The sequence below is a fragment of the Xenopus laevis genome, chromosome 9_10S, assembly GCF_017654675.1.
Source record: "Xenopus laevis strain J_2021 chromosome 9_10S, Xenopus_laevis_v10.1, whole genome shotgun sequence".
In the NCBI taxonomy this organism is placed as follows: Eukaryota; Metazoa; Chordata; class Amphibia; order Anura; family Pipidae; genus Xenopus; species Xenopus laevis.
The window spans coordinates 82,224,298-82,368,476 of record NC_054388.1 but is presented as its reverse complement, the minus strand read 5'-3'; the positions used below and the strand labels follow the sequence as shown (position 1 = coordinate 82,368,476).

The window sequence follows — 144,179 nt, the reverse complement described above, 5'->3', positions numbered from 1 at the left end:
GTCAGGATGGCAGAGTTCAGAATATTCAGGCAGGCAAGGGTCAAAATCAACATACACAAGTAGAATTTACAAGGAATAAACACCCAGGAACTAATCAAGTTAGACCTAACAATGGCCAATGAGTTTCCATTCAAAGCCCCTTTAAATACCTTTGAATTTCGTGCCATGTTGCGATGACATCATCAAGCTGGTGCATAAAACCTGGTGGTGGACCCCGCACGCGCCATAGAGGAACTGGCACCAGACCGGAAAAGAACAACACAGCAGATGACCCTGCCGGCCACTCACTAGGTCACTAGGGTAAGCATTCCTTACAGTTTCTGCTTTGTTCCTGACCCTGCCTGTCCCTGACCTTGTCTAGTTCGATACCTGTCCTGACCCATGCCAGTGTACTGACTACTCTCCAGATCCTGCCTTGTACTGCGATATTGGCTTGTTTGGCTTGGCTTGTGACCTCAACTACTCTCTTGTCTCTTGAATCTGCTTCTCCTGATATTGACCTGGTATCGACCCGGCCTGTCCCTTGACCACACTCCTTTTTCTCCGTTCCAGTTACAAAGTTCGATTCCCTTCACTGCCCAGAACTCTCTAGCTGGCCCTCTCACATTAAGACCAGGAGGTTGTTATAGGTGGAAGAGTGAGCAGCAACTGGGACCTTGGCGCTAGTTCTGGTGTTGTGACACCGTTCGTAACAACAATAAGCTATTTTCAAAAATGTATTCCTTGTTATGCCAGGGTTGCTGGGCAGCAATGAGTACATGGGAGGGAATTTAAAAGTATGAATGAAGCAGATGTGCTGTCTATGCTTCAACAAACAAGTTTCCTGTTCAGTGCAGAAGCTTGTTTTGTGCTTTTAAACTCTTGCCCTGCTTGTTCTGTCGTAGAATGCAGCACTTACAGTACATGTGATGTGAAAGAGGGAAGACCATAACCACTGAACTCCAGTGACGTCCCAGCACACAATTATCCCACTGAGAGCTCAGGCCCTTTTCTACCTGGATAGTATATACTCACTATTGCCCAGCAGCAGGGCCCAACTAAGAACTCATTTTTAGAAAATAGATATTTGTACCTTTGTCCTCTACAGGACCTAAATTGACAATCCTGCTGCCAGGATTTGCACAAATACAGGCCTGCTGGTGCTCATATATCAGCATTGGGCAAATCTGTGCTGGGCAGTGACCCATGGCAATCAATCAGTGTTTTTCTTTCATATGTGTAGATGGTTGAAAATGGCAACCACTTCTTGCTTGTTATGCGTTACTGCCCAGGTGCAAATTTGCCCTCTGGCTTTTATTCCCATATACTACACAGATAAATGTGACATTTTCCCTTTCATGTTAGTGCCGCTTTTATTACCTATCTTTGCTTTAAACAGAACAGAAATATGATATGTCCCTAATGAGCATTACTACAAATCAACATACAACCCACTTCAGAATTTGCCATTCTCCTAAAAATAGCTTGATCTTGGACTTCAGATGAACTGGCGTCTGACAAAACGTACTCTCCTTATGACAGCAAATGTCCTCACTTTTCCAGCTTAATTCATTGTTTGTGTGGCAGCCAATCAACAGTTCTGATGACACAAGCGTAACTTAAGTTGGACTATAAAAGTACATGTGGACTTTGCATGATTTATTAGTGTGACAGACACCTCTCCTCCCCTTGACTTTAAACTTTTCATTAGGAGTCAGTTTGACTCCACAATAACGCAGCCGCAAAATAAGGGGGGAAAGAAGCAAAAAAAGCCCCAAGAGATTCTGACTACATGAGAACATGATAAAATTACGTGCATGGGGCTGCATTTGCTGTTGTATGCTGGTAGTATTTAGCCCAGTGGATCTAACAGACAGCAACCGAGCAACAGACAAAGATACATTGTGCAGTGCCTGTACCTGGAGACAGAACAGTAAATCTACAAGGCTTGAAGCTATAAAAATCCAGATCCTTAGCAAACTTCGACTGGAACAGGTACCTAATATAAGCAAGGATACTATAAAACATCTTTTACCCAAAGCACCGCCTTTGCAAGATTTAATCGACAGATATGATGTTCAAAAAGATGAAAGTAGTGCTGGTCATACGGAAGAAGATGACTATCATGTCACTGCTGAAACTGTTATTATAATGCCTAAAGATTGTAAGTTGTGTATGTTTATGTTTTTTGGACTGCATGCAAAATAAATCTTTTTGTATGTATCGGTTACCAAGACCATAATGGGATATAATGAAATTGGGAGTCCTCAAAAGCTAAAACTCAAAGTGTCGGCTCTATACATGTATTTGATTTGAAATTTAAATTCATTTACATTTCATTTTTAAATTTCAGACACCAAGACTACATATTGGTTTCCGTTTTTAATATAATATTTAAACCCAATAAGTGATTTTTGTCTGTGGTCACCAGAAGTTGATGCTTACAAGTGAACCTTGCATCCATATTGGTCTATTTAAGCCTTCCTTATACAAGTATGGGACCCGTTATCCGGAAAGCTGTTATCCAGAAAGTACCGAATTTGGGAAAGGCCTTCTCCCAGACTCCATTATTATAAATTAATCCAAATATTTAAAAATGATTTCCTTTTTCTCTGTAATATTAAAACAGTAGCTTGTACTTGATCCGAACTAAGATATAATTAATCCTTATTGGAAGCAAAACCAGCCTATTGGGGTTATTTAATGTTAACATGAGTTTCTAGTAGACTTAAGGTATGAAATTACGAAAAGATCCGTTATCCAGAAAACCCCAGGTCCCGAGCATTCTGGATAACAGGTCCCATACCTGTATGCTTTCTTCCTTCTCGTACTATGTTTTTTTCTGGTTAATAAACTCAACTTTTTAGCATTTGCTACTGAAAACATTTTCTACTGTGGATGAGCACTAATTCTGTCTTGGAATAATACGTTTTAATTTGATTAAAAATCCTAGGCGTTACTAATTATTTGCTGGAAAGTTTTAATTGCAGAAAAACACTTATCAGTGCATGCTAATGCTCTACACTAATTGCATATGGTTTATCAATGGCAATTTCCAGCTGGTATAGCATGCAGGAATGTGCCACCCCCTGTTACTGACGAATTAAAGGCACCCGTGTGCCATTATCATTTTTCTACTAATTGTCAATGAAAGCAATATGTGACTGTTTGCCAGCTGCTAAGACTTTTTCTGGAGAGCTACAAATATAGTTTTCATTACATGCAAGATCTCAGTTTATCGGTTTTGTTAGAATTTAATGGATTTTAAAATGTGATGTTTTGTGCTTCCTTCACATATATAGCCTGGTTTAAACAAGCAATTGAGAATGAAGTTTCATTCATTTCTAACATCGGCAACATTTTTTGACAATGCCATTCATTGAACTGTTCATTCACGTAATGCAGGAGAAGGCAAAAAGAGTTAAAAATGAGCTGCAAATGTCTTTCTGGTTTAAGCAGAGTGTAATCACATGTTTAAAAAAAAGTTGCTTGATTAGCAGATGCTGTAACTGCAAAACTTTAGTTAAACGTGTTTATAATTTATTTTTTCATATTACATGCCCACCTTTTTAGCAGATTGTTTTCATACTGTATGATTTAGCCAGTTTTAGTTGTGTCCAGTTCTCGTTACTATTAAATTGGACACATTTATTAAGGTGCTTTACACCCTAGGGTTTTGCTCTTAGTCTTTTCATTTAAACATCTGTTTACGTTTGAAGGCACTCTCCGTAAAGATCATGTTTTATTCTTTGTTGCACCGTGTAGGTGGATGGGAAGGTGCAATTTTGCTATAAATACACTTTGGCATGGTACAATGTACCTTTTTTTTTCCATACTCCATAAGCACAATTTGTTCTAGAATGATATGTTGGTGCAGGTATTATTAGAAATACACCTAACAGTAATAAAACATTATGTATGCTTGATTACAGGTTTAGCTGGGTGGCAGTGATCTGTACAGGTATGGGATCCATTATCCGCAAACCTGTTATCTAGAAAGCTCTGAATTATGGAATGGCTGTCTCCCACAGACTCCATTTAATTTAAATAATCCAAAATTTGAAGAGTTATTTCCTTTTTCTCTATAAAAATAAAACAATACCTTGTACTTGATCCAAACTAAAGGCCCCCATACATGGGCTGATAAAAGCTGCCAACAACTTATTGGCCCGTGTGTGGGGCCTGCTGACGGGATTCCCTGGTTGATATCTGTCCGAAAAGTCGGGCAGATGTCGATCGGGCAGGGTAAAAAATCCTGTATCTGTTCGTTAATGTGGTCCCGCGATTCAACCGCCCATATGGTCTCCATACTGATCAGCCCGATATCGCCTACCTCAATGTGGGCATATCGGGGAGAGATACGCTAATTTGGCGACATTGCCAAACGAGCGGATATCCCTGTGTATGGCCACCTTTAGATATAATTATTCTTTATTATTCTAAGCAGAATCAGCCTATTGGGTTTATTTAATGTTTACATGATTTTCGAAAAGACAATGTATGAAGATTCAAATTGCGGAAAGATCCGTTATCCGGAAAGCCCCAGGTCCCGAGCATTCTGGATAACAGGTCCCATGCCTGTAATATAAACGTATTAGTCAGACCAATATCAAGCACTGCTAAAGCGTCTGTCTTTAACTTTGCTGAAATGATAAAGAAAATACTAAATGCTACCAAGGGCTTGTCAAAGATGAAGCTTAAAGGAAAACTATACCCCCCAAACAATGTAGGTCTCTATAAAAAGATATTGCATAAAACAGCTCATATGTAAAATCCTGCTTCATGTAAATAAACCATTTTCATAATAATACACTTTTCTAGTAGTATGTGCCATTGGGTAATCCTAAATAGAAAATTGCCATTTTAAAAAATAAGGGCCGCCCCCTGGGATCGTAGGATTCACTGTACTAACAAAGATACCAACAAACTATACATGTTAGGTCACATGAGCCAATTAACAGACAGAGTTGTGTCTTTTGCTTCCTCACTTCTTCCTGTTACAGTTAGAGTTGAAGTATTTCTGGTCAGGTTATCTCTGAGGCAGCACACAGACCATCACGAAATGGTGGCTCAAGGCAAGAGATGTAAAAGGGCAATATTTACTTAAATATATATTCCAGTTTGGTGAGATTCTTTAATATGCCACTTAATATGATATGAACTATCTGTTGCTTAAGTGTTCATTTTGGGGGTATAGTTTTCCTTTAAGGGTAGAACTACATGGGCGATTTCGGTCTGGTCCGATGCCACGCGACGAAACGCTGGTGTCAAGTCGGATGAGCCGGAAATAAGGTAAGTTGTAGGAATGTCGGATGTACAGTAGTCGCAGCGTGCATCTGACACGACACAAATGCACTCTGCATCCAACATTTCTATTTCTTACCTTATTTTCAACGCATCCGACTTGACACCAGCGTACCGTTGCGTGGCGTCGGATCGGACATAAATCGCCCATGTAGTTCTACCCCAACTGAACATAAAACTAAAAAAAAATGTTTGCTGTCATTCTGGATAACACCTGTGATCTATGTCGTTTAGTAACATTACACAATTTTGTGAGGGCATTTTATGCATATTTTATTTATTATTTTGCTTTACAATTACAATTTGCTTAATAATCGAGATAAAAAAATAATTGAAGAACCTGCTCCGTTTCTGTATCAAAGTGAGTTTTTGGATGCTTGAAACCTTGGCAAAATGAGAGTGGCATGTAGAATGGAGTTTAGCTGAAGCAATAGATTGAAATAGACTAAATGATTGATGACACCAATGTATCTCTAAGAAACATTAAAAGGGAAGTAGCCTTAAATCATGGCTTGTTGAGTAGCATGTAGTCTTAGAAATGGAATGTAACTGTTATCTTGGCTGAGGATTCAGCTGCTTACATATAATACAAGCAGAAGTGATAATGCTTTTCAATCCAAAGCATCTAAAACATAGTGATCCTGTACCAAAATATGTATCAGCAAGGTTTCATTTACATAACTTAATGGTCATAACTCTTTTTATGATTTTCCAATTGAGACAGACAGCACCAGCTGCACTACTACAGTGTATGCTCAAGGCTTGTGCTCTACCTTAAACACGGAATTAGTTGTGCTTCTTAGAAACAGGTAACTTGATGTACAAGCTAGAACTGGATAACGTCCAGTGCCCCACGTCTTCTCCATTTCATTACCAGTTATAGGCACGGGGTAACATTTTTTATCTGCTGTTTTGACAGAAAGAAAAATTGCAAATCTCATTTTAGAAGTCAGGTTGCAATAAGTGAAAAAAGGCCACTCAAAGTTTAACATGATACTAAATCATACCTAAAATAGAACTGTAAAATAAAAATGGTTTTGTAAATGTTCTACCTCCAAAGTATTGAATTGAATATTGAACTATAGCAATGGGATGGAATTCACACTCCAAAAATGCATAGGGCTTCAATAGAAATTAATTTTTGCAGATACTAAACTTTTGGAGTGTGCAGTCCTTCCCATTGCTATACCCATTTCAGTGTCAATGCCTCTGGTTACTCCATACTCTGCATTACTTCCCCACCCTGGCAATCCAACAAAATTAATGCAGAGTAAAGGATAGATTTGAAAGTCCACAGCCAGTGGCATAACTAGATATTAATGGGCCTCACAGCTAATTATTTTTCAGGCTCCCAAAATGTCTAGAGGTTGACCTGTTTTACCAATACTTTATTTACACAAATAACACTGAATAACAAAATCTTAAGGTGGCCATACACGGGCCGATAAAAGCTACCGACAGACTGTGTCGGCAGCTTATTGGCCCGTGTATGGGGGCCCCCGACGGGCTTCCCCGATCGAGATCTGGCCGAAAGTCGGCCAGATCTCGATCGGATGGGTTTAAAAATCCCGTCAGATCGCGGCCGCATCTGTTCGTTGATGCGGTCCCGCGATCCGACCGCCCGTTTGAGAATGCTAGGATCCGATTGTTGGGCCCTAGGGCCCACGATCGGATCTGCCCGATATTGCCCACCTCAAGGTGGGCATATCGGAGGGAGATCCGCTCGTTTGGCGACATCGCCAAACGAGCGGATCTATCCATGTATGGGGACCTTTAGGCTGTAAACAGTGCAATATAACATCAATGTAACAAGCAACCCGGGAATGCGTGCCAACCAGAACTCCACCAGCCAACAGGCACAGCCGTACACCAATGGGCAAGTGAGAATGGGTTACCCTCACCTGTGCTGCTACTTTTTGGAACCAATACCCAAGGAGGTACTTAGTACTAAACATGGATAAAATAAGCCCCTTGTCACCTGTCAGTCATTCCCTCCCACTACCATACTGCTGTAACTGAACCCAAAACCTCCCAAACCTCAAAACAGGTGGGAGGGCAGGATGTTTCTCCTTGTTATTCTAAAACACAAGAGGAAGTGGAACTTCCTGAAACCTCTTGTATTCTCTCCATAGCCACTCCTCCCTCCCCTTTGCAGCCTAGCCTTAATCCCTGTTGTCCTTAACCTACTAGCCAATCAAAGCTCCCCTCCCTTAACCCATTGGTGTCCAGAGATCTCCAATACACAAGTATTATGGAGAAAGTAGACGTTTTCTTCGGAGTATTAGCACTTCACTAATAATCCTGGGTGTGCACTTTCAAAGCAGTATATCTTTTGTGGTGGTCTCCCCACTTTTCAAGTATTTTGCAGTGGGTGATTATAATTGTGAAATATTCCGCATGTACTTTATAAAGGAAATGTTGTGTGTGTGTAGAGTGATATTCAGCAGCATAAGAGGGTATATGTCTAAATGAGCAGGACTCTCATTGGAGCACCCTGTTGCATTTGTAGTAACATCTGGACAGCTGTGAGAGTTTTATATAAGCTTTGCATCCATGTAAAAACTGAGTATAATAAGTTTTGCATCCTTTCAATTTGGAAATGTAAATAGGTATAAAGCATATATTTTACACCAATCTGTTTTTTTTTTAATTTTTCAGCTGGCATTTCCATTGACACACAAGAAAAACCTATTTGTTGCTTTTTTAAATTCAGTTCTAAAGTTCAGTTGACTAAAATATCGAAAGCACAGCTCTGGATACATTTAAAGCCTGTTCAAAAACCTACGACAGTTGTTGTGCAGATCTCGAGACTCATTAAGCCTTTGAAAGATGGTACAAGATACACTGGAATCCGCTCGCTAAAACTTGAAATGAATCCAGGTTCTGGAACTTGGCAGAGTATAGATGTGAAAACGGTCCTGCAAAATTGGCTGAGGCAACCCGAATCCAATCTAGGCATTGAAATAAGAGCATTTGATGGAAATGGGCAGGATCTTGCAGTCACCAGCAATGAAGATGGTCTGGTAGGTCTTTCGTATCAATATTTCAATTAAGTGAATTTTACAGTGAAAAAATCATACTGTAATATGCAAATGCTGAACTTAGAATGAAATCATCTTTACATTGAATTTATGAACTGTTAGACTAAAACAACTTCCCTTCTTAAAAACTGCATCATCTATGGAAAAAGGTATTTGGGGACACTTCCATTCATTCCAACTTAATACAGCTAATCAACCTAGTCTTTCGGAAAGGTACGTTATACTGCTTTTGTCACCAAAAAACAACACACTAACACAACCACAAGTCTAAATATATACCCATTTTTAATCCAAGTGGCTTATCTATTCTTTAATATATTTTAAATATATATACTGAATATACATAAAAATATACATGTATATTAGAGGACATTATAGACAAATAGCAGGGGACCTTTTTACCCATAAAGTGGATCACCGTACCAGAGGCCACCCCTTTAGACTAGAAGAAAAGATCTTTCATTTGAAGCAACGTAGGGGGTTCTTCACAGTGAGGACAGTGAGGTTGTGGAATGCACTGCCGGGTGATGCTGTGATCACCATTACCTATCAATTATCTGACACGTGCGCCTGGTTTTCTTTCTTGTTCTCCCACAGTATATGCTAGTATTTTCTAACAGTATATGCTAGTATTTTCTAACAGTATATGCTAGTATTTTCTAACAGTATATGCTAGTATTTTCTATGTGTTTAGACAGCTGATTTCTACTATGTGAGAATCTTTCATATTCTTCCTTAAATCACTTATCGAGAGGGACATTTTCTCTTCTTAAGTATGAGTAAGGGAAAGGGGTTGACTTCATGAACACATATCTTGTTTTGCATTTTATATACTGTAGCTCTGAGACATGATCTGTGTTTCAGCTTTCAGAAAGAAAGAAAATGGTGTGCTGATGGGTTAAAAGATGTACCTTTTGCAGGGCAGGCCCCTTAACATGGTCAGATAGATGAACCCAATCTCTAAAGAGACAGTCTGCTATAGTTCCATGGCATCTATAGGTTGTGATATTCACTGGGGGTGCCAATGTGTTAAACACCCCTCCAAAAATCCTAATCGCTAACTTTATATAGAGGGCTGTAAGTTGTGATTTTTACATTACTGCACAAGAGCAATGTCCAAGACTCTAGAGAGTATGACTGGGGCATCAGCATAGATGGGGGTGCAGCAATGAAAGAATAGTACCTCAGGCAAGTACACAGAGCTGGGGTCCAAGGCTTTGGCTTCATAGGCCTAAACAATAGTGGCCTAGACTTACGGTATCTGTGTTTTTGTTATTGAGCAGTTGAATTGTTAATATCACCTTTCTAACATGCCAACTACCATATGCACATGATAAAAACCAGGGATGTGCCTTATGGCCACAACAATAATTAGGATCCCACGGCCAAAACAAATCAGTTGATGTAACTGTTGGCCATTTATCACTGCATTATTAATGATAACATACTTTCAAGCACATTTATGCATATACCCTTATCAAGGACAGAAACATACCTTTGTTCTTATATTAGTGACACTATGAAGCCCTGTCATTTTACTGTGAGATATACAGTATTAGCCCCTAATACATTTATCACATATCTGGCATAAAATCACTGGGCCTCATTTATATACAGTGGGTACATTTGCACCTGGGCTGGAACCCATAGCAAGTGGAATACTGAAAGCAATCTTCCGACTGGTTACTAGGTCCAAATTTCCCAGTGTTTATAAATTATCCTCATTGAGTATGCAATGATGTATTAGAGCAGCAAGTAACTTGACATATTCTTACTTTCTAAAAAGGCATTCTCCAAACTATCTAATATATCAGCCAATAGTAAAAAAAAAAAAAACTGTAAAAAACTCTTTCTACAATTTAAGATGGAACCCACTTTCATCTAATCTGAATGGATGACCGTGTGTTCACTGGAAGGACCTAATGGTGAATAAAGTATCTGAAAGTTTATTGCATGGCCTTATGTATAGTTGTACATAGTAATTATATCCCTTCTTAAGCACATCTTCTCCAGTGTAAACAACCCGAACTTAGCCAATCTTTCCTCATTACTAACATCTTCCATTCACATTACCAAACTATCCCTTTGAGGGGTTGGATCAAAACTGCACTGTAGATAGGACATTACCAGTGCTTTGTAAGAGGATTCCTCTTACCCCAGGTCCTTCTCCATCAAGGATCTGTCTAAATTAATTTTTGGGGTAAAGTGGCTTATTTTACATCCCAGGTGCATAAACTTACATTTATAATAATAATAATAATAATAATAATAATAATAATAATAAGTACTTTACTCAAGGTAAATTACCCCTTTAAGATTTTTATATCTTTTGAAAAAAGTCACCTAAAGCAATTTTTAATCATACATTTGGGGGTACTTAGGGAAATTGTATTCACACAGGAAAGCACCTGTGCTTGGAAGCATAGTTTTAGGATATCTGTACCATTGATGCTGAAAATTACTTTCATCCAAAAATGCAGATAACATGTACGGACCCATAGGAACATGGTAAGCTTCACAAATCAATATACATTTTTGGTGGTCCCTCACTCCATGTGTTTCAAGGTATCTCCAACAGAGTAGTAGCCCCGTTCAGCCACAAAACTTCCAAATCAGAATAAACTCCGGAGAACCACAGCAAATTCAGTGTAATTTATTTCTCACAACATGTTTCGAATATATATATATCCTTCATCAAGCACCTGATGAAGGATATTTATATCCAAAACATGTTGTGAGAAATAAATTACACTGAATTTGCTGTGGTTCTCCAGAGTTTATTCTTAAACCATAGGAACATGGCCACTATGGCTTCATTCCCTATCAGTGTCTCATTCCTTGTTGCTGGGTTAAAACCCTTGCAAGTTTTTTTTTATTAAGATGGAGTACACTTGGCTAGAAACCTGTAAAACAGCAGAGAAAAACATTGTCATGTATACTGCAAGGCCAACAGTCCATACGATCCCATAGATCTTAATGCACTCAGTTTAACAGAACGAGGACATTGATCGTATAGTGGATACAAGATTTACATGAAAGAAAACATGCACAAATGGATATAGCATACCTGTAAGACAGCATACTAAAGGCAATCTAGGAGCCTTGGGAAGCTACTCCCTACTACAGATCCTTGATGGAGCACAAAGCTGCTCTTGCTATCTGTACTCTCTAACTTACTCTTCTAGAGAGTCTATAACAGATATAACACTGTCTCTAGCTAACCTCATTCACGGGGTTCCCTGGTCCCCGACTCAGACACTAAAGGTGCTGTCTCTTTAGGGCAATGGCTTTACTGGGCCTTGGTGTACCCAGGCTTAATGGGCACATCCAGATGGTTAGCAGCCAGCCAAAAAGAAAGATCCACCCCTTTCCAAACACTATATTGAAGTGGTCATTACACCTCTTGGCCAATAACTGGATATGTAAATAGAACACTTGATACATGGGCCCAGCAACTAGGGAAAAGGAGGAAGGGTAGGGAATTAAAGCCATAGGGACAATTTAACCCTATGGGTCCCTACAAGAGCATACAGTACAAGGTAAAATACACAAAACATCAGTAAATAGCAATCTCCTTGCTGTGTGGCAAGATAATCATAACCAGGTAACAGGGTGCTGCTCAGACTGGGCTGATTTCTCATACATCAGCCATCTTGGGAGGCAACACGTGCCCTGTACGGCTTCACTATAAACTTCAACTAATCTGCGGTGCAGACTCAGTAAAGTTGCTGCACAGCACACAGTAACTAAATGCAGATTAAATACAATTTATTGCAGAGAAGAAATTAACCTTTAGGGGTTGTGTTAGCCAATACCTTTGTTTGGGGATTATATATTTTGGTAACAGGTGCTATTTAATGCACTGGGGATGGATTAGACCATTTTGCAGTATTCACAAGGGGGTTTAGGGAAAGGCCACTGCAAAGATACAGTAAATATTCTCCACTGATTTAGTTTATGATATTAAACAAACAGGTTACCTTTTGTCAGAAATTACTTATAACTTGATTTGGCCCTGATAAACATTAACATGTGTACATGTCACAATCCTAGCAATCACGTTGGTACATCCCAAAGGTTTTCCTTGCTATTATTCATTTAAAGGGGAACTATTGCGAAATTGAAAATTCAATATTAGCTTCCTCATACTGAAATAAGAAGCTTTCTAAATACAATCCATTAAAAATTCTGTATCTTTTCTGAAATAATCAAGTTTATCTTCACTATTCCTCTCTCATCCCTGTCTCCTCATTCTTTCCTCATGCAGGAGTTGGGTGTCAGATGAATGATCCAATATATCTTATAGGGGGTGGTCCTTTTGCCTAGAAGATGTATTAGAGCTCACTCTTTAAAATCACCAGAAATCCTGTCTCTCTACATGCAGAATTTGTGCAAAAGGCAGTTAGTTTGTTGTATTTTATTTTTATGGTTTATCATGTGAATATTTTTTCGAGGGACATCCATTTTTAGGGCATAGACACGCTCAGATTTGGAGAGATTTAGTTGCCCGGCAAATAATCGCCTCTTCTTTGGGCGACTAATCTCCCCAAACTGCCTTCCCGCAGACTAAAATGTAAATCACCGTCAGGGTGGCACTCCGAGCACTTCATTTTCCAGCCAAAGTCGGCCAAGTCTGCCAAAGTTTCCTCCTTTGGAAAACAAAGCACTCCGAGTGCCACCCCCCCCCGGCAATTTACATTATAGCCAGCGGGAAGGCAGGGCAAGGCACTTGGGGGAGATTAGTCACCCGAAGAAGAGGAGATTTGTCGCTGGGCGACTAATCTCACCGAATCTGAGCATGTGTCTCTGCCCTAAAGGACAAAAATGCTCCTAATTCAGTTCCATAGACTTCATTAGCGTTTTCATGTTATAAACAGTGAGATTTTTCTCATTGAATTATATATGGCTCTATTCTATTGGCTCTAAGAGATAATCTGAACTAGGAGATAAGCTTTCCTCGTGAAATTGAATCTGGCCCTTAGTATATTAAATTATTTTATTTGATTGAAAAATGATATGACTGCTTTTCTTCTTTTCCAACAGAGTCCATTTATGGAGGTCAAGATTATAGACACACCAAAGAGATTCAAAAGAGACTCAGGTCTTGACTGTGACGAGCATTCAACTGAAACTATGTGTTGCCGATACCCATTAACAGTTGATTTTGAGGCATTTGGCTGGGACTGGGTGGTTGCCCCAAAGAGATATAATGCTAATTACTGCTCTGGAGTGTGTGGAATTGAATTTCTACAGAAATATCCACACGGTCATGTTGTTAATCAAGCTAACTCCAAAGGTCCTACGGGTCCGTGTTGTGCCCCAACCAAAATGTCCTCCCTAAATATGCTATATTTTAATGATGATGCAGAAGTGATCCAGGGAAAGATTCCAGCCATGGTAATTGATCGTTGTGGGTGCGTATAAGCATTCATTATGTCCATCATGCCATGAGATAAAAATCATAATTAAGGAACTTATACACTTCTTTTCCTAACGGAAACCCGTTATCCAGAAAGTTCAGAATTACGGAATGAACATAGACTCCATTATAATCAAATAATCCAAATTTTTAGCAAGGATTTCCCATTTTTCTGTAATAATAAAACAGTACCTTGTACTTGATCCAAACTAAGATATAATTAATCCTTATTCGAAGTAGAACCAACCTGTTGAGTTTATTTAATGTTTTTCAAGTAGACTTAGGGTATGAATATCCAAATTACAGATCCGTTATCCGGAAAACCCCAGGTCCCGAGCATTCTGGATAACAGGTCCCATACCTGTAATAGATATAAAATGGCACAGCATGCAGTAATTGCTCTAGCACAAAGAGATATCTGTTTGGAGCTATACTAGCAGATAAAATACAATTTAATTTGTTAACATCAGAAACATTATTCTAACATTATGTCTAACAAAAGGAAAAATGTATAACATAATTATATCATTCAGCTTAACTGTGAATATCATTATAATTTATAGTAACTTCTTTTGACAGAATGTATGTCAGTGCACGTGCTTACAATAAACTTGAATACAAACAAACAAAGGACAAAAATTCCATGCAGGCAAAATGCACACACACATCGTATGTATAATGGAATGGATAACATTTTATATTTTCTCTATAATCGCAGATGTTCGCTAAATACTGGTATTTAATTTCATGAAATAATAAGGGGATTAAGTTTATATGTATTTTTTAACTGTGAAAATGAAGTATAGAAATAAATTGATTTGCTATGGTCACTTTAAATCGTATTGCCCATTTATTTGCTAGGTATATTGTCCTTAAAAAACATGCATGTTGCATTTGGTTAGAAAAATAGTATCTTGTGTATTAACTAGAATGCTAAAAAATGTACAAACATACTTTTTACAGGTTTATTACTTATATTTAGGGATGGGCGAATTTTTTCGCCTTGTTTTGACGAAAAATGACGCCCATAGACTTGTATGGCATTGTGCGTCAAAATAAAAAGACGCGCGTCAAAAAAATTTCACAGTGCGACAATTTTTTTTTGACGGCCATAGACTTTAATGGGCGTCGGCGACATTTCGATGGCGGTGAATTTTTGCCGAAACAAAACGGGTCAAATTCGCCCATCCCTACTTATATTACCATACTAAAAAAAAAAAAACGAGTGAATCCAGGATTCAATTCGGGATTCTGCCTTTTTTCAGCAGGATTCAGCCAAAAGCTTGTGCCTGGCTGAACTGAACCCGAATGCTAATTTGCATATGTAAATTAGGGGCGGGAAGGTAATCACATTTTATTTCCACTTTTTCCTTTTCTGCCCCTAATTTGCATATTCAAATTAGGATTTGGTATTCGGACAAATCTTTCATGAAGGATTCGGGATTCGGTGCATCCCTAAAAAACACATTTGTTTGCAAAAATAGTACTTTGGTAAGTGTATTAACCAAAATGCTAAAACATTTACAAACATACTTCTTATAGGTTTTATCTATCTATCTATCTATCTATCTATCTATCTATCTATCTATCTATCTATCTATATAAATGAACATATGGACAGCATAACCTTCCAATAAGCTGCCCCTGTGCGGAGAAACAGTGTATTTTTACAGAAAAAAAACACCAGCATCAAATAAGCAGTATATTGTGTTGCTTAGAAAATTAGTCACATGACCAGGGGCAGCTGGGAAATTGACAAAATGTCTAGCCCCATGTCAGATTTCAAAATTGAATATAAAAAAATCTGTTTGCTCTTTTGAGAAATGGATTTCAGTGCAGAATTCTGCTGGAGCAGAACTATTAACTGATGCGTTTTGAAAAAAACATGTTTTCCGATGACAGGATCCCTTAAAGAGTCAGCAGTTTATTCTGAAAATGTTTTGTGCAAAATCCCAAAAAATCACATACACTGTATTTTAAGGGGTGGTTCACCTTTAAGGTAACATTTATTATGTTATAGAAAGGCCAATGCTAAGCAACTTTTAAATTTGTTTTCATTTTTTATAGTTTTATAGTTATTTGCCTTTTTCTTCTGACTCTTTGCAGCTTTCAAATGGGCGTCGCTGACCCCTTCTAAAAAACAAATGCTGTGTAAGGCTACACATTTATTGTTATTGTTACTTTTTATTACTGATCCTTCTATTCAGGCCTCTTCTATTCACATTCCAGTCTCTTATTCAAATCAATGCATGGTTGCTAGGGTAATTTGGACCTTAGTTACCAGACTGGTTAAGATGCAGATTGAATAGCTAAATAACTCAAACACCTTCAATAATAAAAAATGAAAACAAATTGCAAATTGTCTCAGAATATCATACTCTACATCATACTTAGGGGCAGATTTATCAAAGGTCGAGGTGAATTTTCGAATGAAAAAAATTCGAATTTCGAGCTATTTTTTGTGTATTTCGACCAGGGAATAGTGCACATTGGATTTGAATTTGAAAAAAAAATTGAAAATTCAAATATATTGAAATTTATCATGTACAGTCTCTTTAAAAATTAGACTTGGACCATTTGCCATCTAAAACCTGCCAAAGTGCTGTTTTAGCCTATGGGGGACTTCCTAGAACCTATTTGGAGTCAATTGGTGGACTCTGAAAAATCTAAGTTTTTTTTTGGGAAAAACATTGAATTGAATTCGATTGAATGCACTATTCCTTCGATTCATACAAATTCGGCCATGAACTGACTTATTTGATTGAAAACAGACCTATTCGGGCAAAACAAATTAAAAAAATTATTTCGGTTGGTCTTTTTGAATTCAAATTTCGAAGTTTTTTCAATTCGAAATACGACCCTTGATAAATATGCCCCTTAAAGTTATCTCAACAACCCCTTTAATAAATGCTAAGGGATGGTGAATTTGAATTGTTTCGCTTCGCCTGAAAAATTTAAAATGCATTAAAGTCTATGGGCGTCAAAAACTTTTTGAAGTGCGTAATTTTTTTTCTCCCATTGAAGTCTATGAGCGTAATTTCTGCGGCAAAACTTCGCGAAAAATTCGCTCATCCCATTGCAAAGATTTATTTCAACACGTGAAATATATTAGGTTTGTTTGCATGAAAAGAATGAATATGTAGAAGAGCAATCGTTGTGACTACACGTGTGTTAGCGTATGACCTTTATGTTGATGATGTAAATAAAGTTATTGTGCTACCTGTTTATAACATTCAGTAAATTACATTGCACAGGTATGGAGTGTTGGCTGAATCTTAATTCAGCCTGGGGTATATTGTTGGGAATTGTACTGTTGTGTAGGGACCTTAGAGTGTAAGCTCCACTGCGGCAGGGACTGGTGTAAAGCACTGCAGAATATATCAGTGCTATATAAATAAATAATAATTCTTGTACTGAACATAAATTCTGCCCAAAGAAACGTGTTCTCTTTATGCTTCCTAGCAAAGTACTCTTTTTTCATTTTATATAGAAGAGGAACACTTGCCCTAGGGAAGTTTGGCTCACTTGGGGGAGTCTTACATTTTGTCACCCCTTGTGAGTTTAACTTGTCCTTTTTTGTTATGTTTTATATTTTCCATTTTGCAGGTAACAATTTCTTCAAACGTATAATAACAGACTGTCCCTCACTTGTGCTATATCTTCACCGTCTATATGCTTTCAATAAATACTACAACATTATAATATATTTGTGATTTGCTATGTACTGAAAGAATAAAAAGAAAGAAAGTGGTAATGAATTGGTTAGGGAATGTTATACACTCTCTCTATGGTGTACTGTTGATTTTTCAGGTTTTGTGTCCAGGGAAACTACTCCAGCTGACCCAGAAGCCTTGTCCAGGAATTGGTTTCTAACTCTGCAATTACTTGTCCTGTAGGTACCTGTAGAGTCCTGCAGCGGGTCGGGTACCCGCAGGTTATCCTCAAAAAAAAGCAGGTTGCGGGTAGAAGTTCCAGGTGCCGGTATAGACGAGGGTCGGAGGTTCTGCGGGTTTGCGTGTCGGGCCGCGGGTCTTCTCAATAGTGATTTTTACTCCTTTTTTCTGATCACGTCTACTTCTGATGATGTCACTTCCGGTTTACAATGACAGCACTTCCTAATTCTTGATGGTCAGCGGGTCGCGGGTCCGGGTTGCGGCTAAGGTACTTGCGGGTTGGGTCGGGTAGCGGGTCCAAGCCGGTAAGAGTGCGGGTTGCGGATTGCAGGTTGCCGGTACAGGTTGGGTACGGGTTCCAAAAAATGGACCCGCACAGGACTCTACCTGTAGGAGTTGGATAGTTTGCTTTTTTACACCTAAAAGAATATACACAATGTGCTCAGAATAAGGCTAGTGATACACAGTGTAAAAAAAAAAAATACGCCACATATCACCATGAATCACAGTGTGAAAATTGAAAATGAATTTCACATTGAAAAATTTGCGACAAAATTATTTTGACGCATTTCAAATTAGACGCCCACAACAATTTTTATACGCACCTATTTTGTCCAAATGCATTAAAGTCAATCTCTCTCTTAGTCCGTTTGCTCCAGCATAGCATAGGGCCTCAACGACACTCCTCCAACGAACTCGGTTCGCATCGGTCTTCTTCAGCTGAGCCCATGTCCATCCGACTGCATTCATTTCAGCCTCCATGCACCTCCTCCATGTCTGTCCCAGACATTCCAGACATGCATTTAACACCTTACGTCCCATCTGGAACTCCACTGCCCTTTCACAACAAACCAAAATTCGTATTTTTAACACCAATGTGAAAGCAGTCTTGCTTTATGGTTCGGAAACCTGGAGACTGACCATGACAACCACAAGTAAGCTCCAAACCTTCATCAACCGCTGCCTACGACGCATCCTACACATCAGATGGCCAGAGAAAACTTCCAACATCAGCCTATGGAAAGATCAAAACAGATCTCCATCGACCGAGAAATCAGAAGAAGAAAGTGGGGCTGGATAGGCCACACCCTCAGAAAAAGTTCTGACAACATCACAAGGCAAGCCCTTGAGTGGAACCCACAAGGGAAAAGAAAAGTTGGCCGGCCAAGACAGACATTAAAGTCAATAGGCGTCTGAATAATTTTGACGCGGTAACATTTTTATGAAATTTTTTTTGAAAATGCTATGCCATTCTGGTGTTAATTGTTTTACACAGTATGATAAATAGGCCCCATTATGTTTTCTCCATTATCATTAAAACTTTGTAGGAGAAAAAGGCAATCTAATCCTGGCTTACCTGTGCTGTGGGTGCACTGGCACAGCATCAGGCCTTCGGCATTTGCACAGGGTGGACTTTAGTGAGAAAATGCATAGTTTAGGGGCAGATTTATCAAGGGTTGAATTTAGAGTTTATGGGAGTTTATAAAAACTTCCATTAACCCGCAATTTGAACAAAAAAACGACCAAAATTTGGATGAATATGATCGACCAGCAAACTCGAATCAAATTCAAATTGAGCTTTTTCACCAAAAAAAGTTTAAATTTCGATTTTCGATTTTCAAAGGTCAACCAAACTTGTAGGAGGTTCCCCATAGGCTAAAACACAAATTCAGCAGGTTTTATATGGCAAATAGTTGAATTTGAATTCTTAAAGGGACATTGCATGATAAATTTTTTAAACATAAATCAAATTTGGACTATTCCGTAGTCGAATTACACTAAAATAAACTCGAAATTCAAATTTAAAAATCTGAATTTTCAATTCGACCCTTGATAAATCTGGCCCTTATATAAAAAGTATATAAAAAGGTTGAGGTGAATTTTCGAATTCAGAAAAAAAAAAATCAAATTTTGAGCTATTTTTTGTGTACTTTGATTTAAAAAAAAATTAAAAAATTCGAAATTTATCATGTATGGTCAACTTCAACCATTCGCCATCTAAAACCTGCCAAATTGCTGTTTTAGCATATGGGGGACCTCCTAGAACCCATTTGGAGTCAATTGGTGGACTTTGAAAAATCGATTCGTTTGAATCAAATTCGATTGCATATGGAACTATTTGGCCAAAAAAACCCTTCGATTTAATTTTGGTTGGTCTTTTTTGAATTCCGAAGTTTTGCAAATTCGAAAATCGACCCTTGATAAATATACCCCTTAGTGTTATTGTGTGTGCATTGATTGATCAGCCTTTTCTTCACTTGGGAAATGTGTGCCACTGGCCTCTGTTGAAATGCAATATGAACTGTATTAGTAATTGTAATGAAAACACAGTTAATCAAATAGCAGAAGAATATGCAGCCCAGAGGAAAAAAAAGGGTTGGACAGAAATGCTATCCATCAACATCAAATCGAATCTGGATCTTTATAAGTTTTTATATTGAATTAAATTATTATAAATTGGCAGTGGTTGTTATACTGTTCCGTGGCGGTTCTTTCAAACTGTCATTTAGAAGTCATCTCCATAATGCCTTTCTATAACACATGTTCGACTGAATTTTGGTCACAGTATAGGGCACACCTACAAGCATAGGGCAACATTCAATTTCATGAGAATGACATATTTTAATTCAATTCCAGATCTTTCCCAAGAGCCAGATGCAATTCAAAAACCTATCTCACTCTTTTTTTTTTTTTGTAACTTATATTTTTATTTCACATCAAAAAGGAAAATACAAGGCAGTAGCATGTTCGGTACAGTCATAACAGAGGAAGCATATTGAACAGTACAAGGTCACAATTACATGTTCACGTCCACTGCTTATTCTCACAGACCATACTAGATACGTTAGGCAGTATCTGTACCGATTAACATTAAAGCAATTGTACAAAATAATACAGAAGAAAAGAAAAAGAAGAAAAGACAGAAAGAGACCAACTAGAGAAAGAGGGTCAGAGGCCAGTAGGGGGGGAGGGGGGGTCCTAGTTCGCTAAAAGCAAGTGATATTGCTAAACTGTTTGCGAGTTAAGTTCCAGGCAGAGTGGAATTCGAGAATAGTTCCCATGGAGACCAGATCTTAAGATATAGAGGGACTTTATTTTGCAGTCTAGCCAAGTTATATTCATATTGCTTGATAAACCTATCTCACTCTTAATCACATGAAAACACTATTGAAACCTATGGGAAAAAACTGGAACTGAATAAAAGTTTTTTTTTCTCCTCAAACTGATCTTGCCCATAAGATTTCATGTGAAAAAACCAAATTTGAATCTGGCCCATAGTTGGTTACTTGTTTTCTAACTTGATATAGACTGTAAAAAACTGTTAGGCGATAGGTTGTTACTGGCAATTGCACTTGGCAATTTACCACCTATGTTCATAAAATGCTCCGTGTGCTCTATATTTTACTGTACCATGTTAGCCGTGTATGTTTTTTTATTTCTATTTTCTTGGTTGTATAATTGAAGAGTAGACTCGTGCTAGTTATCCAATAAGAAAAAAAACAAGTAAAATTACTAATTTATAGGAAAAGGGGAATATTTATCAAAGAGTGAAGTTAATAGTGAAGTTCCGCCACTAGAGTGAAATTCCGACTCTCTTCATTCATTTCTATGGGATTTTTATAGGCGTATTTATCAAAGGGTGAACTTTCACTTTCACCCATTGATAAATACGCCTTTCAAAATCCCATAGAAATGACGGAACTTCACTCTTTGATAAATTTACCCCATAGTCTTTTCGGTATGTTTAATATTCAGTGATGTTTCTGCTATTTGCACTATAAAAACAAAATGCCCTGGATAATGGACATTGGATATTTCTGGATACTATACATTTTGTAAAAAAAATAAACTTTAATTAAAAATATAATTGTACAACTGGCACATTGCTTATATTTGTAAATAAATGTGTTTTTAATTTAAAGATATTCCTTTTAATATATTTTCCCATGTACCCTACTTCTGTACATTGAAAGCCAATAAATACCAATGCTTTGTAAGTTTTTGGGAATTTTGTTCATGTAAATGCATGTTGAACAAACTACAGTATACAACATCAAAGCACAATCCTATGTACTGATGAGTAAAATTCTTACAAATGGCTCAGTGGCTTGAGTATGTAAAATGTGCAAAAGCAATTCACAAGGTATGGAAATAACGGATATGAAAAAATATATATTCATGAAAACTCAGGAAGTTAGAAGCCGCACAATGTGCATAAGTGGTAGGCAGGTGTTTTCAAAAATTACATTTACTAAACATAAACATTACTATACATAATTAAAAAAACAATTGACCGTGCATGCTGGGAGTGGGAGTGCTGGGTTTAAGTTGAGAGTAAATGAAATACACAGGCTGTGGTCTGGTAGATCTCCGTAAGTATCTTGATATTTTCTTAGATGAAGATGAGATTCACAAACATATCTGGAGGACTTTACAGGAAATACAAGAAGCTTCTCATCTTCCAGTAATATTGCTGATGCACGCAATTCATTGCTGGAGTATATTACATTAAACCTATGGGGTATAAGTACTGGGATACGAAAGTAATTAAGCAACATGCAACATAATAAGATCATATTAATGCTTGCAAATAACCTACAGCTCTTTGGAATTCAGCAAGTGATATATTTAATAGTGTATATTCTTACATGAATAAACATAGCCAAAGTGATATTGCTTTCAGATATTTTAAAATAACTCTGTCATATGCTTTGATTTACCCTAAATGCCACATGAAACTAAGTCTTAAATACTGTAGGACAGTTTAGCCTATGGGTTCTTGCTTTATGTTGAAAAAAATGAGGATCATCATCATTGCTGGATCAGGTTTGGTGCCATTAGAGAGACAAATTTACTAACTTCCGAAAATTCACAGACGGCTTCGCTCACAGTGCAACACTGCGTGAGGCGTAGATTCGACAGGACAACGATAATTCACTAAAATCCAAAGTTGCGTCCAGGGCGCCGAACGCTGGCGAAGTTGCGCTATCGGTACTGAGCCAAGCAAAGCTGCGCTAGAGTTGGATAATTTGCATACGGCGGGAAGTTAAAGTTGAATGGACATATATGTTGCAGCAAATACATTACACTACACAAGCCCAGGGAAGCTTAATAAAATAAAATAGAGTTGTTATATTTCCCTACACATGAGCCCACTGTATAGTTTATGTGCCATATGTTAGGAAATGTAGGGGGGAAACCGGTTACCCCAAAAAAAATGTATGCTCTTTTTCAGCCTATCACCCTGAAAATTTTCAACTATTTTTTGAGGAACTCCTATCTACTCTATTGCACTTCGCCTGGTCTGAGGTGGCGAAGGCAAGTCTGGCGCAAGAAGTAACGTTCAGTAAAATTCACATCTTGGTGAATTTGCGTAGTTATGCCCATTATGCCCAGAGCACAAATTCATCAGACGTTAAGGAGCGAAGTACCGCTAGAGTCTATCTCCTTCGCTAGCAAAGTTACGCCAGCAACCGTTAGTAAATCGGCAAAGTACCGAAATGATGTCACGCTGGCGAATTTTGGGCCGCTTTAGTGACTTCACCCACTAGTAAATTTGCCCCTTAGTTTCTTTCTAAAGAAAAGTCCAGAGGCATTCTTACTTGGGGCCAACAGTGATATTCTTGATGACATCCATCTGTTTAGTGCTACATTATCTTGAGGATTGATTTAACCACATTTGTTCCTTTTGTTTTCTCAAAAAAAAGTCTATTCTGTGTCTAATGGTTTATTATAAGGACTGTGTCAGAAGGATACGCAAGGTAAAATAGTAGAAATTAAAATGGTCTTTTAAAAACACAAGGACCAGTGTTACATGGAAAAATCAAATGATTTTCAGATGACCCACATGATCAAACTGAACCTTTAGTCTTGAGTGGGCATAAGAAAGGATGTCATGGCAAGATAATATATCATAAAACAAAGATCGAGCAAATATGGAAGCAAGAACCAGGGCTGAATAATGGAACCCAATACTTCCGGAGATCATTGGCAATAAGGCTAATGGCTGTCACATGCGATTTTACGCCAGTATAGAAAACACCAATCTGCACTGATACATCCAGGGGCACATTTACTTAGGGTTGAATATGGAGGGTTTATTAACCCTCGATATTCGACTGTCGAAGTTAAATCCTTTGACTTCCATCGATCGAACGAAATTTCTTCCATCAAAAAAAGCTTAGAAAGCCTAGGTTTTACTTGGCGAAGTAGGGGGTCAAAGTTTTTTTTAAAGAGACAGTAATTCGATTATCGAATGGTCGAACAGTCGAACGTTTTTTAGTTTGATTCGGTCAATTCGAAGTCGTAGTCTAAGGTCGAAGTAGCCAATTCGATGGTCGAAGTAGCCCCAAAAAAGTATTTTTTCTTCAATTCCTTCACTCGAGCTAAGTAAATGTGCCCCTCAATGTTGTGGGAGCATTGTCAGGAACTGTCTGTCAGTGCTCACATGGGTTGAATTTCTGCCTGAATTCTGCCCTGTGTAAGCACTGACAGTTGTTGTCAATGCTATGCTACAAAGGAGACATGTAATTTACGTAAGGCCACGAGAATTGATGTCATATCAATGGAAATAATACAGGCAACTGAAGCAGAAACAACATGACCAAATTATTGTAGCCTATTTCAAAAGCAACATTCTAGATAACAAATTGGAAGATGTCAGTTCATTTTCAAGAGCTAATAAAGAAAACCTGATATAATGTGCACAACTTCTAATAATTTTATGCCAATAAGTGGTTATTCAATATAAGATTTGCATCAAGAGAGAACTGCCAGATATACAAGCTGGATACAGGATGGTTGAGGGTAAAAGAGATATTATTGGTGATGCAAACTGGATAGTGGTGGTGGGTTGAGGTGGGGGGAATCACTCACTACTGATGCCTTTTATCTTAGGTGCTGTTTTTTTGTTTTAGAGAAAAACATGGCATACAATTGATCCTTTACTAACCTGACCTTCCGCTTAAAGCTCCAATAACCAAGCCGTCATATTTTAATATACTCAATATGTATTGAAAATTATGCTCAGATAAAACTTCTATTCCATTTTGAAACATAAATCACTGTTTTCTAAGGTTGCGTAATGTTGTTTGATCTAGCTAAAGGATTGTGTACATAGAATGGTTGTAAATGGTACTTGGAGTAGGGTTTTTAGTGGAGTCCAACAAGACTCTGTATGGGTGCTCTTTTAAAGGAGTAGGAAAGTCTTCTTCCACTTGGGGGTGCCAACTGTTAGGCACCCCCAAGTGGTTGTAAAGCAATAAATCCAGCAGCACTCCGATATGTGATTCAATTGTTTATTCGTGCCATTAGCAAAGCAACTTTTCGGGCTATTCCAGCCCTTTATCAAACTGAGCACCTTTATGAGCACCACGGAGCACTCCTCTTCCAGCTTGCGCAGCAGAACGGAAATCCAAACTTTAACTAAACAGTCGGCTATTTCCCTGGGAAATTTGAAGCAAGAAGAAGCTGGAAGAGGATCGCTCCGTGGTGCTCACTGGTATAACCTTGGCCAATGCAGTTTTCTGCTGATAGGAGCACCGGCCCGGGGGTTTCAGGTAAGTAATTACAATCACTTGGGGTGCCTAACATTTGGCACCCCAAAGTGGAAGAAGACTTTCCTTCTTCTTTATATTTGTTAATTAAATTAATGACTTAGAAGAACTCAAGTCAGTGATAGCAGCCCAATTAATTCCATCCAGGATGAGGGCATTCTTACAGCAGTATCTCTATACCTTTGGATTTAGGTGAGAGGCGGACATGATACTGTAAAGAACATTAATGTGTCTGGCTCCAGAAAATTCCTGTGGTAAAATACAACCTAAGGCTGAAATGTCACTGGGTACAAACCAGGAATACTAAGTGGGTAGCTAAGTCACAACCTGCATGAACCAGAAATGTAAGTAAAATGAATAAAATAAAGGGGAAACTTGCTGAAAAGCAAGGTCATCAAGTATACACTGAGCAAATAAAAATGGAGTACTAAGAAACCTCAATAAGAACTGAAGACTTTGCTTTTACCCTGTTTTAAAAATGATCAGGCATTTTCAAACAGATTGTAGAGTTCAGGGTGCATTGAACATGTTTGTCTCAGACAACTATTTTCAGCTTATGAGCTCAAGCCAGAAAGCAGGACAATGTTTTGGTAAACTTTGAATAACTCCATATTTATGTAGATATAAAATGCCTAAAAAACGGGACTGAATTATTATGCTGAACAACACACTAACATTTTTTATGCAGGGTTTACTAACCCCTTAACACCTGGGCATTTAGGACAGACACAGCTGGCATTTAGCTGGACACACATTCCTTTGTTTAGAATTACTATTAGTGTTCCCAATAGTTGCAGATGGCTATGAAACATATAGGGAAATGACTCCTGTAAGCAAAATTGCAAAGGGTGTCAATGGAAATATTTATGTATGGAAATATAAACGAACACTGTTGAGTGCAAGAATGTGGCATTCATACAAATGTGAACTCATTCTAAGTTCAGATAAAGCTATTTAAATAATTTCATGCCATAAGTACACAGTGTATTATGGCCTGAATGTGGCCAAATTAATGTAATGCTGTATTACTACTAAGGAAACTAAAGATTAGAGGATGGACGGAATGTGCAAATGTTAAATTCATATCATTACAAAACATAATGAAAAAGTAAAATAAATAGTTTGTACCTAAAAATATTGCATATTGAGGAATACCTTCACATTGATAGGCTCGCTGCAAACACCATTATTCCTAAAAACTCTCATTCCTACATCAAACCACAGTCAATAATAAAAATAGTATTATAACATCAGCATCTGTAATTCATAATATATATATTGTGCAAAATAAAAATAAAAATCTCAAAACACAAGGGAGAATTTACATGAAATTCTAATTTAAATTTAATAACCATTTGAAATGCTTTTATAGTTGTTAGTAAATGTATTTGCTATCACAATAGCACTACATTATTGATATTGTTTTTGTTACTGGTTACACTGCTGGTATTAAACAATATAGCAATATAAATAATGTAGATGCAGTTAGCACTCCACCATCCAACACTCCAGAAAAAGTAATTTATTGTGGAGGGGTGCATATGGACAAAAATGGGCACAACTGGACTGCAAAGAACTATACATCTGTTCTGTGTTCCCGGTTAAATATAGACTGGATCTGGGGTTGTTGGAAGCAGAAACCTGAAAGGCTATAGTGAACCATATAGCTTCTTGCAGTTTGTTGCTGGCCTTCATGGAACTCAACTATGGACTACCCTGAGATAGAAAGTGTGTGCTGATGCCAGTACTATGTTTTGTGCAGTAGTCAGAAAATTGACTCAGAGGTGGGGTAGGGGTTTTTAATATAAAGGGTTTGGTTCTTCTTTAAGAAGGACTGTGTGTCAAATGGCCAATTCTATTGGGGGAGCAGGGGGGACAAAGGGTCTGCTGCTTGTTGGATACTGGCTTTGAGGTCACCACTATGACTTAAGACTACCTTAAATACTCCCATTAATGTAGTGGGTGGGCATTACCATGTTCGGACAGTGCTTGTCATGTAAAGGAGTGGAGGTGGTCATACAAGCTGCCGTCTCAAGCATCTCAGTGATACTTGTGATGGACATGTTGAAAGAACTATTTGGATAGTAATTGGTTGCAGTGGGGCCTGAATATTGGCCATTTGTCCCTGTCACCAGATACTGCAGGTGCTACAACAAGTCGAGTGGCAGTATGGAGAGCAACAAGTGCTTCACCGACTGACTGGGCAAGCAGAGATAGAACAAACAGCTGTCTGCCAGCCCCTGTCTATACCTAGTGGACATAAAGTGATACTCCTCACAAGACTGGGACTCAGATACCCTTACTAGACATAACAATATTGGTAGAACGAGGTCAGTATAATGGCAAAAGGATTGATGGGTTGTCCGGTCCAAGGGTCAGGCGCAAGAAGAGTGGCCTGTGAACAATGGTTATTGCAGAGGTGGAGATGTGATGCACTCGCAGCTGGAGATGTGATGCACCACACCAAGAATAGCATCTGTCCAAATGGGTTAAAAGTCAAGGTATGGTGAATGACCTAGCAAGAAATACAAGAAATACAGTACTACAAACAATTTCTTAACTGTTGCTAACAGAGACACAATGTCAGGTTTTCTACATGGTATTGCTTCAACAATGCAATGTATATGCTCGGAGTGATGAGGACTATGGATTCACCCATGCTATTGATCACCCAATTAATATTGAGCAATATTGAAACATTGCCCCAGCATTGTGTCAAGATGTAAAAAACTGTTGTATGAGCTGTTGGATGGAAGTGTGATCTAGGAAAGCCCTGAGTACTTGCCACACTTTTATGTGGATTAAAGAAGGTTGAATGCTTGCACCTGAAAGGATGACCCTTTATCAAGGAATCATAAGCCACTTTAAAGCAGCCCATGTATTTCTCTTTGCTATATTTAACTAGTGGATTCTGGCAAATGGCTGTGTGCCTGGAAGATAGGCCGAAAACTGAACTTGTTACTCCAATGGGGTACATATTCTATGTTTTGTTATTTCTTAAAATATTGAAGCTACTTAGTTTGGACCTGGCAATAGTAGACATTGGGATTACCAGTGCACAGATAAACAATCCACCATGCAGGGGGGGGGGGGCTTCCTTTCCTAGCAGATGAATTCGAGCTCACTCAAATAACTGATGCATGTAGAGACACATAATGTCTGGTGATTTTAATTGAGTGAGCTCTAATACATCTGCTAGGCAAAAGGAGCCCCCCTATAAGATATATTGGATCTAACTGTCAATGATTATTTGACACCCAACTGCTGTATGAAGAGAGAATGAATAGAAAGAGATGCTGAGAGAGGAATAGTGACCATAAACTTGATTACTTCAAAACCAGTACAGAAAATGGTATTGATTATATTTAGAAAGTTTCTTCAGTATGAGGAAGCATTTAGTAAATTTTCATTTTTGCGCTAGTTCCCATTTAATTGCACCCAGGATGTGGCATCTTTGTGATGGGATCTGGTCAAACTGGCACTCTGGGTGCAGATGAGATTCAGTGTTAGTTTATGTAAGGTGGTGCACTCAAGATGTAAAAATATGCAAGCCACTTTTATCATTATGGGACTACGTTAGCCAAATCCTTGATGGAGAAGAACTTGTAGATAAACTTGGCTGCAAGCAATGCCAGTTAGCATTCAGAAATCTTTAAAATGCTTGATGTCTGATTGCCAATATGACTGGTCTGGAAATTATTTGGGCAGAAATTGCCCATAATGTATTTATAAACCGAAAAGTCACAATTTCTTTGGGTGTATACTGCTGCCAGGGCTGCTCACGTCTCCTGTTTGGATTGCTGCTTAAAACAACTTGGAAAAATTATCCTTGGCACAAAAGACATTTGCTAACAACAGTCAGTGGCAAGGTTTAGTTATCTACTTCAGAGTTTCTTCTCAAATGATTCTAATGAATTGGTTCTTTTCCTGTCACTAATATCATCAATTCTGAATGATTTGTTGAATAACCTCACTTGAAGAAGGAAATATTGTGAGTTTGTGTTGATCAAAGCACATCCCAGTGACATCATTGCATGTACCATGATGCACCAAGTAGGTACTTGCACCAAATAATATATATTTTATTGCATGATTGTAGGTCTCAAGGTGGGCGTAGATGCACCAATAATATCGTACGAAAGAAAGTTTTGCATGATATTCGGTGCGTGTATGGTGGGAGACAAGCCAGCATCGGCAGAACATTTGACAAAGGGCGTTTCTGCTCGAAACATGTAGTGTCAATAAAAAGGATTTTTGCAGCAAAGTTCTGTGTTTACCTGGTCTGTTCCACTATTTAGACTTTGAATTGATTGCCAGTACCGAGGAGGGGGTACAGGAACTGACCATAAAGGTTACAAAAATTAACGGGAAAAACACCACATCCAGTGGAAACAAGGAAGTCTCTAAGAAGACACATTTGTATTGAAATGGAACAAATCAAACAAATCTTTCCTGTACCAATGGTCACAGGAAAATTGTAATTGTTACATCTATGGTCACCTTTACTTGAGAAGTTGGTGATCTCTATATTGCTTGATATTTTAGCTGCTGCTCTGAATGTGATGGATGATGGTGACCGAGTGTTGATCAGGAACTGAATACTGCTGGTACAGGATGAACATCTTTTACAATGTTCACAGGGTACTTGGTGTCATTCAGTTTGGAGAGGCAACTCTCCTAAATGACATGTTCTTGGCTGCAACTGGGGAATCTTTACCACGGCCTTTGACAAAATACCCTGGAGATATCATTTACAGTGGTGCTTGAAAGTTTGTGAACACTTTAAAATGTTCTATCTTTTTTTATATGGATGTGACCTAAAATGTCATATGAATTTCAAACAAGTCTTAAAAGAAGAAAACCTAGCTAAATAAACAAACAAAAATTATTATATCTGGTCATGTATTTATTGAAAAAACTACCCAATAACATATCTACATGTGGCATAAGTGAATCAGTATTCACTTACTTTTGCTCAGTATTGGTGTGACCCCCTTGTGCAGCAGTAACTGCAACTAAACATTTACAGTAACTGTTGATCAGTCTTGCACATCTACTCAGAGGAATTTTAGCCCATTCCTCCATACAGAACGGCTTCAACTCTTGGATGTTAGTGAGTTTCCTCACATGAACCGCTCCCTTTAGGCCTTTCCACAACATTTCAATTGGATTAGGGTCAGGACTTTGACTTGGCCTTTCCAGAACATTCACTTTATTCTGTAACCACTGTTTACGCTCGTTGGGGCTCATTTATAAATACTGGGCAAATTTGCACCTGAGTAGTAATCCATACCAACCAACCAGCGATTAGCTTTTTTCAGTCAGCTGCAGGGTGAACACTGAAAGCAATCATCTGATTGGTTGCTATGGGTTACTGCCCAGGAGCAAATTTGCCCAACGTTTATAAATGAGCCCTGTTGTCTTGCTGCATGACCCACTGTCTCTTGAGAACCAGTTCATGGACAGATGTCTTGACATTTGCCTTTAGAATTCTCTGGTATAGTTCAGAATTCATTGTTCCATCAATTATTATTATTAACATGTATTTATATAGCGCCAACATATTTTGAAGCAATGTATTTTGATGGCAAGCAATCTAGGCCACTAAAACAGGCCCAAACTAGAACACTCCCACCACCATGTTTCACAGGGACAAGGTTCTTATACTGGAATGCAGTGTTTTCCTTTCTCCGAATTTAACGCTCCTCATTTAAACCAAAAAGTTTTCTTTTGGCTTCATCCGTCCACAAAACATTCTTCTGGTTTGCCCAACACTTTAGCAAACTGTAGATGTTCAGCAATGCTTCTTTATGACCTATAAATACTAATGGGGGAATGTAATATTGGTCACTAACGCAAAAATCATTCGCAATTGTTTGCAATGAGAATAAATGTCTGCAAAGTGAAAAATGTTGCCTTTGATAGCACTTTGCCCTCACATGACAGTAGGATAGCAACTGCAGATTTTATAGTTTGCGATAGTGTGCAGTGTACGTAATAAAACGTCTTAATAAAAAAGTTGTTATATTTGCTCCAAAAGTTTATGCCACCTTCAAGCAGGTGATAGACGTTCGGAATGCACAATTAAGATTCACAATGAAATAAAAGCCAAACGAAGAATATTACATTGCGTCATGCAAGTTTTTATTTGCAAATTTGTTCTCTTTGCAAATTTATTACATTTCCCCCCTATGTATTGTAAAGCAGCAATGAAGAAGGAAAAATAGAAACTGATTGATTCACTTGCAAACACTAATCCAAAAATATTTAACAAATGATGAATTCTAACTTTCACCCATTGATACATACACTTCTAAAAATCCCGTAGGTATTAATAGAAACTGGGTGAGTTTTTCACTTTTACAAATCAGTTCAATAAAGTTGCCATTTTTCAGTCTTCTTTTAGTTTTTAAGGACTGACTATCCCCCATTGATCCCAAACGTCTTCTGTTATGCACGTAGTGCCAAAGCTCTAGTAATGTATATTAAGGTTAATGAACTGCAAATTGCAGCAAACAGTACAGGGTAAATACATGACTTTTTCTGTGCTCTGAATGTATGCCCAACATTTTTCTGCACCCATGAAATTTCAAACTGGTGTAATTATACACCCATGTGATGCCCTAACTGACTTTGTGGATACTGACTGTTCCATCTGTTTGTGCCATTAACAAATGCAAGTTTGGTAGTTAAGAAGTAGATACTTGATAGATGTAGCCCAGCTTGAAAAGCAGAGTCAAGATAGGCAGCAAAATTTGGGCTTTGGGGCAGACAAGAACCTTTCTCAATGATGTCAAACTAACAGGCCTATAGTTTTGAGCCTGAGAACGGAACTCCCTTCTGGAATAGGGGAACCACATTAACAATTTGCCATTCTCTCTGCACCATAAAGACAAACTCCTCCAACCTTTTTAATACCTATGTCCATCTTAAAAAGAGTGTAATCATTTAAATCCAACCCACCAGGTCTCAGTGATACCAATTATATCATAATTTCTAGTGCATGCAATTAACTCTAGGTCTCCCATTTTACCTGACAAACGCCATGCATTTGTCAGCAGACATCTAAGGTTACTACTTTTCCCTCTCATAAATACATAATTTAATGGTGAATTAGATTTACAGTTACTTGCAGTTTATCTTGTAACAGAGGTATCACCTTAGCTGGTAAACTGTATGCCCCTTCACTCCTCCCCCATGACCCCTTACTAATCCCACTGACCAGTCTACCCTAGCTTCCCCATAATACTCTGGCTTACACTACCAACCTTACCTACTTTAAACACCCATCCAATATTTTAGCCATTCTTACCAAGAATGAAGGTTTCTTGCCTACCTTTTACATAACACATCTGCATTGGTACTGTAATACAAAGTCAACATTCCTTCACCAACTGAAACAGAAGAACATGAAAAGAAAGGAAATATAGATCTTAAAGCAACATTCTCTACTAGCAGATATCTGCATTTGCTTCCAATCAACTGAAGGATTTTGCAACCAAAGTCATCAAACTAGACTAGGTTTATCTCATGCATAACCCAGGAAAAATACTGAATACTATATATGTAAGTAAGTCAAAAAGTGTGTCCTGTCTGCTTCTGTTGTTTACCCGATTTGTATATTTGTGTTTTACATGTCCACTGCCCATGGATTTATGCAATGTATTTAAGAGTAGCGACTGCTGTTTCTAAATATACCCACTGAACTCTAAATGACTTCTTAATGGCACAAGAGTTTCGAGTGTGTTCAGAGCCAATAAAAACAAAGTGACATGTCAACTTTTTAAGCTAACCTACATTGTTGATATATTTATTTGTATTACTCTACCATGTGTTGCAAGCTTCTCAAAGCAGTTTTTCACAATACAGTAATATCTTACATATTCTTTTATAACACTTTTTGAGGACATAACTTGATGATGTAAACATATGTAACATGTACATGTAACACATGTAAACATAAAAGTATTAGCTAGGGATGTAAACATAAAAGTATTAGATAGGGAATACATATTTTGTATATTCATATATATATATATATTCATATATATATATATATATATATATATATATATATAATACACCAGTGAAATAGTTTAGTTCCAAGGAGAACTGTACTTCCTGCTGTTATACTATCTTAAGACTCTTCCTAAATGCCTCTCAGCCACTGTCAGTTCTCAGTACTCTACTATTTCTAAGAATCCATGTGTGCTCAAGACAAACTTAACGTAAGCTTTCTTATCCTCATCAATTTTGACACATATTGTCTTTTTTTTTAAAGTAGTACATTTTTACCATATTACCATTATTAAATAAATTTTTGAATGTCAACTTTTTGACCAAAATGTTTCCCCGTCTCTGAGAAAAGTAAAACCAGGGATAGGGATAGGATCTATTAAAATTCCAGAATGCTTGGGACCTAGAGCATTAATTATTTGCTTAAATTGGTGCCTTTAAGTGATGACCTCCCAGTAATTCATTTGATGAGAAACATTTGCATACTTTAAATGGCTACCAATTAAGCTTAATTAATTAGTTAAATCATCACTAGGCTTTCCATTCTTTTATTTGAAACCTCAATGAGTTAGTTAGACGATGTACAGTGAGTGTTGCATGTGATTATTATTTAACTGATGTTTAAAACAAAGACATTTAAAACTAAGAAGGCAGCATAACCAATTTAGTATAAGGTTTAAGTGGGGTTGTTGGTGCCACTCAATGTGTCTCCTGTTGCCTGTATGCTGTCTGGGAGAAGGGGGTAGCTTAGAGCACTGGGGGAGGACAGGTTGCTCCCTTAACAGCCATTAGAAGGGGGAAATTACTTTGGGGGATAGAGGTGGTTTGATTAAGGCAAATGATGAGAGGATGGTCAGAAGGTTGGAGAAGATCTTTAATTAAACATGGAGGGAGGGTGGTACAGTGAGAAATTCTATGGAAGATAGGTCACATGGTAGGCTAGAGATAATAGGGGGGAAATGGGGGTAGATGGGGAGGGCCAGAAGTAATTTATCCACTTGTATTCATATTAAGCAATAAGTATATTTTAAATAATGCAAGCAGCTTGGCTGGCAAAATGGGAGAGCTCACATTATTGGCACTAGTTGAGAAATAAGATATTGGCATTGCTGAAACATAGCTAAATGAGTCACATGACTAGTTAGTAAATATAGTTTGCTATAACTTTTTTCAGACAGATAGGGAAAATAGAGAATGAGAAGATGTGTTGCTGCATGTCTCTGCAATGAACTTCACCAGGGAAGTTCTGAGCACAGGTGTAAGGCATCTATATACAAAAAAATATTTTAAAAAAATTTAAGAGGTTGATGCTACAGCATTAGTCTATTTTACAAAAAGACCCAGTGTTAGGAAAATTCTGTAGGTCACCACTGCTATTTAAACATTAAATATAACCTATATTCTGAGTTTTCTGGATAAGGGATAACATTTGATAGGGATAATGGGTAATATAGCCACACCGCTGATCTTAGTCTTATTATCCATGGGCAGTGGTTTGTGTTCCAATTAACAGCTTTTTTACAGTATTCATACATGTTACACAAGATTGTTAAAGGCTTTGAATATTTGTGATGAATAATTGCAATGATTTAATTACTTTAAGGCAAAAATATCTAAATAAAAAACAATTACAATTCTTTAATTTTTTAAAAAATGTATGTGCTAACCTTCTGATTAAATTCTAAAACAAGATGGTCAGGTCATCTAGAACCATTCATTAGGGCCTTATAGGTAATAACCCCTGAGAAAAGGCTATTAAAATGTCTTTAATATCTCTGAGCAACAGCTGCAATAAGGTTAATGTGGAATCACTATTTATGGTGGATTGTGAGAATATTTAGTTGTGGCAGAATGGATTAAAAGATTGCTTTGTAAAATTCTTGGACTTACTGCATCTGTTTACTGACAATAAAAAAAACAGCTGTGTTGAGCAAGAGACTAACAGGTGGCCAGCGTTCATGCTAAATTCTAAACTTAACATGCCTTTTTAAAAGATTTCTGTGCACCATAAATGGCTAATAGATTCTAATGCTGTGCCCGTTGCCTCTATTCTTGCTTAAAAATACATTTGGATTTTCTTTCCAATATGCACTTTTAAAATCTGGAACACGCTTTTGCTGAAACATAGCAAATAAACCAGATTTTCCACATCTTGGATAAATTGTTGCAGATGTTTGAAAAACCTGTTAAGTCACACAATTCAGCAACTGTTCAATATCAGATTTACTAGCAAAATGATAATTGTTAAGTAAGTGTAGCGCATTCATAACACTAGCATGCAACAATTTTGTTTAGGTACTAAACGACAATTGAGCTTGAAATTATATATTTACTTTAACTAAGGCGCTCAAACTATTTGCAGCCGTGTGCTTAATTTAAGACTGTTAACAAGAGATAAATTGTTTCTGCATATTTGCTATCAATCATACAACACATTATACAGTGGTGACATGCCTGCAAAGAAACTGAAGAAGCTGTAGTTTAATTTTCTTGAAGAGCAATATGTTTCTGTATCACAGACTATATACATTACATGACCTCAAATAACTGCAGCAAGCTTGAGTTTAGTATATGCAATCTTTTTTCTGTCATTAAAAACTATGTGTATAGACAGATAGATAGAAAGAGATAGATCGATCGATAAAACACTGTTTTTCAAAAAAAAGTCAGGTCACTGTGTAAAATATAAATAAAAACAAATGCAATGATTTACAAATCATTAAAACACTATATTTAATTGAAAATAGTACAAAGACAACATATCAAATATTAAATCTAAGAAATGTTATTGCTTTCTGAATAAAAATATGCTTGGTTTTAGTTCGATGCCAACAACACGTGTGAAAAAAAGTTGGGACATCTTTCCGACTGAGTTGCATCATCTCTTCATTTAACAACATTCTGTAATTGTTTGAAAACTGAAGAGATCAATTAATGTTGTTTTAAAAGTGAAAAGTCCTGTTCTTGCCTGATATAGGATTTCAGCTGCTCAACAGTTCAGGGTCTCCATTGTCATATTTTTCCCTTTCATAATGTGCCAAATGTTTTTAATGGGTTAAAGGTCTGATGCTCTCTCATCACCAAAGATGCTGTCTTTCAACTGTGCACTGATTACAAGTTGGATTCCCCTCTTTAACTAAAAGAATGCTGCCTCCATGATTTCCAAAAACAATCCAAAATTTGATTTGTCAGATCATAGGACAGCTTTCCAATTTGTTCAGTGCATCTTATATGAGTTTGGTGCCGAAAGAAGGTAACAGTGTTTCTGGAACGTGTTTTTGTATGGTTTTGTCACTTTCGGCACCCTAAATCCAGAACCAGTGCTAGGCTGCCTGGTCTCGGCTCTTGCGTCTGCCTTTAACAGCCGGCAGGAGGAGGAGCCCTCAGCTAATTGGATGCCGCCAGGTCTTATTAAGAGAGGAGCAAAGGGGCACGATCGTTTACCAAGGATACTGGCATGGAAGACAACACAACTTGGAAGACAGGCCAGTGTGGAACAGGCAGGCCAGGCCAGCACAAGCAGAGTAGAGAATAGTCAGACCGGTTCGATGCAGGCAGAGTTCAAGGAATAGTCAGACAGGCCAAGAGAAGGATTAGAGAGCATAACATAGTCAGCAGAAAGGCAAGGGTCAGATTGGAGATTTCAGAATAGTCAGCAGACAGGCAAGGGTCAAATCAGGATAATTAATCAGAATTCACAAGGAATACACAGGCCAGGAACCAGCTAAGTAGAACCTAACAACAGGCAATGCGTTTTCATTCAAAGCCCCTTTAATTTTCACGCCATTGCGCTCTGACGTCATCACGCTGGCACGGAAACCCGGAACGCGGTGCGCGCCATAGAGATACCGGCACAGGAGGAGAAAGCCAGCATGTGGCGGCCGTCCCTGCTGGAGACGCGGCGGGCGACCCTGCCAGCCACTAGACCACCAGCGTGAGTCATGACCGGTTTCTTCTTTGCATGGTACAGTTTTAACTTGCATTTGTGAATTTTTGTGGTTTTTAAAAGCATGTCTTCTTCCTTTGACAGCTTCACAAGGAAAACAATAATAAAGAGGGCACATTCAACTGATTATTAGAGTTTCTGGTTTGATTTTATCAGGGGTCAAAAGAGGGTTTCTGATCTCAAGATGCTGTTACCAAATACATTTGCCTAATCATGTGCTGGGGAGGGGTGCAGTGTTATCCACAAGGGAGGAGGAGGTATGTGGATTTTATGGGTATGTTTTAATATGATTTTTCACATATGAGTGATGAATGATATCCCTGCAGTGAGCACAGACTATGTGGTTTTTTAATGTGCTACCACCATGTGGACATTGTCTTAAAAGTTCTTGTGGTAACAAGGATGTGGTTTAAAGTGGGTGTGGTGTAAAAACAAAGAGTGGTCAACACTGGCTTCCATTATGGGCGCTCTACCATGTAGGCCAGAACAGCAGTTGGACAGCACTGGCCTAGGCAATCACTGTCTACTCCCATTCTAATCGGAAAGAACTCCCCAGGGCTAAACCAATGCTCATCATGATAAGGTAAGAGTAAGTAAATCCAAGGAACTTCAGCAGGACAGGGCAATCAGCGTTCAAGCAAGAGTTTGCTTTCAGGAAAAGCAAATTATGGCAAGTATGAATAAATTTTTTTGTTGTGCTGTTCACTTCATTCATGGCAGTGGATTACCTGAATAAAATGCCAAGGCAAATATAAAGTGGGATTAACAACACTCAAATAACATTGGGTTTATTCAAATTAAGAAATGGCAGCTTATTGAAGAACGAACATCTAATATTTGAAAGTGCATGGAGGAACAAACTACAGCTTGGCACAATCTCTCACCATTCACTAAAAATATAACTGCCCATGAGGCTGTTAATAATCCTTGGATCCAATTTGGGAGATGGGATTCTGATAAGAATGTGGACAAACCTTGTCATCAAAGAATATTCTAGAGACTCCTTTCAGAAAATGTATTTTGTGATAATGAAGATTTTTCTAATTTACTTGTTGTTGCTGACCATATAGCAGATATGAGAAAGATTGTCACAGATTGCAGCAGTCAAGAAAATATTGCTCTGTCTGGCTACAGTTTTATTGTTAATTTTTATTATTATTCTTTCTCTTTAGGCCCTCCTCTTTTCATATCCCTGTCCCCCTTCAAATCACTGCCTGGTTGCTAGGTTAAATTGGGCCGTAGAAAACAGATACCTGTTGAAATTCCAAACTGGAAAACTTCTGAAGAAAAAGTGAAATAATTCAAAAGCAGCAAATAAAAAATGAAGACGAGTTGTAAATTGTTTCAGAATAGCATTCTCTATGTCAAACTAAAAGTTAATCTGAAGAGAAACAATTCCTTCTTTGCATCTAATTTATGCCACATAGGGTGACTAAAATTCTACATTCTACATCAGGGGTCCCCAACATGATGTAAAAGGAGTTGGGGAGCAACACAAGAATGAAAAATGTTACTGGAGTGCCAAATAAGGGCTGTGATTGGCTATTTGGCAGCCTCTATGTGAATTGACAGCATATAGGAGGGTCTGTTTGGCAGTACACCTGTTTTTTCTGCAACCAAAATTTACCCCCAAACCTGGAATTTAAAAACAAGCACCTGCTTTGAGGCCACTGAGAGCAACATCCAAGGGATTGGTAAGCAACATGTTGCTCGCAAGCTACTGGTTGGGGACCACTGCTCTATTTTAACTCTACAGCTCTGCACACTGTCAGTTGTCAATTAACCTTGCTTTGATTGTGATTGGGGTCAAGCTTTAATTTCCAAAACAATGCCATCCTCAGTGTAATCAGTGATTGTTTTTTGCTTCACTAATGGGTATATTTATTATATGGTGTAAAAAAACTGTTGAATAATTCGCCACACATCGCCAGGCATCACTGTGTAACTAAAAAAAAGGTGTAAAAATTGCATAATTGCTTTTTAATGCTCTTGTTTGAGCAACTTCTGCCTGAACTTACTTACAAGGGTCTGAAGCAGTGTAAAATAATGGTGGCAAATCTGTGTAAAATAAAACAAACCTTGATAGATTTGCCATTTATTTTACACTGCTCTTTACATACTTTTTTTTGGCAAATTTCATTTTACACTGCTGTAATAAACAGGCCCTTTGGTCTGTGTTTGTCTGTCCTGGAGAAGGACCTCATTATGGGGCAGATTTATCAAAATCAAAAAGATTAGAGCTTGCCACAGAAAAACTCACTCACTTTCTAATCACTCCTATGGGATGTTTATAATCATATTTATCAATGGAGATCACTAATTGATTAATACAGTTCTAAAAATTCCACAGGAATGAATAGAAAGTGAGTGTGTGTTTCTGTGGTGAGTTCTAATCTCCCACTTTTATAAATCTGCCCCTGTGTGACCGAAACCACTTTCTGCTGTTGTATGGAAAACCTTGGAGTACATATATACACACATATGAATATATAGGATAAAACAAATATATGTAGATAATTTTAATCGTATACGCTATTACATTATAGGTTTAGAATGTCACTCTCTGTTGCCCACATCCATGGGTACAGTGTAAAAAATGTCAAATGTAGTAACAGCATCTGTTTGCAGAATAGATCTTCATCACTCAATTTATTTATATATCTTCAAAAATGTTACACTATCCTGAAATTAGTCAGTAAACATGAATCATGATTATTGAACTCATGAGGTGAAACACAATGCAAAATGCTATTAAGTTAAAAATAAAGTAAAACAAAAGATTGCTTTCATACTTGCAGCACTTAGGTAGAAATTGCTCTCTCTCTCATATTTGACGGTACTCTTTTTGGTAGTGAACTGAACAGCGCTCCTTAGTCAATGCATGTTTTATAATACAGTGTACAGCATCAATATGGCTCTTCAGTTTTTGGCAAGTCTGATAAATGATGAAAAAACTGATGACCATGGAGACAAGCTTTAGTTTCACTTCCAAGTTGATTCTTTACCCTGTGCATGATGTCCTGCACATCTTCTTTAGAAAGATTTAAAGGTAGCTGGCGAGACAATCTTACAGCTTCTCCCTAACAAAAAAAACAGTTAAAATTAAAAGAGAAAGGAAAGATATTAAATACAAGAAATGTAATGTTTTAACTGAAAAAAAAGTAAATTAAATGATACAAAGGAGATATAATTCCCAAAAAATTAGTTATTTGTAAATGTAATTCTTATTGGACGCAGTATGTCTCACTGTTTTTGACCTGGTTCTGACACCTGTTGCAAAATATTGTGTTTTTTCATGCAGGAGTCAGTCAGATTTTAATTGACAGTTAGGTGAGTTTCCTTTGCCTAGACAAAGTAGTAAAAATCTGACTTTCAAAAGTACAAAGAGACAGATTTCTGAGTAACCTCACACCAAAGTATTTGACCAAGCTGTCAATCATAATCTTACTTTGGCCGGTAAAAATGATGGTTGATCGCAATATTATTAATAGGGAAAAAAGATAAATATATAGGAAGGTCGGTATTTATTTCCAGAAAAGGTGTCAACCCTAGCCACCCTAATCCCGAGACCTTAATCCAATAGAAAATTTGTGGGGTGACATCAAAAATGCTGTTTCTGAAGCAAAACCAAGAAATGCAGAAGAATTTTGGAATGTAACAAGTGCCAAAAGTTGGTCGACTCCATGAAACACAGATGTGCAGCAGTTCTCAGAAACACTGATTATACAACTAAATATTAGTTAAGTGATTCAAAGAAAAAAGCAAAATTTTCTAAATTTTTCAGTTTATACAGTGAATGTTTGAGTCTGTAAAGAAGAATGCAAACACTACTATTATTTGGAACAGCCCAATATTCCCTTTTATTCACAATAACACAAATTTGATAAATATTTTGATTTGGAATAGAATGTGCAGTGTTCCCAATGCATTTGCCTGTATGGAAATAAAAGCTGTTACGGGTATGGGATCTGTTATCTGGAAACCCGTTATACAGAAAACTCCGAATGATGGAAAGGCCGCCTCCCATGGGCTCCATTATAATTAAATAATCCAAGTTTTTAAAAATGATTTTCTTTTTTTCTCTGTAATAATAAAACCGTAGCTTGTACATAATCAAAAAAACTAAGATATAGTTTATCCTTACTGGACGCAAAACCAGCCTATTGGGTTTAGTTAATATTTATATGATTTTATAGCAGACAAGGTATGAAGATCCAAATTACGTAAAGATCTGTTATCCGGAAAACCCCGGGTCCGGAGAATTCTGGATAACAGGTCCCATGCCTGTAAAAGGATTTTGAGCTTTGTTCACTTTTTTAAACACACTGATATAATTCTGAACACAACTGTATATCGTCCAGTCTATTTGAGCATTTCTGTGTGGAAAATGATATACTTTAAGTAAACTTCCAGCTTTTTTCCAAAGTAACGTGAGTTTGAAAAAAGCCTCGACTTGTGGTAGAGGTGATTATTTATTCCTGCATTGTTATGATTCATGATTCCTTCAGAATTCCCATGCAACTATATATAACATCGGAGAAGTTTTTTTAAAAAAAGACATGTTTAATTTGAGTACAATTGATTTTAACATATGTATTAGGGTAAGGTCACACTGGGTGTTTTGGGGAGATTTGGTTGCCTGGCGACGTGTGATTCATTTTCCGAAGTCGTCCGAAGTTGCCTCAAGAGGAACCAATAGAGAAATCAGTGCCCTTGGTCTTAAAGTTAAAATCTTGTTTTCTGAGAACTTTCTTACCTCAAGATAATTCCACACTTTAATTGGTCTGTAGTCACATAGCTCATTGCTTTTCTTAATTGGTACAGAACTTAAGATTTCCTTTAGATCTGAGACTCCATAAAAAGGCAAGCTGCTAGCCATCCCTTCTATCTCAATGTGTTTCTCAACAGCTGACTTCCCTAAAAAACAGAGGTATTACATTTTACGAGTTAAAAAAAACAGACAATATAATAAAGTGAGGTGAAATAAATGTTAAGACATCATTTTTCAAATAATTTTATATTGCTTTAAAGAATGGAGCTTCGAATGACAGTAGCTGCAATAAGTACAACGCTTTACTAAGAACCATCAAAAATGTATTGCATTATATGACGTTGTTTTCTATATCTAATTTACAATATATTTAGTATCCGATTTTAGGACATTTTGTGCTCTTTTATCGTTTACCTATTTATTGTTTTTCACCTTAGTATTTCCAAACCTGCTTAAATTTTCATGTAATTCCACACAATAAGAGGATTCCAAAACATGTAAAACAAAAAAGCAAACATATTATGCACTAACAAATAATTTGGAAAGTCTCATACCTACCAAGCATGTCAATAATAAACAGGTATAGTTCTGTGAATATTCTGGACTAAATTTTATTACTGCTTCATGTAAATGAACCATTATCATAATAATATACTTTTTTAGTAGTATGTGCCATTGGGTAATCATAAATAGAAAATTGCCATTTTAAAAAATAAGGGCCGCCCCCTGGGATCGTAAGATTCACTGTGCACACATACAAACCACATGTAAGGTCACATGAGCCAATTAACAGACAGAGTTCTGCCTTTTGCTTCCTCACTTCTTCCTGTTACAGTTAGTGTTGTAGTATTTCTGGTCAGGTGATCTCTGAGGCAGCACAGATAGTCACGAAATGGTGGTAAAAGGCAAGAGATGTAAAAGGGCAATATTTATGTAAATATATATTCCAGTTTGGTAAGATTCTTTAATATGTCATTCAATTTGATATAAACTATCTGTTGCTTAAGTATTCATTTTGGGGGTACAGTTTTCCTTTAAGGTTTGCAATTGGTCAAAAAGGACGCAACCTTAAGGTGGCCATACACGGATAGATCCGCTCGTTTGGCGATGTCGCCAAACGAGCGGATCTCCCTCCGATATGCCCACCTTGAGGTGGGCAATATCGGGCTGATCCAATCGTGGGCCCTAGGGCCCAACGATCGGATCCTAGCGTTCGCCAAACGGGCGGTCGGATCGCGGGACCGCATCAACGAACAGATGCGGCCGCGATCCGACGGGATTTTTAACCCCATCCGATCGAGATCTGGCCGACTTTCGGCCAGATCTCGATCGGGGAAGCCCGTCGGGGGCCCCCATACACGGGCCAATAAGCTGCCGACTTGGTCTGTCGGCAGCTTTTATCGGCCCGTGTATGGCCACCTTTAGTCACTAACATTCGCAATAGTCTCTGCAATGTTTTTTGTGCTAATGAAACATATTATATTCCCCCATTAATGTTTTTATTTTTAAATGATATAAAAGAACACAGGCCATTTTTTTGCTAAGTTATTATGCACATGAAAGCCTGTAGTTTACAGCATCTTATGTTCCATCTGTAATTAGAAAAAACATCCCACTTATGAATGACTGAGGGTGAAAGCTTGGTACCTAGTATGAATAGGATTAAACAATTTGTGGCATGTGTGACACCTCAAAATGTATCTTTGTGCATAGAACCTTCATGGCATACTACTGCTATTATTGTGTGATAAAAGGCCTCAAAATTATGAGGCGCATTTATCAAAGTCTGAATATATCTCATTATTTTCTGAAAAGGACTCTGACCAACTTCGCAAGGGTTTTTTTCCCTTTATTTATCAATACTTTTTACCAAAAGTTTCCTGTGCATGAAAAAAACCCCCAAAAATCGTGAAGAAAAACACAGAATTGTGCGAATTTTTCAGATTTTCCACCTGAAAACTCCGATTTTTGCCTAAAAACCATGAAATCATTGGATTATTGCACTAATAATTGACTAATAATTGACTAATATGCAACTTCGGCAGTTCTGAGATGTTGGATTTTCGGATTTGGACGTTTTCCATCCTCGGGTATAATGAATCCCAAAAAAAAATTATCCACTAAAAATTTGGATTTTATAGTAAAAATCACACATTTTTTGATTTTTAGCAGACTTAAGGTATGGACAACCAAGTTACGGAAATATCCCTTATCCGGAAAATCCCAGGCTCCAAGCATTCTGGATATATGTCTGTGCATACTTGTGTTATGTATGTAAATGTGTCCACAGTCTTGTAACATAGTATGGTGCCTTACCAACCTAATATATTAACACGTATGGGAATAGCTGGATTAACTATTATCAACTATCAGACTTCATTTAAGCAAAAGTGTTGGGCTATTCTGGCTCACAACGTTAATCTTAACATAACATTCAGATATGCAGCCATCAGGAACCAAATGTATATGAGCTTCACAGCCACATATCAATTTATGTTCAACAATAGCATCCCGAACACATTAATTCGGCAATCGTTACTTAACATTTTAATGGCAACTTTCTCTTTATGAAGGGATTCTTATGCAGATACTCCTTTGCAGTTACCTTTTCTACTGGAATCTGAAATTGGATTGCTGCATTATCAATACACCCAAGCACCACATCATACAACCTACAGCCAACAAGCACAAGTCTCCATCCCTATTATATGGTGGTAGGCATTTTGACCAATGGAATTATGCACAAAGGAAGGAAACCCTGATGACGCGACACCCAGTGGAGGGCCAATAAGCCCATCTTTTGAAGGTCGCATGATGTTGTACTTGTATTGAGAATGTTTTCTTTAAAAAATGGTTATGGCCATTTTTTACTTTGCAAAGTATGGTTATTTATGGTCCAGTACTTTGAAAAGTTGTAAACCCCACTGAGATACCTAAGGAAATGCTCTTAAACATAAGGACCACAACATTTTCCAGTTTATTGCTTTAAAGGAGAAGGAAAGACTTGCAGCACTTGGGGGTGCCAAATGTTAGGCACCCTCAAGTGATTGTATTGACTTACCTGAAACCAAAAAAACATTGATTTGTTTGATTTATCAATTAATGTTCTAATATATAAGAATACTGGTGAATTCAACCATTCCTGGCTGGGCCAATTTTATTTTGTTGTTTGATAAAAAAGAATATGTTAATATTCATTGTTAAAGGAGAAGGAAAGGCTTGCAGCACTTGGGGGTGCCAAATGTTAGGCACCCCCAAGTGATTGTATTGACTTACCTGAAAACCCGGGTCGTTGCTCCTATCAGCAGAAAACTGCACTGGCCCGGGGGTTCTTCCAGTGAGCACCATGGAACCATCTTCTTCCATCTTCCTCCTTTTTCGTGCGGCTGCGCATGCACAGTAGAACGAAAAGCCGAACTTTAACTAAAAAGTCGAGGATCGCTCCGTGGTGCTCACTGGTATCGATCCTCTTCTGTCTTCTTCTTTCTTCAAATTTCTTGGGGCAAACGCATGCGCAGTTGAACGAAATAGCCGACTTTTTCGTTAAAGTTCGGCTTTTCGTTCTACTGTGCATGCGCAGCCGTGCGAAAAAGGAGGAAGATGGAAGAAGATTGTTCCATGGTGCTCACTAGTATAATTAATGTTCTTATATATTAGAACATTAATTGATAAATCAAACAAATCAATGTTTTTTTGTTTTTGTTATCACATATCAATTTTGGCAAAGTTAAAATAGAAACACATACCTGGCACTATTTTAATCAAAAACCCATTAGCAGTAAGTCTGGGATCTGAAAAATATGTTTCTCCATTCAGCTTTGGGGAATCTTTTTGCATACTCAACAGAGCATCTAAATACGGAGACCCTCCTAAGAGGCTGAAAAATAAAAGAATCAATTCTGTTATTACACCTACAGAAATGTAAACAGATGTAAACAAAATGTTTACATTCTATAGTTCTAAATAGGCAGCACAATGAAATCCTTAATATTAATCTAAATGTTATCACTTTTATATCTGTAGTGCTTAAACATACCTAAAAATATATAAATTAAACTCCCTGTGAATTATTAAAAAGTTGTATTTTTTCTTAGGGGTATGCGTACCTAGTAGCCTAGTTTGTAAATACAGTATTAAGTCTCTCATCTGCATTTTTCTCCTCCCAAATGTCTCATTGACTGAATGTAAAAGGTTAGCATCACAGGTAGATAGGTAGTGTTTTAGGAACAAAAATGTTCACTAGATCCTTCTTCATGCCAACTCCCTGTGTTTCCATTTAAGTGAATAGGATCTGCAACTCCATTATGTTTTAAGGGGAACTATTGCAAAAATCAAAATGTCATATAAGCTTCATTATACTAAAATAAGAAATTTTCAAAATATAAATATTTGTTCCCCAGTTTCTAAAATATTCAAGTAATTCTTCACTGTCCCCTTCACTGTCTTCATTCTATTTTCATGCAGGGCCTAGGAGCCTTATTTTGAATGACAGGTCTAATATAGCCATTGGGGGGCTTCTTTGCCTAGAACATGTATTAGAGCTCACTGTTTTAAAATCATCAGATATTCTGTCTCTCTCTACATGCAGGATTTGTTCCAAAGTCAGTTATTTTGTAGGACTTCGTTTGCGCTGGAATCAGTTATTTGAGTTAGCTCTAATACAACTGCTAGAAAAGAGAGTCTCCTTAAAAGATGATGACTTTATCTGTCAATCAAAATCTGACACCCAATTCCTGCATGAAGAAAACATTTAAGAAAGACAGATGCTGAAAGCGGGACAGTCAATATAAACTTGATTTTTAATTGATTATATGTAGAAAGTGTCTTATTTAAGTATGACAGATCTTATATTACATTTTCACAGTAGTGCCCCCTTAAAATGTAATTTAATGGGGAAAACGCATATTAAAATATTTTAAAAAGGGCACTAGTATTCTAGTGGGGGCATAACCACATGGAGTTCCACAAAATAATTTCCAGAGAGAGGGAAGTAAGTAAAAGTTTACAAACAAAACTTTTACCAGTTTTGTGGGTTTTTGTGACTCAAAAATGTGCTCAGTGTGTCTGCACCCAGGCTGATGCAATGCTTGTCAGTGCAGAGAGGTGAGAGGCACTAGCCTAACACACACTTCAATTTAAGAGCTCTTCCTACACAAACAACAGGCAGAATATAGTGACAAGTGAATAATGCCCTAAGAACACATGGTAGAATAAATGCATTTTCTGCTCCATTATAATACCCCAGGATAAATTCAATGCCAGTTTGACTGAACATGAATTAATGTTATGCATTATAACCACGGAACACATAGCAGGGACATTGTCAATATAGCAGATCCAGAGGGCTACTTGCCCCCTCCCCATCACCATGTGTTTTGCATTTACATCTCTTAATAATTGAAACCCTGATAAAAATGTAATGCTCCCAGAGCTAGGGGAAGGAATGGCCAAGAAGCTGCAGAAATGTCTATAATAGCAAACAGCAGGAAGGGTGAATTAAAATATTATAGAAAAGATAGTGTAAATAGGGAGCCTGGGACTATGGACATGGTGGAAGAGGTGGAAGAGGTTTTGCTTGCCAAGCAAAACTGGAGATAGAGTTAAAGTAATACTGACACTAAAAAACTACTTTTTAAAATATGAATGTACATTAAAATTTACCTATAGGTCATGTTGATCGTTTTTTGCTGAGAGGTTTGTTTATTTAAGTTATGGTTAGTTGAAGTTTCTAAACCTGACTGTTTTGCCAACCTGACTGTCCCATCTCAGCCTGTCAGTTAAAGTTTCTAATACTAATGGACTCCTGCTGCACAAATATGGCAGCCCCTCATACAGGAACATGGGGCATGAGACAGGTAATGTAAAAGCATTGTGCAAATACTTTATGGCAAAGTTATAACTAGCTTTCAAAGCCAATATTATGATAGATGTAAAAAAAAGAGTTTAATTTCTGGTGTCAGTATCTCTTTAACTGCATGATTTAAATGTTATCACGTAGACCTGGAGATATGTAATATGGTACTATAGTGTGAATTTAGACCATGCTTTGGTTGTAGTCATCTGGATGACACATTATCCTGTCTCTATTTCTAATAACTAAATTCCCTATAAAATTAATCAAAATAGGTCAGACTCTGGTCTAATCTAATTCAGGGGATGGGTATGGGATAGTAAGTGGGAGGAGTATACAGGAATTACAATTTTTGAACAATGAAAAAAGTTATTTGTACATGTTACTGCAATTAAAAGTTATCAAAAGGTTGCATATTCTCAGCAATTTATCACCTTAAGAAAGGGCACAGCGGGGTACAATCACCAATTGGACATATTTTATTAATTTAAAAAGAGAAAATAAAAGTAAAATCCCGTATGTTTTTATATTCTAGAATCACTTAAAAGAGTTTACACTGCTGCCAATAATTAACTAAAAACCTCTAAAGTGCCTGTGCTTATCTATATGAAGATCACCAAAGTTCTATGTGCTAAATTATATTATACGGTCAAATTAATAAAACTGCAATTCATTAAACATTCTAATACATCAATTTTAATTAATAGTGATACTTTATAAAAAACACCAATTGAATTCAATTAATAAAACCAATTTTAAAATGATTACCTATATGATTAATTCGGTTCTCCTATGGCCTGTAGTAATACAAGGTATTAAAGATAGAGACAACCTCTAAAGTGCATTAGTGCTAATTAATTAAATACCATAATTACCAAAATCCCCTGGGGGTAATTATGGTGGTTAATTAATTAGCACTAATGCACTTTAGAGGTTGTCTCTATCTTTAATATCTTGTATTACAAATGTATACTGGAAAGTTGCTTAGCGTTACATTTTCTTTCATTATACAAAAAAAACCTTTCAGCTTTATAATGTTTTCTTTATAATGTTTTCTTTATATTTGCATATCCTATTCTATTAGTTTTTACCCCAGAGACTGAAAGCGATAACACGTGTTCAATAATTAGCAATTATGTATTCCCTTGCAATACCACCCCCAATTAAAAATCACTAAAAAATATTTACCTATCTGTTAATACAATTGGAGACTCCAACTTTTCTGCAGGTATTTTATGGTTCTTTAAAAGGCGTTTAAATATCAAAGCTTCTTCTGCCCTATAGGGATTCAGAAGAGCAATCTTTGATTTTGATGCTACAATCCATGCACCAGGGAAGCTGAGCTTATTAATCAAGCAAAAGTCTTCTTCCACAGAATTTTGTGGGTTTGTGAGCTTTGAAATCCGTTGTTTCAACATGCTTAATTTAAAGGCTACTTGTACACTACTAATTGGAGGTTTGCTTTTTTTCTTTTCTTGAGACTGGAATAACTTGTCCAGTATTTGCTGGTTAGAAAGTGGTGTTTTTAATGTTACTTTTCGAGTAGGGCTAGGTCTAGATGACATTTTCTGTCTTTTCTCTGAGTCTTTTTGCTTTTCAACATGTTCTCTTGTTGCCGTAGCCATCTGCAGATTGTACCTCTCCAAATCTTTAGCTGCTTTTTCTTCATAGCTAAAGGGAAATATTAACAGTGTAATATACATATGACACCAATATGAAAACCAATAATATAAATATATAAAATATAATATTTTGGTGGCAAAATAGTAATTTATTTTCATGTTTACTTTTTTTTAGTTACAATAAATTATTTTACATGTTAGCCTGAAAAAAACCCTCATCCCAAGAATTATGGTTTATAGATCCTTACTTGTACAGTAAGACTTACAGGGGTATATATATATGCTTATATATGCTGATGCTGAAACTTTACAGTTTCTTAGGGGTCAAGACAAGAATAAAAAAAAGCACAAAACAAAAATTCAAAAAATAACAAAGGCTTGAGCAGAAGTCAATTTGGGCACTGAAAACTAACTCCTGGTGAATTGCCTTATTAAATTTATAGGGACTATTTAGCACCGTAGCAAATGCAGAAGAGTAAACTTACTTGAATTTCTCTTCTTGATTCAGTTTACCCCAGAGATCTTTCCCTTTTGAAGAAATCTCTTCAACACTAGCCAGTGGGTTGTCATCAATAAGTTTGGACCGTTCTGCCTGAATGAAATGTTCCTCTGCAGACAATGGTTTCTTGATCGCTCTTTTACTTATCAAGTCATAGGCAGTGACAAATCCAGATTTTCCACTAATGACATTCAGTTTGTTATTTGTATCCTTTGAATTCTGAACATTACTAGCTTCTCCAGTGTTTTTGTCAAAATGAGTCTCTGTGGACAAATTCAGTAGCTTTACAGGTTCTAGGTTATCACCTAGAGAGTCTTTAAAAGCGCTTCCTTTACTCCAAATGTCATCAACTATATCAGGGACATTAATCAATGTTGTTTTTTTAAATGTATCTTTTTCTGAAACCTGGTGCACAGAATCAATAGGGTTTAAAGACTCAGTATCCATTGAATTACTGTGACTGACAGCAAAATGTAATCCAGTGTCAGCAATGGCTTCATCCTGTGTATTGGAAGATTCAGTAGGCACCAGAAAACCATCAAAGGTCTCATTCTCACTGTAGGCAACTTCAGCATTATCAGAATAAAAAATAGTATCCTTATTAAACGTTTGAGGCTGCAAAGAGTTCACAGATTGCTTTTGTTCTTGAACACTGTTTAAAAATGAGGGGCATACACTAAGAGATTTCCCACCACACCCTGTGATTTTGTTTTCAACAACGTGTGTATTAGAATTATCTGTGTTATGAGTTACAGTGTCTTCAGGCATTTTATCTTTATCAGTTTCTAGAATTTGTGAATCAGGGTACACAGATCTCAGGACATTCTCAACAGCAAGTAGGACAGATTCCTGAAAAAATAAATAAAAAATGGATGTTAAGTGTGTCATAAATGTTTAATTTTTATCACATATACATTAATTATATAGTGTGCACATGTGCGACAAACACTCACTTCCTGCTTACAGTATATACACCCAGGAAGTAGGTTTTAAAAACATAAAGCTATGAGCTTCATCCAGACACTCATCTTTATCTTAAGGTAAATTTTCCATTTACATGGCCACAGGTTTTTACAAACAAATACCCCTATATATGTAAATAGGTGAGAACAATGACCGCCGCAAGAAATCTGTGATAGAAAACCCTCAAGCAAGATATTTCTGTAAGACATAATATAACTTACTTTATTTTGAAGCATGATCTTAGTTTTATCTGGAGTTAAATTCACATCCAAACAAGAGGCAGGAAGTACAATATTCATAAAAAACACTGGATAGCAGCGAGGGGACCCTTTGTTTAGACTCTGGGTATGATACAATCGAACCATCTATATAACAGAAATAATCAATAGTAATACAGAATTATCTATAAATAAGTAAAACATTATATGGTTTAAGCACTATGAAGAAGAAAAAAAAAACAGAATCAGAACAGTGATTAATGTAAAATAAATCATAAATGTGTTAGAGGTCACTTGTGCATGTGACCGTGAAACTTTCATTACAGGTAATATATTTCTCTGTTACATAGCTAATTTGGGCTGAAAAAACACAAAAGTCCATCAAGTTTTTATTTTAGCTCTCAAGAACTTTTTGGACCTTCTAATAATTAATAGCACCAAACTCATCTCTAGTATTTGCATGGGTGAGCATTTAAGGAATAGTGATCATAACATGGTCTCCTTTGAGATTTTGTTGCAAAGACAACTCTGTCTGGGAGTAACTAAAACATTAAATTTTAGATGTGTAAACTTTGCCAGTATAAGGACATCTCTGCAACATTTTACCTGGGAAAGGCTTTTCACAGGGTTGAACACAGAACAAAAATGGAATGTCTTTTAAATGCTTCTTAAATATACATGTCAGTATATTTCCCTTGTAAGCAAAAAACGTTGAGGTAAAGCAAAATGTTTATGGTTCAATAGAAGTGTTGGTGCTGCGGTTGGTAAGAAAAGATTTGCTTTTAAGACATTAAAGTTAGCTGGGGCAGCTGAAACATTTATCATGTACAAGAAGGTCAATAAATCATGCAAAGAGATTGAGATGGAAAAGGGTATTGCAGCCAGGAGTAAAAAATCTAAAATTATTTTTTAAATATGTAAATAACAGAAAAACAACGCAGGACGGGGTGGGACCCTTAATATCAGAGGAAAGGGGGTCAGCTGGTTGATGAGAACAGAGAAAAAGCATATATTCTTAACTGTTATTTTTTTGTCTGTCTACACAAATGAGGAAAGACCTAATGAAGGTTTCCTTCTTAATAGTCCAAATTCTAGTAATAAAACTAATGATGGACGGTACAGGTAAGAGGAAATTCAAAAGAGACTAAAACTTGTTAAGATAAAGAAAGGCCCATGACCAGGCTGTATTCATCCCAGGGTACTAAACAAGCTTAGCTTTGTGACTGCCAAACTGCTTTACTTACTTTTTCAGGATTCATTGAGGTCTGGCATGGTGCCAAGAGACTTGCTAATGAGGTGCCGCTATTAAAAAAGGAATCAGTTCTCAAACCCACAACTATATGCCGGTTAGTCAGACATCAGTGACCATTGTACTGGACAGTGCTTATCTGTTATGTGCTATGTAACCTGTGCCTTTTCTCCTTTTTTCCAGCTTGAATGGCAGCACCCATGGCTACACAGCAGCTTGTTTATATAAACTATAGTAGTCTTTCTGAAGAAAACGCACAGCTTTTACCAGGGTATGCCAACAGTATTTTATATGATAATTATTTTAAATGCTTTAATTTTTTGGTGTTACTGTTCCTTTAATACACCAAACTTGTTACGTACACATCATAGAAGGCATTTTATCACTGACACAACTCGAAATATAAACCACATCATTTGGTAAGTCTAAACCAAGATTAAAATTAAAAAAGTAAAACTACATAAACCAAAAACAATTAGAAAACATAAAACAAAGTATATATTAATTGAACCTGGCATATACAGGTATGGGATCCATTATTCAGAAACCCGTTATCCAGAAAGCTCAAAATTACCGAATGCCCAAATGTAGTCTCCCATAGACTATATTTTATCCAAATAATCCACATTTTTAAAAATAATTTCCTTTTTCTCTGTAATAATAAAACAGTACCTTGTACTTGATCCAAACTAAGATATAATTGATCCTTATTGGAAGCAAAAGCAGCCTATTGGGTTTATTTAATTTTTACATGTTTTTCTAGTAGATTTAAGATATGACGATCCAAATTTGGGAAAGATCCGCTATCCGGAAAACCCCAGGTCTCAAGAATTCTGGGTAACAGTTCCCTTACCTGTAACTGTAGAATAGCTGTTAAATACAATCCAAATTAAGTATTGTTCTTAGACACAGAATTGCTTCTCCTTCATAGAAGTTCTTAAATCTGATTTGATTATTTTCAGTTCTTAAATTTAAAGTTAAATAGTTGTCGGAATATGTTTGGCGACTTCGACTACAGATACACAAAATTGCTTCAGACTCCACAGCTCTGACTTTGACTCTGGGATGACAGAGTAGTGCAGAGAGAGATTGGCTAATTGTTAATGTAGTTCCACTATTCAAAAAGTTTGACGTCAAAGGTAAGAAAGCTATTCGAAGGGGTATTAATTAATAAAATACTCTACTTCATTGCAAATCATAATGCTGAGTTTGCGTCAGCATTGTTTTTATGCATAACCAATCATGCCAGACTAATTTAATTGTCTTTTATGAGGAGGTGAGCAGGAACCATGACTCTGTGATGGCAGTGGATGTAATATACTTAGACTTTGCTAAAGCTTTTGATACAGTAATGATGTCGTTGAGTGCCGGTCAGGGAAGGAATACACTCTCCATTTAGCCCCCTCCGGTTCCTGTTACAATAGGCCTCCACTGTAGCTATTGCAGATCTAGGGCTCAGTTAGGGACTCAGGGAACTGTTCCATAAGAACCAAAAGATTCTTTAGTCAGGTCCCTTCTCTGATCAGAGTAGGTTAGAGCCCCAGGTTCCAGCACACATTAGGGTCAGACACCCCGGCTTAGTTACTGTCCCAGTTCTATCCAAACGGAGAGCCATCACTAACTACTGGACATTACACTCCCTGGGAATACGGCATGGGTAACCATTAATGGATTACAAACTCAATGTATTGCGATTCATGGATGCAACACAAGGGATTACAGATAAGTGCGCAACAATGTAAAGTGTACACAAAAAGCAGGCCTGAACTATGAATTATATGTGGTACACCACAGGAGTTAATAAGAACTGTATTACATTGTTCTTTACTGATTTGTTTGTTTATGGTTCTGATTTACATGTACTATTAAAACAGAGAGTTTCATATTCACTCTTTTTATAAATACAGCAAGTGTGTCTTTATTTGTACCAGGCTTTTAAAGGAGCACCTTGCCAGGCTGTGCGTGTGCGTGCGTGAGTGTGTGTTTATTTTTCAACACCTCAGTAAATTCAAAGTAAGTCACAGTTTTTCTAATTTGAGAACATAAAAGATACCAAAAGATTTTTTCTAAGTGAAATAACATAAAAAATTATTAGAAATCACTTTACGCTGCAAAAGACAGTATAAGTTTCATATAAGTTTGATATAAGTGAAATAAACTTTAACAAAATAGTTTGTTTTAGGGACATTTAGGGACCATTTGTTACCACCAGAGACAAAAACTATTACAGCCCAATGTCAGCAGCAAGGTTTCATGTACTAGATTTATTATTATGTCATATTTATAAAGTGCCAACATATTCTGCAGTATCAGTACATCAGTATAACATATATACTGTTAATACCTTCATTATTTCTTTGTGATACACGGGTCGACGGTTTATAAATAGGAAACTTTTTTCTGAACTTGAAAGGCTGGTTACAGTGATATCAGCATCTGGCTTAGGTAGATAGCCATTAATAGAAATCTGTGATAAAAAGAAGAAAGTAACAAGAATTCAAAAACTATAGCACAATTTTATGTTCTGTATGTCTTTTAATGCAGATTCCACTGAGTTACCACTAAAATAAAAACTAGATGTGAACAAAAGGATAATTTTGTAAAAACAAAATTATACAACTATTTTCATCAACAAAAAGTTGGCGAATGCAGAAACAGAGAACTGTAAAAGGGATCCTCCTTGGTGATGCATTTCACTACAGTGTAATATCAAATCTGTCCCTTTAAGGTATAGTCATTGAGGAGGCGAAGCCTTGTAAGAGAAGAGGAAGCAGAGACATTATTTATCTCAATGAGAAGTTGTTAGAAACTACTTATTGGAAGCACAAGCTTCTATAATGAATAACAACGGTTACAGTCAACCTTTTTCTGTTGGAGGTCTGCAAATTTATTGTTTTCTGTTTGTCTTAGTACTGTCGTTACTACGTATCAAGGATTTTTTACATTTTATTTTGAGATTTCTATGTGCGGTCACCAGGTTGAGCAAATGTTTCTTCTGAGTATAACTTTATGTGACTGACAGAGAGTCTTGCACATGCCCCCCATAGTGTAACATTAACACTGCAATGTTTAACCCTTGTTATTGACACAGTAAATATTGTATCTCAAAGTAAAACAGACTTTTATGCTTTCAGTACTTGAAGAAAAAGTTACTTTAACACATTTCCTGGATTTTACATTTTCCTGGTCCCCTGAAAAACGTAAAATGGGGGTTCTACTGTATTAGAAATATTGAAGATAATACAGAAATATTGAAGATTAGACAACAAGACATTTAAATTTTACTAACCTCTGGGGCCTCAGACTGGTATTGGAAAGGAACCATGCCATTCATGGTGGCACTTCCCACAACTGACATAAATGCCATCTTATGGTCAGACACCTTTGATTTTTGCCAGACAAGAGCCTGCAATTAAAATAACACTACTTACATTTATAAAACTTTTTGACTATTATAAAATGTAGATAAGTGTTGATCATAATTCAATTTCATCCTTTCCAACAGATTCCTTTTTATACTTTAAAAAAAGGGCATAAAAAAAGAGTAAACATATAGGGGCAAATTCACTATGCGCCGAAGCGCCTAACGCTAGCGTCAATTCGCTAGCGTTGGTCATTTTCGTTACTTCGCAAATTCACTAACGAACGCTGGCGTAAATTCGCTAGTGTTGCTTCGCACCCTTACGCCTGGCGAATTTGCGCAACGGACGTAACTACGTAAATTCACTAACACGCGCATTGTACTGAACGCTACCTTTTACACTAGACTTCCTTCGCCACCTCAGACCAGGCGAAGCGCAATAGAGTAGATAGGGATTGCTTCAAAAAAAAAGTTCAAATTTTTTCTAAGTCCCAAAAAACGCTGGCGTTTTTTCTATATTATGGGTGATAGGCTGAAAAAGATTGAAAATTTTTTTGGGGCTCCCCTCCTTCCCCCTACATTTCCTAACTCATGGCAACTTAACTATACAGTGGGCACATGTGTAGGGCAAAAAAAAATAATTTATTTTATGTTTTGAAGGTTTCCCAGGCATTTGTAGTGATTCTACGTATTCCTCCATTGAAATTTGAATTTGGCGCCGTATGCAAATTAACCATCGCTAGCATAACTTCGCTTTGCGAATCAACGCTAGCGCAACTTTGCAACCCCTGAGCGCAACTTCGGATTTTAGTGAATTTGCAGAGCGCTGGCGAAACTACGCCTGGCGAAGTGCGGCGAAGTTACGCCTGGCGCAACTACGAATCTTAGTGAATTTGCCCCATAATGAGACATGTAATACTGAAAAAATAAGCTACCAAATGCTGATGTGCAGATCCACAATACCCACCTGAACCCACATACTGACAATTTTTCCTGAAGCCAAATGCACAGGTGACATCACAGAGGGGAGGGGCCATGCACATGACATCACCAAGTGGGAGAGGGTAAAAGGAAAAATACCTAGTTACAGCAGTCCCTCTGCTAGTATATAAATAATTGTTTAAATGAAGGGCAGAAACGCATGTTTAACAAATATATCTGTTGGAAATTTCCTGTTACAACTTTGAGATTTGACCTGAAACAAAACTGGTATTAACTGGATTAATGAAAACTATGAGAAACTACGGAGAAAAAGACAATACAAGTGTTTTTAGGAGTTCAATATGGTTGCATTACCATGCTCTGTATCAATTAGAATGCTTTTATTTCAGTAATGTGATATATTACACACCTAGGAGGGTTTCTTTTTTTCACACAGGTCGGTAGGCATGTACCCTGTACCTACGAAGCTTATCAGATTTACTAGCAAATGGACTGCATAATTACAAACTTGGTACGCTTGAAAACCTCTTGATACATGTTCTATCCTTTGCCACAGTGAACTGAGGAGTAGTTCTCTAATACCATGGAGTAGTTCTCTAATACCATGGAGTAGTTCTCTAATACCATGGAATAGCACAAACTAATTTATCAGAAGACCAAGCCTATGATTTTGGAGTAAACTGATGGCAGAGTGAGGCTCAGTACCTTTAACCCTAAATACATGTTTGGTTGCATTTGGTTTAACCTATGTTACGCTGTTCAATCTGATCAATGGCCTTTGCCATAAGGGGCCTGATTTACAAAGGTATCTGGCATGCAGGTATTTTTTTTGCACAAACAAGTAGTTGTTGACCTCTTCCTGGATAAGAGAATGGCCCTTCAATGGTTTTGTCGTATTTGGTAATACAAAGCCTCAGCATAAAGCCACATAACTGTCAGGCCCGAAGGCTCAGTTTGAAGTGACGGACCAAGGAGGAAGCTAGCAGGTTACACACCAAAGTTCGCAGTACAGAATGGGGTCAAGAGAAAGAGTAGTCAGCCAGGCAGAAGATAAGTTCAGGCAGCAGGTAGTCGTAAACAGGAACAGGCAGAGGTCAATAACAAGAATCCAAACACGATAATAGCACCCAGGAACACAATGAAGTATAACCTATTCATGGGCAAAGGCAGAGAGTCACAAATGGCCTTTTAAACAATTCTTTGGCGCCAAAACGTGCGCAGTGACGTCATGCGTTGCGTGTTGAAGCAGTACGTTTTGGCGCTGGCTTCTTGGCGCAGGCGCAAATCCACCGCATCCAGGCGAGGCGCCGAAGAGGAAAACCCACGTGGCCCGCCCTGGGCGCCGTCATCTTGGACTGGACGCCAACGAGGGAGGACGCGCTGGACCGCGCTCCTCACAATAACACACAGAGGCTTTATCAAAGGTCAGTTGGGGATTTCTGAACACTTCCTGGCATTTATCCCATTTTTCATTTATCAATTCTTTCCCTGTCCAGCAATGTTTTTGGGGAAAGAAAGTGCCAAGCTGAAGCAAAACTCTAATACTTCTTGTGGGCAAAAATCACACTGTGCAAAATTTTATCAGAAAAGAAATTCTTAAAGTCACTACATATAGTACCACCTATTTTTTACACGGCAAAACCTGGTAAAAAAATTTGCTTACCACTACTCATGGTTTATCATGTGAAAAGGCATGGACGAGATTCAATTTGAGGAGAAAAAAACTTTTCTCCGAATTCAGTTCCATTTTTTCACCTTAGACAATAAAGTTTTCACATGATAAACAATGAGATATGTTTTTCTGAATTGAATTGCATCTCAAATTGAATCTCATCCATGAGTTTTCATGTTATAAACTAGTGATGTGCGAGTCAGGTTTTTTTTTTTACACAGGAAGGATTCTAAAAGGCCCTCATGAACCTTGTGGGCAAGCATAAATTTGGGAAAATATTTGTAAGTGGGAAAATATTTTAAATGTCTTGTCCTACAAGCTATTTGAAACTGAAAAGATCTTCGTAAAAAGTATTTTTACTACTTCCCTTCTGGAGAAATACTTATATTGGCAACTGGATCAGTTGTTGACTAGACATTGCAGTGGGAAAATGAGAATATTTACTTGAGGCAATGTGAGAGTTAATCATTGAGTGTAACAGCATGTGGAATCACAAACATGTGAGTATCCAAAGTATAAATGTGATGTGCATATCCCAGTGTGACTGTAATTGTGCATGTGTGTATGAAAATGTACAACTGCAATTTTTGTTGCAGTAGTCAACAACGTCATGTTTGGCTGTTCCTATCCTAAATTTATTGAAGACCATACTGAAAAAATAAATTTTAAAATGGAAGGCTAGCATATAATTTACATGTAAAGCTGTAAACACAAAATTATATAAACTCTCTGTTGTGCTTGGCCATCAGGACTGGACTGAATATGTGGGCTGACATTAGGGCTGAACTCCACAGAAGATTCTGTAGGATGGTGTTGGATCGACAGATTGCATCCTACAAGTCAAATATAGTCGCGTCGGTCAAAATATAATGGGACTGGTACACAAATTAGATTTTTAAACTGCTAGTGTTTTAGTAAATAATCCCCTGAATGTTGCATACAGATGTATGAACAAACTTTACAATCTAAGTTTAGTCCAGATTCAGTTCAGTGGTTTAAAATAGTGATGTGCGGGCCAGCCCAAAACCCGCTGATCAGGCGGGTTTGTGCCGACCTCGCACCTACGGTTGCTGGGCTCTTCCTGCTCTCCCTGCCTGCCACCTTGCACTGACGGTCTACCGGCTTCCGACTTTCTTTTTTTATAGGCATGCGCCCCTTTTGTGACATCATCTGCAGGGTGGCGCGGGTCTATAAAAGGAACCCGGAAGTCACTGGCGGAGGGAGGTCGGGGGAGGGGTTAAACCCGACCCGCACATCACTAGTTTATAACATGAAAACTCATGGATGAGATTCAAATTGAGATGCAATTCAATTCAGAAAAACATATCACATTGTTTATCACGTGAAAACTATATTGTCTAAGGTGAAAAAATGGAGCTGAATTTCTCCTCAAATTGAATCTCGTCCATGCCATTTCACATGATAAACCATGAGTAGTGATCATTTTTCGCCAGGTTTTGCCGTGTAAAAGATGCCCATAGGCTTTAATGGTTGAAAATTGTTGCGCTTCAAAAAAAAACTTGTTCCCTGTAGACTTCAGTGCATTTGGTGTATGTTCCGCTGTTTCGCAAATTTCCTGCAAAGCAAAACGGGTCAGATTTGCCCATCACTAACCATGAGATAATTTTTTCTTACTCAGTTAAATCTGGCTCTGACTTTACATTATAGCTATAGAGGATCTGATTTTGAAGGATACTACATATCCTGGGTGGTGTTGCGCACAGTTGCATGGCAAGATCAGATAAAATCTGACCCCCAAAATCTGATCATAATCTCCTGTGGCATTTAACCCTGAAGGACAGGAATAATGGTTTCAAGGGATGCAGCTTTCCTGTTTGAGAAAGACTTAGTTTTAAATTCATTTGTAAGTTCAATGAAAGCAGTATTTGCCTGATCCTTTCTATTCTCTGCACAATTTTGAGTTGACTCATGAAACAATGTAGCAGGAAGACAGCTGATTAACAGACAAATGAAGAAACATGCAAGACACTGTGGCAATTGGAGACTTGGAAGGAGGAGAGCTGGCTTGGGCTATGTTGTTTAAAAAGTCAGGACCAACAGTGACAAATACTGCTGTCTATTGCAATTATATTTATGAACAACTAAAACTACTGGATATTTTGATTTAATGAGTCAGTGTTAAGTTGCTGGCAAATACAATTTTTCTAATTATGCAGGAAATAAGTGGGATAACTTTCCTTTTCAAATGTACACAACTGTATAAAGCTACAGAAATACATTATACATTTGGCCCTGTTAAAATGGACACATTGATAAGACTTTTTTTAAGGCCCTGCTAAACTCAGCAATGCAGAGGTTACAAAGGATATATTCGCACATAACCAGCTGACTAGGTTCCTGGTAAGGCCAACTTTATTTCTTGTAAAGTATTCACCAGAAAGAACATCTGATAATACATGCTCATAAACACTAGCATCTGTTGGGTTTTAGCAGTTCTCATGCTAGAGTGTTGATTTCAGTTATGGATGCCCAGTAGATATCTATCTCCTGACAACTCTAATTGAGTCCACTACAATAATTCTCAGTGGTATTTTACAGTTATGTTTACTGTAATTCTTAATTTCTCTGCAGTACTGCAAAGGCTTCAACAATGAATTCTCAGCAGTCTCTTTAAAATTGTATCTGGTTGTTGACGTCCTATTTATATTTGCAACAAGGCAGTGATGTTATAAGACTGTGCCTGAGTAGAGAAAGAAACAATAGAAACATTTTTAAACAATGTAGCCTCCAAGTGAATATGCTTTCTGGCTGTCGGTCATTGTTGACCAAGAGAGCAAGACAGCATATTATCTTTTTCAGTGCCACAGTTTGTAAGATCTGTTCTACAATTCAGGTTCAGACGCACTTTACTGCAAGAAACATCTGCTGTTCATTACAGTGGTTCATCGCCTGCCTTAAATGGTTTTACACATGCAGTTTTTTCCCCCTCTACACAATAGCACACACATACTACACAACTTTGCTAAATGAATAGCCACATCCATTTTATTTCAAGTAAAAATTTGCCTACAATTACAGGAAGTTTCAACAGAAGTTACCAGAAGTTTCAACAGGCATACATGAAATAATCAATACAGAACTAATTATAAAATAAACAAATAAATGGACATATATAGGGATTACTGGCAATTTTCTAGCATTCACTGCAACACTTATGCTGGTATACTTTATGTAAAGGCAGTGGGGGTACACCAGATCAGATAGGGTTGCTGACGAAGATGAGAGTCGCCAGTCAAACAAATGGGAAGTCTTAATAAACTTTGTCAGGGTGTATTTATGTTAGGTGTTTAATGTATTCACATGTTTTGTATACACTGCTATTATTCACTGATACGCTTCTTAGTCTCTCCAAAATGTAAAATATTACACTCTTTTATTTTTTTAGTATTGTACTATTTAATCTGTTCATAAAACTTGCTTGGCAGCAGAGAAAGTGTAGTTAACGTACCTTTATGATACATTGTGATACTTAATTGCACATTGCAAACCTTTAAAACCTGCTCTGCAGTTTTGTTAAATATTTTGTTGCAAAAAATGGTTTGCGATTGCAAAATTTTATTACATGTACTACACACTATTGCAAGATATAAAATTCTCAATCGCTATCTTACTCTCGTGTGAGGGGCAACATTTTTGACTTTGTGAATGACTTTTGTGCTAGCAACCAATATTACATTCCCTCAATGTGTACTGCAAAAAACAATTAGACCACAGTCTCTAAAACACAGGGACTTAATACCAGTAATAAAAACATTAACAGCCAATCTCACCAATCACTGGAAAATGTTCAGCCACACATGTCGATCTCTTCAGTTTTTGTTTTTACAAATATCTTTATAAATAACTCTATATCCCTACCCTATACATCTTCAGGTCTTTTATTTAGACCACTGCCTGGTTGCCAGGTTAAAGTGGACCACAGCAACCAGACAGCTACAAAAATTGCATAATGTCTCAGAATATCACATTGTCTATATCATATTAAAAGTTTATTTTACTTTGAACTAACCCTTTAAGGGGCCCATTCGCTAATCGTACTTCCTTTAAATAGTTTTCCTGTATTTCTAAAAATTAGAGAAAACATAATTATATATTTATATTTGCACATATTTAATACAATATTATTCACTTAAACCCTGGAGTTGTTGGTCCAGGGAGCTGGTGGTTTGGAAAATTAAAATAGATGGTGCCTGGATCGCATTGAATATGTTGCTGGATTAACTGTTTAGCAAAAATAAGCACTGTAGACCTCATTTAAATTGTAACATATATTAAAAAATAAATACTGGTATTTAACTAGTCTTGCTAACAATATAAAATGCATCCTATTGGTTATGAAAAAAGATATGTGAGGGGTTAGTGCATCACTTGCATTGAAACACACTTCTTATAGTTCATAACTTTGCAGCTTTCAAAGTATTTTTAAAATATACATTGTTATATCCAGTTAATTAAAAACAGCAACAGCAACTTTGTACAAAAAATCACTGGTTATCTACTCAACTTATACTTACCCTTTCATACATATCAAAAGCTCAGTTTCCACAGAGCGTGAAAAACATAGTGATTAACAAGGACCATGCTTGAAAATTATTAGTGGTGTCCACTATCACAAAGTTTGCATTTAATATGTCCTCAGGTTTCGCAGCTTTCTGAAAAGCTGTTTACTAAAGTGATCTTTTTACTGTTATGTATATCAGCTACACAGGAGGTCAGGCAGTGTAATAACATCCTTGCATTAATCAGCAACCCAGATTTATTACTGTACCTTCACTCATCCACCAACCTATAAGCCTTAATAAACAAGCACATGTTTATGTAAGTTGCAGATCCACCTGAACTATCAATTCACAAAGCAAAGTTTGGGATTTGAAGCAGACTGGGTACAGTTTATACTGCCAGCAAATATTCTTATATCTAAACACGTACACTCTAAGTGATTCATATTTAATTAAAACAATTTTGACTTCAACAATGTAGTCACACACAAGGAAATTCATTGAATTAGAGACATGCTACTAAATAAACTAGGGGGGACTGGAGTGGTAGCTGCCAAGACAAGCCCTTTATTTAGGAAGCGAACAGCAATGCTAAAAAACAGTTGCAAAATAAAATTCAACTGATGTAGAATAGGACTTTAAATCTAAACAGGGTTTTACATAAAATTTTACATATGCCACATAAAACACATAAATTATAATTATTACTAATCCACTGGATTCTTTTAAAGTACTTCTGACACTGTATCGATGCTATGAAATGTGACAGCAGGGAAGGGTGAGTTGAATTTATTTATTTTTCTCAATCCCCACCCCAAGTGCAGCAATATCTGTTCTCTGTGACACTTTTTACCAAGTAGTCCCAGAAGCACTGAAATTGGCAATCAGGCTAGGCCAGAGGCAATTTGATCCTTCAATATACAGGAGTATTGTTTACACATGAATTCCTATCCCCTGGAGGATGCCACTTTCCTGGTCCAGAATGACAGATCTAGGCTTCCGGTAAGCATGTTATAGTGTCAGAGAGCAGAAGTTCCCTTGCAATCATGGGTTAATTATAGAGAAAGAATATCATGTGCCTTTTTGGGGGGGAAGGCCAGAAGATACGTGGAGCCCACTGAGACACTGACTTAAATAAATACAGTTTCCAATATGCTTTATTGCCTACGTGGTCTCAAATTATTTTTGCTGTAGGGCCCTGTAGCTTCTAGTTATGCTACGATTTGAAATGTTTGTTACCATATACTGTTCTGCCAGAATTTATGCACAATTGTGTTCAGAATAAAAGCAGTCCGACATCACTAACCTGATCAATCATTGTTTTTAGTAGAAATTATATTTCTAAATGGCAAATAATTTAGTAGTAGGCGAAGTAGATTAATAGAAAACCAACAGAACCAAAAGTCATGACATGCATGATGCTGTTCTGTGTAACAGAATCATTAATTGAGGCTTGTTCAAAACACTAATAGGTTGTTCCAAACAATAACAGTGTGGAATTCAATTAGTGAGATCATTCATTCAGTGCAAAATCAGGCGTCAATTACGGCCCTTATTTAAGGAAATTTTATGCATGCAGGTTATAGTGCATTTCTCTCTGAAAATCTGAGTTAAACGGCCCATTCCAAACATTGTTTAGAACAGAGTACTTTGATTAAAACGTTGATTGGAGAGGGAGAATATATAAAGAAGTGCAGAAAATGATAGGCTGATCAGCTAAAATGATCTCAAATGCTTTCATATGGCAAGAAAGACATGGAAGAAAACAGAACACTACCATTGGAACGGACAGAAGAATAGCCAAAATGGCAAAGACTCCACCAATGATCAGCTCCAATAAGATCAAAGAAGGTCTAAAGTTACTTGTAAGTTACAATTAACAGATGCCTATGTGAAGCCAAGCTATAGGCAAGAGGCCCCGGCAAAGTCCCATTGTTGAAAAAAAAAAAAGGACGTGCTGAAGAGCTTACAGTTTGCCAAAGAACACACACATCCACTGGCCTAAAGAGAAATGGCGCAACATTTTATGGACTGATGAAAGCAGGATTGTTCTTTTTGGGTCTAGGGGCCGCAAACAGTTTGTCAGACAACCCCCAAAAACACTGAAATCAAGTCACAGTAAACAGGTCAGACAAAGCTCGTGTTTTTAAAAAGAAAAAGGCTTATAGTCTGAAGATGCAGATTTGACAAAAAAAGTGAGGACCTATGGGTCTATCATCTATCAATGCTTCATCCATCTGCCAATAATCAACAAATTACATTTTCCATTCTAACAGGCAGTGCTTAGGAATTCTAACCATTCTAACATATATCATATACTAGCTAACAAGCTTGAAAAAGACACCATCCTTCCAGGCAGCACATAGAAATGACACCATCCTGCAAGCATCATATAATGAAATCATCATTCTATGAGGCAGAGCTTTGACTATGAATAAAATACATGGGACTTATGGACTGCACAGATTAAACTAAAGACTGTGCTTTAGAAATATATATATATATATATATATATATATATATATATAAATATATATATATATATATATATATATATATAAATATATATATATATATATATAAATATATATAAATATATATATATATATATATATATATATACAGTATATATATATGTGTGTGTGTTTGCATAGGTGGTCTTACACTTAACAGTAGCTCAGTTTTTTAGCGTAATATTTGCAGCACACAGAAATTACTTCCAGGCAGCAAATGGGTTCAACACCTACCAGCCACCTACCACCTTACTAGACATTGCGTAGCCTAACAACACAAAAAAATACTATAATCCTTAATTAAATGCCTGAAAGGACCAAACTGAGTTGCATCCTAGGCTCTGTTTGAGGGTCTGTAGATTGAAGAACGTTCAAGTACAAATTACACTCATGAAAATGTTAACTCATTACTGCAAATATTAAAACAAACAGAATTTAGCAACTGCTGGTTTAACATATTTTATATACTAGTTAACCATATATACAAAGAAACAGTATTCTAAGTATGCATATTACTGGTAAAGCAACAAATACAATTATTGCTTTTTTTAGAATTCAGAACTAAGACAAGAAAGAAAAAAAACTATCGGAACTCTGTGTATGGCAGCTGTACCACAGCTGTGCTCTACTTGATATAAGAGAATGCTAAACAGTATGATTCTTGTAAGTGAGAGCGGCAGATTTTAGGTGACAAAACCTCCATTTCCAAGAAGGAGATCTTTATCCACAGGAAGTAGAGCTCTGCATGACATATGTAATCTCACTTGCTTGTGGACAACAAAATAGCTACAGAGAAAATATTTTCACACAAAAGCACTTCAGTCTTAACAAAATATTTATGAGTATGATCGTATTTAAGCCTTGCTCGTCTAAAATTGTGAACCATAAAATGAAATGTTAGAAGCTTAAAAGACAGACAAAAATACAACAAAAACCTCTATAATAGAAAATAACCATAATACTTGGGGAGTCAATCTGTTAGGTTCCAATAAGGGTTAGGCCACACTGGGCATTTTGGGCAGATCTGGTTGCCTGGCGACTAATCGCCTCGTCTTTGCGGCGACCAATCTCCCCAAACGCCTTCCCTGTCTCTGCGCCGGCTAAAATGAAAAAACGCCAGCGCTAATCACATGCGGCGATTCAATTTCCGAAGTCGCCTGAATCACATGCGACGATTCGTTTTCCGAAGTCGCCCGAAGTTTCCTCGTGAGGCAACTTATTCAAAAATGAATCGCCGCATGTGTTTAGCGCCTGCGTTTTTTTCATTTTAGCCGTAGTTTGGGGTGATTGGTCACCGCAAAGAGGAGGTGATTAGTCGCCAGGCGACCAAATCTCCCCAAAACGCCCAGTGTGGCCTTACCTTATTGATAAAACTTGCTGACCTTGTGTTTCAGGCTGGTGTGCAATTTTTTTTGTAAAATAACCTTTTTCCAGGATACCTTGCTGCACAGTACATCTGTGCCATCTTTTTTGTGATCCCAGACAGACCCTGACTGGCAAACAACAAAGGGGCTGCCGTAACAGAGTTGCTTTTTATTGGGCTGGTTGGGTCTCTGTGTAGTTGAAATGCCAAAGCCTATTAGGAATCAAAGTCTGAAACTGCTCCCAAGTAATTTAAGTTGTTTGTATGTGCAGTAGAGTTAGGCTGCCAAAAACTATTATACTTTGTATGTGCTCAGGCTAAGTCACAGCAAAGGGCCCTAGTTAAACCCATGTCTGGACAGAGAGTCAATACATTCCCAGGCATCTCAAGTACACAAAGGCCCAGTATAAAACAACAGTCTATGGCAGCTTAAAGCAGCTGTCCTGCATTACAAAAACATAAAAATACTGAGTGCACCGCCTTAAGTTTCCATTACCTTATAATAATGATGATATGACAAAAACCTGTACTACCAAAAATAATAATACATACTTATAATGTGCTAAATATCAATAATTCTGCTGCTACTATTTCTTGGTTAATGTGAACTGTTACAAAACAAAAATGCTAACACGACAAGTAGGAAAGAGTGCTATTTGTGGAGTTTTTTTTTTTGCCTAAAAGGGGGTTATTTGGTTTAATTGTATCTGTTTAAACCTAATAAAAAGGATCGTCCTGCATTTATTTATAATATTTATGTACGTGTTAATCTATTCATGACACCACAAGAGCGCTCTATGCTATTTGTTGTTTTTGCTCTCCTGCTTGTTGGACCCTCAGTATTATATTGCTCAGGCTACCTTTATTAACTGGAAAATATGGAGCATCATTTTGTATAATTATTAGTTAGATTTACATAAATATGTTATAGCTTTCTCTGTGCTACGTCATCTAATCATCTTTCAAGCCATGTTCATAAATTGTTAGTCTGGCACTTGGAATAGCAAAAGAAAATAATTCAATTTTAGGGCAAGAAAAATATTTCCAAGGTTAAGCAACCTTTGAGAATAACATCAGACATTCATATACTATTGAATAATAAAAAAAGAATAATATAAGTTGAATTTAATTTGTTTTAATTATAGTGTGGCATTATCCTCTCTTGTTTTTGGGAAACACCAAAACTGTAAAACTTTACCTAACACCTTAAGACTATAGTTAGAATGAATTTTAGATGACCTTGCACCAACTAAGTCAACCAATAACAACACCTTTATTGTGTTGTACAAAACCATTTGGTCACTGCAAATAAATAAGCGGTACTTCCTATTCCACTGAAATGCAGGTGTCTTTTATATACACAGTAGTGACTTACGACCTTACAATGAACTGCGGATTTTAACCAAGAATGCACTGTGAAATCCGCTACAAATTGGCATGACAATAGTTATTACTATTCAGCATGCCTGCTTAAACCAAGAAGCCCTTGCCAAGATTTAGAAAAGATACAGGCTCAGGCTCTTCTAGTACAAACAATTATTTTAAATAATTTGAAAGTTTTACTCCACTGCAGTATTCAAAGATGGTTAAAAATAGTTTTTATGCATTTTTGGTTGCTTGAATACCAATTTACAATTTTATTTTTCAAGTTAAAGGGGAAGTCAACTTAAAAGCATATATTGAAAGAAAATGTAATTCTGAGCAACTGGTACATACATTAAATTTCTCAATGGTTTCAAAGTTATCTGTAAATGTCATTGGAACCAATATCTGTCTGTCCCTTGCTATTCTTTACAGTAGTGGGCCTGACAATGTTGCAGAAGTTGACTTGAGCTACTAAAAATGCCATCCCCTTTAAACAAAAAAGGGATTGTTTGTCCATATATTGCAAAATATTTAAGCTGGCAAACTATGTCAAAGTCCTCCCTGGTCTGGCCAGTCCTACACTCAACTTTCATCTGATTCATTAAGAATTGTATGGCTTCGTTATACATTTAACACAGGCAGTTTAACCTGCAGTTCACTTGCTTACAAGGTTAAAACTCCCAAACATAGTTGCCGTTTTATTGGCCACCACTGAGATCACCCAACTATAGCTGGAAAGGGTGTTTGCTACAACATGGTGCTGGCCACTGCTCCTGTATAAAATATAACAAACAAGGGAAAGTTGTGCTCACCAATAATGTTTAACCTATTAAGCGGGGTGCAATGAGGCTGTGACCACAAGATTAATACATACAAATACAATAGGTTCTCTTCACTCAACACATTATCAATATATGTATGATAAAGAAAAAAGATATGGTTACCCATTTTGGATTCACTTGTACCTTTAATGTGCCCTGGGTATGTGTGCAGTATGATTTTTAATTTGGCCTCCACTAGGCCGAAGGTCCCCTTGCCTGCCCCACCCCCGTGTGTTTGTGTGAACCCCTAGAAACTGTGCCTTGAGACCATGCACATATGCACAGAATCCAACCAGAGCACTGAGGACTAGGCACACAAGAGATTTAAAGAGCTGGGCGGCAGGGCGCGCCTAAGATCTTGCCCATGCAGGCTTGAGCCTTTCTGGCCTTCCCACAAATCTGGGTCGGCTGTGTGCAGGAGAGCTTATGGACTATGCCTCCACTCGTGTGTTAAGCTTGGCTCTGCCCCTTTAAAATTTTGTTTGTATTTCTTGTTTAATTGTCATATAAATTGGCTATTGCCCAGGGTGACTTGTGCATGACACTGATCAGTTCTTCCTGCCTCCCATTCAAAATTGAGTGCAGCTGATCCAATTGCTGTAAGGGAATCTACCTTCACATTCGAACCTGGTGGTAGCTCCATGTTTCCCACAGAGGACTGCATCAATCACTTAAGTGCAGCTGCACATGTCACTTGCCAGATGCTGGAAATTATGCCAACCTGACAGCATGTTGAGCACAACAGTGCTGGACATCTAAGAAACAACATGGAGATTGTGCCTGAAACTGCACATTGTTCACTGCACTTGTAAATTACCCCATACTGTGTAGGGACTTAGTGGCAAGGTAGAAGAAATACCCGCTGGCAGCGCAGGCGGACATATCCACGGGAGGCGGTAGGATTAATATTAATATGCGTCTTTATTTGAACATACACAGTGGTAGATAGAGAGTGGGTGTGCGATAAACTAACGCGTTTCGTGTCCCACAAGTTGGGCACTTCCTCAGAGTTCAGAGTCTGATTTTAAGTCTGTGAAGGGGCTTGCAGGTGGTAAATGTGGTTTAAGCCGTATGTATGTGTGTATGGCTAAGACCAACAGGGCATGCCCAGGAAAGGAATTTAGTTAGCCATTGTTTTTATTGGGTTCCTATTCTACTTAGTTGGAAGGACCCTCCACCCAGTGGAGGGTGGGGGTTCTCCTGGCTCAGTAGCTGGGGGACCATTCATTTCTGCAGACAACCAGATAGTGCCTTCTAATTGCATCAGCAGCTATAATTTCCTATGTGCCTTAGTGTAAGTGACAGCCTAGGATTTAAATAAATGGATAAATAAATGATCGATTTTTGAGAAGAGACATGCCTTTAATAAACTAAACTATTTCTTTATGCAGCATTAGCGTTGTTACCATCCAACAATTAGAAAGCACTGTATATTCTGCCACTTTGACATGACTTTCCTGCTACGGAAAACTACACAGAACTGCACGTACCTGTACTTTGGGATTTAGCTATAATTCTGTCTATCATAAATCCAGAGCAACTTATCTGTGAAGCTATGTCCTGCTGACACAAGATTCGATCCCCAAGTAAATGCTGACCTACGGCTGCAATGACAGCTTCCCCATCAAGATTCCTAAGTCACAGATGGAATTGGAACCCAGTGCTGAACTTTATGCTCGTTCAGCTTCTTGGCACCTCATGTGCACCAGTGCCTGCAGTTATCATATGATTTATATTACTAATATTCTAACCATCCTTATCCTGCTCTGCCAAAATCCACTTCATGGATTTTTCTCTCATTGGTGCACCTGTATGCATTCTCTCCTTTAAACTGTCAGGATAACTTAAAAACAAAATGTAGCACCATAACTCAGTGATGACCTCTAATGTTTAAAAGCAAGAACTGCAAACTAACAAAATGTCAAGCTTTTCTAAAATGCAAAAACCCATCTTAGAAATAAAATTATGATTTATGATATGTTAAAAATACAGGACCTTGTGTTTTTGGCCGTTGTCAAATCCTTCCTTGATCAAAGATTTAAAAGGATGATGGTAAGCAAGCATGTTTATCCTGTAAGAAAATACAGGATAACTGAAAATATCTTAGTACAATGATGATCCAGAGACTGGTCCAATTGCCATCTCAGGAAGTCAGGAAGAGATTTTTTTCCCCTCTGAGGAAAACTGGAGAAGCTTCAGCTGAGTTTTTTTTTTTTTTTGCATGATCAACTAGCAGTTAGGCAGGTTTTATTTAAAGGAACAGTAACACCAAAAAATGAAAGTGTTTTAAAGTAATAAAAATATCATGTTCTGTTGCCCTGCACTGGTAAAACTGATCTGTTTGCTTCAGAAACACTACTATAGTTCATATAAACAAGCTGCTGTGGAGCAATGGAGGAAATTGAAAAACGGCTATATGGCACAGGTTAACTAATGGATAACAGATAACACCAGTAGACAGACAGAGCTTATATGCTATCTGCTGTGTTACCTGAGCCTTTTCTTCTTTGAATGGCTGCCCCCATTGCTACACAGCAGCTGATTTATATAAACAATAGTAGTAGTGTTTCTAAAGCACACACAGCAGTTTTACCAGTGCAGGGCAACACTACATTATATTTTCATTACTTAAAAAAACTTTTATATTTTGATGTTACTGTTCCTTTAAGTATAAAATGTTAACTTGATGAAGGCTTCTTCTTTTCAATGTAAGTTACAATGTCATATTAAAATGAAAGGGGTTTAAAGCAAAACAAAACAAATCCAGGAATTTTCCCCTCTCAAGAATAATACCTATAACCACAGGGGGGCACAGTTTTAATGTATTTACGGAGATCCCTTTTAAAAAATAATTGAACATTTAATCCTTTACATGCCAACAAAATTTCACATTTCACATTCACTCAGTTTTCTGAAGATCTGATGTACCCTCTATCTCAGAACAACCTAAGCGAACACTGGAGCTCCTTCTGGCAGAAGTACTGTTTACCTTCCAGGGTCATCCACTGGGTGTCTTTTGCCTCAGTAGATCTTCAATCCTTACCCTCTGCAATCAAAGATTTCTCTGATGTTTTTTACAAATATATTATATTTATTACTTTTAATTAAGCAATTTGTAATCATTGATCAGATAGAACAGAGAAGGAGTGGAAGGGGAAAAAGAAAGGGCAAACATTTATTTGTGTGGATTCAGTTTCATATGGTCTATGTAGTTCCTAAATGTTCTCTCTTGAATGCCATCCAAAAGAGCTACATCAACTCATGGTCATAACCTTTGTCTAGTGAGTGGTATGGTATTGACCTAATCTACTTCATCTTAATAAGAGCTTTTTAAGTGAGAGAGAGTTTATTTAAAAAAAATGTAATGTAAAAATGTTCACAGTGCTTTTCTAAGCACTTTTGCAATTTATGTTTTCAGTTTTCAGCTATTTAAACCACATCACCACCTGCTGGTCAGTTACTGTAACTTTACAGTCAAAGTTCCTTTTCAGTAGGAAAACAGAGAAGTGTTCTAAGGTTGCTCTGCTCAGTAAAGAGATGGGAAGCAACATGGCGCATTTGACACCCAGATTCAACTTTTGGTTCCAAATGCCAGAATAGCTTACATGTCTCTGTGTCTCTATAGTCCTAATATGGTTTCTGTGTGACTTCGGTTTTTTTTTTGATTCTTGACTTATTTAACTGAAACCATCACTTCAGTTTTTTCTGAACCCTGTATACAAAATTCTTCCAGATGTTTTAAGCTTTCACATCTGCTCTTTCTACTGATTTGACTGAGCCACATGTAAGATTTTCATAGTGGGGTTCGATCTCCACAGGAGCAGTACCGGAGATTGTGGAGATTGCCAGCCTTGCTGCAGGAAGCAAACACACTTCAAATACCTCATTTGTAGTGCTAGTTGACATTTATGCCGTCAAGTCTGGGGCAAACATTGCCTTCCAATGCCACTTATGCTGCTACTCTGCTAGAGATCATCCTATAGGAATGTGGCAAATGACTAGAGAATAAGAAGGCATAAAATGTGCAACCAACACAAACACTTAGAGGATAAGGCAAGGTATAATCACTAGTGGGTGCCAAAATGTTAAAACACTCCCCAGTAATTATAATCGCTTATCTGAGACCCCAGAATGCTGCTCTTGTTAGCTAAAAATGGCACCAGTCCAGGGTTCTATGGAGCACCACCATCTTTTTTCTTCTTCTTGGATTTTCTCTACAGTGCGTCTACAGAGGGAGCCTGGGTCGAAACAGTCTTAGGTCATTGTAATCAAATCAAATCAATAAGGTGCCACACTTACACTAGATCGCCTTTTGTAGCGTCGGGTGCACGGCTGTGTTCCTCTCTGCCCGAGGAAAATTCCACTGTAAAGCAATAATTCCAGCAGCACTCCGATATGTGAATCAAAAGTTATTTATTCATGCCATTAGCAGAGCGACGTTTCGGGCTATTCCAGCCCTTTATCAAGTCTTAGGTCATTGATTATTGTCACTGATGGGGTATCCTAACCTTTGGCACCCCAATGGCCCTTAAATAGTCCAGCATTCATCTTTCAGAGAACATTTCCTCTGCTGATATGTTTACCAGAAATAGGAAGTAGCAAACTTGATCAAGTCAAAGCTCATCTTTCCTAAAGTATCTGATACTGTTCCCCACTGATAAACCAACTCAAAGATGTGGGCAAGGGAAAAAGTTTTGCTGTAATAATAAAGTGGATTGAATTGCTCTTTTCTTCCTATAAATGAAACACACAAAACACATAGTATTCTGATATACTAACAACCATACACTTAAAATATGGAGTTAATGATGTAATGGTAAGAATTCTTACCTTATTATGGGTGAAAAGAATCCTTAAATCTGGTATTATGATTCCATAAGACATCAGTAGTTCTTGAATCTTTTTAATCTCCTCTTTACACTTCTTATTTGTAGAATAATACTGCTTTCTTACTGGTAAATTCTTGAACAGTTTATGCACACTGACAGTAGTACCTATGGTTGTATGTAGATGCTATTAGCAACTGTTGTTTCCTTTTCTTTTACAGATCATTTTTAAAAGTATAAACAAAACTTTCATAAAAATTAAAAAATGACTTTTGTATATAGTCTTTGTGCTCAGTGGTGGAACAACCCTGCGCCAGCCTCTCCCACCGCAAAAAAAAAATCTTCGGAGGGGCCCTGCATGCACAGCCACTGCCTCACATACTTGTGCCCCTCCTCCTAACCAGCTCGTGCCACCCACAAGCTTTCAGGTGGGAGAGGTGCTTTCGTGAAAGCAGACTTGTCACCCAGCCTACCTCCTGTGTCTGAGCTGACGGAGTAAATATCTGTATTAAGTAATAATCGGCCTGCCTATCCTGTATATACAGTATATTGTGAGTTGGTACCTAAGCCAAGGTAAATGACAGCATCACAGAGCATGTGCAGTGAATCAACAGAATAGAAGATGGGGAGCTACTGGGGCATCTTCATAGGCACAGATCTTCCCTGCTAAAGGGCTGTGGCTGCCTTGGGCTGCTATAGAAGGCTACTTCTTTAGTTGAACTTTAGTTCTCCTTTAATGGATGGGTGCATGCCTTTTTTCAACTCTACCTGGTATGTTACCTCTTCTCAGCTTAACCAGGTTAAATCAATTTAACAAAGCAGCTAGTTAAGCAATCCTCCAATCCCTACCAGGCCTATCATATACCTGTATAAGTACAAATTACTATATTCAAGTGCTAGTTGATTTCTTTTAGACTATGGATGTAATAATAGGAGTTTTTTTCAATAATGTCTCATGGTTATACTCTGATTATACCCAATAGCTAATTGCAATACTTTAATAAAGAACTGTATAAAGATATAACACAAAGAACTGTTCTACTGTAGAGCCCGATGGCAAATGTTGAACCCAATATAGTATACAAGACAGCTTTATAATCTATAATCCTGTATAATGAAGCTTTGTGCAAGAGAAATCATAGGAACTAATCAACTCGATGACCTAATACTTGTTCTTTATTCTTACTCTGGATATTATAATATGTATTATCTTATATGCTTATGATTTCTGAAGCCCTCATCAGATCTTCCTTTATTGTAGATAGGGGCACAATATGCTATTCAGCTACTAGTTAGCTAGATAAGATAAGAGTCTGGCCAGCTTATGATTAGGGATGCACCGAATCCACTATTTTGGATTCGGCCGAATACCGAACCGAATCCGAATCCTAATTTGCATATGCAAATTAGGGGTGGGAAGGAGAAAAAAATTTTACGTCCTTGTTTTCTGACAAAAAGTCACGTGATTTCCCTCCCCACCCATAATTTGCATAAGCAAATTAGGATTCGGATTGGCCTGGCAGAAAGATTCGGCCGAATCCGAATCCTGCTGAAAAAGGCGTAATCCTGGCCGAATCCCGAACCCTGGATTCAGTGCAACCTTACTTCTGATGAGCGCATGGGAAACAGGATCTGTTATTATTCAAATCAATATATGAGTTTTTAAATAAATCACTAAATGAGCTTACTGTTTTAGAGCATATATAAACTGGGGGTCACCATTTGGTCAGTTGAGATTTGCTTGTGGGGTTTACGCTTGCAACCAAAGGACCTGTGGTATAGCCATAGGATCTTTGAATCCGTTTGGGCCTCGATCTGCAGACTGTTTTGTGGATCTCCCAGTCTTGGAGGCAGAGAGGGGTTGCTTGCACACTTTGCTCATTTGGTAATGTATATCTTCTTCATCTATTGTCTGTAATAAACCTTTGCTTATACGTAGCTGGTGTGTTTCAATTATTTCCGAGAGACTCATAGAACCACAATTAAAACAGGGGATATGATTACACTTTACAAGAACATTAGAGGACATTATAGACAAATAGCGGGGGACCTTTTTCCCCATAAAAAGGATCACTGCACCAGAGGCCACCCCTTTAGACAAGAGGAACCAAACTATTGTTTAAATCAGCGTAGGTGGTTTTTCACAGTGAGGACAGTGAGGTTGTTGAATGTCTGGTGGACAATGTTGTGGAAGCTCATTCTATAAATGCTTTTATGATTTCTTGGACAAGCATAATATTATAGGCTACTGTGATACTAAAATCTAAAATTACTATAGATATTGGTATATATATTTTGTGAGTGTATGGAGGGATCGATGTGAGTGTGTGTATATATGGGCGCTGAGTTTCATTTGGAGGGATTGAACTTGATGGACTTTGGTCTTTTTTCAACCCGATTTAACTATGCAATGTAACCCAAAGATCATATATCTAATGATTTTTAGCCAGACATCAGTCAGAAAATTGATCGGTCAGGTTAGAAAATTTCCATCGTTCAAAGTGAATTTATCCATTGACCAACTGTTTGCAGGGCCAAGCAGGTAGCTACCTATATAGTTTTCCTAGCTTAAATCAGTCTATATGACTTGCAATGGTCTTTTTAGTTGATGGACAAATCACAATAGTTTCAGGATAAGCTTGGTCTTACGATAACAAAAACATCTTTTTAAAATCTTGATTCTATGGCCACCTTAACTAGCTCACTGAAGTTTCTATGACACTCAGGCCTGATCTATGCTTTCTATATAAAAACACAAATATCCTAAAGGGCTTAATATTCTTTAAAGAAGTACACCCCCCTGCTCCTAGGTCTCCAATGGTAATGTAAAATTATAAATTACATTTTGTGAAAGAAAACACACAACTGTTCTCAATACGAAATACACTGGAAACACAATTTTATGTTTTTCAAGGGAACAGAAAAAAATGGTGTAAAATATGGAAAAAAGTAAAATGAGGGAAATATATTACGCATTTTATATTGGCGGGCCACTGAAAAACAGTGTAAAATTCAAGAAAACTAAAGATAAGGGCATGTAAAATTGAGGTTTCACTGTATTTATTTGTGTCTCAAATGAGCAATTAGAGACAATTAAAAAAAGAGAATGCATGCCTGATTTTGGTTAGATATTTTACCAGCATCAAATTAGTCAAATTGATAATATTACTTACCCTGACCAAGATGGGAAGGCTTTTGGGAAACAACATGACCACTGCTATCTAAGACATACAGCTTGCTGAACTCATCTGCAAGAGTCTTCGTAGTAATATGAACCTGATTGATCAAGGAAATATTTGTCAAGGAAAATAACTAATGGACACCTTTTCTGCACCAGTTAAATCCCAACCTTAGCCTTAATGAAATTGCCTCTATGGATAAAGGAATGAAAGTACATTTGATCTGATAAAAGCATTCTGAAGTTAGCTATAATGAGCAATCCCATACATACTCTATCTATATATATATATGTAGGGATGTGAAAATCTTAGACACCCTTACAATTTACAGACAGGCACATCCCTAGTAATATGGACACCTTAGTGGTTATGTAACCCCTGCAGTTCACACAGTGTACACCAGATGGCACTGTGCCAGAGTATAAAAGGTTTAGGAACCATGTGCTCTGGGTCCATTGCTTTAGCCCAACCAAGCAGGCTGGAAGGGAATGGGTAGTGCTGACCCTAGGCGCCTTGGCCCTAGTTATTAGACAGCTATACTCGTTTATAGATCGCTCTAGGAGTGATAGAGAGGTTATTTAGTTGAGCAGCTCAAGGCTCCGACGAGGAGATTAGAGGGATTAAGATCCCAGGGTATTACTGACCCAGAGTAAGGAACCAAGTGTTGAGATAAAGATGTCAGGAGTTCCCCTAGTCTGCCACTGGAAGATATGCTGAAAACTGGGCAATACCCATCACATGCTGTCAACTTACTCTCTGCTGTATATTCCCTAGACTGTGGGGATTCAGCCTATACGTGCTGTGAGTATATGCTTCTTTTATGCTGCTGTGTATGTTCTATACTCCATTGTGGATCAATGTGCTAAATGATCTATGTGCTGTTGTTCAATAAATACTGTTCTTTGTTCAACTGTTAAAGAACTACTGGCGCCCATCATTGTGCTATCGCACCAGGTTACAGTTACACTACACCCTTGCCTCCACACCATTGCGAGGGCTTACCCCTGAAAAAGAGAGCTCATCGGTGGTCTCAGCCCACCAAGGAAAGTAGCTTAAACTGCCCTAGCACAAGTCAGTTTACTATAGCGTTACATATATATGTAAACGCTGGTGTATATATAACTTCTCCTGCAAAAATTAATTTGAAAATCGTACAACTCACCTCTGCCACACAGCAGATTGAAGCTAGAGCTTCCCCACGGAAACCATATGTTTCTAATGTTTCCAAGTCTTCATGGCTGTTAATTTTAGAAGTATAGTGCTTGATGCCCATGACAGAGGTTTCGTCATGTTTGATACCTTTTCCATTGTCCCGAACTTCAATTTTGTCAAATCCAAAATTTTCCTGAAATGACAAGCAAAAGGAAAAATATGGCATCTTCTGGTGCAGACCTAGCTATCTTTTGAGGGCATTATCCTGTCAGTGGCGGAACTACCGGGGGAGCAGGGGGTGCGAGCGGACCAGGGCCCGCACCCCCTCAGGGCCCCCCGGCAGCCCGCTCGCCACTGGAATCCGCCATGTATGGAGGGGGGCGGGGGCCCGGCTGCGCATCACGCACCAGCGTGTGAGCAGGAGATCAAACTGTAACATAAGAGAGCTTTCTCACAGTCTTTGTCAGTACAAATTGGGTGCAAATTTATGAATTATTTTTCTGTTTCAGTGATTGTTCCTTTACCTGGCTCTAAAATGATTTCCAATGTTCAGAGCATTATTAAGAATTTGGTATTAATTATCTAATAGTCATGGAAGGAAAATTTAAAATATGAGGAAAGATTGTCAAGGTTGGTGTTGTTCTCTCTGGAAAAAAGGTGCTTGTAAAGGGACAGAAAAGATCAGCGAACCAGTATTTGTATAAGTATGTGTATATATGTGCACTGGAGTTTGTATGGGGGGGTTGAAATGGATGGACTTGTATGTCTGTATGTATATTTTTTATACAGCACTACTTGAAAGCGAATCTCTATACAGCAGAGCAGTAAATCAATAGAACAAAAAGGGGGTCATTATAATAAATACAAATAAGAATAAAATACAGTAAAATAAAGAAAAATGAATCAGTTAATAGTGCTGCTCCAGCAGAATTCTGCACTGGAATCCATTTCTCAAAAGAGCAAACAGATTTTTTTATATTCAATTTTGAAATCTGACATGGGGCTAGACATATTGTCAATTTCCCAGCTGCCCCAAGTCATGTGACTTGTGCTCTGATAAACTTCAATAATTCTTAATGCTGTACTGCAAGCTGGAGTGATATCACCCCCCTTCCTTCCCCCCCCCAGCAGCTGAACAAAAGAACAACGGGAAGGTAACCATATAACAGCTCCCTAACACAAGATAACAGCTGCCTGGTAGATCTAAGAACAGCACTCAATAGTAAAAACCCATGTCCCACTGAGACACATTCAGTTACATTGAAAAGGAAAAACAGCAGCCTGCCAGAAAGAATTTCTATCCTAAAGTGAAGGCACAAGTCACATGACCAGGGGCAGCTGGGAAATTGACAAAATGTCTAGCCCCATGTCAGATTTCAAAATTGAATATAAAAAAATCTGTTTGCTCTTTCGAGAAATGGATTTCAGTGCAGAATTCTGCTGGAGCTGCACTATTAACTGATTCATTTTGAAAAATATTTTTTTTCCCATGACAGTATCCCTTTAAGTAACATGCACCCATCAAACAAAAAGATTAGAAGGACACCTAAATATGCATAAACTTTTTGGGGCAAAAAAGTAGCTTCTGGTTATCTTTATATCGGAGAATGATCAATAACTATTCTTGTTCTTTTAGTCTGGCTTTGGAGAAAAGCATCCACATACCTCACTATTAACAGTTTAAATTATATTTCTCTTATATTTTTCATGCAAATATTAAGCATGAGCTACTTACCAACTTAATTTCAATGCTGGTTGCACTAGCATCTAAGGCATTTTCTACTAGTTCCTTTACCACACTAACCACTGAGGTAATTACTTGGGAACTGGAAAGCAAGTGGATTGTAGCTGATGGTAAGTGATGCATTTTGGCTTTTCTTAGTGATCTGGTCTGGATCACGCTGCAAAATAAACACATGTTAACTTAAATAAATAAATATAATACAGTAAAATAATTTAAGTCAAACTGTGCGTCCATTTTGAAACCAAAAACCGAAAGAGTTGAGGTAAAAAAAGACGCAATTCTTTTCGCAATTTATTATGCCCCGAAGCTGAGTCCGAATCCGAAAATATTCCAAAACCTGCTGAATTCATGTAAAAGTCAGTGGCAGATGTCCCCTTACCCATTTGCCGATGTTTTAACCCTCACAAATTGTTCTTAGTTTTAAGGGTTTGATACTGGTTTTTCTGTGAAAAGTCAATTTGTTTCATGGTTTTTGGGAGTCAAACTTAAAAAATTCAGGTTTTTCACATAACAATCGGAAAAAGTCACGTTAATTCCTGATCCAATTTTTTCAATTTTTTTTATTGATAAATAAGAACAAATTGTGGATTCTAATTTGGTCAGACTTTTCTTATTTAAAATATTAGAAAAAAATCGGATTTTTATAAATAACCCTTTTAAAAACCCCATAGGAAAGAATAGAAAGTGAGTGAGTTTTAGGGGATCTCTATCAGAATCTGAAAAGTTGTCCAACCAAATCCTCCCTATATATCAATACATTTTGCAGAAAAAAATCGATAGCATTGTGAAAAAATAAGAAATGTACAAAACCACAAAATTTTTGTGTTATTGAAAGAAACCTAGTACAGATCAGGATATCAACGGGGCATCTGCCATTAGTCTGAGTTGGAGTACTTTTTTATTCGGACTTTTAACACCATCGGGGTTAAATAAATCACAAAAAATGTTTTTTCCTACGGAAAAATTGTGTTTTTCCACTTTAAAAGTCCAACCAGAAAACATTATACTTTAATAAATAACCCATATCTCACATTTTAATAGATCTGCCCCTTAATGCCTGTGGTGCCTTGACATTGTCTTTAGATTTTTAAACCTGCCTGTGCATAAATAAAGCATGGCGAAACAAAAAATGATTAAAATGTTACATATATTGTTCTAATTTTGAAAAAAAACTATAGAAGCTATATCAACATTAATTTAAAAAATAAACCACAGGGGTGGCAAATTTGGGTACTGAAGTACTGATCTATAAAGACAAAATTGACAGAAGGGTCAACCCCTGAAAATGCTAAAGTAGGCTTGCACATATCCAGCAATCAGGAATTTTGCCTCCAACTAAACCCCAGTTTACTGAGCACAACTTAATTTGATTTTTAAGTTAAAAATACTAAACTATATATTTTCCATACGATTTGTTGTTTATTTCTCCATCAGCCTTACGGTGCTGATCACTTCAGGTCCCATATTGAATATAGACAAAGGGGCAGGTTTATCAAAAATTGAGTTGGCATGTAGTGCAATTAGTTTTAATATCTATATAGATTTTAAGCCTAATTCTCACTTGTGTGAAAGTTTTTGTTCCATGAAATAACACCAATATTCTGTTTTTTATAAGCATTTGTGCCTGTGCTGCCATCTTGTGCATGTTTGTGTGTACCACTACTTTGCACAAAAAATAATAAAATATGATATTATTTTGAATGGGAATGCGGATAGATGAAGGCTCCTCAACATATTAACAAATTGTTCGTACCCAAATACATCAAAAGTAGGGACAATAATGTATAGTAACAAAATATTGTGAGGTTTGAAAAATGCTGCAGGAAAAAACATCCATTCACTTCAATGTGTTTGGTAAATTTCACAAATTTTTGCTGACGCAAAACAAGTCAGGTTCACTCATCACTAATGAACAGCAATTCTCTGGTCTGAATTAAAAAAAAGAAATTTTGATTTGTCAGTTCTGCTAGTAGATCTGGTTATTCTGTTGGTAAATTATAGGATGAAAACCCTTGATATGAACAGTACCGTATAAAGTCCCTCAAGGACAGCCCTTGGGTGCCTATATGGTAAATACAAAATTGACCTTAAATATGGGTTAGGGGGTATGTAAATTCTGCACATGCGTATTACAGGTATGGGATCCGTTATTCGGAAATCCATTATCCAGAATGTTCCAAATTACGGAAAGGCTATCTGCCATAGACTCCATACTAAAATAATCCAAATTTTTTAAAATTATCCCCTTTTTCTCTGTAATAATTAAATACAGGTAGTACCTTGTATTTGATCCAAATGAAAATATAATTAATCCTTATTGGAAGCAAAAATCGCCTATTGGGTTTATTTAGTGTTTACATGAAGGTATCAAGATCACAATTATGTAAAGATCTGTTATTCACAAAAAAACCCAGGTCCCAAGCATTCTGGAGAACAGGTACCATGCCTGTACATCATTGCCGTACTTCTGATGAGGCATACTCAGGTCCAGTGCCTAGAGCAGCACCAGAATGATACAGCACTGGACATGAGGCATAACAACAGCAGTGTAAAAAAGGGATTCTAAGCTCGGCAAGGCCCTTTTGACCTTTTACCAGTTGTATTTATTTTATGGTCAGTGTATATACCCATTTAGCACTTTATAAATACATGTTAGAGGACATGTCAAGTCAAAAAATGAAAAAAACTGTTTTTTTTTATTAAAGGGTTGACTTCTTCTTTAAGCATATTTTAATCAATACCAAGTCCAAGTTTTAGGTGTTTTTGTACTACAGTATGCTGTATTTTGCTGAGCTATCAAAGTTGTATGCAAAACCAACGAATCTGGACATTTTATCTGCCACCATGTTCTAGAAAGTGGCATTTTCTATGATGTACTTTTATCATCATTATTTATTTATATAGCGCCCACAAGTTACACAGTGATTTACCTTCGTTTATAACAAATGGGGAATAAACGGTGAATAACAAAAAAGGGTTTACAGAGTACAATACGATTAGAGGGCCCCTCACACAAGAGTTTACAAACAAGGTTAGGGTACAATTGAGACATTAGGATTTTAGAAACAATTTTGTGATTATGATAGAGCAATGATTGATTAATTCATTTTATGTCTATAATTTACTGATATGGGTTATAGTCCACATGCTTTGCAGGCTTGTTTTAAGAGAATTGAATCTGCCCCTGTTTTTAGGAAAAAAGAGAAGTCCTTGAAAGTATACAATTATGAAAGCTATGGATCTGACAGGTTTTCCCCATGCAAGTGTCATTTTGATAGTATGTAGGAAACGTTTAACAGATTTAATCCATTAGAAAGAGAAGAACTGTTAACCAGCTGGATTTCAGCATAGAAAATGGCATTTATTCATATTTTTTGAAGAAACAGGTTACTGTTATGGGTATATTAGAGGTTTCTTTCTGTGTTATGTGGGCTCCTTTATCAAATTTTGGTTTGGAACCCGGAGTTCCCCTTTAATGTTCCTGTATCTAGCAGTCTGGCAGCTCATTGATCCAGGAGCATTCTGAACTGTTACAATTAGTCGCATTTAGTTAATACATTTCTAAGGAGTATCTGTGGAGTATTAGCAACTATTGTATCAATTCTAACAGCTGCCTTTAATGAAACTCAGGGATTCTGCTCAGCAGGGCTAAAGATAACAAATTTATCAACTAAATGTATCAATTTAGAACAGTTAAAGAATTGGCGACCCCCCCCCCACAGCTGCTGTAGAAGGTGAAAAATGAAACTTTACCCTTCAATATTAGAAAACAAATAGAAAAATGGTAAGTAATTGGAAAAAGTCTTTATTTCTGGTGAACAATCTGAAACAAACTGAAAAAAGTGTTTGAAAGTGAACAGCCCCTTTAATTTTAAAGACATAAGTCAACTACCATATCATTGTAGAAGATGAAAATGGAAATTTAAAGATAGGTTAAATATTAAGCAACAGCTACTGCTATCTATCTATATATCTATATATCTATATATCTATATATCTATATATCTATATATATATATACAATATCAAAACAGGGGGGTTGTGGGAGCACTCTAAAGGCTTTAAAGTATATATATAAGTATAATAAATGCTATTGCATATGTACCCAAAACAGGGGTTATTTTGTTACAAAGTTATGATCATAAAATTGATAAGCCACCATACCACGTCAAGGTAAACCCCGAATGGCGGTCCCTAACTTGTTTTATATTTTATGTGCATTTTAGCATTACCTGTAATCAATGTCCATTGAACGCTGTTTTTTCACTAAGGGCTAAATCCTCCCCAGCCAGCAATCAGGCTTTTAAAGGAGAGATATCCCCAAAACAAACGCCCAATTTTAAAAGCATAGGATCACCACTAGTTTAAAGGGGGGGTATGGGGTGCTACAACCACTGAAGCTATGCCACAGCTCCTGGCTAAATATACAATATCAAAACAGGGGGGTTGTGGGAGCACTCTAAAGGCTTTAAAGTATATATATAAGTATAATAAATGCTATTGCATATGTACCCAAAACAGGGGTTATTTTGTTACAAAGTTATGATCATAAAATTGATAAGCCACCATACCACGTCAAGGTAAACCCCCGAATGGCGGTCCCTAACTTGTTTTATATTTTATGTGCATTTTAGCATTACCTGTAATCAATGTCCATTGAACGCTGTTTTTTCACTAAGGGCTAAATCCTCCCCAGCCAGCAATCAGGCTTTTACAGGTAATGCTAAAATGCACATAAAATATAAAACAAGTTAGGGACCGCCATTCGGGGTTTACCTTGACGTGGTATGGTGGCTTATCAATTTTATGATCATAACTTTGTAACAAAATAACCCCTGTTTTGGGTACATATGCAATAGCATTTATTATACTTATATATATACTTTAAAGCCTTTAGAGTGCTCCCACAACCCCCCTGTTTTAATATTGTATATTTAGCCAGGAGCTGTGGCATAGCTTCAGTGGTTGTAGCACCCCATACCCCCCCTTTAAACTAGTGGTGATCCTATGCTTTTAAAATTGGGCGTTTGTTTTGGGGATATCTCTCCTTTAAAAGCCTGATTGCTGGCTGGGGAGGATTTAGCCCTTAGTGAAAAAACAGCGTTCAATGGACATTGATTACAGGTAATGCTAAAATGCACATAAAATATAAAACAAGTTAGGGACCGCCATTCGGGGTTTACCTTGACGTGGTATGGTGGCTTATCAATTTTATGATCATAACTTTGTAACAAAATAACCCCTGTTTTGTGTACATATGCAATAGCATTTATTATACTTATATATATACTTTAAAGCCTTTAGAGTGCTCCCACAACCCCCCTGTTTTGATATTGTATATTTAGCCAGGAGCTGTGGCATAGCTTCAGTGGTTGTAGCACCCCATACCCCCCCTTTAAACTAGTGGTGATCCTATGCTTTTAAAATTGGGCGTTTGTTTTGGGGATATCTCTCCTTTAAAAGCCTGATTGCTGGCTGGGGAGGATTTAGCCCTTAGTGAAAAAACAGCGTTCAATGGACATTGATTACAGGTAATGCTAAAATGCACATAAAATATAAAACAAGTTAGGGACCGCCATTCGGGGTTTACCTTGACGTGGTATGGTGGCTTATCAATTTTATGATCATAACTTTGTAACAAAATAACCCCTGTTTTGGGTACATATGCAATAGCATTTATTATACTTATATATATACTTTAAAGCCTTTAGAGTGCTCCCACAACCCCCCTGTTTTGATATTATATATATATATATATATATATATATATATATATATATTTCTCCAATGAGTATCCGCACTCCAAGGCAATTTAGATAAAGAGAGGGGTGCACGGTAATTTTGCATACACCAATAGTTTCCAAACCAGCACTCCCTTTAGTGAAAAAATTAAATTTTTATTGTTACATAGTATCTGCTACTATGTAACAATAAAAATTAAATTTTTTCACTAAAGGGAGTGCTGGTTTGGAAACTATTGGTATATATATATATATATATATATATATATATATATATATATATATATATATATATATATATATAAAAATAAGTTTGCACTACATCCCTTGTTCATTAAAAAAAGAGAAATTTATTGCATTTCAGAACTGTTGTTTAATCTGGAGCTTATCAGTATAAAGCGGTGAAGTTCAGTTACAGCTTTTAGCAGAGATTGGCAGCAGGCAACAGGTTGGAAAGCATTACTACTTATCTACATATATGTAAAGCTACCAGGTACTGAAACAAAGGACCCATGGGAGAAAGGAAGCAATACATTAGGGATACATAGATACCTTGATTTTCAAATGTTGCAGAAAATCAAAGCCTTCACAAAATATTTAGTCACATACTGAATCGATTATCCAGTAACACTTTAACATCGGGGCATCAATACCCTAACAACAGAATTTCCCAGTGAAGTGTTATGTAACACCATGGATTGAATTATACTTCACTAAAAATATTCCTGAAGTTTGAACCCATTATAACTAGGGCTATACCAAATCCACTACTTTAGGAATTGGCCTATCCCCAAGTCTTTCATGATGGATTCGGCCGGTTCAGGAAGTGGATCTAAACCCTAATTTACATATGCAAATTGGGGCAAGGAAGGGTTAAAAAGAACTGTGTTTGCATGACAATAAAAAATCTCTTGACTTTAAAGTGGACCCGTCACCCAAAAAAATTATTCAAAATCCTATTTTATCACATTAGTCAAGCAAAATGAACTCTAATTACACTATATAAATTATTTGAATCTTATTTCCTTCAGTCTGGGAATTCATAATTATAACAAGCAGGCAGGAGCCATTTTGTGGACACTGTTATTAAGACAAGCCTTGTATCATCTCAGAATCTTGTTTGTGCACCAGAATGGGGGACCTGATGTCCATCCCCATGCCCTGGCTACACAATTAAATGATGAAGAGAATGGGGGAATGTGGGGAGAGCAGTGACATCTAGGAAGTGCTCAATGGAAAGTGAAAGCAATTGTCTGCCCCGCCTCTATGCCTAGGCATAGAGGCGGGGCAGACAATATTTGATTGACAGCTGAGATTTTTAAATGAGTTTACAACAGTTATGAATGCTTTAATAAAAAATTGAAATTGGATTTCATGTTTAATTTGAAAAGGACTTTTATTATACAGAATTTTGTGTCTGGGTGACGGGTCCACTTTAAAGATTCACATCAGTTTGGGGGTGAAATTGAATCCTGCTGAAAAAAGGCTGAATCCTGAACCATATCCTGGATTCAGTGAATCCCAAATGATAACTCTGAAGTGCAATGTTGGCTCATAAAAAATGACTGTATACAAGATTCAGCCAGATTTCCAAGGATATCTAGGAAAGCAAAAATTTGATTAAAAATGTTTTCACCCTAAATGACCTTTGAGCTGCTTTATACAGTTCTCCCCAAATCTTACCCTCATTGGTATTCAGGCCAAGCAGTGGCCTGATGTTTGGTTCCCAGGACAAAACATTTTCTGAATTCTTCTCTGCCGGCCCAGGTCACCTGTGATAATCAAATTGCAAGACACCTGCGTTGTCCAAAAAAATTGCAGGTCATGATTTCACATGCATGATGGTTCCCTCTGCAAGCCTCAAAGAAGTAGACCAAGGTCCAGGGCTGTGTTTATATTAAGGCACCCTAGGGCCTGTGCCTAGGACGGCAGAGATTGGCGGGGCGGCCCTCGGCTGCCTATAAATTTATTTTTTTTAAATTAAAAAAAAAAAATCCCCCAGCCTCTTCCATGGATTGGTTGGCGGAAGTGATGTCACATATGCACGTCACGTGATGTCACTTCCACGACGTCCGTGTATGAGATGTCACACGTGTCACTTAGGAGGCGTGTTTAGGTCCGGTGCCTAGGGCAGCATTGGACCTACATACAGTCCTGCCATGGGGTCTGGTTCATCTACAGTTATGCCACTGAGGCCAGGACCCACATGACTAAGTTTGCACTCCTCTTATACTGGGGTGAATGTACTAAAGGTGGCCAAATACAGCCAGACAAGCTTGTTTAGTATGGTCACCAAATGAGAGGATCGGCGTCCACTGTGGCCATCCAAATGTTGGGCCTAAACTGGGCTGACCCCATATTTGGCCCTAGAGCCAACTATTAATACATACTTTGCAGCCTACAAAGATCCATCAGACAAGGACTTTGTTAAACCTTAAAAGACTGATACGAGGCTGCTTTATCCTGGGGCAGAAAAGCTGCTGACTTGGTCTGAGGGGCTGAATTTACAGTTGAAATCTGCCCCTGTACAGCCACCTTGACAGAAGTGTTACAATTGTGCCAGTGCCATTACCCATAGCAACTGAGCTGCAATTGTAAAGGAAAGCTGTGGTTGGTTGCTACAGGCAACAGGACTGGTCCAATCCATTATCAATGTGAGAAGAACCTCCAAGCTCAAATTCGTACCTTTGCACCTGCCTATTCCTAGAGTAATCTTCCTCCACCAAAGTTTAAGGTATGATGTACCTCTGACAAGAGATGCCTAATCCCATTCCAATACAGCAGCAGCTAGTTTCAATTCACTCTCAAACTAAGGCGAAGTGTAACGGTATAACCCAGTACAGTGAGACGCTTATTAACCAGGGAACGTCAACACAAAGCGCTGTGCTACGTTTTAGCCAAAGCTGAGGCTCCAATATGTACCTGCACTAGTAAAGGCCCGGCAGCTCCATGCAGTTTCCACACTTAAGCCCCTCTCATAGACACGCACTGAGGCAAACGCGGAGCGGAAGCCACGCCTCCCAGCGTCATCATCCTATTCCCCCGCCGCGGCGCATTGGACCAGCTAGCCGTCAATCAATTTGGCTTTGCCTTTTCCGCACTACGCGTATTATTTGGGATTGTGTGTGACGTTGTAGAACGGCTGTGGATGATCCGTTCGAGTGTAGCTGCCTGATATATACGAGGGGAAAGCATCTTTCTGGTAAGACTTGAGAAGAGTATGGCCTAAATCGTATTGCAGGTCGCGGTCTGTGCTAATTATGTGTCGGGGCTGAGCCCGGCGCGCTCAGTACGAGGCATTGAGCTGTCTGTGCGATGGAAGTGGCCTGTGATGGAGTGCGACTGTGCGACTGTGCAAGTGGAGCAGGAGTGTTACGTTCTCGGGGGGTGTGTGATCAACTGGTGTTTTCTACACAACCAGGGCCTTGCACCGGCCGCAAGTCACAAGTCACAACGCATCGGCCTTGGGTTGCGCTTTGATTGGAGGCAATGGGCTATTTATTGCGCTGCTGCAAACGTTCCACAGCGTCCAGATGTCTGTACATCCTTTACAGCAGCAGAAGCTGGTCTATATCATTGACTAACGGCAACAAAATACTTACAGCCTGCTGAACACTGTATTTATAAACATGGCAAGTGAAAAATAGAAGCCCCCACAGGGTAACTTGCCATCGATTTCCCTACTCACGCCAGTTCCATTGCCCATAGCAACTCGGCACATTGATTTCAGGTTTTTTACTGGTGTGTCAGACTCCTCCATCAATAACTGGCTTACACCTTTGTTTCTAAATTAATTCTGAAAGGGATTCTGTCAAAACGCACCAGTTAATAGTGCTGCACCGTAATCTGTTTTTCCAAAGAGCAAACAGATATTTTGGTTTTTATATTTAAAGGAACCATAACAGCAAACAGTGAAAGTGAACAGGGGCAGGGGCAGAACTAGGGGCAGGCAGAAGAGGCACCTGCATAGGGCGAACGACAGGGGGGTGCTGGGCAGGTACCTCTTGAATTTTCTTTTGCCTACCCCTAGTACGTTTTCGTAGCTCTTTGGTTTCCCCCCTCCCCTCTGTCGCTCTGCCCCTCCCCTCTGTCGCTCTGCCCCTCCCCTCTGTCGCTCTGCCCCTCCCCTCTGTCGCTCTGCCCCTTCCCCTCCCCTTTGTCCCTCTGCCCCTTCCCCTTCCCTCTGTCGCTCTGCTCCTTCCCCTCCCCTATGTTGATCTGCCTCTTTCTATTCCCCTCTGGCTCTGTCCCCTTACCCTCACCTCTTTCCTTTCACTCTCTCTCCCACCGTCATGCGCATGCGCAAATTATTGCCCATGTGCTGTGATGTTCCTTTCCTTATTGAAATCACATGTGCAGGGAATTGTGGGGTTTGGAGGATGCAGGCTGAGGACAGATGGCTGTTGATACAAAGTAACAGTAGTCAGCCAGCTCAGCAAAGTAGTCCGACAGATCAGCAGGAGAGCAGGGTGCTAGGATTAGGGAACTGTTCCAAACCATTAAAAATCATGAAAAGTCTGCATATTTTTTATTGGTGTATATTGCAAAGTTGCTTGAAATTATGTTTACTCTTCAAAAAGCATAGGTTATATTTGTGTGGAGTTTAACTTAGATTTTACACTAACCTGTTTGCTGTAGTTAAAGGTAGGTCTGTGAAATTCACTCTACCTCTTGCTTGGCAATTTGATTATGTGCAGCAAGCATTACACAATTTGGCTGGCTCTTTACATGCTTAAAATACACATTGTCAATCAGCTGAGACCAGTTACAACTGCACTATTTTAATTGAAAAGAAAAACTGAAAAAAAGGTTGTATTTTAACGTAGCAATATGCAGTAATACTGGTAAAAAAAATTGCCATGTAAAATGTCTGTTAAATGAATGTTAATCAAGTTTTTGCTCCTTCATAACTCTTTTTTTTTTTCAGAGTGAGAATGAATGTGGGTGTAGCACACAGTGAGGTAAACCCAAATACAAGAGTTATGAACAGTCGTGGAATGTGGCTGACTTATGCCCTTGGAGTTGGAATGCTTCACATTGTACTACTTAGTATTCCTTTCTTCAGTGTCCCCGTGGCCTGGACACTAACCAATGTCATTCACAACCTGGTAGGTACAAGCCATTTATTCTATGAAAACACATTAACAATGTCACCACAGCCTATAGTGTGCGCATTTATCAAGTACTCTTATGGATTTTGGCGTATAAACAGCGGAGTGTAAATCTCTGTATTGAAAAAAGATGTGCCACTTCATTCTCAACGCAAAAAATGTTTTTGCCACCTAAATGGTCCCTTGGTAGTGAGGTTGTTATTTTTTTTTTAGCATTAGACAGGTTTAAATAAATCTGCACATATTAATAAATATAGGTATAGGACCTGTTACTCAGAGTGTTTGGGACTTTTTGCTTCCTTATTGCATCCAATAAGGATTGGTTTGGATCAAGTACAAGTTACTATTTTATTATTACAGAGAAAATGGAAATGATTTAAAAATGTTTAATCATTTGAATAATAATGGAGTCTATGTGAGACGACCTTCCTGTAAGGACTGAATTTTCAAGCTACAAGACTACAAGGGGAGAAATGCATGTAAAGGTGGCCATACACATGCCTATAAAAGCTGCCGACAGACCGAGTCGGCAACTTATTGGCCCGTGTATGGGGCCCTCTGACGGGCTTCCCCGATCGATATCTGGCCAGATATCGATCGGATGGAACTAAAAATCCCATCGGATTGCAGCCGCATCTGTTCGTTGATGCGGTCCCGCGATCTGACCGTCGTTCGGATCTGATCGTTAGTAAAACCTAGTAGTAAAATGTTGGTTTAAGCTATGCAACCCTCTTATTTGCTTTTGTAGCTTTGTACTATGGTACTTGACACGGTGCCTATCAAGTTCTTCCATTCCCATCTGAGCAAACTTTCTACATAGACGTGGCATTATTTTACTGAAAGTAGGAAAGTGTTCTTCCTACCAGAAAAGTCAACAATATTGTACATCGTAGCCTTAAAGTCTACTTTTATTTGAACCAGGGACCCTAGATCTAACCATGTAGTAAGATCACTATTCTTTCCCCACCCAACTTTGTTGTTGTTGTTGTAGTACAGTGATCCCCAACCAGTAGCTCGCGAGCAACATGTTGCTCTCCAACGCCTTGGTGCCTAGTTTGGAATTCCTGGCTTGGAGGCAAGTTTTGGTTGCATAAAAAACAGTTGTACTGCTATATAGAATCTCCTGTAGTCTGCCAGTCCACATAGGGGCCAATCATAGCCCTTATTTGGCACCCCAGGAACTTTTTGCATACCTGTGTTGCTCCCCAACTCTTTATTTTTGAATGTGGCTCACGGGTAAAAAAGGTTGGGGACCCCTGTTGTAGTAGTAATAATAGATAGCGTTTTTCAGTGATCTTGAAAACGCATGACTTTTAGTGCAACTAAACTGGCATGGAACCATATATCAGTGGCAGAAAAGTTTGCAAATAAGTTGCCACCAGAAATATTTTGGAAAGTACACATTTTAACAATTCCAAAATTGGTAAATGATTTTCTACTGCAAAGCTTTGCTAAATTTTGATATTTTTCTTAACTGTCCCAAAGCTAGCATTTACTGCGTCTTCTCTCCCATATGTCCTTCATTACTATGATCAAACATCATATATAGAAATACCAGCTCAGCCCACTATGCTTAGGATTCCCTAGGTATGTAGTGTGTAACAAGGTATGTGCTCACATGTCAACAGAGAAGGGATTTTAGTTGCCTCTACATTAAATGTATTTGTAAATTATTTTAATAAGCCCTGTAACAAACCATATGATTGGTGAAAATTTTACATTTTCCTAGAAGTGTTCAGATTTTTGAAACCCTTTCAACTCCAAGACTCTGTAAAGTAATTATGACTTAACTGGGAAAAACACAAAAGAGCCTTGTATCCTTACAGTTTGTTGTCATTGAATTCACATGTATCATTATAAATTGGAACGTGTGCATTACAAGAAATAACATACTTTGTAAATTAAAATAGCAAAATATTGGTTGCTAGGTCTAGGTTGTCATGACCTATACAGCCTTGGGCCTTTATATGATCATGTCATTCCTTTGTAACTGCTGGAAAATTATTGACACTTTTCATGCTTGTATGAGAGAATGCATTTACTGATACCGGTGGCTGTTTTCTTTCTGGCAAACAGGAACCATTTATTGGTTTAAGGCAGAAATTCTTAATAATCCTAGAGCCCACAAGAAAAAGCGTATCAAATACTGTACCTATTAATAATTATGATTATTATTATATAGTGCTAACCATTGACATAACATGATTCGGGTAGGCCCTGCAAATGATCTGCATCTTTAGGGGTCCAGGACCCAAAAACTATTGCAGGGTTTGCTATATAGTATTTGCACTGCTGGTGCCAACATATTTGCACAACACTGTACATAGTTCATTAATCACATCAGTTGAGCTTATATTTACACAACACACTAATGTCACATTCTTTAAGAACCAATTATTATCATTGTTCTTAACATGTATTTATATAGCACCAACATATTGCGTAGCACTGTAAAGTAAATGTGATTATACAACTAAATCACATGAATTTTATACATAGAACATATGGAGTTACATACATCACAATCAATACAGGTACAACAAGGTGAGGAAGGCCCTATGCATAGGCATACACTCTAAAGGGAAGGGAGTAATACACAAGGTGTGGGAGTGGGCAAGATCGAATTAATGTGGTGTTGCGTTTGGTAGTTAAGCAGAGTGAGGGTAGGCTTCTCGAAAGAAGTGCGTTTTAAGAGATTTCTTGAAAGCAGAAAGGTTGGGAGAAAGTGGTACAGTCCGTGGGAGAGAATTCCAGAGGAGGGGTGCAGCTCTTGCAAAGTCTTGAATGCGAGCATGTGAGGAGGTAATGAGAGAAGAATTGAGTAGAAGGTCAGTAGAGGAGCGTAGTAAGCGGTTGGGAGAGTATATAGAGATGAGTTCAGAGATGTAGGGTGGGGCAGAGTTATGAAGTGCTTTGAATGTCAGGGTAATTCATTTGAATTTGATTCTAAAAGGTAACGGAAGCCAGTGCATGGATTGACAGAATGGCGAGGCAAAGGAGGAGCGGTTGCTGAGGTATATGAGCCTCGCAGCAGTGCTCATTATGGACTGGAGAGGTGACAGTCTCTGGAGGGGAAGGCCAATTAAAAGAGAGTTACAGTAGTCTAGACGTGATATGATGAGAGAGTGAATAAGAATTTTGGCAGCGTCTTGGGTGATAAATGATCGTATTTTGGATATGTTCCTTAGGTGGAAGTGACATGATTTAATAAGTGACTGGATATGAGGAGTGAATGACAGGGCAGAATCTAGGATAACCCCAAGGCACCGGGCCTGGGGAGAGGGGGTTATAGTGGAATTGTTAACTATGATTTATACTTCCGGGATGTTACTGGTGTTAGTTGGAGAAAAGAGAACCATTTCAGTTTTAGAGAGGTTTAATTTTAAGGTAGTGTTGGGACATCCAGGAAGAGATAGCGGACAGGCAGGAGGAGACGCGAGTTAGGAGTTCTGGGTTGAGATCAGGAGATGAGAGATAGATCTCTTAGCATGCTTTTAATTAAAATTTAAATTTATGAATATCTGCATTTTTTATTTGAATAAACTTAAATCTTAAAAACTCGAGCGAACAAAACCTACAAACTCTCAAAAAAATGTAATTGAAGAAAATTGGATTCATTTTGCTTGGACATCTCCCAAGTGCATGCACTCAAAGTTTTACATTAGGATTTTTGGCACTTGCTACATATTGAACATTTAACTTAAGTTCGAAATTGTGACTTTTAGTGCAAAATATTGTAGTAAAAAATTTAATTTGAATGTTGATGAATCTCTTTTAAAATGATCTAAGCTAATTATGGTACTGTGCAGGGCAGTTTGTTTTTCTTTCATTTTATGAACTTGCCCCTTAACTCAATAATTATTTATTTCCTTCAGGGAATGTATGTGTTTCTGCATGCAGTAAAGGGAACTCCATTTGAGACTCCAGATCAAGGTAAAGCAAGACTCCTTACACACTGGGAACAGCTAGATTATGGTGTGCAATTCACATCATCCCGGAAGTTTCTCACTATATCTCCTATCATCTTGTAAGTAATCTTCCAGCCTAATCATTTTTAAAATGTAATTTTGTTTTTCAAGGTTGGTTTATGTTATTCTTATTGGGAACTGGGGGTCTGCACATATTTTTCATGGTGCTGACATGCAGTCAGTAGTTCAATAGTATGCAATGAAGGACACAGAAGCTGACTCTTGTAATTGAAGAGAAATGGACTTCTGTTTTAAGTTTTAAAATGTTACAAGTGTAAGTTGAGTCTTCTTCTTAGGGCAAAGGCAGTCCAAGTGATTCTTGGTTATTTATCAAAATCCAAAAAGTTCTTACTATTGTCTGAAAACGACTCCAACCAAATCGGCATGGTCTACCCCTAGCCTGCCCACCCCCATTAATCAATACATTTTCATCGATTTTTCTTGTGCGGAAAAAGTCACGATAAAATTGTGAAAAAAAATCTAAATCCTGTTAGGTTTTTATTTTCATAAAATCACCCAAAAGCTATGATTTTTTTTTCAGAAACCCAGCGCAAAAAAATCTTCTAATTGTGAACAGGATATCTACCATTGACTTTAACATGTTCTCGGCAGGTCTGAGTTGGAGTACTTTTTTGATTGGACTTTAATACTGTAAATCCCCAAAAAATTGAGTTTGTTTTTTGTTTTTTCTGAAGAAATTGTATTTTCCCCTTTAAAAGTCCAAATAGAAATATAATACATCTGGCTAAGATGTGAAGCCAGATATTGGTTGGACTGCCTCATAGAGGGGTTGATAAGCTGCCAACCTCTTTTCGGAACAACAGAGTTGCCAGCTTTTGTCTGCCCATGTATGGCTGAAAATAATACTACAGAATTTTAGCATAGCTTGATGGATTCATACATAGAAAAGCACAATTGCCAATAAAAGTACAAAATGAGGACTACAGTGCCACAGCAGAGATGGACATTAATGCAAAGAAAAGCAGAATTATCAATAAAAGGGCAAAAAGGTCTACACAGTCTTACTTTTCTCTTTATTCCTATTTATGTACTTACTGCCAAGTTAAAGGGGTTGTTCACCTTCAAACAACTAGTTGATTTCAGATAGATCACCAGAAATAACGACTTTTTCCAATGACTTTCTATTTTCTATGTGTGACGGTTTTTCTAATATTGAAGTGTAAAGTGTCATTTCTCTCCTTCTGAACCAGCTCTGGGAGGGGGGGGGGTCCCCGATCCTATAAACTGTTCTAAATTAATACATTTAGTTGATACATTTCTTATTTGTCCCTGCTGAGCAGAATCTCTGGGGTTCATTACAGGCAGCTGTTAGAATTGATACAATAGTTGCTAATACTCCAGAGATGCTGCTGAGAAATGTATCAACTCAATGTTGCAAAATTGTAACATTCACCTTTAAACTTAGATTTGGGAAAAACATATAAAATAAATAATGGAAAAAGTAATTGAAAAAAGTCTTTATTTCTGGGGCACAATCTAAAAACAACTGATTTGAAAAAAGTGTTTGGAAGGTGAACAACCCCTTTTAAGACATATGTACTGACATTGCACTGAACTTTTTTTCAAGTGATCGGGTCAGTGATTGGAGCAAATCTTATATTTACAGCTAAAGCCAACAATCATTTCTCAATACTAATACTGCTTGACCTCTCAGCTGCATTTTTGACACTGTAGATCACCCTCTCCTCCTCCAGTCCCTCCATTCGCTTGGCCTTCGTGACACAGCCCTGTCCTGATTCTCTTCTTACCTCACTAATTGCTCCTTCAGTGTCTCCTACAATGGAGTAGCATCTTCTCCCCACCTCTTTCTGTTCCTTCGGCAAACAAATCACTTAGCACGGTTTCCGCTACCACCTCTATGCTGACGATACTCAGATCTATCTCTCCTCTCCTGATCTGAACCCAGAACTTCTAACTCGGGTCTCCTCCTGCCTATCTGCTATCTCTACTTGGATGTCGCAATGCTACCTTAAAGGGATCCTGTCATCGGGAAAACATGTTTTTTTTTTCAAAACGCATCAGTTAATAGTGCTGCTCCAACAGAATTCTGCACTGAAATCCATTTCTCAAAAGAGCAAACAGATTTTTTTATATTCAATTTTGAAATCTGACATGGGGCTAGACATTTTGTCAAATTTCCCAGCTGCCCCTGGTCATGTGACTTGTGCCTGCACTTTAGGAGAGAAATGCTTTCTGGCAGGCTGCTGTTTTTCCTTCTCAATGTAACTGATTGTGTCTCAGTGAGACGTGGGTTTTTACTATTGAGTGTTGTTCTTAGATCTACCAGGGAGCTGTTATCTTGTGTTAGGGAGCTGTTATCTGGTTACCTTCCCATTGTTCTTTTGTTTGGCTGCTGGGGGGAAAAAGGGAGGGGGGTTGTATCACTCCAACTTGCAGTATAGTAGTAAAGATTGATTGAAGTTTATCAGAGCACAAGACATGGGGCAGCTGGGAAATTGACAGTATGTCTAGCCCCATGTCAGATTTCAAAATGTAATATAAAAAAATCTGTTTGCTCTTTTGAGAAATGGATTTCAGTGCAGAATTGTGCTTTGGCAGCACTATTAACTGATTCATTTTGAAAAAATTTTTTCCCCCATGACAGTATCCCTTTAAATTAAACCTCTCTAAAACCAAAATGGTCCACCAACTAACACCAGTAAGATCCCAGAAATATCCATCATAGTTAACAATTCCACTATCACCCCATCTCCCCAGGCCCGGTGCCTTGGGGTTATCCTAGAATCTGCCCTGTCATTCACTCCTCATATCCAGTCACGTATTAAATCATGTCACGTAATGAACATATTCAAAAATACGATCATTTATCACCCAAGATGCTGGCAAAATTCTTATTCACCCTCTCGTCATATCATGTCTAGACTACTGTAACTCTCTTTTAATTGGCCTTCCCTGCCAGAGATTGTCACCTCTGCAATCCATAATGAACACTGCTGCAAGGCTTATAAACCTCAGCAACTGCTCCTCCTCTGGCATGCCACTCTGCCAATCCCTGCACTGGCTTCCACTACCTTTCAGAATTAAATTCAAATTAATGACCCCAACATTCAAAGCACTTCATGCTCCACCCTACATTTCTGAACTCATCTCTATAAACTCACCAACTGCTTACTAGGCTCCTCTACTGACCTGCTACTCAACTCTTCTCTCATTACCTCCTCACATGCTCGCATTCAAGACTTTGCAAGGGCTGCACCCCTCCTCTGGAACTCTCTCCCATGGTCTGTCCGACTTTCTCCCAACCTTTCTGCTTTCAAGACATCTCTTAAAACGCACTTATATAGAGAAGCCTACCCTCACTCTGCTTAACTTCCAAATGCAACACCACATACAGTACCACATCTCTCACCAACTTAATTCTGATCTTTCCCATTCCCACACCTTGTGTATTCCCTTCAGATTGTAAGCTCTTTTTGCACAGGGCCTTGCTCATCTTTTGTACCAGTATTGGTTGTGATGTATGTAACTCCATATGTTCTATGTATATAATTCATGCGATTTAGTTGCATAAGCACATTTACTTTACAGTGGTGCAAAATATCTTGGCTCTATATAAATGCATGTTAATAATAATTCCTGATTGGTGCGATGGAAAAAGTTTATTTTTTTTGGGGGGGGGGAATATTGAATTCATTACCACATTAGTGACAAAGGGTTACTTTAAAATGTATTCGTTGTATGGTATAGAAGCAGTATCTTTTCTGTATTCATGATTGAGCATACTGTCTGACTTGGATTTATTTAGATGTAGGGGGTTATTTACTAAACTCTGAATCCAAAAATCACAAAAAATTTGTGATCCTTTTTTTTTTTTTTTTTTATAAAATCTGACTTTTATTACGAATTTTATAGAATTTATTCAACTCCGAGGATGGAAAAATCAGAATCTGAAAATCCGACATCTCAGACCTGTTGAGGTTGCATATAAGTCAATGGGAGAGGTCCCAATGATTTTTTGGTATGCGCTTGGTTTCGTGCAATACCCCAAAGTTTTCGGGTGAAAATTCCAAAATCTTGAAATTTTTGAAAATCGGATAAAAAATTCTGAAAAAATCGTGAAAATCTGATTTTTTTTTTTCCCCCCTGCAAAGCAAATTTTCGGGAAAATGTAATAATAAGCGTAAAAAACCTGAGTGGATTTGATCAGAATTTGTAGCCGACAATATTGAGATATGTAGTAAAAGATGCAAAGTTAGTCAAATCACCTATAGCAACTAATAAACAGGTACATTTACTGGTTAAAAAAAAAAGCAAATGTCTTATAGGCTAATGTGTTATTACATCTGGGCAAATGTATTTTTTATGTGTTGGTGTTGCAGTGATAGATATGTCAAAACACTAAGGCACTGGGAAATTACATGACTTTAGGTATATATAAATATATAGTCCTTGGAGTATCCTCACTCAAATACAAAAAAAAACCCTTTCTTCTCAATATGGTTTGGGATGCCCAGTTACATCAAATATACAAAAATTATCTTAAAATTGGCACACCCTTTTCAAAACCTTAACCTTTTATTTTCAACACTGTACCAAAGTCCAACATTTCGGTCTTCACTAGGACCTTTCTCAAAGACAATACAATATCATTTCAACAAACTTTAAATACCATTGTCAATACACACAATCAGTGCTCATTACACAACAATCCATAATTATGTGATTGTCCAACCAGTGACTTTTTGAAGTGAATTTAAATAAAAGGTGGATGTAAAGGCAAACAAAATCCCATTTTTACTTTAATGAAAAATAAACCTATCTCCAATATACTTTGATTTAAAAAGATGTTTATCATTTTTAGAAAAAGCTGATTGTATGCAGAGAAATTCCACCTGAGTTTTACTTTCTCTGACTGCTGTGGATAGTAAACTATAGACGCTCCCTAGATCTCTGCAAGGGAATAATAGTACTTTCCAATGGCAGGGAAGCAGACTGCAGGGTTATTTTATGTTTTTTATAACCTGGCTAGCCTTAGCTAATGTCTATGCCATTCAACCTTCCCAGCTGGTCTATTTTTCTATTTGTTTCCCTGTAGAGCAGCCGGCAACTGTATAGAGATTGGTATCCTCAGCAGTTGGAGCAAGTCAAGGGAAGGAAGAATTTCACTGCATACATTTTGGGTTTTTCATACAAACTGTACAGATTTTTTAATTGAAGTATATTGGGGGTATAATTCAATGAAACAACCGAGGGGAGAGACCGATTCAGCTATTCCCCCAAGCCAGGTGCTTAGTCCTCAGTGTCCCTGCTGAGACCATACAACACACTCCACAGATGGACGGCACTTAATTTATTAGCAGGTCACTGTACAATGCCTAACGCGTTTTGGGAATGTATCCCTTAATCATAGGAGCCTATGATTAAGGGATAAATTCCCGAAACGTGTTGGGCATTGTACAGTGACCTGCTAATAAATGAAGTGCCGTCCATCTGTGGAGTGTGTTATATTGGGTATAGGTTTCTTTTTCACTAAAGAAAGTAAAAATTGGATTTTCTTTTGCCTTTACATCCCCTTCAAGATTTTTAAAAGGGTGTGCTGGTTTTAAGATATATTTTAAGTAGAAGTTCATTACTCTGAGCCAATACAGTGGAACCTCAATTTTACATCCCCCTGATTTTAAGTTTCCCCTCATTTTACATTGTTGTTTTGTGGTCCCACCTATATATTATGCATAATATATTTCCCTGGATTTTACATTTTCCTGGATTTTACACCATTTCTTTCTGGTCCCCTGAAAAACGTAAAACGAGGGTTCTACTGTATTTATTTCTAAAATGTTTCTTTTTTTCCTGACAGGTACTTCCTAGCTAGCTTCTACACGAAGTATGACCCAACGCACTTTTTCATTAACACCGCATCTCTTCTCAGTGTCCTCATTCCCAAATTGCCACAACTGCATGGCGTACGAATCTTTGGCATCAACAAATACTGAAAAGAAAATCTGGGAAAAGTTTCTTTTCAAGTGCACACGTTCTTGGCTCTGGCTTTTTCTGTTCTATTAGAATGGGTAGCCTATTAGGCCATTAACAGTTTATACATAAAAGATCTAGCTGTATCTTCTTTGTAAGCTGTTGGAATCCACATGGACTTTGAAAAGAAGGCTCCGCTCCCAGAATGTTTTGGGAGTAGTAGATGTTCTAGAAGGGTTTTTTCCTTTTATTTGCTGGGCAGGCCCAGTGTTCACATGCCGTTTGCAGTGTATAAACAAGACTGACATAGGTTACAAAGACGTTGGATTGAACTTCTAATGGGGAATTCATAGATACATTTCTAAGAAATATTTATTTCATTTTATTTTTTCTATCAAGTTAAGCAATTCCATTTGTAAGGTAAATCTCATTCACGTTTTAGTGTAGCCTTGTGCTGCATGCTGTGTTGAAACGATCCATTAGCAGTCTTTTATTTTCATATATTTTGACTAGCTCCAGTACTTGAAGTGGGTGTCATTTGTATGCTTGCATATTTTATGATTAGCCGAAAAAGCTTCATGTTACACTTGTACCTTCATTAATCATCAGGTCACACACAGCGGAAGCATTTGAACATTTACTGGTTTATTTAACCCTTTAAGTGTTATGAAATATATAATCTACTGCATCTGCATCATGTTAGCAAACTGCTGGTGACATAGATTATAGGTTTCTGGTTGGCTGTTTGATCTATGCCATCTGTGTATACATTACCCTGCACAGCGGAGTTGAAAGTTCTGACTGCAAGCACTGAAAGGTTTAACCCTTTTCCCTTGCAGTCTTTTTGCTATTTTATTTCAAATAATACTTTGAAATACATGTTAGTTTTTGTTTGAAGAGATGTCTAGGCCAAAGCCCAGCATCCTTTTTTAGTAAGTGAGTGATAGTCCCTTAATAGACATGGGGTACATGAGCTTACACTTGAAGTTAATACCTAGGTATCTAAATATGTAGCTAATAGGTACGAAGAGGACGTTGCAACTATTCCTAGCTTTGTAAATCTATTTTAGTGTCCATAGTTCAATTTTACTCCAGAAACTACCCCTAAAGAAGAAAACATATTCTGCAAGCTCATGGGACACTTGATATATTTTGGTGTATTTTTGGTTTATCCTCCCAAAATAGACAAAAAAAGTGTAATTCTGTGGTTCTAAAATCTTTCTCAACATGATTTATTGCATGTCAATGCTCCGTACTGAATCAAAGTACAAATAAGACTGCAGTTCACTCTTTTGTGTGATGTGCTCCATAGAGAGAAACTGTGACTCTGCTATACCGGGAGTCCTCAAATTACATACACCCGACATACATACAACTCATACTTACAGACTGGGGCTATTACAGTAACATACTATGGTTTGCTTGGCCTTTATTAGCATTTAGCTTTAATAAACCACCTGCCCCAATCTCCTTTGGTGTGTGTTGTCTACTGTAGAGCACAGAAAGGTGTTGCATTTAATAAGTAAATGTATATGTTTCAACACATATACATACAAATTCAACTTAAAGGAACTATCACAAAAAATAAAATTAAATATAAGCTTCAGCATGCTGAAATAATACGGTTTCTAAAAATAATAATTAAAAATTCTGTACCGTTTCTGAAATAACCAGGTTTATGTTCACTATTCCTCTCTCCGCATCTGTTCCTCTCTTCATTCTGTATTCATGCGGGAGTTGGGTGTCAGATATTCATTGACAGTTAGACCTAATATATCTTATAGGGGGCTCCTTTTGCCTAGAAGATGTATTAGAGCTCACTCTATTAAAATCACCAGACATCATGTCTCTCTACATGTAGGATTTGTGCAAAAGGCAGTTATTTTGTTTGTACTGGAATCAGTTATTTGAGTGAGCTCTAATTCATCTGCTAGGAAAGGAAGCCCCCCTATAAGATATATTGGATCTAACTGTTGAATATCTGACACCCAACTGCTGTATGAAGAGAAACAGATGCTGAGAGAGGGATAGTAAAGATAAACGTGATTTCAGAAACAATGCAGAATATTTGATTGTTTCTTATTTTAGTATGATGAAGCTTATATTAAATTTTAATTTTATTAAAAATATAGATAGTTCCCCTTTAAGGACCAACCTATAGTCCCTATATCGTTTGTAACCGGGACTGCCTGTATTTGCTTATTCTCTTGCACTGAAGAATGAAAATCTGTAAATCAAATGTAGAAGATCTAAAATAGGAAAAGGGAGGAAACCGCAGCCTGAAGTGTTAAAATACTACACAAATGTTTCCATACACATTTCATGTACTTTTCAGCAGACTGGGAAACCTAAAGCTTTTACTTTCCTTTTATTTTTCTAGTTGGGGAATTGCATTGTAAGAATTGGGGAAAGTACAACGGGCTTCCACTCTGCTTACAATTCTAGATTAAAATATAATTTATTTGGAGGGTTTTTTTGGCCTTTGAAACCTTTAGCCAGTTACAGCATTTTTATTTTATATTATGAAATCCAAATCTTGTTCCTTCACTTTTTCTGCTTGTTTGGTCAACAAGATTGAAATGTTGTTAAGCAGAAAATATATTTTTAAATAACGTACTTTTTTAATCTTTAAAAAAAATTTGAAAGCCAGACAACTTATCAAAGCGGAAAAAAAAAATAATTTTTCAACATTAGAAATGAAAACACAGCTGTGCATTCACAAAATTGTGTATTTTGGGTTTGAGAAGCACCAATTTTTAAATGAAACGTGTTTTTTTTGGTGAAGACGTAAATAGAATTTACATTGTTTATGGAGACTATAATTGCACAAAAGTAAACAGTTTTTTTGTTTTAAATGCTGTACACATTTGTAACAGTTTTCTGAATATTTTCCTTTTTCCTGTGTTGGTTTTTTTTTTTTCTTTTTTTTTAGTTTACAAAATAAAGTGATTTTGCCCTATGTCTTGTTTAATATTGGTACACTGCTACTATTCTTGAGTTTTTACAGGGGTGGAATCAATTACATACAATGCTTGCATTCTCACCTTGCCTCTTGGCTAAACAGTTTGATAATCTGTGTCATGTAAAAGTTCAAGCAGGTTTGGCCAAATTTAAATGCCAATTATCAGTAGTTTTTTAAATTACAAGTACAGGTACAATAAATTACAATGATAGAGCAATAAGGCAATGCTACAACAAACAAGTAGCACGTCGCTGCACCTATTTACTAAAATAAGGCAAGGTGTAAACTGCAAAAAATTGAAACAAAACACTTTGTTCTTTGTCCAGATTGCTTCTTTCCAAGCCAACTCCTTTATACTGGATAAGGTGTTGAGAAGTCCATTGTACTACTTATTTTAGATTATTTCACCTAAATGTTTTTTTCTGATATTAAATACACACACTATATCTAGACATGGGGCAAGGTATGGTCAGCGAACTAAATGTGGCCCTAGATGTGGTTAAAGTACAATTAAACCCAGATCCAGTGGACATTGGCAGCTAGTAGGCCTACACTCCTCTGGGCCTATGTCATTACAGGCACTAAATTGCCTAGGAACAGTAATCCATAGCAACCAATCAGCAGGTAGCAGTTATAGATTACCTGTTTAAAGGAGAATTCAACCCCTAGGCGCAAAAATCCCTCCCCTGCGTAGGCCCCCTCCCTCCCCCCCCCCTGGGCAAATGCCCCTAACTTGTTACCCCTCCTTCTAGGTCCTCTCCAGTGGAGTTCACAGCAGCCATCTTCCCCCGAGCTCTCTTCATCCTGTATTCAGCGGCGTTTTGTGGCACGAAGTTTCCGAAAAAAGAAATCAGAAACTTTGTGACTTAAGGGCACAGTTGGTGGCATTTGCCGGTACGGAGCTACTGCGCATGCGCCCAAAAGTCATGAAGTTTCCGATTTCTTTTTTCGGAAACCGTGACTTTCGGCGCATGCGCAGTAGATCCTTACCGGTAAATGCCTCTTACTGCGCATGTGCCACCAAGCGCTGCGGAATGCAGGAAGCAGAGCGCTTGGGAGAAGATGGCTGCCGTGAACTCCCCTGGAGAGGACCTAGAAGGAGGGGTAAGTAGCAAGTTAGGGGCATTTGCCCCGGGGGGGGGGAGGAGGGAGGGTTTTTTGCACCTAGGGGGTTGAATTCTCCTTTAAAAGGAAAACTCTCATTGGTTGCTACGGGTTACTGCTCCTGGGCAAACTTAGTGCCTTTTAATACATATGGAGGTTCTTTAAAAAACATACTGCCACCATAATTTAAGTGAATTTAAGTTTTAGTTTTATTTATTTTTGAGTAACTTAAAGGAGAAGGAAAGTGTTGTTACACTTGGGGGTGCCAAAAGTTAGACAACCCAAGTGATTGTATTTACTTACCAGACAACCCAGGCCAGTGTTTCTATCAGCAGAAACCTGCACTGGCCCGCGGTTCTGCCAGCGGATCCTCTTCCTGCTTCTTCTGTCTACTCACAGCTGCACATGCACAGCAGCTCGAAAAGCTGAACTTATACAAAAAAAAACGTCTATTTTGTTTTACTGTGCATGTGTCTGCCCCATGGTGCTTGCTGCCAGAGCTCTGGGCTGGTGAAGGTTTCTGCTGATAGGAGCACTTGTCCCTGGGTTTTCAGGTAAGTAAATACCATCACTTGGGGGTGCCTAACTTTTGGCACCACCGTTTGTAAATGTCATTCCTTCTTCTTTAATTTAATTTTCATGTTAAATGCTGTTACTACATAGAAAGCGACTGTGGATGGGTGGAAGGGTTTAGGAAAGGGTTTTATTTCTTAAATGCACTTTGAGTGCAAGGCAGTGTTTGAGAATTTCTGAGCGAAGTCTTGTAACCCAACAGATGTTCTTGTTATCCTTTTAACCCTTGCTCTGTGCATGTAAAAGGGAAGCACTTTCTATAGTAGCCTTGATGAACTTAGCAAGAAACTAAAATGGAAACTGGTTCTCAGTTGTGAATCCAATCAGCATACAGCCCTGGCTATGCTTTAAAGGCCAGTAGGTGAGACTCCGTCTCTAATCCGTATTCCATGTAAATGGAAATTTTAGAAGTGATCCTGTTTCTTTCCCAGAGTTTCTTCTGTTTGCATAAGAACGAGAAGCATATATCCTTAACTAAAATGCTTCTCTAGTAATAAACGTTAAAGGAGAAGGAAAGGTTAAAACTAAGTAAGCCTTATCAGAAAGGTCCACCTTAATATACCAGTAAACCCCCAAAGTAATGTTGCTCTGAGTCCCCTGTCAAAAGAAATACTGCATTTCTTTCCTTCTATTGTGTACACATGGGCTTCTGTATCAGATTTCCTGCCTTCAGCTTAAACCTCATTGCCCTGGGCAAGAGCATGCTCAGTTTGCTCCTCCCCCCACCCCTCCCTTCTCTACTGTAATCTGAGCCCAGAGCAGGGAGAGACTCAGGCAGGAAGTGATGTCACACCACATTAATACTGCAGCTCCTATTCTAAACAAACAGAGAGTTTCTAGAGCTTTTTACTCAGGTATGGTAAAATATTCTACTGAATAAATATAGCATTCTAGCTTGCACTATTGCAGCTAATCTATTGGCAATAAAATGCCTCCGTAGCTTTCCTTCTCCTTTAACTCAGACTAGATCTGCCAATACCTGAAATGCAGCCAATGTTCTCTCTGGCTCATTGTCCGACTGTAGAAAAGGCTCATAGACAGACATTTCTAAGCCTCCAGTATATTGAACTGCTGCATTGTACCACTGTTAGCAAAGAGTGATAAAGCATCTGAGAGCAAAGCATATCCTTGAAATTTAGGATGAATCAGAAATACACATTTAACATTTAGATGAATGGATTACAAATATATTCTAAACTACATTCTGGAATGGAAATGCGTCTATAGTCAAACTGGCCCAGTACAACAATATCATTTTGGAGAAAAAGGTTTTTTCTCTGGAGAAAAGACAGATATTCAGGGGTAGGCAGAAATGACACAAGCCTAGGGCACAAAGCTTGGCAGGTACGTAACTTCTCATCTACCCCTAGTCTGGACACATGTCCTCTAACTGACAGGAGGTGTTCCTCTCCGCTAAAGGCGAGCTTTCCTCTAACCCAGAGGGAGGTTTAAAGGAAAAAGGGTTAACTTGTCCACTGACCCTTGTAATTCAGTGGTATCTGAGGTTAGAGCCGCTATTGCTTCTAAAAGGGATGTGTGCCCACACCTCTTTTGTGTGTCTGGAGACATGGGTCTGGCCCAACCAACTAGAGCCTCACAATCTGGCAGGTCTCTATTCTTCACTTACTACATGCAACTATCTTGTCTATCTTGCAACTATCATTCATAAGGTCCTTCATTGCAGAAGAAAATGTCACTCTCACAAATAGGCAAATAGGTACTTCCTTTGTGCCCAAATATTTAGGTACCATATCACAATCCTTACAGTCTGGTTGTCTTGAAGGTTTTTCTTTGTAAATACAATGCTTGCTTTAGGTGAGTTTCCCCAACTAGCTCAGTTAGTAGAATATGAGACTTAATTTCAGGGACGTTGAAGCATTGTGAGTGGATATCTGTGACTTTACGACCATCAAGGGTTTAAATGACGGGGAAATCCCTACCACTTCAATTGAACTGAAGAAGCCACTCGGATGAGTGGTGAAATATTTTCAAGAAAAACTCCAAATGTCCAGTTGCCTTTAACTTAATTCTACCATAATGTATTTTTTGTAGAATGACATTGTAAGTAGTAATCAGAATGGCTCTATGAAGAACAGATCATGTAAAAAAATATTTTTATGTTGAAGTAAGTAGGAACTTGGACACTAGCATTGAAGTAGTTGTGGTCCACTTGAATTTTACCAAAGATTTTCATAAATTGCTATAAACAGATTGCTGTTCAAACTAAGGTCTGTTAATCTTAGATATGCTGTTTTTACATGTATATAAAACTGGCTAAAGTATAATTTACAAATGGTGATGTTCATTGGTAGGTTCTCTGCTTGGAGTAGGGTTTCTGTATCAGTCATTGAGTTTGTTGGTCTGGGGAGGGCAATGTATCTGTGTTTGCCAATGACACAAAACTGTTTGAAAGCAAGTAGTCAGCACTACAGTTGATAATCTTCTGTTGGCAGTGCGTGTTCTCCAATGGCCACTTACCATCTGTATACAATATGAAAGCAGATTGGAACAGCACCACAGGTGAGTTTAGATTAAAATGTCTGTATTGCATGAAAATACATTCATATTGTTTTACACAATGGAACTGCGCACGTCTCTTTATGTTTATTTTTACAACTGATGGGTCTGACAAACCAGTGAGGAGGCAGAGCTGGACTGTCAGGGTACCTGTGGTGCGGCGGGGTCGTCCACCGGCGAGGACGTCCGCCACACGTCCTTCTCTCTAGCTGCGCCAGCGTGTCTTCGCTGGCGCCGTCTCCTCTCTAGGGCGCGCGCGGCTCGCCTCCTGGAAATTTTAAGGCGCAGGCGCGCTGACGTCATACGCGAAATTCCAATAGTATTTAAAGCCCAGGGTGGCTGCTTGTAATTTGCCCGTGATAGGATTGTATTCCTGGTGCTCCTGAGCTTTGTGCTATTATCTGATTCTGTTTGAACCTGTCTGATTCCTGTTTTGACCCCTGCCTGGCGATTTTGACTATTCTGAATTCTGGATCCTGACCTTGCCTGCTTACGACTACTCTACAGTTTAACCCTTCGATTGATCACCTGATTTTGACCCTTTTGCCTGTTTTGACGATTCTTGTTATCTGCCTGCCTCGACCCAGCCTGTCTGACGATTCTTGTTATCTGCCTGCCTCGACCCAGCCCAGACTCTGCTACCTGCCGTGCCCCTCTGCTAGCCAGAACATCTTGCCTTGTACCCCTCGTTAAGTCCAGATGGCACTCAAGTAAGCTGAGGGCTCCTCCCGAAGCCCAACGGTGGTCACACTACTGGTGAAGCCGAGACCAGGGTACTTGGCACCTGTTCTGGTATTGGGTGCCGGCCGTGACATGGACATATTGGTTGCTTGGACTTTTATTGGGCTTTTCTCCTGTCTTTTAAACTGGTTACCTCTGAGTTAGTTGCACCTGCTAATACATATTTTAAGAGATTAGTAGTAACTGTCACAATGTTGCATGTGCTGTAGCCCTAAAATCTTCTACATGTGGATTATTAAAGAGATACTGACACGTTCCTATAAAAATCATAGGAACGTGTCAGTATCAAGTAAATGGTGCTCCCGTAATCGTTCCCCGCAAAGCCTCCCACAGCCCCACGAACCGGTGTCCAGCAGATCGGTTGACACCACTAACAGATCTTCCGTGTTGCTTCAGCGACGCTGAGCTGGAGGTGGAGCGTTCCTTCCATAGGCTGAATTCCTGTTTTCATTCGCAATCAACCTTTGGCAGGATTGCGGCACCCAGCCCAGCGTCTCTGAAACAGTTCAGAAGATCATTTAGCAGTGTTGGAGGATCGGGTGAATACTGGTTTGCGGGGGCTGGGGGTGGCTTTGTGGGGGCTTTGAGGGGAACGATTATGGGTGCAGCATTTACTTGTTACTGACATGTTCTTATGATTTTTATAGAAACGTGTCAGGATCGCTTTAAATGTAAAGGAAAAGTGAAAATGGTTTTGTTACAAGCATTGTTACATAGTGGCCTATTACATTCAGGGCCGATCCTGCCATGAAGCAAGGTGAGAACCAGGGGTGGTAAAAAGCTGCCCCTGGTAACTTTAAGTGGCGAATTTCCATTTTTTTAAAACAGAAATTTGGCTCTACTAGTGCAGCGACTGCAATATCGCTCACTGCACTAACGATGGCCCCCCCCTGACCCGCTCTAACACTAGAAGTTATAAGCGCGGAGCGTGGGCGGCAGGAGTGGGAGGGAGTGCTCTCTGAAACGCCTCTGATTACACTATATACTTCTGACACTTATTTTTCTGACCTACTTGAAAATGGTTGCAAAGTTGAGTAAAATCCAATCCTGTCATTACTTTTTCAAGCCTAAAAGAATGGAACCAAGAAGCTAATGAGCTTACTGCATGAAAAAACATGTTCTTCCTCATTATTAGGTTCATATGATGGATCAAAGTCAAGGTTTTGGGAATATGTGCCTTCAAATTCTGGCTCAATTGAAATATAAGTTAAACCTAGGAATAAAAGAAATGATGGAACATTCACTGAAAGTGTATTGTCAATTTTATAATATTGCATTTAAAGGGCACCTATCACAACCAAAATCACCCACATACTGTATTAACAACCTGACCAGTACTACACAAATAAATTTAATCAAACTACATATACAGTTTAAAAAACTAAACTACAACTAAGCTAAAAGCACCATTAAAAAAATGAGCAGCATAGAGCGGTGCAAAAGAGGAGTTTTGAAGTGCGGTTGAGGAGCGGAGGATTGTTATTGTATCTAATATAAGTAATTCATGTCTCCCAAGGCAAAAAGGAACAGAGCGAGACCATCCTATGGAAAAAAACCTCAAGTCCCAGCTAAAACCAACCAAGGATGATGGCAGACTCAAACTTTGGGTTAACAAGTAAAAAGTTGTGTTTCTGTTTTACTATATATGGAAAATTTCTCCCGTTTGGTTTATTATTATCTGGATTACGAGCTAAAACGAAAAATCTTAATGGGCGTTGCCTCCCCCCGAAATGGGCAAGACAGAAGATCTGTCAATTTGTTTAAGCCTGAGAGCTAATAGCCCATTTAATGCTATTTTTTTTATTTAAAATAGTTTTATTCTCTTGTTGTTGGTTACATAGCAGTGAACAAACTGACATAACAAATATTTCTTTCTCTGTCAATGTCTATACTTCTTTTTCCCCTCGGAACCCTTCTATTTCTTCTCTTTATAGCTTTGGAGGTATAAATGTATTATTGATGATGGAGGTAATAGTTGAATTATATACTTACGGTATAAGAGATGGAGAGTAATCTGAAGGTAATATCCATTAATGCAAATGGTTTAAACATCCCTGAAAAAAAAACAACTGGTAAATATGATGAGGAAAAATAATGCTGATATCATTTTGATTCAGGAGACACATTTCAGGAATGAACCACCCCAAATGCACAAATTAGGACCATTGGTATTTCAGTAGCAATCCTATACAAAAGACAAAGGGAGTAGCCATAGCTATAAGTAAAAACACTGATTTCAGTCTGATAGATACATTAACAGACCCCAATGGGAGATATATATTAATTAAGGGCCTCTTGCATCATACAGTGTGCACAATAGGAAGTAAATATCTCCCAAATTAAAATAAGGACAGTTCCTCTCGAAATTTACAACCAAATTTACCAACTTTTCGGAAGGACTGATAGTATTGGGGGGGGGGGAGATTTAAACATGACCCTGAACCCATGCTTAGATAACTCGAAGGTAAATCCTACTTATCACTCAAAACAATTGTTCAATCATCCAAATTCCTTCAAAAAATGTGGCCAATAGACTCATGGTGGTTTCTTAACCCTACCACTAAACAATTTACTCATTTCTCCCACCCCCAAAATTGTTACTCGCGGATAGACTATATTTTTATATCTCACCACCACCTGCAATGGCTTAAGAAGACAGATATGGATAACATAACTTGGTCAGACCATGCTGCAGTCTCCATTTTAATTAACATACCAAATAAACTGAAATTAAATTGGAACTGGAGACTGAATGATAGTTTATTGGATGACACAGACTGTAGAGAGGAAATCAAGCAAATAATAGCAGAATACAAACAGAATACGGTAAAGGACCCCACTTTGCATCAAATAAAATGGCAAGCGCTCAAATGTATGATTAGGGGAGTACTGATTAAGCATTGCTCTCACCTTAAAAAACGACAAAATAGCAAAATTGAGAGGGCAGAACTCAAACAAACACTAAATGTCCAAACTAAATACTCAATGATAAAATTAAAACAAAAATACTATGAATACGGAAATAAAACTGGAAAAACAGACAAACCTTAGCCCACATACACAAGATTAAGAATCGCCAGGGAAATGTACAGATCCTACCTACAAAAATTGCAGAAACATTTAAACACTACTACCAAGAATTATACAACATTCCTCAAGACATTGGTCAAGGGAACCTAGAAACAAAAATTAGAAGCTATTTATCAAAATACCCACTACCAAATATAGAAGAGAGATATATTAAGGAATTAAGCTTAAGGAAATACAAGATGCTATTAAAAATCTAAAAAGTAAACAAAGCCCCAGGTCCGGATGGATACACAGGGAAATTCTATAAAACCTTCTCATCCCAACTAACTCCCTTCTTCCTGAAATTTATTGATGAAATAGATGACGCTCATCCTTTAAACAAAGAGGCTCTTTTGGCCTTTATTACAGTAATCCTGAAACCAGGTAAAGACATACCATTATGTGGAAATTACAGGCCAATATCTCTCCTAAACATAGATCTAAAAATTTATTCTAAAATATTAGCCCAAAGACTGAACCCTCTCCTACCAATTTGGATCCACGAAGATCAAGTGGGTTTTGTTAAAGGGAGGGAAGGAAAAGAAAACACAATGAAAATTCTCCATATGGTGCACTGGGCCAAACATAATAGCATAAACTCTCTGCTTCTTTCAACAGATGCAGAGAAAGCATTTGATAGGGTTAATTGGACTTTCCTCAAATTAGTTTTAGAAAAAGCAGGCCTAGAAAATATATTCGGGGAAAAGATAATGGCTGTTTATACTACCCCATCTCCTAAAGTTAGAGTGAATTGTATACTGTCTGAAGCATTTGATATAAAAAATGGGACAAGACAGGGGTGCCCGCTGTCCCCTCTCTTATATGTCCTATGCATGGAACACCTTTTGATGGCGCTTAGGAATAACAAAGATATTTCAGGGCTGTTTATAAAAGCTCAAGAATATAAAGTAGCCGCCTTTGCGGATGATTTGATGTTATGCATAACCAATCCTCATATCTCAATGCCCAATGCTATTAAGGAGCTTAAGGTTTACGGAGAACTTTCCAACTATAAAATAAATATGACAAAATCAGAGGCTCTTCCTATACACATGCAACAAGACATGATGAGACAACTATACTTGAACTATGCATTCCAATGGCAAAAAGAAAAAATTAAATACTTGGGAGTATATATACCTAAAGATTTAAATGATGTATACAAATATAACTACAAACCAATGCTAACAACAATAAAAAACTACTTGGGGAGTGGAACAAGACTCATTTTACATGGACAGGAAGAATATCGATAATAAAAATGTAAATTTTGCCTAAGATTCTCTACCTGTTTCAAACTCTTCCAGTTTGGATTCCAAGCAACTTTTTTCAAGTATTAAACACCACAATTAAAAAATTTGTAAGGGTGCGAAGTAACACTAGCGAATTTACGCCAGCGTCTGTTAGTGAATCGGTGAATTAACGAAAATGCGCTACGATAGCGAATTAACACTAGCGATTCGTCCTTTAGTGAATTTGCCCCTTAGGATGTCTATATTACATCAACCAAAATCCAAGGAAGGTCTGAGTTTACCCGACTATCTTTCCAGTTACCAAGCCTGTTTGTTAGCCAAACTTATTGAACATTCGAATCCAAACTCAAAGAAACAATGGAAGCAATTGGAAGAACAATGGGCAAAATATCCCATTAACAATATTTTATGGAACAGGACAAAACGCATAGAGATAATACTGAAAGACAACCCCCAGACTGTTGCATCAGATAGATTCTGGTTCAATACGAATAAAAAATATAACCTTTTACCAAATCCCTCTCCTATAGCTACAATGGGACAAAACTTGGACTTTACACCAGGGATGTTAGATAGAGGGATGACGACAGCTTTTGGAATTCAAAACCTACAACTAAGACACATACTCTCATCAGATACGGCCCCAGCAGTAATAGAAGGAACTAGACCTAATTGGCATAAAAAAGAGCAATGGAGATTTCTTCAAATACAACACTATTTACAACGGGATCCATCACTCCAACAAGCTAAAAGACCCTTGACTGAGTTGGAAAGTCTATGTGATAGGAAAATAATCCCAAACCACTTGATCTCAATGCTTTACAAACTATTGATACAAAAAAATACCCAAACTTACCTTATTATACTCGAACTTGGGAAGAAGAACGCCACCTAAACAAGAAGAAGAATGGGAGAAAATCTTTAGAATAACAGCAAAATGCTCCATCAGTAACATTTTTCAAGAAAATTCCTACAAAACGTTATCATACTGGTATAGGACACCTACTAAGCTTTTCCAAATGAACTTAACTAGGGACAACAAATGCTGGAGATGCCTTCAAGAACCGGGAAACATTTCCCATATTTGGTATTTCTATATAAAAATACAAGAATTTTGGAGTCATGTTCAAGGTGCGTGTAGGAAGATACTGGGTTGCCAAGTCACCTTAACCCCTCAACTGATATTACTCTTCCATACTGATACCTCAGACTATGTACTTAAACAAAGTCTATTGTTACAGTTGCTATTAGCGGCTACAATTCTAATACCTAGACATTGGAAAGATAAAATCTCCTACTTTTGAGGAATGGATATCTAGTGTAAATGATATATATGTCATGGAAGAACTCACATCATCTTTATCTGGGAAAACAGATTAATTGATAGGCATTTGGCAACCTTGGGTCTCTTACCTAAATGCACATAAAAGGCTGTAATTGAAAGAAAGGGTATAATAACATATTAAACCTCCACTCTATATGCCTTATATCATTATCTACTACCCATATGCAAGTCAACAGTGCCTTTTTTTCATAGCACTATCTCTTCCTATTCCCTTTCTTTTCCCCTAATTCCCTTTACTTCTTTTCTTCACTCCTGGCATTCATTTAATTCTCCTACTATTCAGTTTGTTCTTTTCTCTTCCTTCATCTCATTGTTATGAGTATATTAATACGTCTAAAGGAACATACCTGAAATACGAAAAATAAAAGTAATTAAAAAAAAAAAAATCTTCATAGTCATATTGTTATTGCAGTTACATACCTGAACATGAAAGGAAGCAGCAGCACTGTGATGAGGAGGCTGTAAACCCTGACCCTGTGTGGCTCACATATTATAAGCCCACAACACTATTTAACTGTTCAACCAGATTCTTCCTGTCACTCAAGTATTTTACTTCGGCCTTGCAGCTCTGATTGACAAGCCCTAAGGGACCATAAGAACGTATCAGAGTCTGACTCTCTTAAAGGGGTAGTTCACCTTCAAACAATAAGTTGTTTTCTTGGGAACAATCTAAAAACAACTGAATTGAAAAAATTGTTTGGAAGGTGAACAACCCCTTTAAAGGAGAAATGACCTACGTCCAATTTACATACAAAGAGGTCACATTTATGAAAATGGTCTAAAGGACATACACCATAGGCAAATTTTATGTAGATTGTTATATACATAACTGCGTTCTTATTTTTAGGATTGTTTAGACGCTGTCTCATTCCTGCAGCTAGCCATTGAGCAATTAAAAGCAGATGATCATGTTATGGTGATTGAAGGCTATTGCATTTTAATACAAATACATACATATCTTAACTTTATGGTAAAAAACTAAATCCTTTATGATTGAATACAATAAAAATGTGACTTTATTCATCTAAACAAGTTGGAGTGCGGTTCTATGTGAAATTCTATGATTACAATTTTGATCCAGCACCCACCATCAAACGAACAGATCCGGATCAGAGTGCGGCTGCTGAATTATATAGTGAATAAAGTACCCCCTTTTGTAAAATATAAGGATATTATAAGTTACCGAGGAGTTTCATGACCATATAAAAACACGAGGCCGAAGGCCGAGTGTTTTTATACAGGTCAGGAAACTCCGAGGTAACTTCTGATATCCTCATATTTTACAACTGGGGGTACTTTATTTATTATAATACACAAGTTTCGGTGAGTCATGTGACAGAAATGACATCAGAACTCACCGTTTATAAGGATATAATTTACAGGATATTCATGGCTTTTGTGTATTATATAGTGAATAAAGTACCCCCTTTTGTAAAATATAAGGATATTATAAGTTACCGAGGAGTTTCATGACCATATAAAAACACGAGGCCGAAGGCCGAGTGTTTTTATACAGGTCATGGAACTCCGAGGTAACTTCTAATATCCTCATATTTTACAACTGGGGGTACTTTATTTATTATAATACACAAATTTCAATGAGTCATGTGACAGAAATGACATCAGAACTCACCGTTTATAACTGATGACATCAGAACTCACTGTTTATAAGGATATAATTTACAGGATATTCATGGCTTTTGTGTATTATATATATATATATACTATCCCAGTAAGGCAAAATAATATATTGATAGTCATAGAAGGTATATTAAGTATAAAGTGCAAACATAGAGACCTCTAGTGACCAAAGACAGGTAACACATTATAGTCGAAAAAATTATCCAATTGTAACGTCTACAGAGCACCAAGGATGTTATCCAGCTGGCAGGGTGATGTGACAGGGTTCTACAGACATTTCTCACACATCCACACTCACATACTCACAGCACTACACACATTACAATCATACAGCCTGACAGACACACAGACATACATTAACACAGGACTATAAACAGACAAACTTATAACCTGAGATACTTTTTTTTCCGCAGCGCAGGTGTATTTACCATCAGAGGGCATACATACATGGGCCATACAGCTACACAGAGGCGTCTGTATTCCTCTCCCATCCACCTTTCAGGCTGCAAGTGTGGGGGTCTGCAGGCCACCGGGGAGGCATATGGAATGGAGAGGAATGCAGAGGATACCAAGCGGCTGGAAAGCTCATGTACATGCAGCCATATTCTTTTCCAGCAAGATCAGGGGCATTGATCCTGGGAGCAAATCCGATCGCTGTTATTTTTCCCTCTAGTGAAACAGATCGGTCCAAGCTTCACATAGGTCTTTTTTCCTTCCTCTGGGTCAAAGGGATCGCTACCTAGCTGCGGCTCTCAGGGAAGGGACATAGCAGCCCTGGGGTGTGAGTGAGCCACATGATTAGCTCTCCATTATTTATTTTTTATAGGTTTTGCCTTCTTCTTCTCTCCCCAGATTTTAAATGGGGGTCAGAGCATTAAACAAATGCTCTGAAAGGCTACAAATATATTGTTACTGCTACTATTCTCATTTAAATCAATGCATGGTTGCTAAGATTATTTGGATTACAAAATGGAGAGCTGCTGAATAAAAAGCTAAATAACTCAAAAGCCACAAATAATAAAAAATGATAACCTCAGACTATCACTCTCTACATCATACTAAAAGTTAATTTAAAGGTGAACAACTCCTTTAATGGAAAACAAGTTGCTACATGCCGCCAAGCACTATTATTGCAGCGAAGCAGTGATCTATCTGGCACACAAAGGGTTAAACAAATATACTAATTTCTGTATAAACTCACCCCTACCTCTAGGGAATCCTGTGTCTCAGGTTTACAGAAAAGGAAGAGTTTGTTATGCCGCTTGTTTAAATAGGAAGGGTAATTTTTTATTGGGCTCCCATGCAACTCCTTCCTTTTAAAGGAAAAAGTAAAAGCCAAAAACAAAACAATCCATTTAAACCAATTACAAACCGATTCCTATATTGTGTATGAAAATATATATATTTTTTTTAGAAGCAGAAGTCCTGATCCGGCTTTCTTGATATAGAAGAAAGCCGGGGGCATAGAGCACTTGTAAGGCCCCATCTAGAATATGCCGTACAGTTTTGGTCTCCATCACTCAAACAGGACACTATTGTATTAGAGAGGGTACAGAGAAGGGCAACTAAGCTGGTAAAAGGTATGGAAAATCTTAGCTATGAGGAAAGACTGGCCAAATTGGGGATGTTCACTCTGGAGAAGAGGCATTTAAGGGGTGATTTGATTACTATGTAAAAATATATAAGGGGATCATATAATAATCTCTCTAATGCTTTATTTACCAGTAGGTCTTTCCTGCTGACACGAGGTCACCCATTCCAATTAGAAGAAAAGAGGTTCTGCCTAAATATTCGGAAGGGGTTTTTTACAGTGAGAGCTGTGAAGATGGGGAATTCTCTCCCTGAATCAGTTGTACAGGCTGATACATTAGATAGCTTTAAGAAGGGGTTGGATGGCTTTTTAGCAAGTGAGGGAAATACAGGGTTATGGAAGATAGCTCATAGTACAAGTTGATCCAGGGACTAGTCCGATTGCCATTTTGGAGTCAGGAACATTTTTTTTCCCCCTCTGAGGCAAATTGGTGAGGCTTCAGATGGGTTTTTTGCCTTCCTCTGGATCAACTGGCAGTTAGGCAGATATAATAAAAAAAAAAAAAATTGAACTTGATGGACGTGTGTCTTTTTTCAACCTTACTTACTATGTTACTAGTCTACTAAAAGTAGAAAATAGAATAGCTTTGTAGAATACAATGGGTTTTGTTCTTACCAATAGGGCTAATTCTAAGGCACCTGAGGCAGCTCTTGCAATGCCAACCCCATCTCAGCGTTTACCTTTTCTGCACCAGGGGGCACATCCGGGGCCGGAACTAGAGGCAGGCACGTGCCGAGGGCACAAAAGCTAGGGGGGGCGCCAGGCACGTACCTTCTCTGTCGCTACCCCATTTCCAGTCCCCTCTCTCCAACAATCTCTTCTATTGCATGCGTGCATGGCGATCCGCACATGTGCCGTTTTGCGCATGTGCACAAAAGCGGAAGTTTGCGCATGCGCGACGCGCAAAAATGCGCATGGCACCCAGGAGCCTGGCCCAGCCCTAGGTGCATCCCTAGTGCAGAGAGAGCTCTCTTGTGCTTTAGCACTAGAAAAGTTACATTTCCAGTTTAAAAACTGCCTGCTTTTTTCTGCCCCTGGTAACTTGCCCATTGCTGCTGTCTGAGCCAAGTTTTTCAACTCGCTTCATTGGCGCAGTGCCCTTGCTTACACAGTAAAATACCATGGATCAAATGACATTCATGAGCTGCTATTGCTCTTAGATCTGTGAGCCATTTCTAGGTGTACAACGTAAGGTCCACAGATCTGAGGTCCCTTTGCATCGCATATTGCAGAGCCGTTGGTCTTCATTCACATCTTAAAAATAACTATCCCAACTTTACCAACGTGTCCTTATAACTAAGACCTTGCACACCTTTATCAACTTACTAAATCTTCTTTAGACTTTGTAAATTATACATACACCCGGCCTCAAGTGACCTTTATAAGTTTTTTTTACCTTTATCCTTTTGCTTTATTTTTGCTCACTTTATAAACGGAATGCTCATCTTTTTGACATGTCACATATTATTCCTGACCTAGTAAACATTAAACTTGGTTTTTAAAAATAAATGAAAAAAAAAAGTGCTCTTATGGCATGTTATACATGGGACAAGCATCAAGTACCAGTTGAGACCAGCTTGTGTCCAAATATATTACGGCGTCTGAAACTTCAGATAGTGGACAAGGTCCCAAAAATGAGAAGGCGCGGTGACAAATTAAAGTGGTTACTATTAAAGGAAGCCTAGTCAATCAACAGCTTGGACAGTAGGGTACCTGAAGGAAAAAATGTTGACTATGCTTTGAATCCTACTTAAATCTTTTCTTTTAAGTGTTATTTTCAAGTCTGTTTTTCACGGTTTAGTTGCCTTCATTTCAGATTGCACTATAAATACACTCAAATTACCAAGAATTGAGACATGGTGAAAATTTGTAACGCAAAAAGAACTTGTCAAGGTTTTAAATTGTAAATGCTTACCTGATGTGAGATTTTACCACATATACAGTATCCATATATGAATTTACCACAGAAAAACTGTTTTATTTTAGGCAGTGATTTCATGTGTTTAGTTTAAGTTTGATTGTAACAAAATCATTTTACTTTATAGAGTTGTTGTCCAGCTGTATCATTTTTATAGAATAGTTACATTAGCAACATGATGTTTTTTGGGCCATGGATCGACTCTGACTAATGATGAAGCCTGTGTGTTTGAAACGTCACTCTGTGCCTAGGCTAATAATAAAGGCATTATACTTTATGGAAGTGCTGCCTAGCTGTATAATTCTCCTGAGGATTAGTTGTGAAAAAACTAGAATATACAGAATGCCATAGTGGCTGTATCTTCTCAGAAATAAGATTAGAGGTACAGTATATAAGATACAAAGCTAAAGCTGGTGTCCTCCATAGTTTATAGAGCTATAGTTTTCAACAATCAATTAAAGCAAAAACTTGGAATTAAGCCACCTGATACATGTGCAAAAGACTGTGGATAATTTATCAATAGAAATGATAGGCAGGATCACAAGTAAAACATTTAGGGGCAAATTCAATAAAGGTTGAAGCGCCTAACGCTAGTGTAGCGCATTTTCGTTAATTCGCAGATTCACTAACGGACACTGGCATAAATTCGCTAGTGTTACTTCACACCCTTACACCTGGCGAATTTGCGCAAGGGACGTTTTCTAAGTACCAAAAAACGCTTTTTTTATGGGTGATAGGCTGAAAAAGATCGAAATTTTTTTGGGGGCTACCCTCTTTCCCCCCTATATTTCCTAACTCATGGCACCTTAACTATACAGTGGGCACATGTGTAGGACAAAATGACAATTTTATTTGCTGTTTTGAAGGTTTCCCAGGCTTGTGCAGTGATGCTACATATACCTCCATTGTAACTTCAATTTGGCGCCGTATGCAAATTAAGCATCGCTAGCATAACTTTGCTTTGCTTGGCGAATTAACGCTAGTGCAATTTCGCAACCTAACGCTTCCCCTGAGCACAACTTCAGATTTTAGTGAATTTGTGTAGCGCTGGTGAAAATACGCCTGGCGAAGTGCGGCGAAGCGGACGCTGGCGCAACTACGAATCTTAGTGAATTTGCCCCTTATTTGGTGGAAAAATTCATTTAGGATTTTTGCACCAAATAAATGTTTCACTTGTGATACTGCCTATTGTTTGTATTGAATTTCCCCAAGTCTCCACTGTGTCATGCAGCTCCCATGGTTCTACCTGATCGCTATAGTTGTATTTCTCTGTTTCATTCTGTTGTGCCCCATGAAACAATTTTCTGTAGATGGACCTTCACGGTCGCCATTTTCCTTTCCATGGTGCATGCGCCAAATCCTTGGCTTTGCTGGGTCAGTGCTTGGGAGCACTCACTGTTTGGCAATACAAGGCGCGTTCACAAATTTTATTTATATTTATGCTTGCACTGCCTGCTAATTCTATGTTATGGGCATGCTTTGCGGTCACTGATTGTATTTATCAATGGGTAAAAGTTGGAGTTCACCATTTGATAAATATGATTCTAAAAAAAATAGTGGTGAGCTCTTATCTCACATTTTGGAAAATCTGCCCTTATGTGTCTTGGAAGCCTCGATTATGCCGTGGATTTATCAAAATGTGAGATTAGAGTTCATCACAGAAAAAAATTCACCCACTTTCTCTTAATTCCTATGGAAATTCCTATTTCATAAATACACTTCAAAAAATCCCGCTGGAATACATAGAAAATTGGAGTATTTTTTGTGGTGCGCTCTAATCTCACATTTTGATAAACCTGCTCCTATATAAGACCAAAAGATGTACAGGGTACATTTTTTAAGGGATACCTGAAGCTAGAGTAGATTTAGGGTTAGTATCCATGGAATGATCCACAAGTTTAAAGAGTGAAATGTGTAGAGCATTGTGTTGTGAATAATCCATCCTGGGCTTGGAGTTGGGGGAAATGGTGCACTTTCATTAGGACTTTAGAGCAAGTACTGTGTTAAAGCAACAAATTATATATTTGAACTATTGCTGACCAGAGTAAAATGTATATGCAAAGCTGAGTAAGAAACTTTACTCCAGCAAGGTCCCATTTAAGTGATAAGAAGTGAATGTATAATGTGGTCTGCTGCAATATCCAAGGGTATAGCCAAAATAACATTACACTGGATTTGTTTTTAATTTGATATCCTGAAACATCTGTAATTGCTGAGGATATTGTTCGTGAGAGCTCCGTTCTGAGCTAATCTTTTAACATTCACCACTAAGTATATTGGCAATTATTTCACCAAAACCCTGCTACACTAAGAAAATAAAACAATTAATAACTTGGTTTATTTTAGTAAATATGCACGCAACACATGTTTATGTGCTCATGAGATTAATGCAGTGTATATTTAAGCAAATCTTATGACTTACTTCCATGGGAACATGGAAAAAACATGAAGTGAAACAAAAAAATTGCTTACTAAACACCAGAAAGAGGAATGGAAATGAGCATTCCCACCCCCCATGGGTTGCTTGTCTTGTTAAGGAGCATCAGACCAATGGCATTTAGAGGGATTCAGCTAGTTTGAAATGAGCAGTAAAAATATAAAGTATATATATATACTTTATATGTAAAGTCTAAAATAGAATAAGGCTAGAAATGCTGTATTTTGAATACTAAATATAAACATGAACTGAAAGCACCACAAGCCTAATTAAACAAATGATTTATACTTTCAAAGTTGGCTACAGGGGGTCACCATCTTGTAACTTTGTTAAACATCTTTGCAAGACTAAGACTGTGCACATGCTCAGTGTGGTCTGGGCTGCTTAGGGATCGTCATAAACAAAGCTGCTTGAGTTCTGCATGGCTGGTAAGTAAGTGGGGGCTCCCCCTGCTGTTCATAAGTATGACTGTTTCCCTGCTCAGCAGTTAGGGACCATCTAACAATTCCTATCCACAGCAGTAAAGGAAGGGAGAATTTCACTGCATACAGTCAGGTTTCTTATAAAAATGGTACACATTTTTTAATTAAAGTATAATGGAGATAAGTTTCTTTTTCATTAAGGAAAGTAGAAATGAGATTTTATTTTTTTGACTTTACATGCCCTTAAAAGGTCCACCAAAAATTATTACCGTGTCCGCAAAATATTGTCATTACTACCTTTAAACTTGATATATGTATATTGAGAGTGTTTCAATGAGAGATCCATCAGCTGCAGACTAATTATAGTTGCACCATTGTAATTAAGCTTGCTTCCCCAAGAGTGAGTGTTCAATACAAGTCACAAATAATGTGTTGTATTTGTAAAACAACTCCCATTGTGAAGCTTCTATTGCTATACAGCACAAGATCAATGCTCATATCCTTAGGTGCACGGATTTGCTAGCATGTAAGTTATAGTTCAGTGCTTAACAGTATATGGAATAAGAACATTATATGTAGTTCCAATACTTATCCACCATCGCAGATTTGATATTGATAAGTTCGATATTGAATGCCAACTGTTCCATACACCGCTGTAGCTTTCTTTAAGACCTCTGTCTAATTGCATCCAATGAGCAGCATATCTCTCAAATTCACCTTTTAGCCTTTTAAACCCTTGTGAGCCATCTAGTGGCCAATTAGTATCTAATAACAATCATGTGTTACATCTCATCATATATGTCAAACAGTGTAACTATTTACAAAACCGAGTGTAACAATTTCCACAAAGTATCCATCCGAAGTGAATCCAACAGTGTAGCTGAATCAAACTCAAAATGATGCAGTTCTGTGAAAAGATCCAGAATAAAAACAATATATAAAATCTTTTAAAATAATCAATTTATCTAAAAATTGGTTTAAGGTCATATTTGTTATTTAGGCCAAATGGGGTAAGTGTCTCCAACCTCCTAATCCAATAGGCTTCTCTATATAGTAAAGCTATAATTGCAACTGTTGTTCTAATGTTCAGAAAGGAGACATGGGACTCAGATACGGATTCCCGGACAGTTCTCTTGTAATTCCACATATGCAGTGTATGTGATCAAATGTCCATGTGGGCTAGCATATGTGGGACAAACGACAAGGACCGTCCGTGAACGTATCCGAGAACATAAATCTGCAATTAGAATGGGTAAGAAGGAACAAGCAGTTTCTGGTCATTTTCTTGAAATGGGCCATAATGTTAACCAACTCAGGTTTCAGGTTATTGAAATAGTTCAGCAGAAACGACGAGGGGGAAATAGATTGATAGCTTTACTATATAGAGAAGCCTATTAGATGTGCAACCCTTCCATCGCCTATTTTAATTTTTATCTGTAAGAGACCTGTCTTCCTTAACTGCCCAATTTCTACCAAATGAAAATTCACCTGCATTTTCCACAGGAGAACATGCCCTGGTATTGATGGACTGACAGGCACCAACAAGCCCACCAATACTAGTGTTGCTTTTTGCTGTACTAGAAATAAAAATCAGGTATGGGTCACCAGCAGACCTTTTCAGAGGACTAAAGGTCACCCAGGTGATTAATAGAACCATAGGATGGAGACAAACTACTTGGAAACACTGTGGATTATTTATTAACAGTGGGCAATTTTGCATCTGGGCAGCAACCTATAGCACTAGTATATTTCAGCCAGCTGCAGGTAGAACAGTGATAGCAAACATTTGACTTTTTGTCATTGGTTATTGCAACTTTGTCCAGTTGTTCAGAAATGAACCCCCATCTCTTTTGATTTGAATGGCATACTTAACACTGACACTGGGCAAATTTGCACCTGGGCAGAAACCCATAGTAACCAATTAGTAACAAGGTTTTTTTCAGCCAGCGGCAAGAACACCAATGAAAACAAAAACTTGATTGGTTGCCATGGATTATGTTCAAGGTGCAAATTTTGGCTCAACAGTCAACTGACAAGCACGGTACATAGAAACATTTTTGTTTACAAATCCTAAACACTATTAGTTGCCCAAAGTATTTTGGTATTTAATGTTGATTTGCAGTCATACAAGAATATTTGAAACATAAGCAATTAGTGGAACAGGTGATTCATGTCTAATAAACCTAGCATGTGAGGTTTCATGTGACAACCCCTTATTAAGTATATGCATTTAAGCCTATTATAATCTTTTTGTTATTTTCACTCAGGTACAGTTGCAGGTAATTGTGTATATATTTAGTAGTATCCTTTAAGGCAAAAAAAGAAAAAAAATATTTGCATAACAAATCATTTTTTTTTTTTTTACAAAGGAAGACAAGCAATTTAGCTGGTACCTTGACTTGCTCTTTGCAATATTAACCTCAGTATTACTGAGACATGAACTCTTTTCCTATTTGTATCTTCAACAAGAAAACATATTTATTCTTGGCAAGATCCATATCTCACACCCATGTATCCATGAATAAATAAATATATATTGCTGTTGATGGTTCTGGATATAAGGAATATGAGCTGCTTGCAAAATAATATATTTTACAACTAGTTTAAAGAAAATACATTATATCATTATTTTAATGAGTTGTACCAAATAATATTCTTAAAATATCACTAACCTACCCCCCCCCCCATTCACTATTTTCTACAGTTCATTGCACAGAGACCAGCACCTTTTGGTTTGTAACAGCGACAGTGTGAAAGGTTCCTATCTAGTAGGCTTTCCACCCACTTTAAAGGTGTATGCTTAATGCACATTGGGAAAATGTATTTGCACTATAAATTCAGATAGTTTGGTCAAGCAGTTAAACATGATCACAAGCTCAGTAACTGAGAGGAAATTATAGAAAGCTCAACAGACCTGAAAACTGTATTTACAAAGTGCTCATCTTACAGAGAACTTTCCATATCTTTTCCAATCTTTTTCATTTTCACCAGGTCTGCAATAACACCTTGAATCATCACTCCAGAATTCACTGTATAGCTTGTATGGTATGTGTGTCTGCCATATTGAAATTCTGGAAGGCCTTTTTCCTGCTGTCAACCTCCAGCTCTACATATAGTATATTCTATCCTTTAAAGCAATGGCTTCAGGATTTATACTTCCCAAGTCCTATTTATAACCAAATTCTCTCACATAAATCCTCATTTCATCCCTGCACTGACCGATACGTGAATAAATACAAAAGAGAAATGATTATGGCTGCATACCATATAAACCAGCCAGACACCACATAAATAATCATTTTTAAAAAACACTTTAATCAGTACTGTCATTAAGAAATAAAAAAAAACAGTATTGAAGTTCATGTGCCTTATTTTGTTTTTGTTGCAATTAATAAAAGCACATTTTTACATCAGAGGAAGTAGGAACATAAACACTATAAAAACTATATTGGTGTAGAAAATGGAATAATTATGTTGGTTTGCCACCTTTGTGGGGATTCCTTAATGGACCCCAAGTTAGGTGAGGTGGGGGTGGTGTCATGACAATGTCCTCTTGGGACAAGAGTGGGTAAATCATGGCAGCATTCAGGTACAACTTTGGTAGCAGTTAGGAATCGTTACGATCCAGCACTATTTTGAGAAAGTAAAACTGGGCAGGGAGATGGGAATTGCAATACCAGTCCCGGCTTTTTCTGCTGATTTATTGGCTAGGTGAATTACTGGCCTGATCCGATGGCAACTCTATGATTTTATTATGCCATTAAAGGGATTTTATAGCCTAATTTGGCAAACTTCATATTAGCTTTTAGACTTTAAAAGATACAACTTTCACATATAAACCTATAAAAATAAAGCAATCGTTGTCAGTTCTAAATGAACTTCAGGCTGTGCTCTTTGAGCTACTGGCACTTTTCTGCAATCCTGCTCGGACAATAAAGCAGCAGCCTCCATGTCTTTTCGTGTGTCAGAAATTGTACAGTGCCTATATTGCCTAAGATGTTGGCAAAAAGCTTGATAGCGACGTGCTATTCTTGTTTTATTGCTTGAGAGGAATGCCAACAGCTCAAAGCTTCACAGGAGCTACCTAGAAAAGTAAGAAGCACAGCCTAAGTTGATTTATATTCAAACAATGTTTGGTTATTTCTGGAAAATGATACAGAACTTATGAGAGATTGATATGGGAAAGTCTAGGAGCCAATATAGAGTTTGCAAAGTTAGGCTCCAAAATTAGATCCTCCAATGGGAAGTGTTCATCCCCTACTTTCTGCCCCATCGTTAGTATGCAGTGAAAGCCATGGCATCCACCTGTCCCTGCACTGATGGTGCAAACAAGTGCAAAATATGTCCCTGTGCATTTTTTAATAAAGAATGCATGCTAATATGGGGTACAAACTTCCGTTTAAACGTTAGGGTATGTGGTATCTTACTTATAACCCTGTGTTTATTTATATATGTTACCAGGCTCTTCTAGTTTTACCAGTAAAATCAAGCACATTTATGCTGATCTGCAGTTATTAAAAACAAACCTTTAAAGGACAAGGTATGGCAGGTATGAAAATAAATAATAGATCTACAGTATGTGATCTACAGTTATCTACTTTACTCCTGGACTATTAATTCAGATATGAATGAAGTATTTAAATATACAGGTATGGGACCTGTTATCCAAAATGTTCGAGACCTGGGGTTTTTAGGCTAATGGATCTTTACGTACTTTGGATTTTCATACCTTAAGTTTACTAGACAATCATGTAAACAATAAATAAACCCAATATGCTGATTTTGCTTCCAGTAGGAATTCATTAGTTTGGATCAAGTACAAGGTACTGTTTCATAAATACAGAGAAAAAGGAAATAATTTAAAAAAAACTTTCCATAGTCTTTCCAAAAGCCAGAGCTTTCTGGATAACTGGTTTGTGGATAATGGATCTCATACCTGTACCAATTTATTTGAATTGGTATTTATTGGAATTATTGGAATTTATTTGAATGATATTGGTGACTTATTACTCTCTGCATTGCATTCTAACACAACAGGAGCTTTTTTTTTGCTATATCCATCATTATTATAGAACTTTGTTCCCATATAAAATATTCATGGTGTCCTGTAAATATCCTGGTAAATGAGAACTGAAGTTGCTACTGTACAACAGATTTGTGGTCAATAAGCCAGTTTTTGTTATGGCAATGAGGCTTTGTGTGATTTTTGTGAATCTGTACGGGTTTCTGTTTTTCAGCATGATTGGACTTTCTGAGCCCTTGGCTGTCAGGATGGGTTTAGTAAAAACTTAGGAAAAAGTAGTTAATGGGGGGACAGCTAAAACAGGAAAGACTGGTACTGGGTACATGCAGGATAGACTTTGCTCTTTGGGACAGGCATGATAGGTAGGGATGTAGCGAACGTCGGAAAAAAAGTTCGCGAACATATTCGCGAACTTGCGCAAAAATGCGAGCGGTTCGCGAACGGTTCGCGAACCCCATAGACTTCAATGGGAAGGCGAACTTTAACATCTAGAAAAGACATTTCTGGCCAGAAAAATGATTTTAAAGTTGTTTAAAGGGTGCAACGACCTGGACAGTGGCATGCCAGAGGGGGATCAAGGGCAAAAATGTATCTGAAAAATCTGCCTGTGTGTGCTTGGAAGAGATAGTGTAGGGGGAGAGCTGTTAGTGATTTCAGGGACAGATGATAGTAAGTTTGCTGGCTAGTAATCTGCTTGATACTGCTCTGTATTGGAGGGACAGAAGTCTGCAGGGATTTGAGGGACATTTTAGCTTAGGTAGCTTTGCTGGCTAGTAATCTACTGTTCTCTTTAAACAACTGCCATACGTTGACCTTGTAGGCATTGTTTGCCCAGTTTTTTTGGACGCAGCCACTGAAGCACAGTTGCCAGAAAAAATATGCCATATAAATGCTGAAAATAGTCATTTTTCGCCATACGTTGACCTTGTAGACATTGTTTGCCCAGTTTTTTTGGAAGCAGCCACTGAAGCACAGTTGCCAGAAAAAATATGCCATATAAATGCTGAAAATAGTAATTTTTCGCCATACGTTGACCTTGTAGACATTGTTTGCCCAGTTTTTTTGGTTGCAGCCACTGAAGCACAGTTGCCAGAAAAAATATGCCACATAAATGCTGAAAATAGTCATTTTTTGCCATATACGTTGAGTCAACGTATGGCAAAAAATGACTATTTTCAGCATTTATATGGCATATTTTTTCTGGCCTCTGTGCTTCAGTGGCTGTGGCCAAAAAAACTGGGCAAACAATGCCCACAAGGTCAACGTCGTTGACCTTGTAGGCATTGTTTGCCCAGTTTTTTTGGCCACAGCCACTGAAGCACAGAGGCCAGAAAAAATATGCCATATAAATGCTGAAAATAGTCATTTTTTTGGTCGCAGCCACTGAAGCACAGTTGCCAGAAAAATTATGCCATATAAATGCTGAAAATATAAATTTTTTTGGTTGCAGCCACTGAAGCACAGAGGCCAGAAAAATTATGCCATATAAATGCAGAAAATATGCATTTTTTTGGTCGCAGCCACTGAAGCACAGTTGACAGAAAAATTATGCCATATAAATGCTGAAAATATAAATTTTTTTGGTTGCAGCCACTGAAGCACAGAGGCCAGAAAAATTATGCCATATAAATGCAGAAAATATGCATTTTTTTGGTCGCAGCCACTGAAGCACAGTTGCCAGAAAAATTATGCCATATAAATGCTGAAAATAGTAATTTTTTTGGTTGCAGCCACTGAAGCACAGAGGCCAGAAAAATTATGCCATATAAATGCTGAAAATATGCATTTGTTTGGTCGCAGCCACTGAAGCACAGTTGACAGAAAAATTATGCCATATAAATGCTGAAAATATAAATTTTTTTGGTTGCAGCCACTGAAGCACAGAGGCCAGAAAAATTATGTCATATAAATGCAGAAAATAGGCATTTTTTTGGTCGCAGCCACTGAAGCACAGAGGCCAGAAAAAATTAAACCAGTAGGGTTTGCACCCTAGTTTGTAACGGTGGCGGAGGGAGGAGGAGGACGCTAAAGGACAGCTGTGTGTGGAGTCATGAGGCTTGAAGAGAAGGACAGCTGCATAGAAGTCAGAACAAGTCTTCCGGCGTGCAGTAACCCTCCGAGATCCACCCCTCATTCATTTTAATAAAGGTCAGGTAATCGACACTTTTGTGACCTAGGCGAGTTCTCTTCTCAGTTACAATCCCTCCTGCTGCACTGAAGGTCCTTTCTGAGAGCACACTTGAGGCTGGGCAAGACAAGAGGTTCATGGCAAATTGTGACAGCTCTGGCCACAGATCAAGCCTGCGCACCCAGTAGTCCAGGGGTTCATCGCTCCTCAGAGTGTCGATATCTGCAGTTAATGCCAGGTAGTCCGCTACCTGCCGGTCGAGGCGTTCTTTGAGGGTGGATCCAGAAGGGTTGTGGCGCTGCCTTGGACAGAAAAACATTTGCATGTCTGACGTTACAGACTGGCCAAAGGGCTTTGTCCTTGCAGGTGTGCTCGTGGCAGGATTACTGGCACCTCTGCCCCTGGAATGTTGATGAGTTCCTGAAGTGACATCACCCTTAAAAGCATTGTACAACATGTTTTGCAGGCTGGTTTGTAAATGCCGCATCTTTTCGGACTTGTGGTATGTTGGTAACATTTCTGACACTTTATGCTTGTACCGAGGGTCTAGTAGCGTTGCGACCCAGTACAGGTCCTTCTCCTTAAGCCTCTTGATACGGGGGTCCTTCAACAGGCATGACAGCATGAAAGACCCCATTCTCACAAGGTTGGATGCAGAGCTATCCATCTCCGCTTCCTCATTATCAAGGACTGCATCATCCACGGTCTCCTCCCCCCAGCCACGTACAAGACCAGGGGTCCCCAAAAGGTCACCACTAGCCCCCTGGGAAGCCTGCTCCTGTTGGTCCTCCTCCTCCTCCTCCACAAAGCCACCTTCCTCCTCTGACTCCACTTCTGGCACCTCTCCCTGCGTTGCAGCAGGTGCCTGGGTTCGTTCTGGTGATTCCGACCAGAAATCGTGCGCTTCCAGCTCCTCGTCACGCTGGTCTACAGCCTCATCTGTCACTCGTCGCACGGCACGCTCCAGGAAGAAAGCGAAGGGTATTAGGTCGCTGATGGTGCCTTCGGTGCGACTGACCATATTTGTCACCTCTTCAAAAGGTCGCATGAGCCTGCAGGCATCGCGCATAAGCACCCAGTAACGGGGGAAAAAAATCCCCAGCTGTGCAGATCCAGTCCTACCACCCAGTTCAAAAAGGTACTCGTTGACGGCCCTTTGTTGTTGCAGCAGACGTTCCAACATAAGGAGCGTTGAATTCCAGCGAGTCTGGCTGTCAGAAATCAAACGCCTGACTGGCATGTTGTAGCGCTGCTGAATGTCAGCAAGGCGTGCCATGGCTGTGTAGGAACGTCTGAAATGGGCCGACACCTTTCTGGACTGGGTGAGAACGTCCTGGAATCCTGGGTACTTGGAGACAAAACGTTGGACTATTAAATTTAACACATGTGCCATGCAGGGCACATGTGTTAAATTGCCTAGTCTCAACGCTGCCAACAGATTGCTTCCATTGTCACACACCACTTTTCCGATCTGCAGTTGGTGTGGGGTCAGCCACCGATCGGCCTGTGACTGCAGAGATGACAGGAGTACAGATCCGGTATGGTTTTTGCTTTCCAGGCACGTCATCCCCAAGACAGCGTGACAACGGCGTACCTGGCACGTCGAATAGCCTAGGGGGAGCTGGGGGTGCACAGGTGTGGAGGAGGAGAAGGAGGACCCAGCAGCAGAGTAAGAAGAAGAAGAAGACGAGGTAGAGAGCGATGGAGGAGTAGAGGTGGTGGCAGAACCGCGTGCAATCCGTGGCGGTGACACCAACTCCACTGTTGTTGTTGAGCTACCCATTCCCTGCTTCCCAGCCATTACCAAGTTCACCCAGTGGGCAGTGTAGGTGACATACCTGCCCTGACCATGCTTGGAGGACCATGCGTCAGTAGTCATATGGACCTTTGGCCCAACACTAAGTGACAGAGATGCGGTAACTTGGCTCTGCACATGTTGGTACAGGTGTGGTATTCCCTTTTTAGAAAAAAAATTGCGGCTGGGTACCTTCCACTGCGGTGTCCCAATTGCTACAAATTTGCGGAAGGCCTCAGAGTCCACCAGCTGGTATGGTAAAAGCTGGCGGGCTAAGAGTGCAGACAAGCCAGCTGTCAGACGCCGGGCAAGGGGGTGACAGTCAGACATTGGCTTCTTACGCTCAAACATGGCCTTCACAGAAACTTGGCTGGTGGCAGATGACTGGGAATGGGAACAGGTGGTCAAGGTGGAAGGCGGAGTGGAGGGTGGTTCAGACGGGTCAAGGAGAGCAGAGGTAGAGCAGTAAGATGCTGGACCAGAAGGAGTGTGGCTTTTAGTTTGCCTGTTGCCTTTGAGGTGTTGCTCCCAAAGTGCTTTGTGCTTGCCGCTCATGTGCCTTCGCATAGAAGTTGTACCTATGTGGCTGTTGGGCTTACCAAGGCTCAGTTTCTGACTGCACTCATTGCAAATTACAATGCTTTTGTCAGAGGCACACACATTAAAAAAATCCCACACTGCTGACTTTTTGGAAGTGTGCGATCTGGCGGTAACAGTAGAAGTTGGCGGAGTTGGCGGTATTGGCGGCAATGGCGGGTGCGTTGGCCGGCTGAACACAGGTGCCGATACATGTTGTTGCCCTACTGATCCCTGCGGGCTGTCCTCCCTGCTTCTTCTAAGTCTTATTCTCCTACTGCCTCTCTGACTCTCCGTCTCTCCATCTGAACTACCCTCCTCTTGCTCTCTTCTACTAGGCACCCACAAAACATCAATCTCCTCATCATCATTCTCCTCAGATGCATCAATTTCTTCTGACACATCACAGAAGGAAGCAGCAGCGGGGACCTCCTCCTCATCACTCATTATGTCCATCTCTATCGTGTTCTCTGCCAGAATTAAATCTGGTGTAAGGTCCTCATCTCCTTCATCTTCTTCTGGCAATAATGGTTGCGCATTACTCAGTTCAAGAAACTCATTGGAAAATAACTCCTCTGACCCCAGTGAAGAAGGGGCACCGGTGGTGGAGGAAGTGTTACGTGGGGTGGCCATAGCAGTGGAGGATGAGGAGGATGTTGTGGTAAAGTTAGAAACGGTAGAGGATGGGGTGTGCTGTGTAAGCCAGTCAACTACCTCTTCAGCATTTTGGGAGTTCAGGGTCATTGGCTTTTTAAAACTGGGCAATTTGCTAGGGCCACAGGATTGCATAGCAGCACGGCCCCTAGCACGGCCTCTGCGTGGCGGCCTGCCTTTGCCTGGCATTATTTTTAAAAAAACAACAACAACAACAAAAACTCAGTTGGTTTTTCTGGAAACGATAATACACACAGCTAGATGGCGGGTTGAAGAAAACACTGTGCAAATAATGCCTACAAAGTCAACGTATACACTACTACAGCGGTGGATACGGATTACGTAAAATATATGAATGCTGCTTGAAAAAAAGTAACTCAAGTGGTTTTTCTAGAGACGATAATATTATCAATATTTAGACAAAATGTGAACAAGGTCACACAGCTCGATGGCGGGTTGAAGAAAACAGTGTGCAAATAATGCCTACAAGGTCAACGTATACACTACTACAGCGGTGGATACGGATTACGTAAAATATATGAATGCTGCTTGAAAAAAAGTAACTCAAGTGGTTTTTCTAGAGACGATAATATTATCAATATTTAGACAAAATGTGAACAAGGTCACACAGCTCGATGGCGGGTTGAAGAAAACAGTGTGCAAATAATGCCTACAAGGTCAACGTATACACTACTACAGCGGTGGATACGGATTACGTAAAATATATGAATGCTGCTTGAAAAAAAGTAACTCAAGTGGTTTTTCTAGAGACGATAATATTATCAATATTTAGACAAAATGTGAACAAGGTCACACAGCTCGATGGCGGGTTGAAGAAAACAGTGTGCAAATAATGCCTACAAGGCCAACGTATACACTACTACAGCGGTGGATACGGATTACGTAAAATATATTATGGCTGCTTGAAAAAAGTGACTCCGGTGTTTTTTCTGGAGACGGTAATATTATGGATATTTAGACAGAATGGGAACAAGGTCACACAGCTCGATGGCGGGTTGAAGAAAACAGTGTGCAAATAATGCCTACAAGGCCAACGTATACACTACTACAGCGGTGGATACGGATTACGTAAAATATATGAATGCTGCTTGAAAAAAGTGACTCCGGTGTTTTTTCTGGAGACGGTAATATTATGGATATTTAGACAGAATGGGAACAAGGTCACACAGCTCGATGGCGGGTTGAAGAAAACAGTGTGCAAATAATGCCTACAAGGCCAACGTATACACTACTACAGCGGTGGATACGGATTACGTAAAATATATGAATGCTGCTTGAAAAAAGTGACTCCGGTGTTTTTTCTGGAGACGGTAATATTATGGATATTTAGACAGAATGGGAACAAGGTCACACAGCTCGATGGCGGGTTGAAGAAAACAGTGTGCAAATAATGCCTACAAGGCCAACGTATACACTACTACAGCGGTGGATACGGATTACGTAAAATATATGAATGCTGCTTGAAAAAAGTGACTCCGGTGTTTTTTCTGGAGACGGTAATATTATGGATATTTAGACAGAATGGAACAAGGTCACACAGCTCGATGGCGGGTTGAAGAAAACAGTGTGCAAATAATGCCTACAAGGCCAACGTATACACTACTACAGCGGTGGATACGGATTACGTAAAATATATGAATGCTGCTTGAAAAAAGTGACTCCGGTGTTTTTTCTGGAGACGGTAATATTATGGATATTTAGACAGAATGGGAACAAGGTCACACAGCTCGATGGCGGGTTGAAGAAAACAGTGTGCAAATAATGCCTACAAGGCCAACGTATACACTACTACAGCGGTGGATACGGATTACGTAAAATATATTATGGCTGCTTGAAAAAAGTGACTCCGGTGTTTTTTCTGGAGACGGTAATATTATGGATATTTAGACAGAATGTGAACAAGGTCACACAGCTCGATGGCGGGTTGAAGAAAACAGTGTGCAAATAATGCCTACAGGGCAAATAATGCCTAAAAGGTCAACTTATACACTACTACAGCGGTAGTAAAATAAAAAAAAGTAAAATAAAAAAAAAATGAATATTAAAAAAAAAAATTAAAGTTGGTGCTGCTGAACTACTAGGAGCAGCAGATTAGCACACCAGTCCCACTCCCCAACACTGCTAGACTAATAGCACTGGGCTCTTATAGTAGTAGTAGTAGTAGTAGTAGTAAAACAACAAAAAAATAAATAAAAGCAGTCCTTACAAGGACTACTGTTATTGCAGCAGTCAGCAGATGAGATCAGAAGCAGGACAGCTGCCCACTGCAGCTACATACAGAGCACTGCAGTAGAAGGTAGATTACTAGCCAGCAAAGCTACCTAAGCTTAAATGTCCCTCAAACCCCTGCAGACTTCTGTCCCTCCAATAACAGAGCAGTATCAAAACGATTACTAGCCAGCAAACTTTCAACTGTCCCTGAAATCACTAACAGGCAGCAGCTCTCTCCCTACACTATCTCTTCAGCACACACAGGCAGAGTGAAAAAACGCTGCAGGGCTTCGGTTTTTATAGGGAAGGGGAGTGGTCCAGGGGAGAGCTTCCTGATTGGCTGCCATGTACCTGCTGGTCTGGGGTGAGAGGGCAAAAAAAAGCGCCAACAATGGCGAACCCAAAATGGCGAACGTCGCGCGACGTTCGCGAACTTCCGGCGAGCGCGAACACCCGATGTTCGCGCGAACAAGTTCGCCGGCGAACAGTTCGCGACATCTCTAATGATAGGTACTGGTAATATGCAGGATATGTAAGACAAGCAGGCAGGATACAGTCTCACAACACAATTCAAGGAACAGGCAGACACATGGCAGAATTTCAAGGAACAAGCAGGGAAGACAGGATCAATGCAGGCAAAATGCAATAGTGTCGTAGTGTGGCCCAGACGGCTGGGTTTCCTCTGTAGAATTTCCCCCCCCCCCACAGCTGATCATGTGCCCACTAATTGTTGTAAGCAAAAATACATGCATGTGTGTGACCAGGTGTGGAAAATGTACCTATGCATGTTGGGAAACTCCTAAACTTTTTTCACAGGGGGTTGAGTGCACTGTAGTTTCGCCACTGCCAAAATGCTGAAGAACTGGAATCCAGGAAAAGCCAGGGTATAAGATCTATTATCCAAAATGCTTGGGACCTGGAGGTTTTCTGTAATATGGATCACTTAAAAAAGGGACAGTATATACCTTAGGGAATCTATCTCAAAATTTTAAATTTAATATAAGCTTACTGAAATAAGAAACTTTCTAAATATAATTAGTAAAACGTTCTGTACCATTTGTGAAATAACCAAGTTACTTTTTACTGTCCCACACTCAACCTGTTCCTTTTTCTTTTCTCTTTCATGCAGTAAGTGGAGTCAGTTTTTGGTTGACAGTTTAGTCTAATACACCATTTGGGGAGTTTCATCCTTTGCCTAGAGTAGACGATGTATTAGAGCTCACTCTTTTAAAATAACCTGCTCTGATGCAAATTCCGTTTTGCTGCATGCATGGTCGGACTGGGCCAACGGGCACCGGGGAAAAAACCTGGTGGGCCCCCCGCTCTCGTTGACCCCACTGGCCCAGACCTGCTTCCTGTCACTGCTGCCCTGAAACTCCGCCTTCTGTCCTCCTGGCCCGGTCGCATTTGGTGAAGGGTACACATGCACATGGGGGGGCGGGTATGAGTTCGGGACTGAGGGGGGGTGAGTGCACGGGAGGGGGGTGCACGCCAGGGGCCCAGAGAGGGCTTTGAATATGGGCAGGGGCTCGGAGGGGGGCCCGGAGACAGCAGCCCCGTTGGGCCCTGGCCCCCTCAGTCTGACCCTGGCTGCATGCAGAGTGGTTATTTCAGTTAGCTCTAAAGCTTCTTCTAGAAAGTGAGCCCCCCTAAAAGATGTATTAGACCTACCTGTCAATCAAAATCTAACCCAGAGAGCATGAAGAATGACAGGATGCTGAGAGTGAGATAATGAAGAATAACTTGATTATTTCATAAACATATACTGATTTTTTAATTGATGTGAGTTTCTTATTTCAGTGAGATGAAGTTTATATCAAATTGTAATTTGTGTTATAGATTTTTAAAGCACCTTTGGTAAAAATTAGCACAGATAATAGGACTTGTACTAAAAATGCATTTTGCCTATACTTTTAATTTTAAAAAATCCATATTTTCTCAAGTCAACTAAAAATATTTGAAAATATAAGGGGTAGATTTATCATAGAGTGAAGTTAATCTCCACAGTCCACAGAGTGAAATAGCGCCTCTATCTACCCCATAATATACCGAAAATGATTGTTTTGCTACCAGTATGGATTAATGCAGCTTAGTAAGGCTAAAGTACAAGGTTGAGCTATGGGATCCCCTATTCAGACATCAGAAACTTATCCAGATTGATCCAAATTATGGGAAGACTATCTCTATTTTTAGAAAATAATTAAAATTTTAAAAATTATTTAATTTAATTATTATTTTGTGGAACTTGAAAAACTGAATTATGAGAACATTTTTTAAATTTTCTTCTCAAATGAATTTTTTTACCAGGTTTCGCCGTGAAAAAGTCGCCCATACACTCCAATGGGTGAAAAAAATTGTTCACAAATTTTCGGCACAGTGAAACAGGTCAGATTTGCCCATCACTACTTGTCCAACAGTTTTTGGACTTAGTGTATGGATCTGAACCACCACCAACTGCTCCCTAGGTACTTGCCTACCCCTAGTTTTGGCTCTGTGTGTGGATCTTTATGCCCAGCAAGCTGGTTTTGGTGATGGAAGGACATTGAAAGAGTTAGCTAGTGAGAGGTGATCCTTGGTTCCATAGGTTTTTGCAATAGGAGGCACTTGTGCCCCTTAGAGATGTCGGCAATGTTTCAGTTGCAGGGTAATCTTTTAGCTGCTTTAGTAACTCCCGAGCCACAGCCTGGTCACATGATGCTGTGAGAGCCGTGTGTTCTAAAATAGTTCTGCTTCAGTGTGGTGGAGAGGTTCTGAATCTGCTTGTTTTTGTGCCTGTGTGTGAGATTGTGAATGTGAGAGAGACTGAGTGTAAGAACAATTGCATGCAACTGCGTGTGCATTATTGTGCATTAAGCAGGTGCATGGTTACTGTAGTCTACCTGCTCCATGGTGTTCCCAAGGCCGATACAGCAACGTGACTTTAATTCGTTCAGTTCTCAGGGAACAGCTGAGAAAGTCAAGCTGATTTCTAGGAAATATAAGGGGTGTCAAAACAAACGAGAGGAACATGGAAGTCCAGATTTCTCTGCTCTTGCAGGGTCAGAATGGGGTGTGCGAGGCCCACCGGGGCTGCTTACCCTCCTACTGTACTAAATACGGGTTTCCCCTTTCACTTATCAGGGAAGGGAGCCACAGGTCATCTTTTAGAGGGGCTCACTTTCTAGTAGATGTTTTAGAGCTAACTCAGATAACTATTTCAGAGCATAAAAGGTCCATGGCTATTTGCACAATACCCCACGCAGTGAGCAAATTAAACCCTTTTTTTGCACTTTGCATGCTGTGTAGGGCATTGTAAATGAGTCCTATATTGTTTTAACACCTGCCAGTAGGTGCAGTTACAAAGGATGATCATGGTAGTTGGGTACCACTCTCCTCCATGAAAGCTGTTCAGCATTGTCTTTGTGCCCTGCATTTTTACTTTCTACCAGTATATACCTTTTCTGGGATGTGTATACATTCTGCAATATGTCAGGGCAGCACTTTTTACAGGTAGCACATCTAGCACCAGAATACATTTCTCTCTGGTAAATATCTGGTACTTAAGTTACCATCATACCTCAGCCACCCCTTAAACACCAGCCTATCCCCAACACAGCATACAGACACTGGATGGCAGAGTTTAAATCAAACATATAATCAGAATATCTTTGTAAATTAGGGGCTATCTGCCACTCCTTCTAAAGCTTTACCTTTTCAGTCCCCAAACAATGTGGCTTTTACACAGATATGCTCTTGATTATATCATGAATTCAAAGTTTATAAACCCCTTGCTCTAGTGCAGGGATCCCCAACCTTTTGAACCCGTGAGCAACATTCAGAAGTAAAAGGAGTTGGGGAGCAACACAAGCATGAAAAACGTTCCTGGGGTGGCAAATAAGTGCAATTTGGAACCCCCTATGTGGATTGTCAACCTACATTGAGACTCTGTTTGGATTAAAACTGGATTTTATACAACCAAAACTTGCCTCCAAGCCTGGAATTCAAAAATAAGCCCCTGCTTTGAGGTCACTGGGAGCAACATCCAAGGGGTTGGAGAGCAACATGTTGCTCACGAGCTACTGGTTGGGGATCACTGCTCTAGTGTAATTCTCGGGGGCGATATCAGGTAGCATGTACTTTTTTTTAGGTTATATATAACTATACAAACCACGAGCAAAACTGATTTGAATAAGATATGCTACATGGGTAATGACTTGTCATGTGCAATTCATATGCAGCACCTCCGAGATTGTGCTCCAGCTTTGGAGAAAATCTGTATTATTCAGAACCAATAGTAGTAGCTATTTACTTGCCTCAGTTTATTCCAGCATGGCAATATACTGTAGCAAAGTACAAATATGAAAAACAGTCCAATTCTTCAGAGGCTGTTTAAGGCAGGTAGAACTGAGGCAGACAAATGGTGGCCCGACAAGGACCTTTTACCTACTTGCCACTTCTGGAAAATCTCCAGTGGATACTCAAACACTCCGAAGCTGAAGAAAAAAACGCATATATCTGCACTGAATCAGATCGTACTAAGCAAATCATTTTAATTCTTGCTTCCTATTCCCATATATATGTGCCAATATAAAAACTTCAAGTTAAACAGGCTTTATTTTTAAAAAAAACATTTCATATGCAGCTGAAAGAGCTGTGCTCTCATCTGAGCACTCACAATAACACTGCCCACCCAGCTCTGCAGCGTAAGCATGGAGGGGGTGGTGTCATGCAGATTGCCTGCATGTGATTGACTGCTGGGTTTGCCTTGTGCAGCCCTCACAGGCAGTCTATATAGAGAGCAGACAGTGCAGCAAAACAACACAGATCAGGAAGGCGAGGAAGGGAGGGCAGCTTTAGAAGGGGAGAGGGGCACCCAAATTCCTTGGATCCCCCTTTCTTATTGCTACTGCATAAGGTTTCCCTTTCCAACTTCAGCTACAGTGATAGCTAAGTTTGGAAAGAAAAAAATAGGGCGATAGCGATTTTGCTGTTTATTTTGTTTTTATTCTCTTATAGATCATTTTTTTTAAAGCAATACTTTTAGATTATATTATAGTACCAAATTCGCTTTTTCAGAAATTAGTCTGCCAAAAATCATGGCGAAAACTGGCGATCAGGAAAACCCAGGATGTTGCGGTGAGCAGAGTTGCTATCATAAAGAAAACAAGTGGTATTTTTGTGCGTCTGCTATTTATCTGATGTGTGTTTATTTTTTTCTGCAGGTTCCTTTGCAACCTACTTAACATCTGCCAAATTTCTCATGTACCTTGGCCACTCTCTGTCCACCTGGGTGAGTACTGGCTTATTATAGCCAACACTGGTTCATCAGTGGAATGCAGGCTGCCAGGATCATTTCTGGCTCACCATGCACCATTATACTTCATTGCTGTTTGCTTTTAAATGCTCTTTCATGACTTGGCAGTGACAATATCCAAAATGCTGAGCCAACACTATGAGGTTTTGTTTTCCAGCATCTTTCACTCTGTTTTTTTTAAATTTTATTTTATTCCTGCTGTATTAGGCAACAGCCAAAGAGAAAGGACATCTCAGACAATGATTATGTATTGCCTGTAGAACTTTTAGAAAATGTAAAGAATACTAGAAATGCTAACTGTCCTGTACATGGAAAGAGATATTCTTCATGCAACAAAGCTGGAGTGTAGACTGTAACTCACTTCCCCTCCCCCACCTCCTGTAACATTGCTAAGGCTCCAGTGGAAGCTTTGCACAGTCCTTTTTAGCCGGCGAAACTGCTGTGCAACATTGCTCCTTGTTTGCCTATCAATTCATATTTTTCTAGGGTTTAACTTGTATTTCAGGAGCTAGAATTTTTTAACATGTATACCTTGGAAATTGAATAACGAGGATTTTGGTTGTTTTCAGGTACACAATACCTTGTTGGTATTCTTTTGCTGTTAGCCCCTTGTTTTGTAATGGATTACTGTTTACATTTATTACCCATTTCCCAGCTTTTTTTTTAAATTGAGAACTTCAATATACACACATATATCGGGGTATACAGGAGTTATTACTGTAGGGCACTGCTATGTGTGAGCCACCAAAAAAAAAAAAATATATAATAACAATATTAAATATATATATACTGTATATATATATATAGAGAGAGCGAGAGAGCGAGAGAGCGAGAGAGCGAGAGAGAGAGAGAGAGAGAGAATCGGCACTCACCATTCACATAGTCAGTTGCTGGGTGCTAACCAATCAATACTTATTATTCACAGTCCATGAAAGCACTCACAGCAAACGCCATCCAGCTTGTATCAAAAGGTTATTTATTGGTGCATGGTGTATCAACGCGTTTAGGCTCACCGTCGTCAGGATAGATATATATATATATATGACGGCTTGAGTCTAAGAGCAGAATCGTTGAATAAACACACCACACACACACACACACACACACACACACACACACACACACACACACACACACACACACACACACACACACACACACACACACACACACACACACACACACACACACACACACACACACACACACACACACACACACACACACACACACACACACACACACACACACACACACACACACACACACACACACACACACACAACAAACGCTGGAGCAGGTTTTGCAAAAAAGTAGTTCGTTTGTTGGATCGACGTTTCTGAACCTTAATCAAGATAATAAAAGATAACTATAAAGCACTTGCACTTGCATGTTCTTGATAAAGGTCCCTGTGATGAGTAAAACGTCAATCCAATAAACAACCTGCTTTTTTGAGAAATCCTGGTGTGCTTCATTTTTTCTTATGAATATTTATATATATATATATATATATATATATATATTTATGTAAACCCCACCAACCCAAGGCTAATTTTAAACAGAGAGGGTTTCTCTATTGGCATTTTTCCACTGGCTGAGAAACTGCTCATTTAGACCCTACTGCCCCATGTAACATTGCAGTAACAAGGATACAATCCACATTTCACTGTGCATGGGAGGCCTGTTAGCACAGTGATAGGTGTATTGCACTCCTGTCACTTCAGTCCCACATTGGGTGGTAGGGGGCCGTTTTAGCAATTTCTCTACTTATTCGAGCAGGGTCGGAACTAGGGGTAGGTATGGTAGGCATGTGTCTAGGGCACAGCAGCTGGGGGAAACAGTTCTTACTGACATATGTAGAAGGAAGAGAGTGACAATGGAAGTCGGTGAAGGAGGCAACAGTGATGGAGGAAGATGTTGTTGGGGAAAGTGTTGGTGACAGCTGGGGTGGGGGGAGAAATGTCAGCAGCCAGTAATGGAGGTAGCGGTGAGCAAAGGAGGTGATGTGTTGTGAGTGCAGGCAGGCTTGTGGGGTGCTTGGACTTGGGTGGTTATACTAGTTAGCTCAGCTCTGAATCAGAGGGCTGTGAAAATATGCTAGTGCAGAAAGACCTCCTGATGACATTATTATATATTATTATTATATATAAGTATGTAGCTTTTTGCCCATCTTTTCTGTCTGAAAAATATAATTGCTTATTATTCAATATTCTATTATCTGCTATATATTATATATATAGGGCTGATGTGTCAACACAGCTTTTGAAAGAGTTTATTGACATTCAAATCAGTCCCTGCCCTAGGGGATTTGAAATACCTGTCAGGTGTTTTCATGTTAATGTATGGGAGATGAATGGAACTCTGCCTGTCTCTGCTGCGTGTACTTCAAACCCTTTTTCCATGGACTAATATGGGAATCATTGACAGATGCTGAGGAGTAATTTGACCTCCTTTATTTTTCCGCAGGATGGCAGAAGTGGTCAGACACTCCATCTGCCAATAGCCTAAGCCGCAGTCGAAATGTCAAAACTCTATATCTGCCATTTGTTTATAGAGCCTGCACTAAGTTGGCTTGTTTATGTGGCAGAACATGTTGCATTCCATGAAACCACATATTGTCTATTTGTGTAGCACGGTCCTTACATTGCTGCAAAAATATTTTAGGGCCATCAGTCCCAAAAATGTATGTATGAAATGATTTTCCATTATTTGAAAAATAATTAGAGTTTACCTCACTTTTCAATTAGTCTTCATTATTTTGCCCATTTCCATTCTATAATTATAAAAATATTGGGATGTCTGAGAGACTGACCCCAGAAACAAAAAAAACCCTAATGGCTAAGGGTTACATTTCCCATTAATAATAGTTATTGAGAAAGAGCCAAAGAACAGAACTAGCTGCAAATAATTGTTTTTCACAAAACATTTTCAAGCTTCATGTGCTGAACTACACCTTCACTTTTTTGAGAGTTACATTAACATATCTCTTATTTCGGTTTGCATATCATACATTTCAAACCATCTCCTAGTCACTTCCTAGCTTCTGCCTGGTTTATAGGGTAATTATATCCTGGCAATCTAATAGCTGTTGAAGTTACAAACCAAAGAGCAGCACAACAAAATATATATATTTCTGAAGCCAAAGAAAAGAAAGAATGAAAATGTATTTAAAATGTTTTAGAACACTGCTGTCTCTTATAGAAACTTAACAATATTATTGGCCGTTATGTAACTCGTGTGCCAATTGTCAGGGGCACATTTACTATGGGTCGAATATCGAGGGTTAATTAACCCTTGATATTTGACCATCGAAGTTAAATCCTTCGACTTCAAATATCGAAGTCGAAGGATTTACCGCAATTCGTTCGTTCGAATGATCGAAGGAAAAATCGTTCGGTTGAACGACTAAATCCTTCGAATTGAACGATTCGAAGGATTTTAATCCATTGATCGAACAATTTTCCTTCAATCACAAATTACCTAGAAAGCCTATGGGGACCTTCCCCATAGGCTAACATTGATGATTGGTAGGTTTTAGGTGGCGAAGTAGGTGGTCGAAGTTTTTTTTAAAGAGACAGTACTTCGACTATCGAATGGTCGAATAGTCGAACAATTTTTAGTTCGAATTGTTCGTTTCAAAGTCATAGTCCAAGGTCGAAGTAGCCAATTCGATGGTCAAAGTAGCAAAAAAATACTTTGATATTCAAATTATTTTTCCTTCTAATCCTTCACTCGAGCTAAGTAAATGTGCCCCTCAGTGTGCCTATTTTGGAAAAATCAATAAAAATATTGCTTTGTCCATTATAGTAAAATTTTGTGTTAAGATGAACAACATTTTAAAACTCATTCTCTAAAATGTGGTTACACTTTGGCCCTTTGGTGGCAGCCCTATTTCCACATTATAATTTATATAGCTTGAACATAGCGTCAACTTTTTCTTGTAAGCCCACCCAAAGCCACCAGGGTGTAGCAATCTACATTAAAAAGGATATATATATTATGGAGCCCTATAGTAGACTGGGGGCATACAAATCCTGTGGAGGACCACATCTGGTGCATGGGCCTCCAGTTAGATACCCCTGATCTAGGGCTTCATATTGGTCTGCAGGATTACACTCAAATTTTGCTAACCTATTTAAAGGAAAACTATACCCCCCAAACAATGTAGGTCTCTATAAAAAGAGATTTCATAAAACAGCTCATATGTAAAACCCTGCTTCACTTAAATAAACCATTTTCATAATAATATACTTTTCTAGTAGTATGTGCCATTGGGTAATCATAAATAGAAAATTGCCATTTTAAAAAATAAGGGCCTCCCTCTGGGATCGTAGGATTCACTGTACTC

At 38.3% G+C, this 144,179-nt stretch overlaps 4 protein-coding genes across 6 annotated transcripts in view; 3 read left to right on the top strand and 1 right to left on the bottom strand.

Annotated features, from left to right (window-relative positions):
* The first annotated feature begins 1,516 nt into the window (after nt 1-1,516).
* Nucleotides 1,517-13,893, top strand: mstn.2.S (myostatin, gene 2 S homeolog). The gene is made up of 3 exons (XM_018239033.2): nt 1,517-2,143; nt 7,942-8,306; nt 13,368-13,893. The coding sequence occupies exons 1-3, from the start codon at nt 1,780-1,782 to the stop codon at nt 13,746-13,748; spliced, it is 1,110 nt and encodes a 369-aa protein (XP_018094522.1). The 5' UTR covers nt 1,517-1,779; the 3' UTR covers nt 13,749-13,893.
* Nucleotides 13,894-39,658: 25,765 nt separating this feature from the next.
* Nucleotides 39,659-88,497, bottom strand: pms1.S (PMS1 homolog 1, mismatch repair system component S homeolog). Of its 3 annotated transcripts, none has more exon segments than NM_001086076.1 (13): nt 39,659-40,234; nt 41,911-42,071; nt 45,672-45,802; nt 48,965-49,447; nt 49,884-50,746; nt 51,082-51,225; nt 54,672-54,794; nt 55,617-55,733; nt 73,715-73,878; nt 76,884-76,986; nt 78,052-78,234; nt 79,777-79,942; nt 88,449-88,497. In NM_001086076.1, coding segments are annotated over 12 exon segments (2,778 nt in total). In that variant the 5' UTR covers nt 79,909-79,942; nt 88,449-88,497; the 3' UTR covers nt 39,659-40,060.
* A 155-nt stretch (nt 88,498-88,652) lies between these two features.
* ormdl1.S (ORMDL sphingolipid biosynthesis regulator 1 S homeolog) lies at nt 88,653-103,516 on the top strand. The gene is given in 4 exon segments (NM_001094762.1): nt 88,653-88,728; nt 90,454-90,634; nt 94,513-94,664; nt 100,445-103,516. Coding segments are annotated over 3 exon segments (462 nt in total). The 5' UTR covers nt 88,653-88,728; nt 90,454-90,460; the 3' UTR covers nt 100,581-103,516.
* A 35,803-nt stretch (nt 103,517-139,319) lies between these two features.
* slc40a1.S (solute carrier family 40 (iron-regulated transporter), member 1 S homeolog) overlaps nt 139,320-144,179 on the top strand; it is a 15,743-nt gene continuing 10,883 nt past the window's right edge. The window contains exons 1-2 of the mRNA XM_018237518.2: nt 139,320-139,653; nt 139,740-139,807. Coding sequence (XP_018093007.1) covers nt 139,614-139,653; nt 139,740-139,807 — 108 coding nt within the window. The 5' untranslated portion in view covers nt 139,320-139,613. The remainder of the gene's footprint in view (nt 139,654-139,739; nt 139,808-144,179) is intronic.

What these genes read in the sequence shown, in the direction of transcription:
- mstn.2.S (XM_018239033.2), top strand. Translation starts at nt 1,780, where the DNA reads ATGATAAAATTACGTGCATGGGGCTGCATTTGCTGTTGTATGCTGGTA. An exon ending in TATTATAATGCCTAAAGATT is followed by an intron (nt 2,144 to 7,941) that starts GTAAGTTGTGTA and finishes TTAATTTTTCAG; the next exon opens with CTGGCATTTCCATTGACACA. An exon ending in CCAGCAATGAAGATGGTCTG is followed by an intron (nt 8,307 to 13,367) that starts GTAGGTCTTTCG and finishes CTTTTCCAACAG; the next exon opens with AGTCCATTTATGGAGGTCAA.
- pms1.S (XM_041577618.1), bottom strand. Translation starts at nt 79,908, where the DNA reads ATGCATCACTTACCATCAGCTACAATCCACTTGCTTTCCAGTTCCCAA. An exon ending in CAATCTGCTGTGTGGCAGAG is followed by an intron (nt 76,987 to 78,051) that starts GTGAGTTGTACG and finishes TTGATCAATCAG; the next exon opens with GTTCATATTACTACGAAGAC. An exon ending in AATCAAGAAGAGAAATTCAA is followed by an intron (nt 49,448 to 49,883) that starts GTAAGTTTACTC and finishes ATTTCCCTTTAG; the next exon opens with CTATGAAGAAAAAGCAGCTA.